Source organism: Lethenteron reissneri, chromosome 63 (assembly GCF_015708825.2).
Source record: "Lethenteron reissneri isolate LAM-NWPU_2019-01 chromosome 63, ASM1570882v1, whole genome shotgun sequence".
Classification (NCBI taxonomy): domain Eukaryota; kingdom Metazoa; phylum Chordata; class Hyperoartia; order Petromyzontiformes; family Petromyzontidae; genus Lethenteron; species Lethenteron reissneri.
The window spans coordinates 4,462,495-4,570,165 of record NC_083841.1 but is presented as its reverse complement, the minus strand read 5'-3'; the positions used below and the strand labels follow the sequence as shown (position 1 = coordinate 4,570,165).

The 107,671-nt window shown below is 51.4% G+C and overlaps 5 protein-coding genes across 8 annotated transcripts; 3 read left to right on the top strand and 2 right to left on the bottom strand.

Annotated features, from left to right (window-relative positions):
- Window positions 1-7,888: 7,888 nt before the first annotated feature.
- On the bottom strand, window positions 7,889-15,555 carry MIF4GD (MIF4G domain containing). Its single transcript, XM_061577168.1, has 5 exons — window positions 14,993-15,555; window positions 12,937-13,046; window positions 12,133-12,288; window positions 11,464-11,556; window positions 7,889-9,908 (listed from the first exon to the last, which is right to left on the bottom strand). The coding sequence occupies exons 1-5, from the start codon at window positions 15,069-15,071 to the stop codon at window positions 9,648-9,650; spliced, it is 699 nt and encodes a 232-aa protein (XP_061433152.1). The 5' UTR covers window positions 15,072-15,555; the 3' UTR covers window positions 7,889-9,647.
- A 5,232-nt stretch (window positions 15,556-20,787) lies between these two features.
- LOC133358699 (cerebellar degeneration-related protein 2-like) lies at window positions 20,788-35,556 on the top strand. Of its 2 annotated transcripts, none has more exons than XM_061577131.1 (5): window positions 20,788-21,664; window positions 27,932-28,044; window positions 29,678-29,820; window positions 31,443-31,610; window positions 32,137-35,556. In XM_061577131.1, exons 1-5 carry the CDS (start codon window positions 21,604-21,606, stop codon window positions 33,023-33,025), a joined length of 1,374 nt encoding a protein of 457 aa, XP_061433115.1. In that variant the 5' UTR covers window positions 20,788-21,603; the 3' UTR covers window positions 33,026-35,556. The 2 variants fall into 2 exon arrangements, with proteins under 2 accessions (XP_061433115.1, XP_061433113.1); XM_061577129.1 differs by having other exon boundaries at window positions 29,672-29,820.
- A 3,916-nt stretch (window positions 35,557-39,472) lies between these two features.
- On the top strand, window positions 39,473-49,420 carry LOC133358731 (large ribosomal subunit protein mL62-like). Of its 2 annotated transcripts, XM_061577172.1 has the most exons (7): window positions 39,473-39,693; window positions 39,808-40,334; window positions 42,385-42,430; window positions 43,970-44,029; window positions 44,792-44,874; window positions 46,386-46,567; window positions 47,357-49,420. In XM_061577172.1, exons 2-7 carry the CDS (start codon window positions 40,164-40,166, stop codon window positions 47,439-47,441), a joined length of 627 nt encoding a protein of 208 aa, XP_061433156.1. In that variant the 5' UTR covers window positions 39,473-39,693; window positions 39,808-40,163; the 3' UTR covers window positions 47,442-49,420. The 2 variants fall into 2 exon arrangements, with proteins under 2 accessions (XP_061433156.1, XP_061433155.1); XM_061577171.1 differs by having other exon boundaries at window positions 39,473-40,334.
- Window positions 49,421-50,688: 1,268 nt separating this feature from the next.
- On the bottom strand, window positions 50,689-78,212 carry TSEN54 (tRNA splicing endonuclease subunit 54). Its single transcript, XM_061577114.1, has 12 exons — window positions 77,959-78,212; window positions 74,049-74,213; window positions 66,717-66,780; window positions 65,155-65,238; window positions 63,169-63,267; window positions 61,990-62,042; window positions 61,170-61,262; window positions 59,129-59,512; window positions 56,916-57,142; window positions 55,144-55,204; window positions 52,025-52,177; window positions 50,689-51,826 (listed from the first exon to the last, which is right to left on the bottom strand). The coding sequence occupies exons 1-12, from the start codon at window positions 78,009-78,011 to the stop codon at window positions 51,628-51,630; spliced, it is 1,635 nt and encodes a 544-aa protein (XP_061433098.1). The 5' UTR covers window positions 78,012-78,212; the 3' UTR covers window positions 50,689-51,627.
- A 4,971-nt stretch (window positions 78,213-83,183) lies between these two features.
- LOC133358688 (zinc finger and SCAN domain-containing protein 2-like) lies at window positions 83,184-104,053 on the top strand. 2 transcript variants are annotated; one of them, XM_061577115.1, is made up of 6 exons: window positions 83,184-83,506; window positions 94,405-94,936; window positions 95,905-96,063; window positions 99,445-99,561; window positions 101,855-102,139; window positions 103,361-104,053. In XM_061577115.1, the coding sequence occupies exons 2-6, from the start codon at window positions 94,426-94,428 to the stop codon at window positions 103,903-103,905; spliced, it is 1,617 nt and encodes a 538-aa protein (XP_061433099.1). In that variant the 5' UTR covers window positions 83,184-83,506; window positions 94,405-94,425; the 3' UTR covers window positions 103,906-104,053. The 2 variants fall into 2 exon arrangements, with proteins under 2 accessions (XP_061433099.1, XP_061433100.1); XM_061577116.1 differs by lacking the exon at window positions 103,361-104,053 and having other exon boundaries at window positions 101,855-103,222.
- The last annotated feature ends 3,618 nt before the right edge of the window (window positions 104,054-107,671 follow it).

Genomic DNA, 107,671 nt, shown 5'->3' with positions numbered 1-107,671 from the left:
TGTATGTGTCTGTGTGTGTGTCTGTCTGTGTGTGCGTGTGTGTGTCAGGAGTACGGAGTTCCATTCATGGAGACGAGTGCCAAGACCGGCACGAACGTCGAGTTGGCGTTCATGGCCATTGCAAGGTGAGGGCTCGAAACTTAGCCACCAACACCGCTCACCACTCACTGCTCGACACTCACCGCCCACACAGCTCACCACTCACACCACTCACCACTCCCAACTCAAACCACTCACCACTCAGCACCATGATCCCCGTGGCGACGTCTCCGTGGCGACGTCTCCATGGCGACGTCTCCGTGGCGACGTCTCCGTGGCGACGTCTCCATGGTGACGTGTCCGTGATGACGTCTCCATGGTGACGTCTCCGTGATGATGTCTCCATGGCGATGTCTCCATGGTGATGTCTCCGTGGTGATGTCTCCATGGTGATGTCTCCATGGCGACATCTCCGTGGCGATGTCTCCGTGGCGATTTTCTCCATGGTGACGTCTCCATGGCGACGTCTCCATGGCGATATCTCCGTGGCGATGTCTCCATGGCGACGTCTCCATGATGACGTCTCCATGGCGATGTCTCCATGGCGACGTCTCCATGGCGACGTCTCCATGGCGACGTCTCCTTACCTCCACCTTGTGTGTGCGCGTCTCCACAGGGAGCTGAAGCACCGAGCCATCAAGTTGCCCAACGACAAGTTCCGCATCCAGGACTACATCAACTCGGAGAAGAAGAAATCATCGGGCTGCTGCCGATCGTGACCTTGCCCTGCCCCCTCCTCCACCCCCCCCCTGCCCCCCACCTCCCAGTCCCCCCCCCCACCCCCCTTGTCTAAAGTGTGCCAGCCCCTTACTCCATACTTTTAGAACAACCGGGTGGGTGCTGGTGTTGATGTTGGGAGCAACTAGCAAGCTTTTCGATTTAAAGCTTTCGTGACTGCAGCAGGGATTCATCCTCTTGGTTCTTTCGGTAAAGTCACGTAGAAGGGAAATAATAAAATAATAAAAATAAAACATAATAAAATACAATTCTCACGACGTTTCGGCCACAACGCAAGCATCCGTCCTCATGTGAAGACCAGGTCTGTCAGAAAGACAGCGTCTGAATGACAGACCTGTTCTTCACCTGAGGACGGCTGCTTGCGTTGTGGCCGAAACGTCGTGAGAATTATTTTTTATTATGTTTTATTTTTATTATTTTATTACTTCCCTTCTACGTGACTTTACCGAAAGAACCAAGAGGATCACCTAGCAGCTGTGATTGTTACTCGGCCTCGGCAAGGTAGAGGGGTAACGGTGTTGACATGCCAAGCGGTAAGGTAAAGGGTAGGGTAAAGGTAGCGCCAAGTATTACCCGGTAAATACGGTGCCTTGTTTACCGCTAGAAGCTCCGTGGCGCAGTCCGTGGCCTCCATTTAATAAGTAATATGAAAACAAACTTTCTTAAAAACACGCTTTTATTAAATGTACTAGTAATGGCAGAACTCCACGACTCCAGGAAGTGGCCCCGAAGCTTGACATGACGTAAGGGACCGTAGACAATTACAGCCAACGTCAGTTGACCATGGCCAATTAGACCCAAGCCGAAACATAACATAGAAAAAAGAATGTTTAAAAAAAATGATAGAATATAGTATTGTCATCAGTATGACATAAGTATACCAAGTTTGCACATTGGGAAGTGGGTAAAAATTGAGTTACAAGATTTGAGGTAAACAACAACAGAGTAAGTTAATAGAAAGCGTGTAAAAATAATATTTAGACATTTTTATTTTTTATAATAGAAATGGTATTGTCATCAGTGTGACATAAGTATACCAAGTTTGCAGTCGATACCACATTGGGAAGTGGGAAAAAATTGAGTTACAAGATTTGAGGATACAACAATGGCGTATAAAATTGGACTAATCGAGAGTATTCTATATCAATAAAGCGCTCTACCTATAGCATTTACCTGTTAGAAACCTTGTTGATGTGCAGCAGTACCCCAGTAATTACCCTGTAATCGGGCAATTTGTACGGGGTAAGGGTAAAAGCTAGGGTAAAGGTAGGCTCGTTGCTTTTGACCTTTGACCTTTAACTTGCCGAGGCCTAATTGTTACCTCGAGGTAGTTGTTGAGCCTTGCGATCGCGTCGGGGAGTAGCGGAGCGGGGAGTGAATCACCGCTCTTTGTGATGAAGCTTTCTCCTCCTCCTCATCATCTTCCTCCTCCTCCGGCGTTTCCGTGTTTCCTCCCCGTCTCTCCCGATGTGATTTGGGTGCCATAGATGTTGGGAGATATATATGTAACGGGTTCCGGAGACACTTGTAGAGGTAACTTCTTTATTACAATCCAACACTCCAACAGTCCTGATACTCTGTTACAGCCTAGGTACACAGCCTAGGTAAACAGCCTAGGTACACAGCCTAGGTAGACAGCCTAGGTAGACAGCCTAGGTAGACAGCCTAGGTACACAGCCTAGGTAGACAGCCTAGGTAGACAGCCTAGGTACACAGCCTAGGTACACAGCCTAGATAGACAGCCTAGGGACACAGCCTAGGCACACAGCCTAGGCACACAGCCTAGGGACACAGCCTAGGTACACAGCCTAGGTAGACAGCCTAGGCACACAGCCTAGGTACACAGCCTAGGGACACAGCCTAGGTACACAGCCTAGGTAGACAGCCTAGGGACACAGCCTAGGCACACAGCCTAGGCACACAGCCTAGGTACACAGCCTAGGTACACAGCCTAGGTAGACAGCCTAGGTACACAGCCTAGGTAGACAGCCTAGGTAGACAGCCTAGGTACACAGCCTAGGTACACAGCCTAGATAGACAGCCTAGGGACACAGCCTAGGCACACAGCCTAGGCACACAGCCTAGGGACACAGCCTAGGTACACAGCCTAGGTAGACAGCCTAGGCACACAGCCTAGGTACACAGCCTAGGGACACAGCCTAGGTACACAGCCTAGGTAGACAGCCTAGGGACACAGCCTAGGCACACAGCCTAGGCACACAGCCTAGGTACACAGCCTAGGTACACAGCCTAGGTAGACAGCCTAGGCACACAGCCTAGGCACACAGCCTAGGCACACAGCCTAGGGACACAGCCTAGGTACACAGCCTAGGTACACAGCCTAGGTACACAGCCTAGGTACACAGCCTAGGCACACAGCCTAGGTACACAGCCTAGGTACACAGCCTAGGTACACAGCCTAGGTACACAGCCTAGGTACACAGCCTAGGTACACAGCCTAGGTACACAGCCTAGGTACACAGCCTAGGCACACAGCCTAGGTACACAGCCTAGATACACAGCCTAGGTACACAGCCTAGGTGCACAGCCTAGCGACACAGCCTAGGTACACAGCCTAGGTACACAGCCTAGGTACACAACCTAGGTACACAGCCTAGGTACACAACCTAGGTACACTACTCTGGCTACGCTCTGGAACTCGCCCTCACAAGGACGTAGAGCCGGGAGTTCCAGAGTCCCACCACTGGCCCTCACATCGTCCCAGGGTCCTCAGATGGCTGGTCTTGGGTCTTGGGTCTTGAGCTACAACTGGCCTCAATCGGCCAGGGAGCTGCCCTTTTATGCCTCGTCCCCAACGAGGGGTGGGGTTGTGTGCGCCCCCAGATATCCCACAGAGTACACACAGCCCCCCCCCCTGTTGGTGGCGCCAAGAGGCTTAAGCGTCTGGGTTGCCTGAGGTCCCAGAGCCCCCAGCAGCCCCTCCCCTCTTATGTCACTACATATACATAGACGTATCCGTTGTCTCGTTGGTTCTTGTTTTGCCAAAATTCGCCGAAATTCCTGTACGATCGGAAGTGGTCCAGAGGTCAGAGGCAACTGAGCCGACACTTGCGGAGACCCTGGGTTCGAATCTGCGTCCTGCCCGCCCGCCCGCCCGCCCGTTCTCAAGCGTAGAGCGATCATGTTCTCAGCCGGGTCGGCCGATGACGACGCGAAGGAACGCAAAAATTCTAGATTTGAAGTTTTCGTGACTGCAAGCATCCACACTCTTTGGTTCTTTCGGTAAAATCACGTGACTTTACCGACACAACCAAAGAGGACGACAAAATAAAATGGCATCGCGTTCAATTCAATTTTTTTGTTTCAATTCGAACTCAAATTTGCCGGAATTCCAGCTCTTAAGCGTTCAGACGGCACCAGGTTTTGACCGGCTGTGTGGCGAGCGTCTTCCCACAGCAGGGAGCGGGAGGGGGGGGGCACTTTCCCGTACCCAGTCGGGTACGGGTAGCCGTTTGCGACCCTGGTGCGGCCGGGTACGGGTAGGCCGTGAGTCACTGGTGAGTCACCGTTTGTCACTCATTTCCCAACGTCTTGTCTCTTCTCACAATTCAAATTCCTAGAATCAACCCACCCGCGCCTGCAACATGGCTTCATCCCCAGAGGTCGCAATCAGGTACCCGATACTCGTACCCTACCCGATACCCGGCCGGGTACGGGTAGCCGGGTATCGGGTAGGGTACGGGTACGGGTACCCGATTGCGACCCTGGTGCGGCCGGGTACGGGTAAGGAATTAAAACCCGTTTGCGACCTCTGGTGTGACGGCTGCCCCCCCCCCCCCCCACCAGGCCCCTCCAACCCCCCCAGGTGACGCGCCCGTGCTGGGCTCTGATGCCCGTGTGTTGTAGAAGTAGAAGATCGATCCGCATCTGTGTTCGGGTCGCGTCGCGTGAGCCGGCAAGCCGCTAAGGCAGGGGGCTGGGGGAACTTTGTTTCTGCCAAGGGACATTTGGATGTTTATAAAACATCATTCGCGGGCCATAGAAAATGATCAACTTAAAAATTAGCCCGTTATTTTTGTCGTCTTGGTTCTTTCGGTAAAGTCACGTAGAAGGGAAGTAATAAAATAATAAAAATAAAACAATTAAATAATTCTTACGACGTTTCGGCCACAACGCAGACGCTGTCTTCCCGACAGACCTGTTCTTCACCTGAGGACGGCTGCTTGCGTTGTGGCCGAAACGTCGTGACAATTATTTTATTACGTTTTATTTTTAGTATTTTATTATTTCCCTTCTACGTGACTTTACCGAAAGAACCAAGAAGACGATTGCCATAAGTTAAGCACGTTTTTAAAATATATAGATACCGTTGCCATGGTTACCTACGACGACTTTATGCCTGTTAGTCTAAAGTTGAGTGGGTTGTCTTTTTCGGTTTTGTAACAAAATAAACGGAATCTGTATCTGCCCTGCTCCGCCAACACGACCCCGCTACCCCTTCCTGCTACCTCCTAACATTAAACGCAGTTTGTGCGCGAATGATTTCTCTCTCTCTCGTTTATCTTCTTTTTTTTACGATCAGTGGAAACAAGAAGATGCTCGGTGTAGTCGCCATTTTGCTTCGTTCATCATTTCGTTGTTTTTGTTTAAACTCTGCTTTATGTAAACCCCCACCTCTCGCTCACTCTCTCGCTCGCTCTGTCGCTCACTCTCTCGGTCACTCACTCGCTCGCTCTCTCGCTCTCGGTCGCTCTCTCGCTCGCTCTCTCGGTCGCTCTCTCGCTCGCTCTCTCGCTCACTCTCTCGCTCACTCTTTCGCTCACTCTCTCGGTCACTCTCTCGGTCACTCTCTCGGTCACTCGCTCACTCTCTCGCTCGCTCTCTCGCTCACTCGCTCTCTCGCTCGCTCTCTCGGTCGCTCTCTCGCTCGCTCTCTCGCTCGCTCTCTCGCTCACTCTCTCGGTCACTCGCTCACTCTCTCGCTCGCTCTCCAACTCGCTCGCTCACTCGCTCGCTCTCTCGCTCGCCCTCTCGGTCGCTCTCTCGCTCGCTCTCTCGTTCACTCTCTCGCTCACTCTCTCGCTCACTCACTCTCTCGGTCACTCTCTCGGTCACTCTCTCGGTCACTCGCTCACTCTCTCTCTCGCTCACTCTCTCGGTCACTCTCTCGGTCACTCTCTCGCTCGCTCACTCTCTCTCGCTCACTCTCTCGGTCACTCTCTCGGTCGGTCTCTCTCTCGGTCACTCTCTCGGTCACTCTCTCGGTCACTCTCTCGCCCTCTCTCTCAGTCACTCTCTCGCTCTCTATCTCGCTCACTCTCTCGCTCACTCTCGGTCACTCTCTCGCTCACTCTTTCGGTCACTCTCTCGCTCACTCTCTCGCTCACTCTCTCGGTCACTCTCTCGCTCACTCTCTCGCTCACTCTCTCGCTCACTCTCTCGGTCGCTCTCTCGCTCGCTCACTCTCTCGCTCTCTATCTCGCTCACTCTCTCGCTCACTCTCTCGCTCACTCTCGGTCACTCTCTCGCTCACTCTTTCGCTCACTCTCTCGCTCACTCTCTCGGTCACCCTCTCGGTCACCCTCTCGCTCACTCTCTCGCTCACTCTCTCGCTCACTCTCTCTCGGTCACTCTCTCGGTCACTCTCTCGCTCACTCTCTCGGTCACTCTCTCGGTCACTCACTCGCTCACTCTCTTGCTCACTCTCTCGCTCACTCTCTCGCTCACTCTCTCGGTCACTCTCTCGCTCACTCTCTCGCTCACTCTCTCGCTCACTCTCTCGCTCACTCTCTCGGTCACTCTCTCGCTCACTCTCTCGCTCACTCTCTCGCTCACTCTCTCGGTCACTCTCTCGCTCACTCTCTAGCTCACTCTCGGTCACTCTCTCTCGCTCACTCTCGCTCACTCTCTCGCTCACTCTTTCGCTCACTCTCTCGGTCACCCTCTCGCTCACTCGCTCGCTCTCTCGGTCACTCTCTCGGTCACTCTCTCGGTCCTCTCTCGCTCACTCTCTCGCTCACTCTCTCGCTCACTCTCTCGCTCACTCTCTCGCTCACTCTCTCGCTCACTCTTTCGCTCTCTCGCTCGCTCTCTCACTCGCTCACTCTCTCGCTCACTCTCTCGCTCACTCTCTCGCTCACTCTCTCGCTCACTCTCTCGCTCACTCTTTCGCTCTCTCGCTCGCTCTCACTCGCTCAATCTCTCGCTCAATCTCTCGCTCGCTCACTCTCTCGCTCACTCTCTCGCTCACTCGCTCGCTCACTCTCTCGCTCACTCTCTCACTCACTCTCTCGCTCACTCTCTCGCTCACTCTTTCGCTCTCTCGCTCACTCTCTCGCTCACTCTCTCGGTCACTCTCTCGCTCTCTCTCGTTCTGCACGCAGCCCTTCTCGCAGTCCGACGGCCTCCTCGTTAATCTGCACCCTCCCACCCTCCACACCATTTCTTCGTGTGCCATGAAGGGGCAGTTCCCGAAACGTCGCCTAACTGGAGCGACACAGTCGCCTGTTATACAGCGCGGTGATTTGCGTACCCACGGGGTAAAGCGCATACCGTGTTAACAACCCACACGGTTTCCGCCGTTCCAATCCGGGTAACGACAATTCTATTTGTTTGGAACTTTGTAGGATGAACGTTGATATTTATAAGGGGCACGGGGGGTGATCAATAAGGTCTGTATTGGTCTGTGATAAGGTAGAGCACTAAGGGGTTGACAGGCGTGTATTGGTGAGTGTAGTGGCGAGTGTGGTAGTGGTTATTGTCGATGTATTTGTGTTTCTACCTTGTGATGGGACTTTGTAAGATGATAGCTGAGATTCATAAGGGGCACGGGGGGGTGATCAATAAGGTCTGTAATTATCCCGTGATAATGTAGGGCACTGATAAGGGGTTGACAGGTTTGTAATCGCAGTGGTAAGGAAATGTTGTGCTTCTTTGTTGTGTTGAGACGATAAATATTCAAAAGAACCGCACCGATCTATCGATTGCGCTGAGAGAATCGGAGGTGAACGTGGACACCCACACCCTGCAAACGTCTCTGAAAGGATTCATGTCGTCCCAAGGTCTTGGCAGTCGGAGTGATCGTCACGCTTGATGATTTTTTTTGGTCCGGACGCAGCCATCGTGATGAACGCCGGTGGGGCAAGCGATAAAGATTCGGACGAAAACTCGCTCGTTTATTTAAAAAACAAACTACGAAAGTGAAAAGACGCGACCCGCCGCTACGTTCCCTTAAAAAAAATAGATATTCATAAGCAACTTAACTGTCACACCGCATCTTAGAATTCGGCAAGAGCTACACTTGCCGACTTGTAAATGCACGCAAAGCCGATTCCGTACGAAATCGTACTCCCCAAGGGGAGTGTGATTCTTAGAGGCGGCTGGGTTTGGCTCAGCCGGCACTCCTGAGAACCTGGGTTCGATCCAGGTTGAGGCCACCTGCAATCAAAACGGATTTCTCTCTTCTAGGTTCTTTCGGTAAAGTCACGTTGAAGGGAAATAATAAAATAATAAAAATAAAACATAAAATAATTCTCACGACGTTTAATTCAGACGCTGTCTTCTCGACAGACCTATTTTTCACCTGAGGACGGCTGCTTGCGTTGTGGCCGAAACGTCGTGAGAATTATTTTATTATGTTTTATTTTTATTATTTTATTATTTCCCTTCTACGTGACTTTACCGAAAGAACCAAGCATACGTGATATCGACGTAGTTGCCATCAAAGCGGGTGCTCAGGTTCAGTGAGTTGATGGTAAAAGCCTGGTCACCAATGACTCGCATAGAGACCCACAGACTCACATAGAGACCCACAGACTCACATAGAGACCTGTAGACTTAGACAGAGACCCATAGACTTGCATAGACCGAGCTGGGATTAAACTGGGTTCTCAAACGCAATAAAAATCCTGATCACAGAGCCGAAGCTGGCACCGCTGACAACCCTGCGCTGGTGGGAATCAAACGTTTCGGCCGCCGCCCGCAATAAAAAAAAAAAAACCCCGACTCCTCTCAGCGTTGCCGAGTTGACCGGTTCAGCCGCAATGGACCAACGAACCGCGCGCCGAAACACACCGAGTACAATCTGGTTGGCAACTTTCCGTAGCCAATCGCGGGCTCGGGTCTTGCGAGTTCGTCGCGTGTCTCCTGAGCGGCGGCTGCGTGGATCTGGCGGAGGCGGAGAAGGCGTTGGAGCGGGAGTGCAGCAGCGGCTACGATGGCATCTTCAACGGATCACTCAAAACATGACTGTATTTTTAAATCCTTTATATTAAGTTCGCTTGCTTGCTTGCGTGCTTGCGTGCTTGCTTGCTTGCTTACGACCGTGCAAATCTTTCGGTCGTTTTTTAACCCACTTCCCGTGATCCAATCGAGCTGACATTTTGCACAGACTCGTTGTGCGTGACAAATAATTTTCGTGAAAATTTTTTTCCAAAATTTGACACTGTTTAGGGAAAAAAATTACATATTTAATTACCAATTGCTTAATGGTGGCAGACAATCATCTGACCCATAGGTGGCAGCCATCTTAAGCCAGAGGACGAGAGGACTCTAGCCGCCACACATATAAAGGATTTAGAGTGAAAAACTTTGTTTTTACGGGTTAATTTTTTACCCTTCTATCTGGCAACAAAACTGACACCTTTTTTTTACGAGGAGTCATGTTTGCATAGACCACAATACCTGCAGTCGTAATACAAACAAAAAAACACAACTCTGATAATGTACGCACTGTCCTTGAAGTTGATTGGTCCACACCCGAGACAGCTTTCCTTAAAGCCTAGTCTCACATGGATGTTGGACCAGATGACGCCAAAAGTCGAAACATATCCCGGCTCTGGAGAACACCGTCACAGCTGCTGCTCCACCTCCTCCCGCTCCTCCGTCCCTCCCTCGTCGTCGCCGCTGGGCTACTCAGGCAGCTCGCTGTAGTAGTATCGCGTCGCCGCGTCCGTCAGCTCCCAGCCGCCGGCTCGCACCTCGATGAGCTCCAGCAGCAGCAGGCGCGACAGAGACGGCAAGTCGGGGCCCAGCAGGAACGCGTCGCGCAGGGCGCAGAAGAGCTCGTCCATGCGTGAGTCGCCCGCCGGTCCGGCCGCCGCCACCGCCACCGCCGCCGCCTCTTCCAAGCCTTCGCCGATGCGCTGCAGCTCGCGCGCCAGGCAGTCGATCTGCCGGGCCGGAGGAAAGGCTTACGGGGGGAGGTGGGGGGGGGGGATTCCAAGCGGCGACGTCCGTGCGTGTGTGCCTGTGCGCGGAGCGGTTAGCGCGCGAAAGTGAGCGAGAGAGTGAGCGAGAGAGTGAGCGAGAGAGTGACCGAGAGAGTGAGCGAGAGAGTGAGCGAGAGAGTGAGCGAGAAAGTGAGCGAAAGAGTGAGCGAGAGAGTGAGTGAGAGAGTGAGCGAGAAAGTGAGCGAGAGAGTGAGCGAGAGAGTGAGCGAGAGAGTGAGCGAGAGAGTGAGCGAAAGAGTGAGCGAGAGAGTGACCGAGAGAGTGAGCGAGAGAGTGGGCGAGAGAGTGAGCGAGAGAGTGAGCGAGAGAGTGAGCGAGAGAGTGAGCGAGAGAGTGAGCGAAAGAGTGAGCGAGAGAGTGACCGAGAGAGTGAGCGAGAGAGTGAGCGAGAAAGTGAGCGAGAGAGTGAGCGAGAGAGTGAGCGAGAGAGTGAGCGAGAGAGTGAGCGAGAGAGTGAGCGAGAGAGTGAGCGAAAGAGTGAGCGAGAGAGTGAGCGAGAGAGTGAGCGAGAGAGTGAGCGAGAGAGTGAGCGAAAGAGTGAGAGAGAGAGTGACCGAGAGAGTGAGCGAGAGAGCGAGAAAGTGAGCGAGAGAGTGAGCGAGAGAGTGAGCGAGAGAGTGAGCGAGAGAGTGACCGAGAGAGTGACCGAGAGAGTGAGCGAAAGAGTGAGCGAGAGAGTGACCGAGAGAGTGAGCGAGAGAGCGAGAAAGTGAGCGAGAGAGTGAGCGAGAGAGTGAGCGAGAGAGTGAGCGAGAGAGTGACCGAGAGAGTGACCGAGAGAGTGAGCGAGAGAGTGAGCGAGAGAGTGAGCGAGAAAGTGAGCGAAAGAGTGAGCGAGAGAGTGAGCGAGAGAGTGAGTGAGAGAGTGAGCAAAAGAGTGAGCGAGAGAGTGACCGAGAGAGTGAGCGAGAGAGTGAGCGAAAGAGTGAGCGAGAGAGTGACCGAGAGAGTGACCGAGAGAGTGAGCGAGAGAGTGAGCGAGAGAGTGAGCGAGAGAGTGAGCGAGAGAGTGAGCGAGAGAGTGAGCGAGAGAGTGAGCGAGAGAGTGAGCGAAAGAGTGAGCGAGAGAGTGACCAAGAGAGTGAGCGAGAGAGTGAGCGAGAGAGTGAGCGAGAGAGTGAGCGAAAGAGTGAGCGAGAGAGTGACCGAGAGAGTGAGCGAGAGAGTGAGTGAAAGAGTGAGCGAGAGAGTGACCGAGAGAGTGACCGAGAGAGTGAGCGAGAGAGTGAGCGAGAGAGTGAGCGAGAGAGTGAGCGAGAGAGTGACCGAGAGAGTGAGCGAGAGAGTGAGCGAGAGAGTGACCGAGAGAGTGAGCGAGAGAGTGAGTGAAAGAGTGAGCGAGAGAGTGACCGAGAGAGTGAGCGAGAGAGTGAGCGAGAGAGTGAGCGAGAGAGTGCGCTACGAACCCGGTGACCAGAGTTCGATTCAAACTCGTACTCGTAAAGGCGCCCGAGTCAGGAGTCGAACACCCCAGGGGGGGTGGGGGGAGAAATACCTCTTGGGGATTGCACACGGCGTCGGGCTGGGCGAGGCGAGTGAGGCAGTCGTGGATGGGCCCCACCAACGCGACCATGGGGGCGCCGTTCACCTGCCACGGAGAACGCGGTGAGTTTTACGTTTAATAATTGTTTTTTTTACCCTTTTATCTGGCAACAAAACTGACACCTTTTTTTATCAAGGAGTCATGTTTGCATTGACCACAATACCTGCGGTCGGAATACAAAAAAAAACACAACTCTGATAATGTATGCACTGTCCTTGAAGTTGATTGGTCCACACCCGAGACAGCTTTCCTTAGAGCCTAGTCTCACATGGTGTTGGACCAGATGATGCCAAAAGGCGCACGACCAATCAACTTCAAGGACAGTGCATACATTATCAGAGTTGTGTTTTTTGTTTGCATTACGACCGCAGGTTTTGTGGTCTATGCAAACATGACTCCTCGTAAAAAAGGTGTCAGTTTTGTTGCCAGTATCAATAAATATTCCGATTCCGATGACCGTAATTGTCGTGGTAGACCAGAGCCGCGTGACGTCGGGAGCTCGGAACCGGCCCAGCGTGCCGGGTTCGGCCGTTCGTGTCGCGTGCGAGCCCCCCGGCCCGTCGCTAGCTTCGAGACGTCGCTACTCGCGCGCGAGCCGAACCACCGCCCCCGCCGCGTCACCTTGACGTGGTCGAAGAGGTTGCACATGAGGGTGACGAAAAGCACCCATCGCTGCACGTCGTCCTTCCGCGTCTCCTCGCGCCGCCCAAACTCCGTCTGCAGCTGCGTGAGGAGGTGGCGCCTGAACAAGGCCGAGGCTCCAGCCTTACTCTCCGCCTAGGCGCAAACGCAGGGACAGAGATCCACACTCACCCGTAAAGCCTCAGGACCTGTTGGGGCGAGCGCTGTTAGCGAGTGGCACCTACGAAGGCCGGCACGTGCACGCCAAGGGAGTCGGTAGCCAGCACCACACACTGCCTCGATCGCCAGTGGCGATGATTGCACACAACACCAGGTACTCATTTGAGGCCGAGTCGAGCGAGGGATGGCCCAGGACCGGTTCTGATAATCCTCAATAGTGTTGGCCTTGAGTGGGAATCGAACTTGGGTCGCTGGCTTTGTAGTGCAGCGCGCTAACCACGACACTACTGCCCTTCGCGAGCTAAAGGCAAAGGCGCACGCGCACACGTGTGCGCACACACACGTGTGCGTGTACACAAGAACAAAAACAATATATAGAGAGGCATAGTTATACCCTGTGTAGCCTTATCAAAACAGCACATCACAATTCATCTTCTTGGTTCTTTCGGTAAAGTCACGTAGAAGGGAAATAATAAAATAATAAAAATAAAACATAATAAAATACAATTCTCACGACGTTTCGGCCACAACGCAAGCAGCCGTCCTCAGGTGAAGAACAGGTCTGTCGGAAAGACAGCCCTGTTCTTCACTGATGACAACACGATATTCTATCTCTGGAGGCACCTGCATGATGGCGTGGCAGATTTTGCCCGCCTGCTTGCAAAATGCCGGGTCCTTCAGCGCCACGTTGACCACCGTCACGGCGGCTTTCTGCAGGTCCACCGCCTCCGGTTCTGCAGCACGAACAAGGGGGTTGAAGGTCACACAGGGTGAGCGCGAATGGGCGTCTAATTAAGGCGACAGTCACCACCCACCCTCCAAGGGTCGGATGTGTGAGGCTGCATTGTGTTTTGCTAAATGCAGCAATTCTAGATTTGAAGCTTTCGTGACTGCAAGGATTCATACTCTTTGGTTTTTTCGGTAAAGTCACATAGGTGAAAAATTTATAATAAAAAAATAGAAATAATAAAATAAAATTTCTATAATTATTTCCATTATTTTAGAAAAAAAAATTCATTTATATTATTATTTACATTATTTTAGAATGTTTTTATCTTTTATTTCTAAATTTTTTTATTTCTATTATTATTTCTATTATTTTTTATAGAAATAAATATTTTTTTATTTCTATTATTTTAGAAATATTTTTTTTTCTTCTATTATTATTTCTATTTTTTTTATTACAAATAAAAACAAATATTTCTATTATTTTTTATTTTGTATTAGAAATAAAAATAGAAATAAATTGTTTCATTTTTTATTTCTATTATTATTTCTATTATTTTTAGAATTTTTTTTTTACCTACGTGACTTTACAGAAAAAACCTAAGAGTATAAAATGCAGCAAGTCCTCGATTAACGCGGGAGTAGATGCGTTCCCGAAGAGCGCCGCGTTCAGCGGAAACAATCTCCCCGCGAATAATAATAATAGTGCAGCAACAGTAGAGTTTGGCGAGATACGATGCACACACGTGCGGTTAGGTGGCTATGTGGATTGTCAAGTCACATCGCACGGATTGCAACTGCTTAGCGAGGGGATAGACCATGGCTGATGATGGTGGTGGTGTTGATTGTGATGGTGTTGATTGTGATGGTATTGATTGTGATGATGGTGGTGTTGATTGTGATGATAGTGGTGTTCATTGTGATGATGGTGGTGTTGATTGTGATGATGGTGTTGATTGTGATGTTGATTGTGATGATGTTGATTGTGATGATGGTGGTGTTGATTGTGATGATGATGGTGTTGATTGTGATGATGGTGGTGTTAATTGTGATGATGGTGTTGATAGTGATGATGGTGGTGTTGATTGTGATGATGGTGGTGTTGATTGTGATGATGTTGGTGTTGATTGTGATGATGTTGATTGTGATGATGTTGTTGTTGATTGTGATGATGATGATGGTGTTGATTGTGATAGTGTTGATTGTGATGATGTTGATTGTGATGATGTTGATTGTGATGATGTTGATTGTGATGATTGTGATGATGGTGGTGTTGATTGTGGTGATGATGGTGTTGATTGTGATGGTTGTGTTGATTATGATGATGGTGTTGATTGTGATGATGGTGTTGATTATGATGATGGTGTTGATTGTGATGATGATTGTGATGATGATTGTGATGGTATTGAGTGTGATGATGATGTGATGATGATGGTGTTGATTGTGATGATTGTGATGTTGATGTGATGTTGATTGTGATGATGGTGTTGATTGTGTTGATTGTGATGGTGTTGATTGTGATGATGATGGTGTTGATTGTGATGGTGTTGATTGTGATGTGATGATGATTGTGATGATGGTATTGTGATGATTGTGTTGATTGTGATGATGATTGTGATGTTGATTGTGATGATGATTGTGATGATGCTGATGTGATGATTGTGATGTTGATTGTGATGATGATTGTGATGATGCTGATGTGATGATTGTGATGTTGATTGTGATCATTGTGATGATTGTGATGATGATTGTGATGTTGATTGCGATGATTGTGTTGATTGTGATGATTGTGATGATGATTGTGATGATTGTGATGTTGATTGTGATGATGATTGTGATGATTGTGATGATGATTGTGATGATGATTGTGATGATGATTGTGATCATGATTGTGATGATGATTGTGATCATGATTGTGATGATGATTGTGATCATGATTGTGATGATGCCAAACCTTTCAAGGCCGCCTTGAGTAACCGTTTATCTTCATCGCTCGTCTGCATCTTATCAACGTGAGCCAATTCCCCTTCCATCGTGTCGTGTTTATACAACAGACTGATATTATTATCGTTATTATTATCGTTAAGTCGCCACCGCTGCCGTTGCTATCGCTAACAGTTTTACTCTATCGATGGTTTATTTTTATTTTTGTTCTTAAGAAACAAAAACGATCACAACGAGGTTCGTTAAACCGCTACCACCACCAATCAACGCGGTAGGCCCGAGAGCCGACCACGGCCTTGCCTAGCGCCTCCTGCCGCCCTCCTCGTCTCCCGGCGCGGCCGCGCGGCTAGGAAAGAGCGGTGGCCGGCGGTCGTGGAGTGCGGTTCGGGGAGGATGCAAAAGCCGAGCGATTAACACCTTCGAAGCGAGCGGGCAACGCGAATGCGTCGTGGGCATTTAGGGGCTTCGAGAGGTTTGCGAGGGGAATCCGCGGCGTGGTGAGAGTGGGAACAGCTCGGGATGAAAGGAGGCCCCGGTCGTGGTGGTTGTGGTGATGGTGGTGGTTGAAGGCCTCGCGATTGAAACCCAAGAATCTCGTTGGGTGCTTAGGATTCTTGGGTTTCGCGTTCGTTGGCGAAGTCAACACCGGGAGGCGACTTGCAGGCAGAAGTGTGTTTGACTCAGTGCGGCACCCTATCAGTAATCTCTGTCTGTCTGTCTGTGTACCGCAGATCGATAAGGTCTTCATTGGTCTGTGATAAGGGAGGCACCGATAAGGGGTTGGCAGGAATGCTGTACACTACACTACTATACACTACACTATGCACTAGTATACACTACTATACAATACACTATACACTGCACTCGTGTACACTACACTATACACTACACTACTATACACTACACTATACACTACACTATTATACACTACACTATACACTACACTACTTAACACTACACTATACACTACAGTGACTACACTATGCACTAGTATACACTACTACACACTATACACTACACTATACACTACACTATACACTACACTACTAAACACTACACTATACACTACAGTGACTACACTATGCACTAGTATACACTACTACACACTATACACTACACTATGCACTAGTATACACTACACTATGCACTAGTATACACTACACTATACACTACACTACTAAACACTATACACTACACTACTATACACTAGACACTACTCTACACTATGCACTATACTATACACTACACTACTAAACACTACACACTACACTACTATACACTACACTAAACACTACACTACTATGTACTACACTATACACTAGTATACACTACACTACTACACACTGCACGACTAAACACTACACTAGTATACACTACACTATATACTAGTATACACTACACTATACACTACACTTTTATATACTACACTATACACTACACTACTATACACTACACTATATACTAGTATACACTACGCTATACACTACACTACTATACACTACACTATACACTACACTACTATACACTACACTAGTATACACTACTAAACACTACACTATACACTACACTATACACTACACTATACACTACACTATACACTACACTACTAAACACGACACTACTATGCCGTGTCAGCCTAGACCAGGGGTCGGCAACCAAAATAACAAGAAGAGCCATTTCTTTCCAATTCGGTACAAAATTCAGTATTTCAAGAGCCGCAATGCATCTGAGTACATACGTACTCATCGTCAAGAAGCAGCCCGTAAAAAGCCGCATGCGGCTCCGGAGCCGTAGGTTGCCGACCCCTGGCCTATACGGTTTACCCCGTATTCTTGTACAGGAATTTTGAGTTTTCAGGTCCATACGGCATACAGACGTTTCAGTATGGGCACAAAAAAATAATTGTCTATTTGTGTTTCTCTCTTGTGATGGGACTTTGTAGGATGAACGTTGAGATGTTTAAGGGCACAGGGTGACCAGTGAGGTCGGAATTAGTCTGTAATAAGGTAGGACACTGATAAGGGGTTGACAGGTATGATACATGGACTACATCCGCAGAACGTGAAGAACCAGTGGCATCTACATCTAGTGTAGTGTATAGTAGTGTAGTATATAGTAGTGTCGTGTATAGTGTAGTGTATAGTAGTATATAGTGTAGTGTATAGTGTAGTGTATAGTAGTGTATAGTGTAGTGTATAGTGTAGTGTATAGTAGTGTAGTGTATAGTAGTGTATAGTGTAGTGTATAGTGCAGTGTATAGTAGTGTATAATAGTGTAGTGTATAGCGTAGTGTATAGTAGTGTATAGTGTAGTGTATAGTGTAGTGTATAGTAGTATAGTAGTGTATAATAGTGTATAGTAGTATAGTAGTGTATAGTAGTGTATAGTAGCAGTGTAGTGTGTAGTGTAGTATATAGTACTGTAGTGTATAATGTAGTGTATAGTGCAGTGTATAGTAGTGTATAGTGTAGTGTATAGTGTAGTGTATAGTAGTGTATAGTGTAGTGTTTAGTGTAGTGTATAGTAGTGTATAGTGTAGTGTAGTGTATAGTGCAGTGTATAGTAGTGTATAGTGTAGTGTGTAGTGTAATGTATAGTGTAGTGTATAGTAGTGTATAGTGTAGTGTATAGTGTAGTGTATAGTAGTGTAGTGTATAGTAGTGTAGTGTATAATGTAGTGTATAGCAGTGTAGTGTATAGTAGTATAGTGTATAGTAGTGTAGTGTATAATGTAGTGTATAGTGTAGTGTATAGTAGTGTATAGTGTCGTGTATAGAAGTGTAGTGTATAATGTAGTGTATAGTGGTTGACACGGTCTGGTAACGCCACCTTGTGGATGCTGCGAGCAACTGCATCGGCCACCGCACGCCACGCGCTGCGAGAGCATGCGCGTGAAAGCTTACTGATCGAGCCACGGAAACGAAACATCGGACACCGACCCGTGAAAACGCACACGAGCCTTGAGCGCAGCGGCGAACGCTTCTCCTGGACGTTGGTACGAAAGAGCTTTGGAGCTTATCGGATTCCTACAGGGGGTGAACGGATCGTAGTCAGCCTGACGATTCTAGATTTGAAGCTTTCGTGACTGCAAGGATTCATATTCTTAGGTTTTTTCGGTAAAGTCACCGTGTAGGTAAAAAATTGAAATTAATAAAAGTAAAAAAAAATCACGACGTTTCGGAGGCAACACAAGCCTCCGTCTTCAGGTGGAACCGTCACAGCCACGACAGCTGTTACTTGATACAGCTGTCGTGGCTGTGACGGTTCCACCTGAAGACGGAAGCTTGTGTTGCCTCCGAAACGTCGTGATTTTTATTTAAATCCTTTTTATTAAGTTAACTTGCTTGCTTGCTTAGGACCGTGCAAATCTTTCGGTCGTTTTTTTAACCCACTTCCCGGGATCCAATCGAGCTGACATTTTCCACACAGACTCGTGCGTGACAATTCATGTTCGTGAAAAAAAAATCCTAAATTTTACACTTTTTAGAACAAAAATATTAGAATGTTGTCATGCAATCATCTGACCCATAGGTGGCAGCCATCTCAAGCCAGAGGACGAGAGGACTCTAGCCGCCACGCATATAAAGGATTTATAGTGAAAAACTTTGTTTTTACGGGTTATACTTGTTTTTATTTTACTTTTATTAATTTAAATGTTTTACCTACGTGACTTTACCGAAAAAAACTAAGAAGCCTGACGATTGTCCGTGGCAAATCATGGAATGGCTGAATGAGTGGGGAGGGTTGTGGTGGTGGTGGTGTTGGCTCTGGGGAGCGGTGGCGCAGCGGTTAGCGCCACGCTGCGCTATGAACCCGGCGACCCGGAGTTCGATTCCCGGCGTACTTCCCGACATGCAACAAACTGGAAATTTGCCATGTGGGTACTTTCCAGACTGTACACCATGCACAAATTATAAAAATACAACTTTTGTGGGGTTTTTTTGGTGGGGGGGGGGGGGGGGCGGAGCTCAATAATGCATTTATTTTTTGCACGGCAAGTGAGCTGTTTTTTAACCCACTTCCCGTGATCCAATCGAGCTGACATTTTGCACACAGACTCGTTGTGCGTGACAATTTATTTTCGTGAAATTTTTTTTGCTAAATTTGACACTTTGTAGGAAATCATTTTATTTATTTAATTACCAATTGCTTAATGCTGCCAGGCAATCATCTGACCCATAGGTGGCAGCCATCTCAAGCCAGAGGACGAGAGGACTCTAGCCGCCACGCATATAAAGGATTTATAGTGAAAAACTTTGTTTTTACGGGTTATTTTTTGTTATCTGACAGCATAACGGTGCCGCGACCGGCTCCAATCATCGTTCACTGGGGAGTGGGAATAACCTCCCCACCCCCACCCCGTGTGGAGGTGTGGCCATCGATACAAATCCAATCTGCTCCACCCTCCTCCTCCTCCTACCTCCTTCCTCCTCCCTCCCTCCTCCTCCTCCCTCCCTCCTCCTCTTCCCTCCATCCTCCTCCCTCCCTCCTCCTCCTCCCTCCCTCCTCCTCCTCCCTCCCTCCTCCCTCCACCTCCCTCCCTCCTCCCTCCCTCCTCCTCCTCCTCTCTCCCTCCTCCTCCTCCTCCCTCCTCCTCCTCCCTCCCTCCTCCTCCTCCTCTCTCCCTCCCTCCTCCTCCCTCCATCCTCCCTCCCTCCTCCTCCTCTCTCCCCCCTCCTCCCTCCATCCTCTTCCCTCCATCCTCCCTCCCTCCTCCTCCTCCTCCCTCCTCCTCCTCCCTCCCTCCATCTCTTCCCTCCTCCCTCCCTCCTCCTCCCTCCCTCCTCCTCCTCCCTCCCTCCATCTCTTCCCTCCTCCCTCCCTCCCTCCCTCCCTCCTCCTCCTCCCTCCCTCCATCTCTTCCCTCCTCCCTCCCTCCTCCTCCCTCCCTCCTCCCTCCCTCCTCCTCCTCCCTCCCTCCATCTCTTCCCTCCTCCCTCCCTCCCTCCTCCTCCATCCTCCTCCCTCCTCCTCCCTCCCTCCCTCCATCTCTTCCCTCCTCCCTCCCTCCCTCCCTCCTCCTCCTCCCTCCCTCCTCCTCCTCCATCCTCCTCCCTCCATCCTCCCTCCTCCTCCTCCCTCCTCCATCTCTTCCTCCTCCCTCCCTCCATCTCTTCCCTCCTCCCTCCCTCCTCCTCCTCCCTCCTCCTCCTCCCTCCTCTTCCCTCCTCCCTCCCTCCTCCCTCCCTCCATCTCTTCCTCCTCCCTCCCTCCATCTCTTCCCTCCTCCCTCCTCCTCCCTCCCTCCTCCTCCTCCCTCCCTCCATCTCTTCCCTCCTCCCTCCCTCCTCCTCCCTCCCTCCTCCTCCTCCCTCCTCCTCCATCCTCCTCCCTCCTCCTCCCTCCCTCCCTCCATCTCTTCCCTCCTCCCTCCCTCCATCTCTTCCCTCCTCCCTCCCTCCCTCCCTCCTCCTCCTCCCTCCCTCCATCTCTTCCCTCCTCCCTCCCTCCTCCTCCCTCCCTCCTCCTCCTCCCTCCCTCCTCCTCCTCCCTCCCTCCATCTCTTCCCTCCTCCCTCCCTCCTCCTCCCTCCTCCTCCTCCCTCCTCCCTCCCTCCATCTCTTCCCTCCTCCCTCCCTCCTCCTCCCTCCTCCTCCTCCCTCCTCCCTCCCTCCATCTCTTCCCTCCTCCCTCCCTCCTCCTCCCTCCTCCTCCTCCCTCCTCCCTCCCTCCATCTCTTCCCTCCTCCCTCCCTCCTCCTCCCTCCTCCTCCTCCCTCCCTCCCTCCCTCCATCTCTTCCCTCCTCCCTCCCTTCTCCATCCTCCTCCCTCCCCCCTCCCTGCTCTTCATCCCCCGCACGCCTCCATCGCGAGGCGGGGAGGGAATCGCAGCGGGGCTCTCAGACTTGGCCACGTCGCCACGGGCATCTGCCGACAGCAGGAGCCGCTCTGTCGGAGACACAGAGACACGGAGACAAACAGACACGGAGACACGGAGACAGAGACACAGAGACACGGGGAGACACGGAGACACAGAGACACAGACACGGGGCATCTGCCGACAGCAGGAGCCGCTCTGTCGGAGACGCGGACACGGAGAGACAGATACAGAGACAGAGAGACAGATACAGAGACACAGAGACAGAGAGACAGATACAGAGACACAGAGACAGAGAGACATAGACACGGAGACACAGATACAGAGAAACAGACACAGACATAGACACAGAGAGACAGATACAGAGACACAGACACGGAGACAGACACAGAGACACAGAGACACGGAGACATAGACACGGAGACAGACACGGAGACACAGAGACAGACACAGACGCGGAGACACGGAGACAGACAGATACAGAGACACGGAGACACAGACAGATACAGAGAGACAGAGACACGGAGACACTGAGACACAGAGACACGGAGACAGAGACACGGAGACACAGAGACAGAGAGACAGAGAGACACAGACACTAAGCGATACAATCGAGACAACGAGAGAAATCCGTGCACAAACAGACACAGATACAGAGAGACAGAGACACAGACATAAACACGGAGACACAGAGACAGAGAGACAGAGAGACACAGACACTAAGCGATACAATCGAGACAACGAGAGAAATCCGTACACAGACAGACACAGAGAGACAGACAGACACGGAGAGACAGCTCGAGATGGAGGAGTATGAGATTGTGGAAGATGAGCCCTGGTACGATCATCGCGACCTGGAGCAGGGTGAGCCTCGTGCACCCTGCTGCACCCTGCTGCACCCTGCTGCACCCTGCTGCACTCACACTGACACACTCACACTGCCTGCTGCACTCACTGACACTGACACACACTGCCTGCTGCACTCACACTCACACACTGACATACACACTGCCTGCTGCACCCTGCTGCACACACACTCACACACTGACAGCTGAACCCTGCTGCACACACACTCACACACACTGACTCACACTCCCTGCTGCACCACACTCACACACACTGACACACACACACACACACTGACACACTGACACACACACACACTGACACAACAAAGATCCCCCGTATAGCCTTAACAGACTGTAGGGGCAAGTGCTGTTAGCGAGCACCTATGAAGGCCGGAACGGTACACGAGGGGGTGGGTGGCCAGCACCACGCCCGACCGCCTTTGTCTCCCTAGCGGCGATGTTTACACATCGCACTAGGTACTCATTTGAGGCTGAGTCGACCTAGGGGAGGGCCCAGGACCGGTTGAGATAATCGTCACTGGTGCTTTCCGTGAGCGGGAATCGAACCCGGGTCGCCAGGTTCGCAGTGCAGCGCGCGAACCGCTACACACACACTCACTCACACACTGACACACACACTCACACACTGACACACACTCACTGACACACACACTCACTGACACACACACTCACACACTGACACACACACACACTGACACACACACTCACTGACACACACACTCACACACTGACACACACACTGACACACACACACACTGACACACACACACTGACACACACACTCACTGACACACACACACTCACTGACACACACTGACACACACACACACTCACTCACACACTGACACACACACTCACACACTGACACACACTCACTGACACACACACTCACACACTGACACACACACTCACACACGTTGACACACTCACACACTGACAAACACACACTCACACACTCACACACTGACACACTCACACACTGACACACTCACACACTGACACACACTCACTGACACACACACTCACACACTGACACACACACTCACACACTGACACACACACACACTGACACACACACACACTGACACACACACTCACTGACACACACACTCACACACTGACACACACACACACTGACACACACACTCACACACTGACACACACACTCACACACTGACACACACACTCACACACTGACACACACACACACTGACACACACACACACTGACACACACACTCACTGACACACACACTCACTGACACACACACTCACACACTGACACACACACTCACACACTGACAAACACACACTCACACACTGACACACACACACACTCACTGACACACACACACACACACTGACACACACACTCACACACTGACACACACACTCACACACTGACACACACACTGACACACACACACACTGACACACACACTCACTGACACACACACTCACTGACACACACACTCACACACTGACACACACACTGACACACACACTCACACACTGACACACACACTCACACACTGACACAACAACAACAACCGCCATTCGCCACTAAGTGGCGGTGACGTCACCACGATGCTTGTGCCAGGCCAAGTGCACCTTGAGGCCACGTGAAGTGTCGAACGCCCGCTGGCAGGAGGTCACGGGGCAGACCCAGGTGCCACGGGTCGACTGACCGAGATGACCGAGATGACTGGCTGATGCACCACCTGTGCCCCCTACTGTACCAACTTGCTGTGCTTTAGCCACCCGGCGCTCCGCTCGTTGTTGTGAGCGTCGCTCCTCCGCCCTCCGTTGTTGTTGGAGGGCGACTGCCTCCAACTGCCCAGTAGCAGCATCCTTCACGAGCCTCCTCCACAGAGGCCGATCTTGACACCGCTGGTACCGGTCATCGGCAAGTCCACTCAGCTCCACGTCCTCCTGTACCACATCACTCCATCTCTTCTCCAGCCCGTGCCGCGCCCGTCTAGCCCCCTCGATCCGGCCGAACAAAAGCTGTTTAGGCATGCGGTGGCTGGGCATGCGGGCTACATGACCCAGCCAACGCAGCCTTGCCTGCCGGAGGAGCTCACCGATGGGACTTTGCCCAGATCTTTCAAGGATTTGTGAGCTCCTCACACAATCCAGCCTGGTTAAACCCAGGATGGATCGTAGGCAGGCCAGCCTAAATGTTTCCAACCAGCGAAGACGCTCCATTAGGGGGGTCCACGTTTCGCAAGCGTAGAGAAGGGAGGGAATGACTGTGGCCGAGAAGACTTGAAGCTTCGTGCGGAGCGACAGACCAGGTAGCTTCCACACAGCGTCACACAACCGATGAAAAGATATTGCCGCTCGACTGATTCGGAGTGAGACCTCTGCTGTTAAACTGGAGCCGGTCATAAGCACACTGCCCAGGTATGGGAAACTCTCCACTCTCTCCACTACTGCCCCATCACCGATTGGGATTTGTGGGGGTGGAGTGTCCGATGGTACAAAATACCCAGGCAGGTGTTTAGTTTTGGTGGGGCTGATGGTAAGGCCCCACCTCTTAGTGGCACGCTCCAGTCTCAGCAGCAGCGTCTCCAACTCCTCATCTGAATGTGCAGTTATTACCAAATCATCGGCATACATAACGTGGTTGACCAATAGGGAGCCATCCCTTGATCGCACCCGGGCGTTGATCAGCCTCCCATTATATCTACCTAATGGAGATTCCCCCGGTATAGCTATTGAAGGCTTCACGAACTACGTGGTCAAAATAGATGTTAAATAATTTGGGAGCCAGTGGACATTCCTGTCTCACCCCAAGGTGTACAGGGAAAGGCTCTGACTCCTGGCCACGTAGTTTAACCCGGGCCCGCTCACCATCATGAAGGTCCTTAATGATCGTGAGCAGAGGGTCAGGGACTCCGAAAGCACGAAGAACAACCCAGAGCCCAGGTCTACTGATGGTATCCTAGGCCTTGACCAGGTCAATAAAGCAGAGATGTAGGTCTTGTTGAAATTCCCTACACCTCTGCTGTAGCAGACGGACAGAAAATATGGCATCTGTGCAGGACCGCCCTTTCCTGAAACCGCATTGGGGCTCCGCAAGCCTCTCCTCAGCGTGCCTAGCAAGGCGATGTTGAATAATCCTTGCCAGGACCTTTCCCGGCACACTGAGGGGTGAGATGCCCCTGTAGTTGTTACAGTCGGTACGGTCCCCCTTGTTAAAGATGGGGACCACCAGGGAATCCTTCCAATCCTGCGGAACCCGTCCAGCGGTCCAGACTTGTTATGATGTCATATAGGGCAGTCTGTGCACAAACGCCCTCCCTCAGTATTTCGCTTGGGAGATCATCTCTGTCCGGTGCCTTTCCTGGTCTCAGACTCTGGATCGCCTTCAGTACTTCCTCAACAGATGGCACCTCAGCCATACACTCACAGGGGGTGACCTCTTCCAATATTTGAGGCACCGCAGCCTCAGCAGGGTTATCCCCACTTTGTGCCATGATGTTTTCCTGCCTGAGGGATTTCCCCTCTCCCAGGACCTCACAGAAATGCTCAGCAAATCTGCAAACCTGTTCCTGGGGGTCAGATATTGGATCACCGTTTTTTCCCCTAATGATGGTAATAGGTGTGGCGCTGCAGGTTACTTTTTTGATGGAGTTAAATAGTGATTTGTGATCGCGGGCCACTGAGGCAGACTCCATCTCCTCAGCAACCTGCGACCACCACCCATCCTTGCAGCGCCTTACGGCTCTCCGAACCTCTGAGCGAAGGCTGCGGTAAGCCTCCTCATTCTCTGACGTGGGATGCTGTAGCCGATGAGAGTGGGCCTGTCGCTTTTTCTTAACTATCCTGAACACCTCCTGTCAGCCAGGGTCTCTGGGGAGGTCTAGACCGCGTACCCAAAGCAGCTATTGCAGCTGCATGAGTCACAGTCCTAAACCTCGCCCATTTACCCTCGACATCAGGAGGAGTGGGGGACGATGCCAACCCCAGCTGCAAGTGATGATGAAATTCTCACTTGCAACTTTCATCAGCTAACTGAGACCAGGCCACTTTAGGTTGGAATGGGGTCCTGGGTGTACACCCACCACCGGAATGGAAGAATGGAAGGCGCATCTTACAGATGACTAGTCGATGGTCAGAGGGCAGATCAGCTCCATGGTAGATCCTGGTGTCAAGGACATGGGCTCGCATCCGCTGGTCCATCACTATGTAGTCCAGCAGATGTTCTTGCTTGGACCCGGCATGCATCCATGATGTTGTGTGGATGCGCCGATTCTGGAAGAGCGTGTTGGTAATTACAAGCCCATGGGCTGCACAAAAATATAGCAGTCTCCTACCGTTGTTATTGAGCTGATCTGGCCCATGCCTTCCAATCACTCCAGACCAGGTGCCAGCATCATGACCAACTCGGGCATTGAAGTCACCCAACAAGATGACTCTGTCCCGAGTGGCCACTTTAGCCAGCACCTGTGACAGGAGGTCATAGAAGGCATCTGACTCACCGGCTTTGCCTGCATCCCTCCACAGATGTTCGTCTTCGGTGGGGGCATAAGTAACCACGACCACCACTCCTCGCCTCCGGTTGATGGGAAGGCGAGCCCAAAGTAGCCTGGGGCTTACAGCTTCCCACACCTCACCGCCACGCTCCCACGCCCCCTTCATTCTTTTGTTCAGAAGAAGAGCCACACCCTGTTGTTTGGCAGTCTCCTGCCCCGAGTAGAGGACTGTCCACCCCTCATGGTGGCAGGAGCCAGAACCGGTCCACCGGACCTCCTGAATGCCACAGAGATCCAGGCGGTACCGGTCCAGCTCCCGACAAAGGCGTGGCAGCCTCTCCTCCGCAGTGAGCATTCGAACATTCCACGTGGCCATCCGTAATGGCTTTTCGTTGTTTCTGGAGGAGCCCCGAGGGTGAAGATTCAATCTCCTGGCTCCGCCAATTGGGGTTTGGCCAGGAGACGTCATAGACGCCTGTCCCCCCGGGGCCTCCGACACAAGCTTATAAGTTACATATTTATTTTTAAGTCGTAGTTTCGTGGTAATGACTTGAAGGTGGAGGGGTTACCAGCCCATCGCACCCGTCCAGAGCCCCCGTTTAGCCACTGTGGTGGTCACAGACACTATGAGGGGAGAGGGCCAATGAGGCATTGGCCCTCCCCCCACAGCACTGTCCACGACAGTGTTGCCCATCCGGCACTGCGAGGAGGTAGGGGGTTTAGTAGTAGGTTTTTACCCTTTAAACTGGTACAAAAGCTGACACCTTTATACAAGGCATCATGTTTGCAATAACCACAACACAAGCAGTCAAAATGCAAACAAAAAGAAACAACTCTGATAATGATATGCACTGTCTTTGAAGTTGATTTCATTTTGACTGCTTGTGTTGTGGTTATTGCAAACATGATGCCTTCTATAAAGGTGTCAGTTTTGTACAAGTTTAAAGGGTAAAAACCTACTACTATATTTTGCCACTGGTAAAGGAGGTCTCATAGTGAGGTAGGGGGTGCATCTTCTTGGTTCTTTCGGTAAAGTCACGTAGAATGGAAATAATAAAATAATAAAAATAAAACATAATAAAATATTTCTCACGACGTTTCGGCCACAACGCAAGCAGCCGTCCGCAGGTGAAGAACAGGTCTGTCGGGGCGGACGGCTGCTTGCGTTGTGGCCGAAACGTCGGGAGAATTATTTTATTATGTTTTATTTTTATTATTTTATGATTTCCCTTCTACGTGACTTTACCGAAAGAACCAAGAAGATGAATCCCTGCAGTCACGAAAGCTTTAAATCGAAATATATTATTTTTATTATTTTATTATTTCCCTTCTACGTGACTTTACCGAAAGAACCAAGAAGATGAATCCCTGCAGTCACGAAAGCTTTAAATCGAAATATATTATGTTTATTATTTTATTATTTCCCTTCTACGTGACTTTACCGAAAGAACCAAGAAGATGAATCCCTGCAGTCACCAAAGCTTTAAATCGAAATATATTATTTTTATTATTTTATTATTTCCCTTCTACGTGACTTTACCGAAAGAACCAAGAAGATGAATCCCTGCAGTCACGAAAGCTTTAAATCGAAAGATAGGGGGTCGTTTTTGCCGGACGACGATTGCTCGCGTTCGCGATCGAAACGTCGCGATCTGTTCTTTTTCTACCAACGAAAAAACCGCAGAGCGCGCGTGCGAACCGTCTGCACGTGCGCGCGCGCGTCAAACTTCTTTTGCGCCGTACGTAGTGGCCAATGGTTGTCGCTGCCGCCCCTCCACGCAGACTTGCAGCTGGCGGCCGAGCTGGGGAAGACGCTGCTGGAGCGCAACACGGAGCTGGAGGAGACGCTGCAGCAGCTGTACGCCGCAAACCAGGAGCAGGCGCAGGAACTCGAGGTAGGGCACGCGCACCGTGGACTCGCGGACTCGCGGACTGGTCGCGGAGTCACGGACTCACGGAGTCACGGAGTCACGGAGTCACGGACTCACGGACTCACGGAGTCACGGACTCACAGGCTCACGGAGTCACGGAGTCACGGACTGGTCGCGGAGTCATGGACTCACGGACTCACAGAGTCACGGGCTCACGGACTCACGGACTCACAGACTCACGAAGTCACGGAGTCACGGAGTCACGGACTCACAGGCTCACGGACTCACAGGCTCACGGACTCACAGGCTCACGGACTCACGGAGTCACGGAGTCACGGACTCACGGACTCACAGGCTCACGGAGTCACGGACTCACAGGCTCACGGACTCACAGACTCACGGAGTCACAGACTCACGGAGTCACGGACTCACAGACTCATAGGCTCACGGAGTCACGAAGCAACGGAGTCACGGACTCCTCACGGACTCACGGACTCTCAGACTCCTCACGGACTCACGGACTCACAGGCTCACGGAGTCACGGAGTCACGGACTGCTCACAGACTCACAGACTCACGGACTCTCAGACTCCTCACGAACTCACGGACTCACAAGCTCACGGAGTCACGGACTCACAGGCTCACGCACACACAGACTCACGCACTCACAGACTCACAGGCTCACGGAGTCACGGACTCACAGGCTCACGCACTCGCAGACTCACGCACTCACAGGCTCACAGACTCACAGACTCACAGGCTCACGGGCTCGCAGACTCACAGGCTCACGGGCTCGCGGACTCACAGGCTCACGGAGTCACGGACTCACAGGCTCACGGAGTCACAGGCTCACGCACTCGCGGACTCACAGGCTCACGGAGTCACGGAGTCACAGGCTCACGGGCTCACGGAGTCACAGGCTCACGCACTCACGGACTCACAGGCTCACGCACTCACGGACTCACAGGCTCACGGAGTCACGGACTCACAGGCTCACGGAGTCACAGGCTCACGCACTCGCGGACTCACAGGCTCACGGAGTCACGGAGTCACAGGCTCACGCACTCACGGACTCACAGGCTCACGGGCTCACGGAGTCACAGGCTCACGGGCTCACGGAGTCACAGGCTCACGCACTCACGGACTCACAGGCTCACGCACTCACGGACTCACAGGCTCACGGAGTCACGGACTCACAGGCTCACGCACTCGCGGACTCACAGGCTCACGGGCTCACGGACTCACAGGCTCACGGAGTCACGGACTCACAGGCTCACGGAGTCACAAGCTCACAGGCTCACGGAGTCACGGACTCACAGGCTCACGCACTCACGGACTCACAGACTCACGGAGTCACGGACTCACAGACTCACAGACTCACGGAGTCACGGACTCACAGGTTCACGGAGTCACAAGCTCACAGGCTCACGTAGTCACGGACTGTTCACAGGCTCACGTAGTCACGGACTGTTCACAGGCTCACGGAGTCACGCACTCGCGGACTCGAGGACTTTTATTTAAGAGCAAAACAGAAGGATTTCTCCACAAATCTGTCTGTCTCGCCTGATGAAGCTGGTTGTAATTTCTGGTGAAAACGTCCCCCCCCCCACCCCCCTCCCCCCCTCCCCCCTACCCCCCCTCCCCCGTCCCAGTACCAGAGCCGGCAGGCGGAGCTGCTGCGCCAGGTGAACGAGCAGCACGCGCGCGTGTACGAGCAGCTGGACAACGCGTCACGTGACCTCGAGACGGACAACCAGCGGCTGCTGCTCGAGAACAAGGCCGGTCAGCACCGCGTGGAGAGGTGCTGGGGTGGGGGGAGGGGTGGGTGGGGGGGTGGTGGGGGGGGTGGTGGGGGGGGGGGGTGGGGGAGGGGTGGGGGTGAGGTGGGGGGGAGGGGTGGTGGGTGGGGTGGAGGGGTGGTGGGTGGGGGGGGTGGTGGGGTGGGGGTGGGGGAGAGGTGCTGGGGTGGGGGGAGGGGGGGTGTGGGGGGTGGGGGGGAGGGGTGGTGGGAGGGGTGGGGGGAGGGGTGGTGGTGGGGGGTGGGGTGGTGGTGGGGGGGAGGGGTGGGGGGGGGTGGGGGAGGGGTGGGGGGGGTGGGAGGGAGGGGTGGGGCTGGGTGGGGAGGGGAGGGTGGGGAGGGGTCGTGGTAGGGGGGAGGGGTGGGGCTGGGTGGGGGGTGGGAGGGGTGGGGCTGGGTGGGGAGGGGCTGGTCACCCCGTGGTGCCCTTATAAAACTCAACGTTTAACCTACTCACGCCGGCTTGTGCCCGCCCTCACAGTCGGCCATATTTGCGGAATACACCACGCCGCCGTTGACCCTGCAGGCCATTGACCGAGCAACCCAACGTGTTCCTACCAGCTCCCTCCACAGGAATGTGTTTATTTTTCATGATACTGTGATACTGCCATGAGAAAGGGTTCCATAATATCGTCCCTCGTCACCACCACCATGGTTGTAGCTGCTCAACGCGAGCTGTGAATGATCTGCTACGCGTGGCATTGCCCTTGTCCTGTTCGCCTTTTGACGCTGTTCTCTGTTCTGACGCTGGTGGTGAGACAGGGCCATGAACCAAGGCTGCTGTGTCTCTGGTGTAGGACAGTCAGTGTCAAAAACGATGCAAGTCGATTATTACACTGGTCAACAAGCAAAAAATTAACCCGTAAAAACAAAGTTTTTCACTATAAATCCTTTATATGCGTGGCGGCTCGAGTCCTCTCGTCAACTGGCTTGAGATGGCTGCCACCTATGGGTCAGATAATTGCCTGCCACCATTAAGCAATTGCTAATTAAATATAAAAAAAAATTCTAAAAAGTGTAAAATTTTGGAGAAAAATTTTTCACGAAAATAAATTGTCACGCACAACGAGTCTGTGTGCAAAATGTCAGCTCGATTGGATCACGGGAAGTGGGTTAAAAAACGACCGAAAGATTTGCACGGTCGGTACATTTCACTAAACCGTGTTTAAAAAAGAGTTTTTCTAAATATTACTTATTTTTCATACTCATCCATCAGGAAGAACGTAATCAACCAGGTAGGGTGTTGACTGTTATGTTATCCGACTCTCTGTTGTATCACATTACATTTCTAAGTATACTAGATTTGTGTTGCTATTTCATTTACACCTGATGATGATTGCTTGTGTTGCAATCGAAACGTCGTATGCTAGTATTTAATTTATTATTTCATCTTTACACGTCACTTTACCGAAAGAACCAAAGAGCAATTCCTGCAGTCACGAAAGCCCCAAATTAAGTTTACTCACCTGTCAACCCCGATCCTGGCCGGGCTTCAAGAATCCCAACCGACCGAGAGACAAACGACAAACCAAACAACAAATATCATTTCACACGACCTCCTGTGTACCCGGCGAGGACAGACAAACATCCACGCTCCCACTCCCATCGCTGCCCTGTGCCATCAGGCTTACGGCCACCGTTCAGGACCTCCAGGACCAGGTGGAGCAGCTGCAGCAGCAGCGGCTGGAGGAGCTGTCGGTGGCGCGGGGAAGGAGGGCCCACCCGGCCAAGGTGCACCCCCGTGACGCGCGGGACCTCACGTCGACACCCAGACCGTCATGCTCGACGCGCAGGTGAGCCGCGTGCTTGTGGGTGGAGGGGGCGGGTGGAGGGGGCGACCGACGGGACCCCCATGTGACTCGGCGGGAGTGGCGCAGCGTGTGATTGGCCGAGGGTCGTGGTGTAAAGAAAGACGTGGGGGGCGGGGGGGGCGGCTACAATTTCTACCCCCACCCCCACCTCCACCTATGGGGCAGTTGCACCGCCTGCGCACTCGGAAGTGACGCAAACTCACCCAGAATGCACTGCGCACCACGCGTCACTAAAGGGAGACGTTGAGCGCTTGGTGAGGGCTCTTCCGGCTGAACAGGAGTAATATATAATCGTAATAGCAACTCGTTCCTAGGCTGACATGCTGCTCTGTTTAGAACTGCTGTTGGTGTTTGTTGTCCGTCCCCCGCACCTCCGATTGGCGTGGTGGGCGACGTACGGTGCGAAAGAAGTTCCACACCCACCCATGCAACAACAATAACAACAATAATGCGTCTCGCGTATCGTCGACGGTTCCCGGTTTAACCGACGGGCGCCGTTCGTTCGCAGGAGCGCATCTTGCGGGGCGCTACCGGACCGCTCCGTGTCGCCTCGGCACGACCGCCACGACCACCACCTCCACCTCCTGCCGCCACCGCCGCCGCCGTCACCGCCGCGACCCCGCGACTTGGCCTCCGAGCTCGCCCTCGAGCGCCGCCGGCGCCTCGCGGCCGAGTCGACGCTCGAGTCGGCGGCCCGCGACAGCGGCGCGGCCCTCGCGGCGCTCGCCGACGAGCTGGCGGCCGCCCGCGACGGCGCCGCCGCGCTCGAGGCCGAGCTGCGGGAGCTGCGGGGGAGGGACTCCTCCGGTCACCAGAGCGACGGCGCCGCCGCCGCCGGCGGGGGGAGGAGGAGGAGGCGGCGCTCGCCGACGCGCGACGCCGACCTCCTGGTCGCGGCCGCCAAGCACGTGCCCGAAAGCGACGACGGCGACGACGGTGGCCGGCGTGGGGCCGCGTCGACGCCGGGCGGAACCGGCGACGGCGGGGGGGACGCGTCGCCGAGGCTCGGCGTGCGGAAGAGCAGCAGCGAGACGGCGCTCGACGCCATCGGAGGGGACGGCGGGCGCGCGCCGAGGGGCGGCGGCTTGGGCCTGGGCGGCATGAGCATCCTGAGCGAGGTGGACGAGCGCTACCACGCGCTGCTGGAGCGACACGACGAGCTGCTCGCGCGCCAGCGGCGCCCCAGCTTCGTAGCCGCGCTCCGGGCGGGGCGCAGCGCCAACGCCGCCGTGCAAACATCGGCGGAGGGCGACGGCGGTGGTGACGATGGTGGCGGCGGTGGAGGCGTTAAACTCCAGCGCCGGCTGAGCCAGCACCAGCCGGAGTACAAGGCGCTGTTCGAAGAGATTTTCTTGCGCATTCAAAGGAGCCGAGCCGCGGACGACACGGACACCTGACACGGAGAAGGGAATTCCCGTAATGTCGCTTTTTTTGTTGGGTTAGAATCGCGCGTAAGTATATAAATGTGTCGTTAAGCCCACCGCCACCCGACACAGCCAACTAGTGAGGTTTGTCACTTGAAAAGAACGTGGCCGATTCGTTACCAGTGTAATAAAGGTCGTTGAGGCGACTTCTGGAATCCGTCTTTTATTCAACTTGTATACAGCTTTTCCTTCACACTGCTGACAGGCAGCGTGAAGGGATAGAGAGAGACGCACTGCCACGTGGCAGCCTGGACCACGTGGCAGCCTGGACCACATGGCAGCCTGGACCACGTGGCAGCCTGGACCACGTGGCAGCCCGGAGCCCCGCTCCCGCGTGGCCTCCTTCCTCTGTTCGTTCCCGTTCTGACCACGTGTCGTTCGTCTCCACCCCTATTTAATACCCGGGTCACGTGGTACGTTTCCCCCGATCCTGTTTAGCCTCCGTGGAATATTCCAGGCCCCCTAGTAAGCTGCCGGGACCACGCCCCTGACTCGTCTCCCCATTGGCTGTGGCCAAAGCCAGCAGGGCCAATCATCTACTTACAGCTGTCACCTTTCCATTACGTCAGGGCCACGCCCCTAGGCTTCCCCCCCATTGGCTGTAGACCAGGACCGGCAGAGCCAATCATCGTGACGAGTTGTGATACGTCATTGAGCCGGATATATCCTCACGTTACACTAGTACAGCACACCAGTTGTGTGTGGGAGAACAAAGCGTAGTACTAATTGGCTGTGCCAGGTGATGGCGGGTTTAACGACACATTTATAAACCCTTTGGTTTTTTCGGTAAAGTCACGTAGGTAAAAAAATTAATCAATGAAAACAACTAAATTAAATCACGACGTTTCGGGCGCAGCACAAGCGTTCGTCTTAGTTGTTTTCATTTATTTATTTCTTACCGACGTGACTTTACCGGAAAAAACAAAGAGTATGAATCCTTGCAGTCACGAAAACTTCAAATCTAGACACATTTATATATTTACGTGATTCTAACCCAAAGAACAACTGTATCATGGCTGATATTGGTCGCGAAAGCATCCTCCTACATCTTAAAGGGAATTCCCGTGCGCTGTTTTGATAGACGTTTTCCAACCAAGGGTTGAAAGCGTTCACGCATGATGTGTCTGTCCGTCTGTCTGTCTCTTACTTGTCTGCCCGTCTGTCTCTCTGTAACGTGACGACACAATTTCTCTCGCAAAGAAGATCAAAACTCCTTTCCAACCAAGGGTTGAAAGTGTTCGCGCATGATGTGTCTGTCCGTCTGTCTCTTTGTCTGTCTGCCCGTCTGTCTCTCTGTAACGTGACGATACAATTTCTCTCGCAAAGAGGATCAAAACTCCTTTCCAACCAAGGGTTGAAAGCGTTCACGCATTACGTGTCTGCCTGTCTGTCTCTTTGTCTGTCTGCCCGTCTGTCTCTGTGTCTGTCTGCCCGTCTGTCTCTGTGTCTGTCTGCCCGTCTGTCTCTGTGTCTGTCTGCCCGTCTGTCTCTCTGTAAAGTGACGACACAATTTCTCTCGCAAAGAGGATCAAAACAACTTTCCAATCAAGGTTGCAAAATGTGAATGCACGAGCTCTGTCCGTCCATCCGTCCGTAACTTGGGGTCACGAAAACTCTCCCAAAGATGATCCAATACGAACGGACCCTTCCGAGCGCAAGGTTGCGTTGCCGTTCGTCACTGAACCGAGTGATTGATGAAGCATGCGGGACACGAGCCCAGAGCAAACTGAGGGCGCCACCGGCCGACACGGCCAATCAGTAGTGAGGGTTTGTCACGTAAACAGAAGGTGGCCAATTCGTCACTAGTACAGCAACACCGGTGTGTTGGGGAACAAAGACGAAAACGTTGATCTGTTTTGTAACATTAATCCAATGTTGTGGCTTTGTTCAAAGTTCAAAGTTCATTGATTAGGTATAGCCCTGTGAGCCATTCGGCTCTTGAATCGGGTGCAACCGCAACAAACAAAAAAACATGAACAAGAAAACATCTTAAAGTGACTGAGTGCAAACAGAAAATCCAAGAAAAGACAGCAAAATATTGCAAAAAAAGCACCGTACACCAACACTGTGCAAAAATCCCAGTGGGATGCAAGTCAAACAACAACAACCACAAGACAACTTAGATTAAGGCCATCAGTCTAACTCTGTACTACAACAAACATACATGGCCACACCAAACATCTTTTCGAAAATCACTAAAATAAAGCCATAAAAGTCAAACAACAACAACCACAAGACAACTTAGATTAAGGCCATCAGTCTAACTCTGTACTACAACAAAGAAACATGGCCAAACCGAAAAACTTTTCGAAAATCACCAAAATAAAGCAATGAAAGCAATGAAACAGTGATCATAGGAACTGTGATGGAATTTTCACAATAAACGACATAAACAACATGAATTATCAAACTCTGCAGCCATAGCTGGCTGCATGAGTCACTCCACAACAGCAGTAGGAGCATCAGTCGGAGTATCAACATTTTTCAATGCACCTTTAAGATCAGCACACTAAATCAAACACAGATCATACTTTACATACGTTGGTGTTCTCGACCGCACAACCGGTGTTGCTGTACTAGTAACAAATTGGCCACGTTCTGTTTACGTGACAACCCTCACTAGTTGGCTGTGTCGGGTGGCAGCGGGTTTAACGACACATTTATACATTCACGTGATCTAACCCGCGAAACCCTCTATTGTGGTCCTATTCTTATTTTTTTCAGAGTTCAGCACTAAGCGGCTGTGTGTTGGAGAGCGAAACCCACGACAACATTTAACGAGAGCGAGTAACCGGGAGATTCAACCGATTGTGTCGGTGGGGTCGAGAAACATCCCAGGGAAGGGGTAGTGAGTGGAAAGCTGGTCCCCTCCCGTAACATTCTAAGATAAAACAATATTGGTAACATTTTTTTTAAAAATAACAACAAAAGTCCAGTCGGTGTATTTTCTCCGGCGAATATCAATGAAATCCTATTTTTCTGAAATACATTTTTTCAGATAAAAAAATAACAATTTGGGGGGGGGGGGGGTTGGGTAGTGGGGTCTGGAGGCAATCGGCAGAGGTCGCAACCGGGTACCCGATACCCGGCTACCCGTACCCGACCAGGTTTGCGACCCTGGTGCGGCCGGGTACGGGTAGGCCGTGAGTCACTGGTGAGTCACCGTTTGTCACTCATTTCCCAACGTCTTGTCTCTTCTCACAATTCAAGTTCCTAGAATCAACCCACCCGCGCCTGCAACATGGCTTCATCCCAGAGGTCGCAATCAGGTACCCGATACCCGTACTCTACCCGATACCCGGCCGGGTATGGGTTGGGTACGGGTACGGCCGGGTACGGGTTACGGGTACCCATTTGCGACCCTGGTACGGCCGGGTACGGGTAAGGAATCAAAACCCGTTTGCGACCTCTGGCAATCGGTGGGGCTCAACGTAGACCCTCCAATATCTCTCGCCGAATCCGGCTTGTTGGGGAGTGAGGTCTTGCCACGACCTGCGAGTTTGTGACTTTTGGAGCCGGTGGCTTTAAACATTTGAGACCGTCGGCTGCTAAGTAGGCCCTGATAGCCAGGCCAAAGTCACCCAGCCACCCACGATGATCTTGGGTTCTGATCGTGAACACAAATGCGAACAGTTAAGCTATGCATTTATAAAACATTACACTGGTCAACAAAAAAAAAAACATTTTTTTCTGGCCTGGATTTTGCAGCTGTTTTAGACTAATTTCAGGGTCTTAGTTCTTTCGAAAGAACTATGAGTATGAATCCTTGCAGTCACGAAAGCTTCAAATCTAGAATTAATTTCAGGGTGCTGATTCCAAATCTGATCTCAGATTTGCTCTATCACATCTCATTTTTATGCTATCGGCATACCCCCATTTCCATTGATTTTACCCGAAATTAACTCTGTCACTTATGATTGCAAGTTGTTGCGAGTCAGTGACTGCTTTAGTGTTACAATATGGTGCTGTGTTTTTAGGATAGTGTGTTTACAATATCATTTTATGTAGATATCCACATTTAATATTTTTCTTCTTCAGTTTTTATTGAAAATGCAATATTTGATATCTCAAAAATAGACAAAAACTGATGCCAGATTTGGAATCAGCACCCCAAAATTACCTTAAAACCGTTGAAATACCTTAATGCCAGAACAAGTGTGTTGACCAGTGTTATATATATCATGTTATTATATGTACATGCACATTTTGGCAGATATATTTACAGATGAATTACATATGTGATGTATGCACGCAAGCTGCTTGAATAAAGGAGGAAATATCCTTTTTTGCGGGGGGTGTCTTGTGCCCTGTTTCAAGAATTTAAGGTTTCAATTTGCAAGGCTGTGTCCTCACCACCAAATAGTGCTTAACTCTGCCCGGCGTCACCACATCAGCGAAGCGAAGCAAGCAAGGATGTCACGTCCTGAGTTCTAGTAGCGTAACAGGGTTGATGGACCACCACCACCACCACTACTAAACAACACAGGTGTTCTAGCAAACCTGTCAACCCCTTATCAGTGCCCTATCTTATTAAATCCTTTATATTAAGTTTGCTTGCTTGCTTGCTTAGGACCGTGCAAATCTTTCGGTCGTTTTTTAACCCACTTCCCGTGATCCAATCGAGCTGACATTTTGCACACAGACTCGTTGTGCGTGACAATTTATGTTCGTGAAATTTTTTTTCCAAACTTTTACACTTTTTAGGGAAAAAATATTATATTTAATTACCAATTGCTTAATGGTGCAATGCAATCATCTGACCCATAGGTGGCAGCCATCTCAAGCCAGAGGACGAGAGGACTCTAGCCGCCACGCATATAAAGGATTTATAGTGAAAAACTTTGTTTTTACGGGTTATACTTGTTACAGACCAATTCAGACATTAGTGGTCACTCCGTGTTCTTTCTAAATCTCAACGTTCATCCCACAAAGTCCCATCACAAGGGAGAAATACAATTAGATTTGTTTTATTTGAGGGTTGGGAGGGGGGGTGAATCTATACTCTTTGGTTCTTTCGGTAAAGTCACGTGGGTAGAAAATAAAATATTTATTTTATTTTATACCTAAAATAAAATATTACAAATATTTATTTTATTTTATACCTAAAATCAAATATTTTTCATATTTATTTTATTTTATACCTAAAATAAAATATTTTAAATATTTATTTTATTTTATACCTAAAATAAAATATTTTTAATATTTATTTTATTTTATACCTAAAATAAAATATTAAAATATTTATTTTATACCTAAAATAATTATTTAAAATATTTATTTTATTTTATACCTACGTGACTTTACCGAAAGAACCAAAGAGTACAGATTTTTTTTCGCTCAATTTCCCCTGTACAAGAATACGGGAAAACCATATCGGTTGACACGGTATCTTTTAGGGTTACGGATGGAGCTTCGTTGTGAGCAACAGAGTGGAGTGCAACATTGATCAGTCGGTTTAACACGGACTTGTAGGGATTTCGCAACCAGGGTTATCCATAAGAGATTTTTTTTTGTCTTTTTGGTTCTTTCGGTAAAGTCAAGTAGAAGGATAATAATAAAATAATAAAACATCAATGGGAGAGTGGTGATAGGAAGCTTAACGTATTGCGGAAACCCAGCCCGTAGCGGAGGTTAAATTCGATTTAAAGCTTTAAAGCTTTAAATCGAAATTTATACAAAACTTTAAGCTTTAAAAAGCTATTACTACACGTATTACTACACTATTATGACTGCACTATTAATACTACACGAGTATTATTACTACTGCTACACTAGCATTACACTATTATGACTACAGTAGTAATATTACTACACTAGAAATGTTACTACACGAATAATATTACTACTGCACTACGATTACTACACTATTATTACCACTGGTACACTTACCAAACGCGTTACGTACATCGCACAAAAACGACCCTCGCGACCTTCCATCCCCTCCCCCCCACCCACCCACCTTACGTCATCACAACTCGGCACACTAAAAAATCCACCATCTTACATAAGGGGTAGTGTCCGAGACGCCCCCCCCCCGCACGTTGATGACGTCAGATCTGTCCATTGACATTTTGTTGCGGGGTTGCCCCCCCCTACGTAAGATGGCGGCCGCCACCTTCACGAGCACCTCAGGTTGACGTCATATCCGCCCGTTGACATCTTGGTGCGGGGTTCCCACCCATTCCTCCAACCACCCCACGTAAGATGGCGGCCGCGACCTACACTAGCACTCCCCGAATGACGTCATATCCGCCCGGCGACATCTTGGTGCGGGGTTCCCACCCACTCCTCCAACTACCCCACGTAAGATGGCGGCCGCGACCTACACTAGCACTCCCCGTGTGACGTCATATCCGCCCGTTGACATCTTGGTGCGGGGTTCCCACCCACCCACTCACCCCCTACTCCAACCACCACCCGCCCCACCCCACGTAAGATGGCGGCCGCGACCTTCGCTTGCGCGCACGTGGAGGAAGGGCGAAGTTGAAGAGGGAGTAGGAGGTAGCAGCAGTAGCTAGCAGCAGTAGGAAGAAGAGGAGTAGGGTGTAGCAGCAGGTAGCAGCAGTAGCTAGCAGCAGTAGTAGCTAGCAGCAGCAGTAGCTAGCAGCAGTAGGAGGAAGAGGAGTAGGGTGTAGCAGCAGGTAGCAGCAGCAGTAGCTAGCAGCAGTAGGAGGAAGAGGAGTAGGGTGTAGCAGCAGGTAGCAGCAGCAGTAGCTAGCAGCAGTAGGAGGAAGAGGAGTAGGGTGTAGCAGCAGGTAGCAGCAGTAGCTAGCAGCAGTAGGAGGAAGAGGAGTAGGGTGTAGCAGCAGGTAGCAGCAGCAGTAGGTAGCAGCAGTAGGAGGAAGAGGAGTAGGGTGCAGGAGGAGGTAGCAGCAGTAGCTAGCTAGCAGTAGGAGTAGAGCAGCAGCGAAGAAGGAGAGAGTATTATTATTTGGTTCTTTCGGTTAAGTCACGTCTAAAGATAAAATAAAAAATTAAATAAAATTGTTTTTATTTAATTTATTATTTTATCTTTAGACGTGACTTAACCGAATAATAATTCCTGCAGTCACGAAAGTTCTAAAATTAAGAAGGAGAGGAGTAGTAGTAGGAGCAGGTCTCTGTGGTAGCAATGGCTTGGGCACTGCAGACACGCTCGCTTGCCCTGCGCATGTCGTCGTGCCCCTGGGCACCGCTGCTGCTACAACAACGTGGCTCCTCCGTCTACCGGAGCATCTACAGCTTGGACAAGCTGCACCCGCCAGGCGGGGCAGACGTTCAGGCGACGTTGAGCAGCGCCAAGGTGGGACCACGTTGTTGAGATGGTGTGGAGTGGACTGAACGCATGATGTGGCAAACACACACGTTGGGTTTAGGCAGTTTTCTTGTACAAGACACTAAGGTACACTATACACTATTATACTACACTACTATACACTATACAGTACTAATATACACTACACTACTATACACTACACTATACACTACACTAATATACACTACTATACACTACACTATACACTACTATACACTACATTATACACTACACTATACACTACACTAATATACACTACACTAATATACACTACACTACTAAACACTACACTACTATACACTACATGATACACTACACTACTATACACTACACTACTATACACCACACTATACACTACACTATACACTACTACACACTACACTAATATACACTACACTACTATACACTACATGATACACTACAGTAAACACTACACTACTATACATTACACTACTATACACTACACTACTATACACTACACGATACACTACACTACTATACACTACACTACTATACACTACACTACTATACACTACACTACTATACACTACACTATACACTACTATACACTACACTATACACTACTATACACTACACTACTATACACTACACTATACACTACTATACACTACACTATACACTACTATACACTACACTATACACTACACTACTACACACACTACACTATACACTACACTATACACTACTACACTATACACTACTATACACTACTACACTATACACTACACTATACACTACTACACTATACACTACTACACTATACACTACTATACACTATACACTACACTATACACTACACTATACACTACTATACACTACACTGTACACTACACTATACACTACACTATACACTACACTACTATACACTACACTATACACTACACTATACACTACACTACTACACACTACACTACTACACACTACACTATACACTACATTATACACTACACTACTATACACTACACTATACACTACTATACACTGCACTACTACACACTACACTATACACTACATTATACACTACACTACTATACACTACATTATACACTACACTATACACTACTATACACTACACTATACACTACATTATACACTACACTACTATACACTACTATATACTACACTATACACTACTATACACTACACTACTATACACTACACTACTATACACTACACTATACACTACATGATACACTACACTATACACTACACTATACACTACATTATACACTACACTACTATGACCTGGCAAGCCGTCCCATCGCCGTCGGTCGGTTCGCGTTGCAAGGGACGCCGCGCTGTGAACATTCTGAAGCAGGACAGGATTTCGTCGGTAACTTTTTGTGAACGGAGGAGTTCCGAGTCTAACGATTGGATACTCTGGTGTGGTGTGGTTTGGGGTGTTGTGTTGTGGGGTGTGGGGTGGTGTGGTGTGGGGTGGTGTGGTGTGGGGTGTTGTGGGGTGGTGTGGTGTGGGGTGGTGTGTTGTGGTGTGTTGTGGGGTGGTGTTGGGTGGAGTGGGGTGGTGTGGTGTGGGGTGTTGTGGTGTGGTGTGGGGTGGTGTGTTGTGGTGTGTTGTGGGGTGGTGTTGGGTGGAGTGGGGTGGTTTGGTGTGGGGTGGTTTGGTGTGGGATGGTGTGTTGTGGTGTGTTGTGGTGTGGGGTGGTGAGTTGTGGTGTTGGGTGGAGTGGGGTGGTTTGTTGTGGGATGGTGTGGTGTGGGGTGGTGTGTTGTGGTGCCGTGTGGTGTGGTGCCGTGTGGTAACGTGTGTTGTGGGGTGGTGTGTTGCGGTGTTGTGGTGTGGAATGGTGTGGGGTGGTGAGTTGTGGGGTGGTGTGGGTGTGTGGTGTGGGTGTGTTGTGGTGTTGGGTGGAGTGGTGTGGTGGTGGTGTGTTGTGGGGTGTTGTGGTGCCGTGTGGTAATGTGTGGTGTGCTGTGGTGTGTTGCGGTGCCGTGTGGTGCCGTGTGGTAACGTGTGGTGTGCTGTGGTGTGCTGCGGTGTTGTCGTGCAACGCAGGAGACGAGCGGAGAGACTCATGAATACGCCGGAGACATTCCTGTTGGTGAGTCTCGCAGCGTCCCCCCTGTCCAATGCTCTTCTCCATTGCCAGGCATCAGCATCATCATCATCATCGGAGTCATCATAAAAGTAGTGCAGTCAACTCGGGGAAGCTGACTGCCAGGATGGTGTAATGGTTATCACTACACCGCTCTGGTGGTTAGCACGAGATCAATGTGGTGTGGTGCCGTGTGGTGACTTTACCGAAAGAACCAAGAAGATACACCACTCTGTCGGGCATTGGAGGAGGCTCGTGAAGGACACTGCTGGTCCATTTGGAGGCTTCTTCTTGGTTCTTTCGGTAATGTCACGTAGAAGGGAAATAATAAAATAATAAAACATATCCCTTCTACGTGACTTTACCGCAAGCACCAAGAAGATGAATCCCTGCAGTCACGAAAGCTTTAAAATAATTTTATTATGTTTTATTTTTATTATATTATTATTTCCCTTCTACGTGACTTTACCGAAAGAACCAAGAAGATGAATCCCTGCAGTCACGAAAGCTTTAAATCGAAATTTAAGCGCATGCACGTTTAGCGCTTGAGGTGCATTCCTGAAGAAGTAGTCACACCTCGGTATACGACCGCTTTGAAATACGTCGAGTTTGGTATACGTCGTGTTTTGACGAGAAATAAATGTCTTGGGATACGACGTCTCGCTTGGGATACGACGTCTTGCGACGAGTTACGTGGACTGCCACGGTGGTGAGATGTTGACTACCTCGCCTGGTATGCCGGGGGTCGTGGGTTTGATTCCCGACGTGTGTATATTTGGGAGTTTGCGTGTCTCTCTCTCTCTCCCCGTGGCCGCGTGGATTTTTCTCCACGTCCTCCGGTTTTTACCCTCCACATTTAGAATCGTCACGCGTTTTGAGTTCCTTGGTTGCTGTACATTTCCACATGAGCCACTTTGCCGAGCCTTACCTGGTAAAGTAATAAAATAGTTAAATTTAGATTTAAAGCTTTCGTGACTGCAGGGATTCATCTTCTTGGTTCTTTCGGTAAAGTCACGTAGAAGGGAAATAATAAAACAATAAAAAAAATTTTATTAGTAAAAAATATTTATTTTATTATAAATAATAAAAATTATATAATAAAATATATATATAATAAAATAATAATAGTTAAATTTGTTAATAGTTTTTTATTATTATTTTATTATAAATAATACAAATTATTTTTATTAATAAAACAACAAGGCTACTCCTACAACTAATTGGGAATGGGACGCAAGCGTAGGATTAATCACCCTGTCGCTGGCCGCCTTTGGGGAGGGTGTATCGTGTGAAAGGCCGAAACACCCTAGGAACCAAAGGTTCACTAGTGATGATGCGCTCCCCAAATTTCACCAGGCTCACTGTTCATGAACTCTTGGAAGTGCTTGCACAAAGGATAGTAACATCTCATCCTGTGTTCTTGGAATCTGATTATTATTTCCCTTCTACGTGACTTTACCGAAAGAACCAAGAAGAATAAAATACTTAATCGTTTAGTTGACTGCCGGTTTAACCACGTGTGGCTGCGTTTCTATTTAATTTCAGATCGTTTAAAAGTTTCCTACAGCCGGAGCAGCGGACCTGGAGGACAAAACGTGAACAAAGGTGAGACAAAGGCAAAAGATCTCCCCCCCCCCCATCGTGTACGTAGCCTTAACAGACTGCCGGGGCAAGTGCTGTTCGAGTTTTAGTTTTCAGTTTTATTAGGAATAGCCCTGTGAGCCATTCGGCTCTTGAATCGGGTGCAACCGCAACAAACAAAAAACAAGAAAACATCTTAAAGTGACTATGTGACTCTGCGCAAACAGAAAAATCCAGGAAAAAACTGCAAAGTCTTCCAGAAAAAAAGCACCGTACACCAACGCTGTGTGCAATAATCCCAGTGGGATGCAAGTCAAACAACCACAACAACCACAAGACAACTTAGATTAAAGCCATCATTGTAACTCCATACTACAACAAACAAAACATGGCCAAACCAAAAAAACTTTTCGAAATCGCCAAAATAAAGCCATGAAAGCAATGTAACGGTGATCATAGGAACTGTGACTGACATTTTTCGATTTAAAGCTTTCGTGACTGCAGGGATTCATCTTCTTGGTTCTTTCGGTAAAGTCACGTAGAAGGGAAATAATAAAACGTCGTGAGAATTATTTTATTATGTTTTATTTTTATTATTTTATTACTTCCCTTCTACGTGACTTTACCGAAAGAACCAAGAAGATGTGACTGACATTTCACGACGAGCACGCAGCACCTTCGACAATAAACGCTGGGCCTAGGCGCTGTTCGGTGTCCGCTGTAGTTGTGCTCTTAGGCCCGATTTTATGTTCTCAAGATGACGATGCCTTCCGCCTGTCCCCGCAGTGAACACCAAAGCCGAGGTTCGGTTCCACGTGGCGAACGCCGACTGGCTGCCGCAGGACATCCGGGACAAGCTGCAGGAAAAGGTGACCGGGGGCGGCGATTGTTGACGATTTATCGGTCGTGGATACGTCCGCTGCAAATCTATTCTGAATATGCTTAGGTTTTTTAAAAATCCTTTATATTAAGTTCGCTTGCTTGCTTGCGCGCTTACGACCGTGCAAATCTTTCGGTCGTTTTTTAACCCACTTCCCGTGATCCAATCGAGCTGACATTTTGCACACAGACTCGTTGTGCGTGACAATTTATTTTCGTGAAATTTTTTTTCCAAAATGTTACACTTTTTAGGAAAAAATAAATTATATTTAATTACCAATTGCTTAATGGTGGCAGGCAATCATCTGACCCATAGGTGGCAGCCATCTCAAGCCAGAGGACGAGAGGACTCTAGCCGCCACGCATATAAAGGATTTATAGTGAAAAACTTTGTTTTTACAGGTTCATTTTTTTACACTATGAGACCTCCTTTACCAGTGGCAAAATATAGTAGTAGGTTTTTACCCTTTAAACTGGTACAAAAATGCACGCAAAAAAAACAACTCTGATAATGATTATCAGAGTTGTTTCTTTTTGTTTGCATTTTGACTACTTGTGTTGTGGTTATTGAAAACATGATGCCTTTGTATAAAGGTGTCAGTTTTGTACCAGTTGAAAGGGTAAAAACCTATTACTATATTTTGCCACTGGTAAAGGAGGTCTCATAGTGTAAATGCTTACCCCGAGCTCTCAATACTCTGATAGTGCGCTGTGTTTGAGTTGTACGCCTTTTGGCGTCATCTGGTCCAACACCAATGGAGACTAGGCTCTAAGAAAAGCTGTCTCGGGTGTGGACCAATCAACTTCAAGGACAGTGCATATCATTATCATCATCATCATCAGAGTTGTTTCTTTTTGTTTGCATTTTGACTACTTGTGTTGTGGTTATTGCAAACATGATGCCTTGTATAAAGGTGTCAGTTTTTTGTACCAGTTGAAAGGGTAAAAACCTATCACTATATCCCTTGGATACCCTGGCCAGACACTTATATGTGTCTACATGTGCCCTCTGTTGCCGCTGCTGTTTTGGGTTTAATAAACAAACCAAAAAAGTTGATTTAAAGCTTTCGTGACTGCAGGGATTCATCTTCTTGGTTCTTTCGGTAAAGTCACGTAGAAGGGGAATAATAAAATAATAAAAATAAAACATAATAAAAATAAAACATTATAAAATACAATTCTCACGACGTTTCATTCAGACGCTGTCTTTCCGACAGACCTGTTCTTCACCTGAGGACGGCTGCTTGCGTTGTGGCCGAAACGTCGTGAGAATTATTTTATTACGTTTTATTTTTATTATTTTATTATTTCCCTTCTACGTGACTTTACCGAAAGAACCAAGAAGACAAAAAAGTTTAATTTGCCGATTGGAGAGGGCAACACGGTGGTGGGAAGTTCTCAGCCGGTCCGGTTCACACTCAAAATGTTTTTCTTTCTGTGTCCATCTCCTTCACCAAACTTTCACCTTCGTTTTATTTTCCCCGCCTACCCGACGGCTCAGTACAAGCACCGCATCGTGCGCTCCGGCGAGCTGATCGTGACGTCGCAGGCGAGCCGCTACCAGATGCGCAACCTGTCCGACTGCCTGCTCAAGCTGCGCCTGCTCATCGGCGAGGCGGTCACCACCCTGGTGCACGAACGCCGGCAGGAGAGCCCCGAGGAAGCGGCCGTCCGACGCGGCAGGTGATGACGGCGCTTGGGAAGGGCGGGGGGGGGTGGGGGGAGGTGATCGCAGGACCTTGAAGCGCGTGCCGGGCTGAGTTTCGTGAGCAGATGTTCACGCGCTGACAGGTTCAAGACCATCTACCTATACGTTTTGTGTACATTATATAAGGTCACGCTCATGACGGGGACAAAGCACTTGCCACAAAATGAACCACCAATACTTTCTTCTTGGTTCTTTCGGTAAAGTCGCCACGTAGAAGGGAAATAATAAAATAACAATAAAACATAATAAAATAATATAATAATGTAGAATAATATAATGTTTTATTATGTTTTATTTATATTATTTTATTATTTCCCTTCTACGTGACTTTACCGAAAGAACCAAGAAGATGAATCCCTGCAGTCACGGAAGCTTTAAATCGACATTTAATGTTGTTCTTGGTTCTTTCGGTAAAGTCACGTAGAAGGGAAATAATGAAATAATAACAAAATATTAAACAATTAAATGCTCACCACGTTTCGACTGCAACACAAGCAATCATCATCAGGTGTGAAATCCACAGCAATAATTTTTTTTCTTCAAATTTTCTTGCTGTAGATTCCACACCTGATGATGATTGCTTGTGTTGCAGTCGAAACGTCGTGAGAATTTACATTGTTTTATATTTTTATTATTTTATTATTTCCCTTCTACGTGGCGACTTTACCGAAAGAACCAAGAAGATGAATCCCTGCAGTCACGAAAGCTTTACATCGAAAAATATTCCACTTCTGCCGTCCCTCTTGTTGTGTCGTCGCGCGCAGGGTGGAAGCAATGAACAGAGAGCGACTGAGACAAAAGAGGCTCCACTCGTCCGTCAAGAGCGATCGGCGGGACCACGACGACTGAGCTTTCGGCGGATCGAGGCTCGCTGCCACATTCGCCAAACGCCTCTCTCTCCCACAAAGCACCTTGATTCAAGCGGTGGTGGGGAGCCCACAGATTGGGTGAAGATTTCATTTCATCCGGCACCGTGGCCGCAACACCAGGCCTTGACGACGAGGAAACGTCGGCTCGCGAAAGAAGATATTCATCCTAGATTTGAAGCTTTCGTGACTGCAAGGATTCGTGTTTTTAGGTTTTTTTCGGTAAAGTCACGTAGGTAAAAAATTAATAAAAGTAAAATAAAAATAAAATAAAAATCATGACGTTTCGGAGGCAACACAAGCTTCCGTCTTCAGGTGGTACCCGAAACGTCGTGATTTTTATTTTACTTTTATTAATTTTAATTTTTTACCTACGTAACTTTACCGAGAAAACCTAAGAATAAGATATTCATCCATCGCTGCAAACGCCCTAGCCGCTCTAATCGTGAACCGATAAGAGGAATTCTTTCAACCTGGTTGTCAATTTATTTTAGTTTTCTTCTAAAATTTGCGACATGGCAGAGTAGCCCAAGTAGCCACTAGAGCAGTGGATTATTAACCTTTACTGCAGCCCAGAGGTCGCAACCGGGTACCCGATACCCGTACCCTACCCGATACCCGGCTACCCGTACCCGGCCGGGTATGGGTACTCGTTTGCGACCCTGGTGCGGCCGGGTACGGGTAGGCCGTGAGTCACTGGTGAGTCACCGTTTGTCACTCATTTCCCAACGTCTTGTCTCTTCTCACAATTCAAGTTCCTAGAATCAACCCACCCGCGCCTGCAACATGGCTTCATCCCAGAGGTCGCAATCAGGTACCTGATACCCGTACCCTACCCGTACGGGTACCTGTTTGCGACCCTGGTGCGGCCGGGTACGGGTAAGGAATCAAAACCCAATAATTGTTTTTTTACCCTTCTATCTGGCAACAAAACTGACACCTTTTTTTACAAGGAGGCATGTTTGCATAGACCACAATACCTGCAGTTTTGTTGCCAGATAGAAGGGTAAAAAAACAATTATCATATTTTTTACTGGCAAATGAGGTTCCAATGGTGAATCAAAACCCGTTTGCGACCTCTGCTGCAGCCTTGCAACCCCTTTGGCTCTCAGTGGTAATACAATGTTAATGCATCGGTTTTATGAAACGGAGTACAGTAAAACCTTGGATTGCGAGTAGCTTGGTCCGCGAGTGTTTTACAAGACGAGCAAAATTTTTAAATAAATATTAATTTGATAAACGAGCGAGGTCTTGCAATACGAGTGGTACGTGTATACGCTTTGTCTGCCGAACGTCACGTGATCACAACTGATACACGAGTGCTTTGATACACGAGTGCTTTGGGTTACAAACAAGTTTCCGGAACGAATTATGCTCGCAATCCAAGGTTTCACTGTAGTTGTAACTTACGTGCCCCGTGCTTGATTTGTGTTTCAATTTACCTTCAAAAATAATATGACCATATCTGCGTGATGCACCCCCAGCTTAAGAAGAAGAACCACTGCACTAGATGGGGTGGGGGTTGGGCCCTCTAAGAGCGCCTTCAGGTAGAGGCCTTTCCGGCAAGCAGCGTGAGAAAGCAATCGTTAGGCTGCACCGCTGCGGTCGCCGTGCAGAAGTTTCCGAACAGTTCCATTACGCCCCCGTCCCTCCTCGTTCAAAGTGGTAAAAATCCCACAGCACCCGCCCCCTCCCCTTGGTCTTGAGGCTGTTGCGGAAAACCTGGCGTCGGAGGTTCGAGGGTTTTTCAAAAGGATAAAGTGGCACACAGAGAGAAGTGTTGGAGACGCAGCAGACAACTTGAAAGGCAGAAACCCGGTATTTATTGGCTGTTAGCTGACAGCAGTTTAACACAATCCCCGCGGGGTGGGGTGGGGGTATAAAACGTGGGTGTACGAATGCCGCGCCGCGTTCCTGTACATTTGTGAACCGGAGTGTCGCCATAAAAAACATTTTCATTTACTTCAATGGCAAGTTTTTATTCGTTTCGTCGAGTTAAGAAAAGTCGGGCGGGAGGAACAGCTACTGGGAATTCCACTTTGCAAAATTCCCACAAACTGCTACGATGGGTCTCCCGCCGGGTGCTGCACCCGGTTGATCAAAGAAAAACTTTTCAAGAACCCATCTTCCTGGTTCTTTCGGTAAAGTCACGTAGAAGGGAAGTAATAAAATAATACTTTACCGAAAGAACCAAGAAGATGAATCCCTGCAGTCACGAAAGCTTTAAATCGAAATTTTCAAGAACCGTCGTCACTATTTGGTGCTGGTCCAAAACAAATCCACGCACAGGCTGACCTCGCCCCTGTGACAGAATTTTTTTTTACAAAAAAGCAAATCCAAAAATCTGAGCACGCGTACCAATTAACACCGAAGCACGCCGTGATTTCATTATCTTTGATTCGTGGTCACCATTTAAAACATTTTTTTCGTTAAATTTGTTGCTACAAATTGTGATAATGGGATCACGGGAGAGTTCGGCGCCGATTGGCTGAGTGTACGTCGCTGTCATTGGCTGAGCCGCGGGGGGTGGGGTCCGATTTGCCCAGCGTGCGTTCTCATTGGCTGAGCGACGCAAGGGGTGGCGTCTGATTGGCTCAGAGCATACGTCCCTGTCATTGGCTGAGGGGCGCGGGGTACGTTGACCTGGCCACCGCGCTTTAGAGAGGGTTTGATTTGAAAAAAATGTTAGCTAATTTTTTTTCTCCGCGACTCGGAGAGACGTAACGCATCAGCGTTTTACGGGGTCACCGCCAATATTGTATTGCTCATGCATCAGAAACAACACTGTCAGGGAAACTCATCCCCATATGTAACAATGGTACAATGACCCCCCCCTTTTAGCGCCGATTCCATTAGCGCTCGCTTCTCCAGGAACGCGTCTTGAGCGCTAAGCGAGGTCGTCAAGCTGTACAACATTACACGCGCAGTAGTGTGGGGGAAGTCGAAGGGAGCGGTGGCGCAGTGGTCGTCGCACGGCACAACGAACCTGCCGGCCTGGGTTTGTATCGTGGCTACGGCGAGCATCGGTAGTGAACGAAACCTGAGCCGATCGCGAGCAATCGTGATCAAATTTCGATTTAAAGCTTTCGTGACTGCAGGGATTCATCTTCTTGGTTCTTTCGGTCAAGTCACGTAGAAGGGAAATAATAAAATAATAAAAAGAAAACAAAATAATGAAGACCAGGTCTGTCGGGGAGACAGCGTCAGAGTCTGTCTCCCCGACAGACCTGGTCTTCACCTGAGGACGGCTGCTTGCGTTGTGGCCGAAACGTCGTGAGAATTACTTTATAATATTTTATTTTTATTATTTTATTATTTCCCTTCTACGTGACTTTACCGAAAGAACCAAGAAGAATAATCGCGATCAATCGCCAACCCCGCGCTAAAGCAACCCCCCGGTAGCTTGCACCGTGTGCAGAACTTCTTCCAACAGCGGACCGGCAACCGTAAAATTACCGTGATGTCACGTGACATGCAAGGCATTATGGGACAACTAATCCTAATGGCCGCTAACGCACCTTTTTTTAAATCCTTTATATTAAGTTCACTTGCTTGCTTACTTACGACCGTGCAAATCTTTCGGTCGTTTTTTAACCCACTTCCCGTGATCCAATCGAGCTGACATTTTGCACACAGACTCGTTGTGCGTGACCATTTCTTTTCCTGAAAATTTTTTCCAAAATGTTACACTTTTTAGGAAAAAATAAATTATATTTAATTACCAATTGCTTAATGGTGCCAGATAATCATCTGACCGATAGGTGGCAGCCATCTCAAGCCAGAGGACGAGAGGAATCTAGCCGCCACGCATATAAAGGATTTACAGTGAAAAACTTTGTTTTTACGGGTTAATTTTTTTACCATCAGCCCTCGAGCCAGATCAGAAATCGGTGCCACCTGAGGTGTCGTCAAATCTTTAGTTAGTGCCGCTTCATACACGGCGAATTACCCGATGACGCCGCTCGTTTCAAACGGTTTTTGCACAAGTTCGTCGTCAATTGCGCGCGTCAAGAAATTGGAACCTCCCGCTAAACGCTACGCTGCCGACAGCCCCGGGGCAGCAGGCTCGGGCCCAACAAAAAATTTGCGTGGCCTTCGCATTTCATCGTGACGCCGTGGTCAGCCGTAGTCAGCCGTGGGCAGCCGTGGGCAGCCGTGGTCAGCCGTGGTCAGCCGAGGACGTCGGTGGGCAGCTTGAAGTCGTAGAACGAGAAGAAGGAGACGTCTCCGGCATCCACCACGCCGAACACGAGAACCGTGTCGTCACTGCCGACGCCGCTGGTGGTGTCGCTGGTGGTGCCGGTGTCGCCGCCGCCGCGTCGCGCCAGGAGCTTCAGCGCCCGGAGATCGGGGACCGGGTCCTCAAAGCTGCCGGCGTTTTACACGGAGAGTGAGGGGGGGGGGGGGGGGAAACGGACGCTTTTCAATATTTCAACCTGCCAAGTTTGACACGTTTCATCTTGTTGGTTCTTTCGGTAAAGTCACGTAGAAGGGAATAATAAAATAATAAAACATAACAAAATACAATTCTCACGACGTTTCAGTGCTGCGCTCGTGGCCACTGACCAGCAGACACAGATGCGGGCGAGGGGGACGCCCGGCCTCGTCTTCTTGAAGTCTGTGTTGTCAGCCGAGAAGACGTCGTAGCTGATGGTGAAACTCGTGCCGCGTCTATCCTTCACCTCGCTCCCTTCCTCCTCCTCCTCCTCCTGCAGCAGCCTACAGTGCGGCACAGGCCGGCGAGAGACAAAGATAAAGGTTCCCCGTGTAGCCTCTAGCAGACCGATGTAGGGGCAAGTGCTGTTTAGCGAGCAGCTGCGAAGGCCGGCACGGCACGCGTGTGGTCAGCACCACGCCCGACACGCACAAAGGTGCTCACATTTATACATTACAGTAAAACCGTGGATTGTGAGTAACTTGGTCCGCGAGTGTTTTTCAAGACGAGCAGAGATTTTAAATAAATATTAATTTGATAAACGAGCGAGGTCTTGCAATACGCGTGGTACGTGTATACGCTTTGTCTGCCGAGCGTCACGTGATCACAACTGATACACGAGTGCTTTGGATTACAAACACGTTTGCGGAACGAATTATGCTCGCAATGCAAGGTTTTGCTGTATAAGGTTGCACTCAGATTTAAAGCTTTCGTGACTGCAGGGATTCATCTTCTTGGTTCTTTTGGTAAAGTCACGTAGAATGGAAATAATAAAATAATAAAAATAAAACATAATAAAATAATTCTCACGACGTTTCGGCCACAACGCAAGCAGCCGTCCTCAGGTGAAGACCAGGTCAGTTTAATTTTTATTATTTTATTACTTCCATTCTACGTGACTTTACCGAAAGAACCAAGAAGATGAATCCCTGCAGTCACGAAAGCTTTAAATCGAAGGTTGCACTCAGTACACACGAGGTGCTTTCTACAAATGAACCACATTCGTGGGAACATCACCCACTTAAATGTTGCCGTACCGCACCTTTACTCTCCACCAAAAGCGGAGAGCACGCAGGGAGGGTCAATGCCCCAAATATTGTTGACCTTGCTTTCACACGGTATGTGAGCAACATTGTGAGAGAGACATTGTTCTTCCATACCACAATACCATGCTCATCTCGTCAGGAAGCATACAACCATCGCACAAACTCTGGTAAATCCTCGCAGAGGCTTCTGGCTAAACATCGAACAAAGACGGGCAGATTCGCTTCTGCGGCCGTCTGGAACGCTCTTTTCCTTCCGATATTCGGAAGCCACTCGGAGCTGTGCGAGTTGAAATCTAATCTGACAACTAATTCCTGACAAACTGCCTTTTGTGCTTCGTTTGTTGTCCTTCCCCCGCACTTAGCGATTAGCACGTGACCAGGTATGGTGCGAAAGAAGTTCCACGCACGCACGCACGTACAAAGTGCCGCTAAGAAATTGATTCGTCGCTTTCGTGACTGCAGGAAATACTCTCCGGTTCTTTCGGTAAAGTCACGTAGAAAGAGAAAATTATTAATTTAATAATAGTGTCGTGACATAAGAAGGGAGGGGCTGCTGGGGGCTCTGGGACCCTGGGCGGGCCAGACGCTTAAACCTCTTGGCGCCAGGCGTTGGGTTCCCAGGCGGGTCAGACGCTTAAGCCGCTTGGCGCCGCCAAAGGGGGGGCTGTGTGTGCTCTGTGGGATATCTGGGGGCGCACACAACCCCACCCCTCGTTGGGGACGAGGCATAAAAGGGCAGCTCCCTGGACGATCAGGGCCAGTCGTAGCTCAAGACCCAAGACCCAAGACCAGCCATCTGAGGACCCTGGGACGCTGTGAGGGCCAGTGGTGGGACTCTGGAACTCCCGACTCTACGACCTTGTGAGGGCGAGTTCCAGAGCGTAGCCAGAGTAGAGTATCTAGGCTGTGTACCTAGGCTGTGTACCTGGGAGTTGTTACAGAGTATCAGGACTGTTGGACTGTTGGATTGCTGTTGGATTGTAATAAAGAAGTTACCTCTACAAGTGTCTCCGGAACCTGTTACAATAGCATACGACGTTTCGATTGCAACACAAGCGCATCATCATCATCACGTGTTATCTATCTCTGCTTACGTGTCTGTCTGTGTGTCTCCTGTTCTGTGTTGAATCTCTCTCTTAAATTTAGCAATCTTTGTAAGAGCGTAATCAACCAGGTCGGGTGTTGACTGTTGTATTAGCCGACTCTCTGTGTTGTATTGCATTGTAGTTCTAAGTTTACTAGGTTTTGTTTTCTCTTTCATTAGTACCCGATGATGGTTGCTTGTGTTGCAATCGAAACGTCGTGTGCTATTATTAAATTAAATGATAAAATACGACGTTTCGATTGCAACACAAGCAGTTGTTATCAGGAAGAACTACATTTGAGAGAGACAAAACACAGACGCGGAGACACACAGACAGACACATAAGCAGAGAGAGACAACACAGAGACACATAGAGACACACAGAGACACACACAGAGAGAGACACACAGAGACACAGACAGAGACAACAGAGACACACAGAGAGACACAAAGAGACGCACAGACACACAAGCAGACAGAGACAACACAGACACACAGAGAGACACATGTTCTGTGTCTCTCTCTGTGTCTCTGTGTTGTCTCTCTCAGCTTGTGTGTCTGTGTGTCTATGGTGTGTGTCTCTCTCTCTGTGTGTGTCTCTCTGTGTGTCTCTGTGTTGTCTCTCTCTGCTTGTGTGTCTGTCTGTGTGTCTCCGTGTCTGTGTTTTGTCTCTCTCTGTGTCTCTGTGTGTCTGTCTGTGTGTCTCCGTGTCTGTGTTTTGTCTCTCTCTCAAATGTAGTTCTACCTGATAATGACTGCTTGTGTTGCTATCGAAACGTCGTGTGCTATTATTTAATTGATGATTTTCTCTTTCTACGTCACTTTACCGAAAGAACCAAAGGGTAAAGTGCCGCTAAGCGAGCAGCTGCGAAGGCCGGCACGGCGTCGCGTGGTGCCGGTATGGACCGGTACCACGCTCGCAACGCACGCAACGCTCGCATCGCACGCAACGCACACAACGCTTGCAACACACGCAACGCACGCAACTCACGCAACGCACGCAACGCACGCAACTCACGCAACGCAACTGTGACGGCAGCGGTGTCCGAGTGCGTCACATCGCGGCGTCAGAGATCGCGGCGAAGTCTCCGAGAAAGATCCGCGCAGAATGTCCACTCACCGCGACGCGCCCTCCAGGATGTGCATGGGCGCCACAACGCTTATCTCCTGCAGCAACTCGGCTGTCGACACAACAACAACAACAGCAGCAGCAACAACAATTAACAACAATAACAAGCCGGCCAAAGCCAGTGGATTGAGCGAGCCTCTCCTTGTTAAGGTGGCCGCCGCTACGCCTATGCAGGGTGATTAAAAAATGTTTCAACACTCATATATGACTATAGTTTTTAATGGAAAAAATTAACCCGTAAAAACAAAGTTTTTCACTATAAATCCTTTATATGCGTGGCGGCTAGAGTCCTCTCGTCCTCTGGCTTGAGATGGCTGCCACCTATGGATCAGATGATTGCCTGCCACCATTAAGCAATTGGTAATTAAATATAATTTTTTTTTCCTAAAAAGTGTAAAATTTTGGAATTTTTTTTCACCAAAATAAATTGTAACGCACAACGAGTCTGTGTGCAAAATGTCAGCTCGATTGGATCACGGGAAGTGGGTTAATAAAAAACGACCGAAAGATTTGCACGGTCGTAAGCGCGCAAGCAAGCAAGCAAGTGAACTTAATATAAAGGATTTAAAAAGAACGGATAACACACTGTGACATGACAACAAAAGTGTGCTAATAGCTTTAAAACGTCAATGAGTCTCCACTTGTTCGCCATCGTTGTCAACGCGTCGCCTGGAATCTTCTCCCGGTGGTCTCCAGAGCCCAGAGGCATATTTCTCGTGGTGTTGTTGCAAATTCTCGGAAGTGTTCACATTTTACTGGTGGAAACCTCCTGGTTACACCGGCCCACAGGGGATTATTGTGTCCGTCGTGCAGGGAGGGGCTGGGTGGAGAGGGTGGGGGGTGGGAGGGGTGGGGCTGGGTGGGGAGGGGCTGGTCACCCCGTGGTGCCCTTATAAAACTCAACGTTTCACCTACTCACGCCGGCTTGTGCCCGCCCTCACAGTCGGGCATATTTGCGGAATACACCACGCCGCCGTTGACCCTGCAGGCCATTGACCGAGCAACCCAACGTTCCTACCAGCTCCCTCCACAGGAATGTGTTTTTGAAGCACCCTCCATCGCAAACGTTTGACGTTAAGGCTATTACGGGCGGGGGGATATCTTTGCCTTTGTGTCGTGGCGGAGATGGCAGTGCTGCTTGTGGTAATGGTAAGAGATGTGGTAGTGGTTAACGGGTGTAAGTTGATGGGTGGTGGAGGTGGCGATGGTGGAGGTGAGGGTCGGTGGGTCGCACAAATGTCGCGTAACTCCCTTCCCCACGCATGTCGAGGTGCGATAATCTCTGTCCGTACGGGATCGAGCGTTGCCCCCTCGCACACGCGTCTGTTCTCCTGTCGCCCCAGTTTCATCCCGCACGTAAACCACTCATCGTTAACTGGCCGATAACACCTCAACATGTAGAGGACCGCAGAGCTCAGGTAAATGACCACCGCGTGGCTGCTGATCTCCCCATTTCCCCGTCTGCGGTTCCTCCTACCGGCTCCTCCGAGTCGTCCTCTCTCTCTCTCCCCTCTCTACGAGAGCGTCGAGCGAATACTGTGCGCGCGTCGCGTTTCAAGTTGAAATTATCATCGTTCGTGTCGTGAAGGGTCGCGGGCCTTGCTGAACAGGCTTCGTGCCGGCCGCGGTCTTGCTGCTGCAGCTGCTGCTGCGGCCAACTTAACCGCGGCAACAGCGCTCCGTGGACGCGGTCCGGGTTCACCCAACAAGGTCGACCCGCACGCATCCACGGCGGGCCCAGCGCGCGCCGACGCGCTCCTCACCGTGGCTTCGCGCCGCCACCGCCGGATTGGTCAGGGGCTCCACGTGGTCCTGGCGCGACGGCCGCCCGTGCGGCTGCTGCCCCCACTCGGCCGCCTCTCGCCGCCCGTGCCGTCGCGCCAGCAGCTGCTTGAAGTCGGCCCAGTCTCGGCAGCGGCGCGCTTCAGGGTCGCGGTCCACGTCCCAGCGGCGGTGCGGGTTGTGCTCCTCGTAGCGCCAGCCGTGGTTCCTGGCGGCGAGACGTTAACCCCCTTATTCTTTACCACATTTCCGAAACTTTCTGCTAGTTGCAGGGTCGGGGGGGTGGGGGGGGGAGAGTCCCTGTTCAACGCTGAATCTTGGAACGTGCGAGCGGTTCGGCGTTAGTTTTATTTAGTGAGGTATAGTAGTTCTAGATTTGAAGCTTTCGTGACTGCAAGGATTCATACTCTTAGTTCTTTCGGTAAAGTCACGACTTTACCGAAAGAACTAAGAGTATAGGTATAGTAGTAGTAATAGCGTCGTTGTTTTTAAGGCGTTATTCACCGCAGAGAACCGCAGCGACACGATCGCCGTACTCAATGACAGCTGGCGCCAAACTGTGCCACGCGCCATCCCGCATGGCCTACGGGTCTCTATCTAAGTCTACAGGTCTCTGTGTAAATCTACGGGTCTCTATCTAAGTCTACGGGTCTCTGTGTGAGTCTACGGGTCTCTGTGTAAATCTACGGGTCTCTGTGTGAGTCTATGGGTCTCTGTTTGAGTCTACGGGTCTCTGTGTGAGTCTACGGGTCTCTGTGTGAGTCTACGGGTCTCTGTGTGAGTCTACGGGTCTCTGTGTAAATCTACGGGTCTCTGTGTGAGTCTACGGGTCTCTGTGTGAGTCTACGGGTCTCTGTGTAAATCTACGGGTCTCTGTGTGAGTCTACGGGCCTCTGTGTGAGTCTACGGGTCTCTGTGTGAGTCTACGGGTCTCTGTGTGAGTCTACGGGTCTCTGTGTGAGTCTACGGGTCTGTGTAAATCTACGGGTCTCTGTGTGAGTCTACGGGTCTCTGTGTGAGTCTACGGGTCTCTGTGTGAGTCTACGGGTCTCTGTGTGAGTCTACGGGTCTCTGTGTGAGTCTACGGGTCTCTATGTAAATCTACGGGTCTCTGTGTGAGTCTACGGGTCTCTGTGTGAGTCTACGGGTCTCTGTGTGAGTCTACGGGTCTCTGTGTAAATCTACGGGTCTCTATGTAAATCTACGGGTCTCTGCGTAAATCTACGGGTCTCTGTGTAAATCTACGGGTCTCTGTGTAAATCTACGGGTCTCTGTGTAAGTCTATGGATCTCCAAGCGAGTCACTGGTGACCGGGCTGACACCCATCAACTCACTGCAGTTGAGAAGCCGGTGTTACTAATGGTGGCTGTACCGGGTTCAGCGCTCTGCCCTCCGAACCAGTCGGTCGCCTCTCACCTCACCGTTACATCTTCCTCCTGCTGACGCGACTTGCTAAAGCATCCGCTTGCTACTGCAACCGTTGTCGCTGTTGCCTAATTGCTACAACAACTGCTGCGGCTACGACCGTAGTTACTACTTCTGTGACTGTACGTATGTAGAACTTCTTTCGCACCGTACTTAGCCACCCGTGCTCATCAGAGATGCAGGGGAAGGGCAACAAACGAAACCCACTGCCTCTAACACATTGTCCTGCGGAGGGAGCTGGTAGGAACGTTGGGTTGCTTGGTCAATGCCCTGCAGGGTCAACGGCGGCGTGGTGTATTCCGCAAATATGGCCAACTGTGAGGGTGGGCACAAGCCGGCGTGAGTAGGTTAAACGTTGAGTTTTATAAGGGCACCACGGGGTGACCAGCCCCTCCCCACCTAGCCCCACCCTCCCCACCCACCACCCAGCCCCACCCTCCCCACCCAGCCCCTCCCCACCCAGCCCCTCCCCACCCTCCCCACCCAGCCCCTCCCCACCCTCCCCTTCCCACCCTCCCCTCCCCACCCTCCCCACCCAGCCCCACCCTCCCCTCTCCACCCTCCCCACCCCATTTTTGGATGCACGACGGACACAATAATCCCCTGTGGGCTGGTGTAACCAGGAGGTTCCCAACCAGTATAACTGCTTCTGTTGCAACTTCTGCTGCTGCTGCTACTAACACTGCCTACGCTGCTACAGATGCTGCCGACATCCCTTCCGCCGTTAGCCACAAGCCGACGCCGCCACCATCGCCGCCACCTCCGCCACCTCTCTCTGTGCAGATTGATCCGTCCTGCCCAGCGGCCCTCGTCGGAGCGGCGCCCGGCGGTCCCCGGCGGCACCAGGTGGCCGGGCAGCTCCCGCAGGCTCGTCGCGCAGTCGTCGGGCGCCACGTTCGGGAACCGCGCCATCGCGAAGTCCCAGCGGCAGGAGCGGACGCGACGGTGGTGGCGCCCGTCCACCGCGCTCGGCGACCCCGACACCGGCAAGGCCGGGGAGAAGCCGAAACCCCGGCAAGGCGGCGCCGCTGGTTGCTCCTCCTCTGCCGGTGCCGGTGAAGAGCCAGCGTCGGGCTCCTCCGGGCTCGAGTGCCGGTGAGCGGCGGCAGCGTCGGTGTCAGCGGCGGAGCAGCGCTCTCTCTTGCTGTCCGCCCTGCGTGCCCACGGGGGGAGGGGGCGGCCGGCCGCGGAAACTTTACCAAGCAAAGGGAACGCAGTCGAATGATCCGCATTTAGAATCGACGTCACGTGTTAGAAGAGTTTTTGCCTGCTGCTGTAGATTTACACACGATGATGGTGATGAGCCGCTTCTTGTTCAGCTATCATGTGTGATAGGTTGCTTCTGAGAAAGAGCGATACAGCACAGCGAACCTTACCTGGTAAAATAGAAAGTTACAAATAATTTCGATTTAAAGCTTTCGTGACTGCAGGGATTCATCTTCTTGGTTCTTTCGGTAAAGTCACGTAGAAGGGAAGTAATAAAATAATAAAAATAAAACATAATCAAATAATTCTCACGACGTTTCGGCCACAACGCAAGCAGCCGTCCTCAGGTGGAGACCAGGTGTGTCGAGAAGACAGAACTGTTCAGACGCTGTCTCCTCGACAGACCTGGTCTTCACCTGAGGATGGCTGCTTGCGTTGTGGCCGAAACGTCGTGAGAATTATTTTATTACGTTTTATTTTTATTATTTTATTACTTCCCTTCTACGTGACTTTACCGAAAGAACCAAGAAGATGAGTTTTAAACATACTTTAGGTGACGGCTTCAAAGCAATGACGGGCTGCGGTCAACAGGCCGTCGGCGCAAGGTGCTGTTAACGAGAACCCATCAAGGTCGGCACGGCACACGGGGGCGTCGGTGGCCACTCGCGTGACGTCAGTCCGTACGTGGTGAGTACGTGGTGAGTACGCGGTGAGTACGCGGTGAGTACGTGGTGAGTACGTGGCATCATAGCGTGTCTCCGCTCGTTCACCGCGTGCGACGACAGCGGCGCGGATCAGCTTCTGCAGTGGAAAAACCAAGCTGGGCTCCTCCTGACCTGGGCCGGCTTGGCACGGCTCCGATATACAGTGGAAAAAAATTAACCCGTAAAAACTAAGTTTTTCACTATAAATCCTTTATATGCGTGGTGGCTAGAGTCCTCTCGTCCTCTGGCTTGAGATGGATGCCACCTATGGGTCAGATGATTGCCTGCCACCATTAAGCAATTGGTAATTAAATATAATTTTTTTGTCCTAAAAAGTGTAAAATTTTGGAGAAAAAAAATTTCACGAACATTAATTGTCTCGCACAACGAGTCTGTGTGCAAAATGTCAGCTCGATTGGATCACGGGAAGTGGGTTAAAAAACGACCGAAAGATTTGCACGGTCGTAAGCAAGCAAGCACGCAAGCACGCAAGCGAACTTAATATAAAGGCTTTAATAAGTATAACCAGTAAAAACAAAGTTTTTCACTATAAATCCTTTATATGCGTGGCGGCTATAATCCTCTCGTCCTCTGGCTTGAGATGGCTGCCACCTATGGGTCAGATGATTGCATTGCACCATTAAGCAATTGGTAATTAAATATATTTTTGTCCTAAAAAGTGTAACATTATGGAAAAAAATATATCACGAACATTAATTGTCACGCACAACGAGTCTGTGTGCAAAATGTCAGCTCGATTGGATCACGGGAAGTGGGTTAAAAAACGACCGAAAGATTTGCACGGTCTTAAGCACGCAAGCAAGCAAACTTAATATAAAGGATTTAAAAAGCAACATAGGCCAGCGTGCAAACTAACACACACACACCCACATCACTCACTCTGGGTGTTCACCGCTGCACTTCCGCTTGTGCCGTTTCTCTCCCCGGGAGACCGGCTCACTCGGCTGCTGCTCGTTCCTCGCTGGGACGTTCCTGCACAAGCAGCAGCACCGCCCAGACAAAGGTCCCCCGCATAGCCTTGAACAGACTGTTAGGGCAAGGGCTGTTAGCGAGTTGCACTTGGGAAGGGCGGCACCACGGGAGACGAGTGGATGGTGGGGTTGTCAGCACCACGCCCGGCTGCCTTTGTCTCCCCAGTGGTGATGTTTTTACACGCAGCACCAGATAATCGTCAAAGGTGTTGGTGGCCGTGAGCGGGAGTCGAACTCAGGTCGCCGGGTTTGTAGTGCAGAGCGCTAACCACTCCCCGACACCAGCATCACCGCACACGCATGTACAAAGACAAAGATCCCCCGTAAAGCCTTAACAGACTGTAGGGGCAAGTGCTGTTAGCGAGCACCTATGAAGGCCGGAACGGTACACGAGGGGGTGGGTGGCCAGCACCACGCCCGCCTTTGTTTCCCCAGTGCCGATGTTTACACACCGCACCAGGTACTCATTTAAGGCTGAGTCGACCTAGGGGAGGCCCGGGACCGGTTCAAATAATCGTGTTAGCTGTGAGCGGGAATCGAACCCGGGTCGCCAGGTTCATAGCGCAGCGCTAACCGCTACACTACCGCTCCCCACACGCATGTACACACACACACAAGTACACGCGTGTACACACACCTGCATTAGCACCGTTGGTTTAGGTACGGTGCCAATGAAGTTCAACGTATACACGTGCATCTCATTCATAATAACACGCTCGCTCACTCACTCGGGTCTGAAGCGCGTGACCACATAGCCCAGCCTCTTGAGATGGGCGTACACCTACAGAGGCGATTGGTGAGTGGGGGGGTAGACACAGAGGGACAGCCGGTGTTAGCACTCGCGACCAAGTCAACAGACAAAATCTCCAGATCCAAAATGTATTATTGGGGTGCCACGGTGGCTAGGAGATGTTAACTACCTCGCCTGGTATACAGGAGGTCGTGGGTTCAATCCCGACGCCTGACGCCTGCTGCTGTATATTTGGAATTTACGTGTCTCTCTCTCATCATCATCATCATCACGGTGGCTAGGAGATGTCGACTACCTCGCCTGGTGTACAGGAGGTCGTGGGTTCAATCCCGACCCCTGACGCCTGCTGCTGTATATTTGGAGTTTGCGTGTCTCTCTCTCTCATCATCATCACGGTGGCTAGGAGATGTTAACTACCTCGCCTGGTGTGCAGGAGGTCGTGGGTTTGATCCTGACCCTGATGCCTGCTGCTGTATATTTGGAGTTTGCGTGTCTCTCTCTCATCGTCATCCTTTTCCAACAGATCTGCCCAGGTGGCTACCTGTCAGCAAGAGCGAGCGGCTCGCAATCGAAGGCTCGCCGGGTTCAAATCCACGTTGGGGGTTGACTTGGTTCCATCATCCCTCCGAGTGCGTTAAAATAGGTACCGCTTTGCAAGCAATTTTTTTACGTAAATTTGGGCCGGACCACTACAATGCGGCCTTAGGTGAAAGAAAAAAAACCCGATTTGGCCACGAATGATAACATCGGCCGTCACAAACCATACCTCTCCATAACAAAGGCTCAGCCTTTTGTTATGCAGTCTATTCTTAGTCTTAAGCCTCACCTTACCATATTAATAAAAAGCTGTGCCGTACTTGGCCCTTCCCCCCTCTCCAACCATTATATAAACGGAGTGGTAGCTCTTGTAATCTCTCATTTACTTGATACAGCTATCGTGGCTGTGACGGTTCCACCTGAAGACGGAAGCTTGTGTTGCCTCCGAAACGTGGTGATTTTTATTATATTTTACTTTTATTAATTTTAATTTTTTACCTACGTGACTTTACCGAAAAAACCTAAGAATATGAATCCTTGCAGTCACGAAAGCTTCAAATCTAGAATATATTAAACCGCACGCGCGCCGAGCGATGATCCACCGGGGTTCGTGACGCACCTGATACTGGTGGAGCGAGAGGCCTTCGGTAGCGAGGGCCAGCTCATGGCCTTCCTGTATGGACAGCGGAAGCCCTCGCACCCTCAGCTCTATAGAGCCCTGCGCGCACACGAGATGGAAAGTCGTCACACCGGGTCACGATCGGCAATCCGCTGCTGGATGAAAGGCCTCCTCCCCCCCCAAGAACGTCGCCAGCTCTCACGGGCCTCGCAAGGAAACAATCCGACGTTACATCCGTGCTGTGCGGTGAACTTCTTTCGCACGCCGTACGTAATCGGAGGTGCGGGGGCAGGGACGACGAACTAAACACGAAGGGCAGTTGTGTTTCGCTTTGTTGTCCTGAACAATCATTGGGCGCGGCGTGCAGCGTGGAACGAGTTAATTTCTATTTGAATGGGGAGGAGTAAATTGGTAAACGCGGAATGACAGAGCGTGGTGGTGGTGGTGGTGGTCGTGGTGGTAGTGGTGGTGGTGGTAGTAGTAGTGGTGGTGGTAGTAGTGGTGGTAGTTGTGGTGGTGGTAGTTGTGGTGGTAGTGGTGGTAGTAGTGGTGGTGGTAGTAGTGGTGGTAGTAGTAGTGGTGTTAGTAGTGGTGGTGGTAGTGGTGGTGGTAGTAGTGGTGGTGGTAGTAGTGGTGGTAGTAGTGGTGGTGGTAGTAGTGGTGGTGGTGGTAGTAGTGGTGGTGGTGGTAGTGGTGGTGGTAGTGGTAGTAGTGGTGGTAGTAGTGGTGGTAGTGGTAGTAGTGGTGGTGGTAGTGGTGGTGGTAGTAGTGGTGGTAGTGGTAGTAGTGGTGATGCTAGTGATAGTAGTGGTGGTAGTAGTGGTGGTAGTGATAGTAGTGGTGGTAGTGGTGGTAGTAGTGGTAGTAGTGGTGGTCGTGGTGGTCATGGTGATAGTAGTGGTAGTAGTGGTGGTGGTCATGGTTTTAGTGGTGGTAGTAGTGGTAGTAGTGGTGGTAGTGGTGGTGGTAGTGGTGGTAGTGGTGGTAGTGGTAGTAGTGGTGGTAGTAGTGGTAGTAGTGGTGGTCGTGGTGGTCATGGTGGTAGTAGTGGTAGTAGTGGTGGTGGTCATGGTGTTAGTGGTGGTAGTAGTGGTAGTAGTGGTGTTAGTGGTGGTAGTGGTGGTAGTGGTAGTAGTGGTAGTAGTGGTGGTAGTAGTGGTAGTAGTGGTGGTCGTGGTGGTCATGGTGGTAGTAGTAGTGGTAGTAGTAGTGGTAGTAGTGGTGGTAGTAGTGGTGGTAGTAGTGGTGGTAGTGGTGGTAGTGGTAGTAGTAGTGGTGGTAGTGGTGGTAGTGGTAGTAGTAGTGGTGGTAGTGGTGGTAGTGGTAGTAGTAGTGGTGGTAGTGGTAGTAGTGGTAGTAGTAGTAGTGGTGGTAGTAGTAGTGGTGGTAGTAGTAGTGGTAGTAGTGGTAGTAGTAGTGGTAGTAGTAGTGGTAGTGGTGGTAGTGGTAGTAGTGGTAGTAGGTGGTAGTAGTTAGTGGTAGTAGGGTAGTGGGTAGTAGTAGTGGTAAGTTAGGTGGTCGTAGTCGTGGTAGTAGTGGTAGTAGTAGGTATTAGTGGTAGTTAGTAGTGGTAGTAGTAGTGGTAGTAGTAGTGGTAGTAGTTAGTGGTCCCGTAGTAGCTGGTAGTAGTGGTGAGTAGTAGTAGTGGTAGTAGGTCGTGTAGTAGTGTATTAGTGGTAGTAGTGGTAGTAGTGGTAGTCGTGGTAGTAGTAGTGGTCGTAGTGGTCGTAGTGTGGTAGTAGTTTTGGTAGTAGTAGTTGCTAGTGGTACTAGTTGTCGGTCAAGAGAAGCCGGAGGAAACCCGGGCACACACAACGAACCAAAAACGGGCAAGCGCATTTCGGAGGCAGGACGCACGGTGGGCGATGAACCACCGGTGGGTGTGAAACAAACACTGCAGCCACAGAACACCGCAAAGTCCCGAGACGCCGCGGCTGAGAAACACCGCGGCTACAATCCGGCGCACCCGCGACCGCGCTCACTCACACACTCTAGCAGGTAGAGGGCCTCCTCTGGGTAGAGCAGCTGCCTGCCGTTCACCATATGGCCCATCGTCTGCCAGAACTTGCCCTGCGTGGGAGGGGAGGGAGGGAGGGAGGGGAGGGGAGGAGAGGGAGGTCAGGCAGGTGCCTTCGCCGCTATGGTGCTGGTAGCGCAGCAGCAGGGGGATCTGGTGATGGGTTTTTGAGGGTGATTTGTGTTTCTTGTTGGTGTCTATGAACACAGTAACACACAATGGGACTAATGTTACACGGGAAACTCGCGTTAAATCTTTGAAAGAAAAAAATACAAACAAACGACATGATGAACGAAGTAAAGTGCCGAAAGACTGAGCATCTTTCTCGTCTGATCGTTAAAGAAAAAAGGGAAAAAAAGGAGGGAGGGGAGGGAGGGAGGGGACGGGAGGGAGAGAGGGAGAGAGGGAGGGAGGGAGGGATGGGAGGGGAGGGGGAGGAGAAGGGAGGGAGGCATTCGGTTAAACTCATGCAAACTTGAGGTCCCATCCCCCCACCCCGGAGCTGATTTTACTCTGCAGGGAATGTAAATATTTTGCTTTGGGATTCCTCGTTGTGAGTGTGGTTTTTGTTGTTGCTCTGATTGCTTAACTTAATTTCAGTGTTTTTTGTTTTTTTTTATTTGCAATTTTGGTCTCTTGAGTTGTTGAAAAACTCGCTCACTCGCTCACCTCTCTCGCCATCTCACTCACTCACGAATCCACTCACCTACCGACTCAGCCACTCACCCACCCACACATCTACTCGCACACGCATTCACACATCGAAACAATCACCCACCCGCCCATCGACGCACAGATTCACCCAAACGCCCACGCACCCACCCGCCCGCCCAACCACCCACCAGGCAAATTAGACTCTATCCTGGTCTCCTAAGTTCTCATCTGGTTACACAAAATCAACTTGACATTTGAACCACTGCTATGTGACTGCATGGATTGTATACACATTATTGTAAATGGTTCCAAATATTTGCCAATATTCCCCCAAAAATATTCGCAAATGACCCAATTGGCATCTACAAAGTAAGCATCATCCCCTGACGGTGTAAACCTGGCAGGGCTCTCTGTAACAAATATATGAAGGCTAATTTAACCAAATTTAGAAAACACAATTACAGCACAACCTCCGTTATCCGACATCCATGGGGAATGGATGGTGCCGGATATTCAAATATGCCGGTTATCTGAGAGTCATTCATACTTATCGTTCACCAAATCTAAAAAAACTTTTCAAGAAACTCAAACTTACATTTTAACTATGATATAAGAAATATATGATGTAAGAAATAATACTGGTAGGAACCTCCTGGTTCCACCAGCCCACAGGGGATTATTGTGTCCATCCGTCCGTCGTGCAGAGAGGGGCTGGGTGGGGAGGGGAGGGTGGGGAGGGGCTGGGTGGTTAACGAGGGCATTCCAGATGGCGTAGTGCCAGATGAGAGGGCTTTTGCTGTGCGCATGGATCCCTGTACACGGGCGAAAGTTCGGAGTGATACACTCATGAATGGCTCAGCACGGGACCTCAACTCACAGGTTTAGACTTCAACTCCACTTTCTCTTCTTCCGCAATCCATTCGGTCTGCACCAGATTCCCGCTGTTGCACAGCACAATACAGCTTGCTGCACAGCACAATACAGCTTGCAGCTCAAGACAGCCGTAGCACACATCAACGTCGTCGTCATCATCGTCGTCATCACCAACATCAGAATCGTTATTATCGCCACCGTAATTATCATCTTCATTACCACCACCACCTCCATCATCATCGCAACTATGATTATCGTCGTAGTCAACCAAGAAAAGCAGGATAAATTGCCGTGCAGAACAGAACACACAAATATTTACACCATTGGAACCTCATTTGCCAGTAGAAAAATATAATTGTTTTTTTACCCTTTTATCTGGCAACAAAACTGACACCTTTTTTACAAGGAGTCATGTTTGCACATGGTGTTGGACCAGATGACGCCAAAAGGCGCACGACGTCATCTGGTCCAACACCATGTGAGACTAGGCTCTAAGGAAAGCTGTCTCGGGTGTGGACCAATCAACTTCAAGGACAGTGCATACATTATCAGAGTTGTGTTTTTTGTTTGCATTCCGACTGCAGGTATTGTGGTCTATGCAAACATGACTCCTTGTATAATAATACTACTCTCATTTTTTATCGCGTCATTCATGCTAACAGCATCCCATAACGCTGTACATTCATTATATAAGAGGACCAAATGCCACATGAAAACTGTTGTGCACACTTTTGTGGATTTGCTCTCCGACACAACGGTAGGCTGAAGTGGTAACTGATTGACGCGTTTTGTTTACCGTGACAAACATTACTGGCCGTGTCGGGTGGTGGAGGGGTTACGACACATTTATACTCTTTGGTTCTTTCGGTAAAGTCACGTGGGTATAAAATAAAATAGATCACGACGTTTTGGGCGCAACACAAGCATCCGTCATCAGGTGGGAAAGCCATGGTCTGCTGCTGATGCAGATTGTTTTAAAAGGTCTGAAATGGGTGTAGCCCAAGGGTTGTAAAAAAGTGGCCGGGGCTAGCTTCAATTCAAGATTGACACATTTATACTTGCACGATCTAACCCAAAAACATTTATTATGATTCATGAATGCACTGATTAACCATGTCTTTTTTCATAGTATGTGTTTATGTTGTTAGCATCTTTGTATATTCACATCCATTGTTTAAATAATTACAAAGTAAATTTTTTTGGGTGAAAATGGTGACTTTTGATGCTAGCGGAATGCTTTTAACGTGCATTTCCTATACTTGCTTAACGACTGGTTACGTGGAACCAATTACAGTCGTTAAAAGGGGGTTCCACTCCATTTGGTGACATTTACTCAATGGGAAGGTTATTTTGTGGGCTCTATGGGAGTCTACTGTGGTGGCCTTGTCTGGCACAGTAGGGGGTACAGCTGGTGGTGCATCTACCGGTCATCTCAGTCAGCCAACCCATGGCACCTGCTGGGTCTGTCCCGTGACCTCCTGCACCTAGCCTGGCACAGTAGGGGGGTACAGCTGGTGGTGCATCTACCAGTGGTCATCTCAGTCAGCCAACCCATGGCACCTGCTGGGTCTGTCCTGCGACCTCCTGCACCTAGCCTGGCACAGTAGCGGGGTACAGCTGGTAATGCATCTACCAGTGGTCATCTCAGTCGGCCAACCCATGGCACCTGCTGGGTCTGTCCCGCGACCTCCTGCACCTAGCCTGGCACAGTAGGGGGGTACAGCTGGTGGTGCATCTACCGGTCATCTCAGTCAGCCAACCCATGGCACCTGCTGGGTCTGTCCTGTGACCTCCTGCACCTAGCCTGGCACAGTAGGGGGTACAGCTGGTGATGCATCTATAAGTGGTCATCTCAGTCAGCCAACCCATGGCACCTGCTGGGTCTGTTCCAAGACCTCCTGCACCTAGCCTGGCACAGTAGGGGGGTACAGCTGGTGGTGCATCTACCAGTGGTCATCTCAGTCAGCCAACCCATGGCACCTGCTGGGTCTGTCCCGCGACCTCCTGCACCTAGCCTGGCACAGTAGGGGGACACAGCTGGTGGTGCATCTACCGGTCATCTCAGTCAGACAACCCATGGCACCTGCTGGGTCTGTCCCGCGACCTCCTGCACCTAGCCTGGCACAGTAGGGGGGTACAGCTGGTGGTGCATCTACCAGTGGTCATCTCAGTCAGCCAACCCATGGCACCTGCTGGGTCTGTCCCGTGACCTCCTGCACCTAGCCTGGCACAGTAGGGGGTACAGCTGGTGATGCATCTATAAGTGGTCATCTCAGTCAGCCAACCCATGGCACCTGCTGGGTCTGTTCCAAGACCTCCTGCACCTAGCCTGGCACAGTAGGGGGGTACAGCTGGTGGTGCATCTACCAGTGGTCATCTCAGTCAGCCAACCCATGGCACCTGCTGGGTCTGTCCCGCGACCTCCTGCACCTAGCCTGGCACAGTAGGGGGGTACAGCTGGTGGTGCATCTACCGGTCATCTCAGTCAGCCAACCCATGGCACCTGCTGGGTCTGTCCCGCGACCTCCTGCACCTAGCCTGGCACAGTAGGGGGTACAGCTGGTGATGCATCTATAAGTGGTCATCTCAGTCAGCCAACCCATGGCACCTGCTGGGTCTGTTCCAAGACCTCCTGCACCTAGCCTGGCACAGTAGGGGGGGTACAGCTGGTGATGCATCTACCGGTCATCTCAGTCAGCCAACCCATGGCACCTGCTGGGTCTGTCCCGTGACCTCCTGCACCTAGCCTGGCACAGTAGGGGGGTACAGCTGGTGGTGCATCTACCGGTCATCTCAGTCAGCCAACCCATGGCACCTGCTGGGTCTGTCCTGTGACCTCCTGCACCTAGCCTGGCACAGTAGGGGGTACAGCTGGTGATGCATCTATAAGTGGTCATCTCAGTCAGCCAACCCATGGCACCTGCTGGGTCTGTTCCAAGACCTCCTGCACCTAGCCTGGCACAGTAGGGGGGGTACAGCTGGTGATGCATCTACCGGTCATCTCAGTCAGCCAACCCATGGCACCTGCTGGGTCTGTCCCGTGACCTCCTGCACCTAGCCTGGCACAGTAGGGGGGTACAGCTGGTGGTGCATCTACCGGTCATCTCAGTCAGCCAACCCATGGCACCTGCTGGGTCTGTCCTGTGACCTCCTGCACCTAGCCTGGCACAGTAGGGGGTACAGCTGGTGATGCATCTATAAGTGGTCATCTCAGTCAGCCAACCCATGGCACCTGCTGGGTCTGTTCCAAGACCTCCTGCACCTAGCCTGGCACAGTAGGGGGGGTACAGCTGGTGATGCATCTACCGGTCATCTCAGTCAGCCGACCCATGGCACCTGCTGGGTCTGTCCTGTGACCTCCTGCACCTAGCCTGGCACAGTAGGGGGTACAGCTGGTGATGCATCTATAAGTGGTCATCTCAGTCAGCCAACCCATGGCACCTGCTGGGTCTGTTCCAAGACCTCCTGCACCTAGCCTGGCACAGTAGGGGGGGTACAGCTGGTGATGCATCTACCGGTCATCTCAGTCAGCCGACCCATGGCACCTGCTGGGTCTGTCCCGTGACCTCCTGCACCTAGCCTGGCACAGTAGGGGGGTACAGCTGGTGGTGCATCTACCGGTCATCTCAGTCAGCCGACCCATGGCACCTGCTGGGTCTGTCCTGTGACCTCCTGCACCTAGCCTGGCACAGTAGGGGGTACAGCTGGTGATGCATCTATAAGTGGTCATCTCAGTCAGCCAACCCATGGCACCTGCTGGGTCTGTTCCAAGACCTCCTGCACCTAGCCTGGCACAGTAGGGGGGGTACAGCTGGTGATGCATCTACCGGTCATCTCAGTCAGCCGACCCATGGCACCTGCTGGGTCTGTCCCGTGACCTCCTGCACCTAGCCTGGCACAGTAGGGGGGTACAGCTGGTGGTGCATCTACCGGTCATCTCAGTCATCCGACCCATGGCACCTGCTGGGTCTGTCCTGTGACCTCCTGCACCTAGCCTGGCACAGTAGGGGGTACAGCTGGTGATGCATCTATAAGTGGTCATCTCAGTCAGCCGACCCATGGCACCTGCTGGGTCTGTTCCAAGACCTCCTGCACCTAGCCTGGCACAGTAGGGGGGGTACAGCTGGTGATGCATCTACCGGTCATCTCAGTCAGCCAACCCATGGCACCTGCTGGGTCTGTCCCGTGACCTCCTGCACCTAGCCTGGCACAGTAGGGGGGGTACAGCTGGTGATGCATCTACCGGTCATCTCAGTCATCTGACCCATGGCACCTGCTGGGTCTGTCCTGTGACCTCCTGCACCTAGCCTGGCACAGTAGGGGGTACAGCTGGTGATGCATCTATAAGTGGTCATCTCAGTCAGCCGACCCATGGCACCTGCTGGGTCTGTCCTGTGACCTCCTGCACCTAGCCTGGCACAGTAGGGGGTACAGCTGGTGATGCATCTATAAGTGGTCATCTCAGTCAGCCGACCCATGGCACCTGCTGGGTCTGTTCCAAGACCTCCTGCACCTAGCCTGGCACAGTAGGGGGGGTACAGCTGGTGATGCATCTACCGGTCATCTCAGTCAGCCGACCCATGGCACCTGCTGGGTCTGTCCCGTGACCTCCTGCACCTAGCCTGGCACAGTAGGGGGGTACAGCTGGTGGTGCATCTACCGGTCATCTCAGTCATCCGACCCATGGCACCTGCTGGGTCTGTCCTGTGACCTCCTGCACCTAGCCTGGCACAGTAGGGGGTACAGCTGGTGATGCATCTATAAGTGGTCATCTCAGTCAGCCAACCCATGGCACCTGCTGGGTCTGTTCCAAGACCTCCTGCACCTAGCCTGGCACAGTAGGGGGGGTACAGCTGGTGATGCATCTACCGGTCATCTCAGTCAGCCGACCCATGGCACCTGCTGGGTCTGTCCCGCGACCTCCTGCACCTAGCCTGGCACAGTAGGGGGGTACAGCTGGTGGTGCATCTACCGGTCATCTCAGTCAGCCAACCCATGGCACCTGCTGGGTCTGTCCTGTGACCTCCTGCACCTAGCCTGGCACAGTAGGGGGGGTACAGCTGGTGGTGCATCTACCGGTCATCTCAGTCAGCCAACCCATGGCACCTGCTGGGTCTGTTCCAAGACCTCCTGCACCTAGCCTGGCACAGTAGGGGGGGTACAGCTGGTGATGCATCTACCGGTCATCTCAGTCAGCCGACCCATGGCACCTGCTGGGTCTGTTCCAAGACCTCCTGCACCTAGCCTGGCACAGTAGGGGGGGTACAGCTGGTGATGCATCTACCGGTCATCTCAGTCAGCCGACCCATGGCACCTGCTGGGTCTGTTCCAAGACCTCCTGCACCTAGCCTGGCACAGTAGGGGGGGTACAGCTGGTGGTGCATCTACCGGTCATCTCAGTCAGCCGACCCATGGCACCTGCTGGGTCTGTCCCGTGACCTCCTGCACCTAGCCTGGCACAGTAGGGGGGTACAGCTGGTGGTGCATCTACCGGTCATCTCAGTCATCCGACCCATGGCACCTGCTGGGTCTGTCCTGTGACCTCCTGCACCTAGCCTGGCACAGTAGGGGGGTACAGCTGGTGATGCATCTACCGGTCATCTCAGTCAGCCGACCCATGGCACCTGCTGGGTCTGTCCCGTGACCTCCTGCACCTAGCCTGGCACAGTAGGGGGGTACAGCTGGTGGTGCATCTACCGGTCATCTCAGTCAGCCAACCCATGGCACCTGCTGGGTCTGTCCCGTGAACTCCTGCACCTAGCCTGGCACAGAAGGGGGTACAGCTGGTGATGCATCTATAAGTGGTCATCTCAGTCAGCCGACCCATGGCACCTGCTGGGTCTGTCCCGTGACCTCCTGCACCTAGCCTGGCACAGTAGGGGGGTACAGCTGGTGGTGCATCTACCGGTCATCTCAGTCATCCGACCCATGGCACCTGCTGGGTCTGTCCTGTGACCTCCTGCACCTAGCCTGGCACAGTAGGGGGTACAGCTGGTGATGCATCTATAAGTGGTCATCTCAGTCAGCCGACCCATGGCACCTGCTGGGTCTGTTCCAAGACCTCCTGCACCTAGCCTGGCACAGTAGGGGGTACAGCTGGTGATGCATCTATAAGTGGTCATCTCAGTCAGCCGACCCATGGCACCTGCTGGGTCTGTTCCAAGACCTCCTGCACCTAGCCTGGCACAGTAGGGGGGGTACAGCTGGTGATGCATCTATAAGTGGTCATCTCAGTCAGCCGACCCATGGCACCTGCTGGGTCTGTCCCGCGACCTCCTGCACCTAGCCTGGCACAGTAGGGGGGTACAGCTGGTGGTGCATCTACCGGTCATCTCAGTCATCCGACCCATGGCACCTGCTGGGTCTGTCCTGTGACCTCCTGCACCTAGCCTGGCACAGTAGGGGGGTACAGCTGGTGATGCATCTACCGGTCATCTCAGTCAGCCGACCCATGGCACCTGCTGGGTCTGTCCCGTGACCTCCTGCACCTAGCCTGGCACAGTAGGGGGGTACAGCTGGTGGTGCATCTACCGGTCATCTCAGTCAGCCAACCCATGGCACCTGCTGGGTCTGTCCCGTGAACTCCTGCACCTAGCCTGGCACAGAAGGGGGTACAGCTGGTGATGCATCTATAAGTGGTCATCTCAGTCAGCCGACCCATGGCACCTGCTGGGTCTGTCCCGTGACCTCCTGCACCTAGCCTGGCACAGTAGGGGGGTACAGCTGGTGGTGCATCTACCGGTCATCTCAGTCATCCGACCCATGGCACCTGCTGGGTCTGTCCTGTGACCTCCTGCACCTAGCCTGGCACAGTAGGGGGTACAGCTGGTGATGCATCTATAAGTGGTCATCTCAGTCAGCCGACCCATGGCACCTGCTGGGTCTGTTCCAAGACCTCCTGCACCTAGCCTGGCACAGTAGGGGGTACAGCTGGTGATGCATCTATAAGTGGTCATCTCAGTCAGCCGACCCATGGCACCTGCTGGGTCTGTTCCAAGACCTCCTGCACCTAGCCTGGCACAGTAGGGGGGGTACAGCTGGTGATGCATCTATAAGTGGTCATCTCAGTCAGCCGACCCATGGCACCTGCTGGGTCTGTCCCGCGACCTCCTGCACCTAGCCTGGCACAGTAGGGGGGTACAGCTGGTGGTGCATCTACCGGTCATCTCAGTCATCTGACCCATGGCACCTGCTGGGTCTGTCCCGCGACCTCCTCCTGTCAGCGAGCCTTCGACAACTCAACGCGATAGCCTCAAAGAACATCTGCGCCCTGGCAAAGGCGCGGTGACTTAGTGGCGAGTGACGGCTATCGGCATTGGCCTTGGCTGGGACGTACAGTCTCTCCACGCGTTCCTCGCCAAGCAGTTGCCAGTGCTCCTCCATGCAGCGCTGCAGTTGATCCCTCTGAGCAGCCGAGCCGTCTGGGGTGAAGTCTTTCTGGCCGTGGGCTCGCTGCGGCAGGCGGTGGCAGCGGGAGCGAGCCGCCACCAGCTCCCACGTGCTGCGGTACAAAACATCCAGAGCCCCAGAGAGGGTGCCTGTCAACCCCTTATCAAAACCACTACCTTATCACAGACCGATTCAGATCTTGTTGGTCACCCAGTGTCCTTATACATCTCAACGTTCATCCTATAAAGTCCCGTCACACGGGAGAAACGCAACAAATACACAATAACCACTAGTACACTCACCCCTAGGACACTCACCACTACACACCTGTCAACAGCCTTATCAGTGCCCCTACCTTATCACAGACCGATTCAGGCATTGTTGGTCACACGGGAGAAACACAACAAATACACAATAACCATTAGGACACTTACCACTAGTATACTCATTCCTACACTCACCACTACATACCTGTCAACCCCTTATTAGTGCCCCTACCTTATGACAGACCGATTCAGGCATTGTTGGTCACACAGTGTCCTTATACATCTCAACGTTCATCCTATAGAGTCCCATCACAAGGGAGAAACACAAACAAATAGACAAAAAACATGTTGTTGTCCCTATTGAAACGGCGTACGAACCTGAAAACTCAATTTCCCTGTACAAGAATAAAGACTAAACCGGATGGATTGACAGGTTTTAGAGAAACATTAGCGAATCATCAGAATCTGTATTTATACTGTGCTGGATGAATCCGATGAGCTCTAAAGCGCTTTTTCGCGGGTAAGAACGTTACAACAAACAGTATAACACATGATAGTAGTTGCAAAGTACAAGAGTAAAACAAATCACCCAAACATATACACACAAATACAACTAAACCATCCCCATCCTATTCGATTTAAAGCTTTCGTGACTGCAGGGATTCATCTTCTTGGTTCTTTCGGTAAAGTCACGTAGAAGGGAAATAATAAAATAATAAAAATAAAACATAATAAAATAATTCTCACGACGTTTCGGCCACAACGCAAGCAGCCGTCCTCAGGTGAAGAACAGGTCTGTCGAGAAGACAGCGTCTGAATGTTCTTCACCTGAGGACGGCTGCTTGCGTTGTGGCCGAAACGTCGTGAGAATTATTTTATTGTGTTTTATTTTTATTATTTCCATTCTACGTCGTGAGAATTATATAATTATGTTTTATATTTTTATTATTTTATTATTTCCCTTCTACGTGACTTTACCGAAAGAACCAAGAAGATGAATCCCTGCAGTCACGAAAGCTTTAAATCGAAAGATAGTGTGGGGGTTACTTTCAAGAACGCCTGCCTTGTCAGCGTGGATAAGTAGACCAAGGTACCATCTCTTTCTCTCACATCTTAAAAACGTCGCCGCTTTAAGATGTTCCCCGTTCGTATTGTGTTTGTTGCGCTTGCACCCGACTTAAGGGCTATACTTAAATAATTGAATAATTGAAATAAACTCTCTCGCTTGGCGCACCTCTCCATAACAAAGGCTCAGTCATTTATTCTAGATTTGAAGCTTTCGTGACTGCAAGGATTCATATTCTTAGGGTTTTTCGGTAAAGTCACGTAGGTGAAAAATTAAAATTAATTAATAAAAATAAAATAAAAATCACGACGTTTCGGAGGCAACACAAGCTTCCGTCTTCAGGTGGAACCGTCACAGCCACGACACCTGTATCAAGTAAAAAATGAATAAAAATAAAATAAAAGTCACGACGTTTCGGAGGCAACACAAGCTTCCGTCTTCAGGTGGAACCGTCACAGCCACGACACCTGTATCAAGTAAAAAATAAATAAAAATAAAATAAAAGTCACGACGTTTCGGAGGCAACGCAAGCTACCGTCTTCAGGTGGAACCGTCACAGCACGATTGCTGTATCAAGTAAAAAATGAATAAAAATAAAATAAAAGTCACGACGTTTCGGAGGCAACGCAAGCTACCGTCTTCAGGTGGAACCGTCACAGCCACGACACCTGTATCAAGTAAAAAATAAATAAAAAAAAAATAAAAGTCACGACGTTTCGGAGGCAACGCAAGCTACCGTCTTCAGGTGGAACCGTCACAGCACGATTGCTGTATCAAGTAAAAAATGAATAAAAATAAAATAAAAGTCACGACGTTTCGGAGGCAACGCAAGCTACCGTCTTCAGGTGGAACCGTCACAGCCACGACACCTGTATCAAGTAAAAAATAAATAAAAATAAAATAAAAGTCACGACGTTTCGGAGGCAACGCAAGCTACCGTCTTCAGGTGGAACCGTCACAGCACGATTGCTGTATCAAGTAAAAAATGAATAAAAATAAAATAAAAGTCACGACGTTTCGGAGGCAACGCAAGCTACCGTCTTCAGGTGGAACCGTCACAGCACGATTGCTGTATCAAGTAAAAAATGAATAAAAATAAAATAAAAGTCACGACGTTTCGGGGGCAACGCAAGCTACCGTCTTCAGGTGGAACCGTCACAGCACGATTGCTGTATCAAGTAAAAAATGAATAAAAATAAAATAAAAGTCACGACGTTTCGGGGGCAACGCAAGCTACCGTCTTCAGGTGGAACCGTCACAGCCACGACAGCTGTATCAAGTAAATGAGAGATTGCAGGAGCTACCACTCCGTTTATATAATGTTTGGAGGTGGTGGGGCAAGGGCCAAATACAGCACACTTTTTATTCATATGGTAAGGTGAGGCTTAAGAGGGTGAGCCTTTGTTGTGGAGAGGTACGGTTGTGACTCAACCTGTGACAAGGAGACAACCACTAATTCTAGATGTGAAGCTTTCGTGACTGCAAGGATTCATATTCTTAGGTTTTTTTCGGTAAAGTCACGTAGGTAAAACATTAAAATTAATAAAAAATAAAATAAAGATCACGACAACCACTAAACTCAGTCTTTTGTTATGCAGTCTATTCTTAGTCTTAAGCCTCACCTTACCATATTAATAAAAAGTGTGCTGTATTTGGCCCTTCCCCACTCTTCAAACATTATATATACGCAGTGGTAGCTCTTGTAATCTCTCATTCACTTGATACAGCTATCGTGCTGTGACGGTTCCACCTGAAGACGGAGGCTTGTGTTGCCTCCGAAACGTCGTGATTTTTATTTTATTTTTATTTATTTAAATTTTTTACTTGATGCAGCAACCGTGCTGTGACGGTTCCACCTGAAGACGGAGGCTTGTGTTGCCTCCGAAACGTCGTGATTTTTATTTTATTTTTATTTATTTAAATTTTTTACTTGATGCAGCAATCGTGCTGTGACGGTTCCACCTGAAGACGGAGGCTTGTGTTGCCTCCGAAACGTCGTGACTTTTTTTCGATTTGAAGCTTTCGTGACTGCAGGGATTCATCTTCTTGGTTCTTTCGATAAAGTCACGTAGAAGGAAAGTAATAAAATAACAAAAATAAAACATAATAAATTAATTAAATTTTGATTTAAAGCTTTCGTGACTGCAGGGATTCATCTTATTGGTTCTTTCGGTAAAGTCACGTAGAAGGGAAGTAATAAAATAATAACAATTAAACATAATAAAATAATTCTCACGACGTTTCGGCTACAACGCAAGCAGCCGTCTTATTATGTTCACCTGAAGACGGCTGCTTGCGTTGTAGCCGAAACGTCGTGAGAATTATTTTATTATGTTTTATTTTTATTATTTTATTACTTCCCTTGTCGTGACTTTTATTTTATTTTACTTTCAATTAAATTTAACTTTTTTTTACCTAACGTGACTTTACCACAAAAAAACAATCTAAGAGAACATGAATCTTTGCTGCAGTCACGCAAGCTTCACATCTCGAATGGGTGCCCTTTCTGCGTGCTGTTCACTCACGCCAATGTGTGGGTCGTCCGCGCGGCGACCTCCTCCTTTTCTTCTTCGTCCATCGCTTCTCTGAGGAGGAGGGCTTCTTGGTTTCTTGAAGGAATCCGAAGTTTGTCGTCGTTGTCGTTGTTGTTGTTTGAAGCGGGAAGAAATCAACGTCCCTTGTCGAAATCGTCGCCTTCCGACTAATCTTGAGGCCTTTCTTTCCGCGGCGGGGAACGCGTGCGCGGTGACGTCACGACGCAGCCTGTACGTCATTACGTAATTGCGTCATTACGTCATCGCGTCGATACGTCATCGCGTCATTACGTCATCACGCCAATACGTCATTGCGTCAATTACGTCATCGCGTCATTACGTCATCGCGCCATTACGTCATCGCGTCATTACGCCATCGCGTCATCGCGCCCAAACGTCATCACGTCAATTACGTCATCGCGCCATTACGTCATCACGTCAACTCGTCATCGCGTCAGCCCGTCAACACGTCATCGCGTCATCAGCAGGTGCAGCGATGAAGGACCGTCCGTAAATGACGTCACGCGATTTTGGACGATTTTTGACCCCTCCCCCTCCCCCCCTCGTCACACGGCGTCACGAAAAGTCAGACCCCCCCCCTCAAATATGACGTCACAAAGCTCTGCCCCCCCCTCCTCAAATATGACGTCACAAAAAGTCAGACCCCCCCCTCAAATATGACGTCACAAAAAGTCAGACCCCCCCCCTCCTCAAATATGACTTCACAAAAAGTCAGACCCCCCCCTCAAATATGACGTCACAAAAAGTCAGACCCCCCCCCTCAAATATGACGTCACAAAGCTCTGCCCCCCCCCTCATATATGACGTCACAAAAAGTCAGACCCCCCTCAAATATGACGTCACAAAGCTCTGCCCCCCCCCCCCAAAACCATGTTATAATTTTAAAAATAAAACTTGCTTCAAATCGCTTTAAACTATTGTCATTGTAGTGCGTATTTAATGTGGCGCTGCTGCACTCTGATGTTGTAGGAGAAAAATTTATTTAAAAAAGTCTATTTAATTAAGTAGAACGTGTTGTCTATATTTATTTCAAGTTATTCTTTGGTTCTTTCGGTAAAGTCACGTATAAAGATAAAATAACATAAAAAGTTGCTATTATTTATTTTATTATTTTATCTTTAATATCAATTATTTATTTTATTATTTATTTCTATTTAAAGTTGCTTTTTTTGATGTGACGTCACATTTCTCACCCCCCCCCTCGTCACACATCGTCACAAATGTCTGACCCCCCCCCCCGAGGTGCGTGACGTCATTTATGGACGGCCCCTAACGTCTCCGACGCATGTGCTGCGGCGTGACGTCATCGCGTAGCGCAAGAAAATCGTTACCGTGCGTGGTGACGTCACGAGGGCAAGAGCGAGTGACGTCACGAGGGCAAGCGCGAGTGACGTCACGAGGGCAAGCGCGAGTGACGTCACCGCGCTGCCTCGAGAGCCAAGCGCGCGCGGGTAAATAAATTGTCTGTGCGTAGTGACGTCACAAATGCCGTAGTGATGTCATCACGTTTGCTTCCAGGCCCAATGTGCGGCACGGAAACCGTTGCTGTGCGTGGTGACGTCACGACGCCAAAATCGAGTGACGTCATCGCGCTACTTCGACACACCCAAACGCGCGGACGTGAAATTGGCTATGCGTAGTGACGTACGAACGCAACAAAGAAGTGACGTCACCACTGCTGCTTCAGGGCAGAAGGGGCAGTCCATAAATGACGTCACGCACCTGGGGGGGGGGGGGTCAGACATTTGTGACGATGTATGACGAGGGGGGGGGGTGAGAAATGTGACGTCACATCAAAATAAGCAACTTTAAATAAATATAGACACAACACGTTCTACTTAATTAAATAGACTTTTTAATAAATTTTGATTTAAAGCGTTCGTGACTGCAGGGATTCATATTCTTGGTTCTTTCGGTAAAGTTACGTAGAAGGGAAATAATAAAATAATAAAAATTAAAAAAAATAAGACTGCAATTTTATTGTTTTAGATTTTTTTAATTTTATTATTTCCCTTTTTAATAAATGTTTTCTCCTACAACATCAGAGTGCAGCGCCACACTAAATACGCACTACAATGACAATAGTTTAAAGAGATTTGAAGCATGTTTTATTTTTTAATTTTGTATTTTGGGGGGAGGGCTTTGTGACGTCATATTTGGGGGGAGGGGGTCAAAAATCGTCCAAAATCGCGTGACGTCATTTATGGACGGCCCCCAATGACGTCACGAGACTCAAGCACTGTGACGTCAGCGCGCTTATCCCCACACCAGCCTGGTCAGCGTGGGTTGACGAAGTATGAATCTTAATTTTGGAGCTTTCGTGACTGCAGGAATTACTCTTTAGTTAATTGGTTCTTTACCCTTCTATCTGGCAACAAAACTGACACCTTTTTGCAAGGAGTAATGTTTGCATAGACCGCAATACCTGCAGTCATAAATACAAACAAAAGACATAACTCTGATAATGTGCACTGTCCTTGAAGTTGATTGGTCCACACCCGAGACAGCTTTCCTTCGAGCCTAGTCTCATATGGGTTGGACCAGATGACGCCAAAAGGCGCACAACTCAAGGACAATGCACCATCAGAGTATGAGAGCTCGGGGCAAGCATCTACACTATGGGGACCTCATTTGCCAGTAAAAATATGATAATTGGTATGATAAAAATATGATAAAAGGTGTCAGTTTTGTTGCCAGATAGAAGGGTAAAGAACCAATTATCATATTTTTACTGGCAAATGAGGTCCCCATAGTGTAGATACTCTTTAGTTCTTTCGGTAAAGTGACGTGTAAAGATAAAATAATAAATTAAATACTAGCATACTACGACGTTTCGATTGCAACACAAGCAATCATCATCAGATATAAATGAAATAGAAACACAAATCTAGTGTACTTAGACATGTAATGTAATACAACAGAGAGTCGGATAACATAACAGTCAACACCCTACCTATACACTACTACACACTACACTATACACTACACTATACACTACTACACTATACACTACACACTACACTATACACTACACTATACACTACTACACTACACACTACACTATACACTACACACTACACTATACACTACACTACTACACTACACTATACACTACACACTACACTATACACTACACTATACACTACTACACTATACACTACACACTACACTATACACTACACTACACTATACACTACTACACTACACACTACACTATACACTACACACTACACTATACACTACACTATACACTACACACTACACTATACACTACACTATACACTACTACACTATACACTACTACACTACACTATACACTACACTATACACTACACTACACTATACACTACACACTACACTATACACTACACTATACACTATACACTACACTATACACTACACTATACACTACACTATACACTACACTATACACTACACTATACACTACTACACTATACACTACACACTACACTATACACTACACTATACACTACTACACTACACACTACACTATACACTACACACTACACTATACACTACACTATACACTACACACTACACTATACACTACACTATACACTACTACACTATACACTACTACACTACACTATACACTACACTATACACTACTACACTACACACTACACTATACACTACACACTACACTATACACTACACACTAAACTATACACTACTACACTACACTATACACTACTACACTACACACAACACTATACACTACACTCTACACTACACTATACACTACTACACTACACACTACACTACACTATACACTACTACAACAGAGAGTCTGATAACATAACAGTCAACACCCTACCTGGTTGATTACGTTCTTCCTGAGAATGCTAAATTTGAGAGAGAGATAAAACACAGAACCAGAGACATATAGACAGACATATAAGTAGAGACAGATATCACAGAGATACACAGAGAGAGAGAGAGACGTACATAGGCACACAGAGAATAACAGTCAACACCCTACCTGGTCGATTACGTTCTTCCTGAGAATGCTAAATTTGAGAGAGAGAGATCAAACACAGAACCAGAGACATATAGACAGACATATAAGTAGAGACAGATATCACAGAGATACATAGAGAGAGACGTACATAGGCACACAGAGAATAACAGTCAACACCCTACCTGGTTGATTACGTTCTTCCTGAGAATGCTAAATTTGAGAGATAGAGATCAAACACAGAACCAGAGACATATAGACAGACATATAAGCAGACAGACATCACAGAGATACATAGAGAGAGACGTACATAGGCACACAGAGAATAACAGTCAACACCCTACCTGGTTGATTACGTTCTTCCTGAGAATGCTAAATTTGAGAGCGAGATCTCTCTCTCCATTTCTAAGTATACTAGATTTGTGTTTCTATTTCATTTATACCTGATGATGATTGCTTGTGTTGCAATCGAAACGTCGTATGCTCGTATTTGATTTATTATTTTATCTTTCTTCTTGGTTCTTTCGGTAAAGTCACGTAGAATGGAAATAATAAAATAATTCTCACGACGTTTCGGCCACAACGCAAGCAGCCGTCCTCAGGTGAAGACCAGGTCCGTCGGGGAGACAGCGTCGTGAGAATTATTGAATGTTTTATTTTTATTATTTTATTATTTCCATTCTACGTGATGACTTTACCGAAAGAACCAAGAAGATACATCCCTGCAGTCACAAAAGCTTTAAAATTATTTTATTATGTTTTATTTTTATTATTTTATTATTTCCATTCTATGTGACTTTACCGAAAGAACCAAGATGATGAATCCCTGCAGTCACGAAAGCTAAAAAATAATATTTTTAATTTTTAATTTTAATTATTTTATTATGTCCATTCTATGTGACTTTACCGAAAGAACCAAGATGAATCCCTCCAGTCACGAAAGCTTTAAAGTTATTTTATTATTTTTTATTTTTTTATTTCCATTCTACGTGATGACTTTACCGAAAGAACCAAGAAGATGAATCCCTGCAGTCACGAAAGCTTTAAATCGAAATTCAATCAACAAATCTAACCTATCCGACCACGCTGTTCGGAACCCGCCACGCAAATCGCCGCGGACCCTCGAGCGCATTCGCCAAGCCGCCTCGTCAGGGATCAATCCGCGCAAATCGCCGCGCACCCTTAGGCGTGCCCCGACCCCCCCCACCACCACCGCTCCACGCTAACCGAGGCTGCAGCTTCCAACTTCGGGGGGCTCCACGCGGCCCCAACGAGCCCCCCCTATCACGCAAAGCTCCCCTCGTAAAGTCCCCGCGTCCCTACCGATCGCCTCGAACCTCTTACTTCATCATCATCACCGCCACCAATCACACCTCAACCCCTTCGCCCCACCACAACCGCCACCACTACCCCCCCCCCCCTGCGGCCTTGTTTTCATACCCGCGAGGAGGCGAGGCCCCCGGCAGTGTCGCTAGGCCAGAGCGGTGATTTCGCGCGGAGCTTCGGGTCCGACGATTCGTGTTCAAAGCCTTTCGCAAGGTAATTACGGCGGGGTCGGTCATTGGCGGCTCTCGCTCAGCCTCGCCGAGGACTGAACACGATGCCTCCCCCTGTCTCCCCCCGCCTTGCCTGGATGCAGGACCGTATTTGGTGGCAGGTAACGAGGGGGCAGGCCTCGATCGCTGGCGTGGTTGCGTTCCCAAGTGGTATGGGGGGGTAGTGGATTGTAATCGCGTCAACTCCACGTTCCTCTGGACGAGGACCGCGTATTGCTATTCGCGGTTGACACGCCGAGTCTGTCTCTGGAGAACGGGAGCCCCCGTGGTTTGCCGCGTTAACGAAGCGACGTTTGGACTCCCCCCCCCACCCCGCCTGCCTTCATCTCCTCGTGCTATCCTCCCCCGTGTTTACCGTGATTAGTAACACCCACACACTCACCCACTAACTCACCCAACTCACCCACTCACTAACTCATCTACCCACTCACTCATCTACCCACTCACCCACTCACTCACCCATCCACTAACTCACTCACCCACCCACTCACCCACCCAACCACTCACTCACCCACCCAACCACTCACCCATCCAACCACTCACTCACCCACTCACTTACCCACCCACCGATCCACTCACTCACCCACACACTCACCCACTCACTCACCGATCCACTAACTCACCGATCCACTAACTCACCCACCCACTAACTCACCCACCCACTAAATCACCCACTCACTCACCCATCCACCCACTCACTCACTTGCCCACCCACTCACCCACTCACTCACCCACTCACTCACCCACTCACCCACTCGCTCATCCACCTACTCACCCACCCGCTCACCAACCCACTTACCAACCCACCCACTCAGCAACCCACCCACTCAGCAACCCACCCACTCAGCAACCCACCCACTCACCAACCCACCCACCCACTCACCAACCCACCCACCCACTCACCAACCCACCCACTCACTCACCAACCCACCCACTCACCAACCCACCCACCCACTCACCAACCCACCCACCCACTCACCAACCCACCCACCCACCCACCCACTCACCCACCCACTCACCCACCCACCCACTCACCCACTCACCCACCCACTCACTCACCCACACACTCACCCACTCACTCACCGATCCACTAACTCACCCACCCACTCACTCACCCACACACTCACCCACTCACCCACCCACCCACTCACCCACACACCCACTCACCCACCCACCCACTCACCCACCCACTCACCCACTAACTCACCCACCCACTCACCCACTCACCAACCCACTTACCAACCCACCCACTCACCAACCCACCCACTCACCAACCCACCCACTCAGCAACCCACTCACCAACCCACCCACCCACTCACCAACCCACCCACCCACTCACCAACCCACCCACCCATTCACCAACCCACCCACCCGCTCACCAACCCACCCACTCACTCACCAACCCACCCACCCACTCACCAACCCACCCACTCACCAACCCACCCACCCACTCACCAACCCACCCACCCATTCACCAACCCACCCACTCACCAACCCACCCACTCACCAACCCACCCACCCACCCATTCACCAACCCACCCACTCACCAACCCACCCACTCACCAACCCAACCACCCACCCACTCACCAACCCACTCACCAACCCACTCACCAACCCACTCACCCACTCACCAACCCACCCATCCACTCACCAATCCACCCATCCACTCACCAATCCACCCACCCACTCACCCACCCACTCACCCACCCACCCACTCACCCACCCACCCACTCACCCACTCACTCACCCACTCACCCACTCACTCACCCACTCACCCACCCACTCACCCGCTCACTCACCCACTCACCAACCCGCCCACCCACTCACCAACCCACCTACCAACTCACCCATCCACCCACTCACCCACCCACCCACTCACCCACCCACCCACTCACCCACCCACTCACCCACCCACTCACCCACTCACCCACCCACTCACCCACCCACTCACCCACTCATCTACCCACTCACCCACCCACTCACCCACCCACTCATCTACCCACTCACCAACCCACCCACTCACCAACCCACCCACTCACCAACCCACCCACTCACCAACCCACCCGCTCACCAACCCACTCACCAACCCACCCACTCACCAACCCACCCACTCAGCAACCCACTCACCAACCCACCCACTCACCAACCCACCCACCCACTCACCAACCCACCCACCCATTCACCAACCCACCCACCCACCCATTCACCAACCCACCCACCCACTCACCAACCCACCCACTCACTCACCAACCCACCCACCCACTCACCAACCCACCCACCCACTCACCAACCCACCCACTCACCAACCCGCCCACCCACTCACCAACCCACCCACCCACTCACCAACCCACCCACTCACCAACCCACCCACCCATTCACCAACCCACCCACCCATTCACCAACCCACCCACTCACCAACCCACACACTCACCAACCCAACCACCCACCCACTCACCAACCCACTCACCAACCCACTCACCAACCCACTCACCCACTCACCAACCCACCCATCCACTCACCAATCCACCCATCCACTCACCAATCCACCCACCCACTCACCCACCCACTCACTCACCCACCCACCCACTCACTCACCCACCCACCCACTCACTCACTCACCCACTCACTCACCCACCCACCCACCCACCCACTCACTCACCCACCCACTCACCCACCCACTCACCCACCCACCCACTCACTCACCCACTCACGCACCCACTCACCCACTCACTCACCCACTCACCAACCCGCCCACCCACTCACCAACCCACCTACCAACTCACCCATCCACCCACTCACCCACCCACTCACCCACCCACCCACCCACTCACCCACCCACTCACCCACTCATCTACCCACTCACCCACCCACTCACCCACCCACTCATCTACCCACTCACCAACCCACCCACTCACTCACCCACCCACTCACCAACCCACCCACTCACCAACCCACCCACTCACTCACCAACCCACTCAGCAACCCACTCACTAACCCACCCACCCACTCAGCAACCCACCCACCCACTCACCAACCCACCCACCCACTCACCAACCCACCCACCCACTCACCAACCCACCCACCCACTCACGAACCCACCCACCCATTCACCAACCCACCCACCCATTCACCAACCCACCCACCCACTCACCAACCCACCCACTCACTCACCAACCCACCCACCCACTCACCAACCCACCCACCCACTCACCAACCCACCCACCCACTCACCAACCCACTCACTCACCAACCCACCCACCCACTCACCAACCCACCCACTCACCAACCCACCCACTCACCAACCCACCCACTCACCAACCCACTCACTCACCAACCCAACCACCCACCCACTCACCAACCCACTCACCAACCCACTCACCAACCCACCCACTCACTCACCAACCCACCCATCCACTCACCAATCCACCCATCCACTCACCAATCCACCCACCCACTCACCCACCCACTCACTCACCCACCCACCCACTCACTCACCCACACACCCACTCACTCACCCACCCACCCACTCACTCACCCACTCACTCACCCACACACCCACTCACCCACCCACCCACCCACCCACTCACTCACCCACCCACTCACCCACTCACTCATCCACTCACTCATCCACTCACCAACCCGCCCACCCACTCACCAACCCACCTACCAACTCACCCATCCACCCACTCACCCACCCACCCACTCACCCACCCACCCACCCACTCACCCACTCACCCACCCACTCACCCACCCACTCACCCACTCATCTACCCACTCACCCACCCACTCACCCACCCACTCATCTACCCACTCACCAACCCACCCACTCACCAACCCACCCACTCACCAACCCACCCACTCACCAACCCACCAACTCACCAACCCACCCACTCACCCACCCACTCACCAACCCACCCACTCAGCAACCCACTCACCAACCCACCCACCCACTCACCAACCCACCTACCCACTCACCAACCCACCCACTCACCAACCACCCACCCACTCACCAACCCACCCACCCACTCACCAACCCACCCACTCACCAACCCACCCACCCACTCACCAACCCACCCACTCACCAACCCACTCACTCACCCACCCAACCACCCACCCACTCACCAACCCACTCACCAACCCACTCACCAACCCACTCACCCACTCACCAACCCACCCACCCACCCACTCACCAACCCAACCACCCACCCACTCACCAACCCACTCACCAACCCACTCACCAACCCACTCACCCACTCACCAACCCACCCATCCACTCACCAATCCACCCATCCACTCACCAATCCACCCACCCACTCACCCACCCACTCACTCACCCACCCACCCACTCACTCACCCACCCACCCACTCACTCACCCACCCACCCACTCACTCACCCACTCACTCACCCACGCACCCACTCACCCACCCACCCACCCACCCACTCACTCACCCACCCACTCACCCACTCACTCATCCACTCACTCATCCACTCACCAACCCGCCCACCCACTCACCAACCCACCTACCAACTCACCCATCCACCCACTCACCCACCCACCCACTCACCCACCCACCCACCCACTCACCCACTCACCCACCCACTCACCCACCCACTCACCCACTCATCTACCCACTCACCCACCCACTCACCCACCCACTCATCTACCCACTCACCAACCCACTCACTCACCAACCCACCCACTCACCAACCCACCCACTCACCAACCCACCAACTCACCAACCCACCCACTCACCCACCCACTCACCAACCCACCCACTCAGCAACCCACTCACCAACCCACCCACCCACTCACCAACCCACCTACCCACTCACCAACCCACCCACTCACCAACCCACCCACCCACTCACCAACCCACCCACCCACTCACCAACCCACCCACTCACCAACCCACCCACCCATTCACCAACCCACCCACTCACCAACCCACCCACTCACCAACCCACCCACCCACCCACTCACCAACCCACTCACCAACCCACTCACCAACCCACTCACCCACTCACCAACCCACCCATCCACCCACTCACCAACCCACCCATCCACCCATTCACCAAACCACCCACCCACTCACCAACCCACCCACTCACTCACCAACCCACCCACCCACTCACCAACCCACCCACCCACTCACCAACCCACCCACCCACTCACCAACCCACCCACCCACTCACCAACCCACCCACTCACCAACCCACCCACTCACCAACCCACCCACCCATTCACCAACCCACCCACTCACCAACCCAACCACCCACCCACTCACCAACCCACTCACCAACCCACTCACCCACTCACCAACCCACCCATCCACTCACCAATCCACCCATCCACTCACCAATCCACCCACCCACTCACCCACCCACTCACTCACCCACCCACCCACTCACTCACCCACCCACCCACTCACTCACCCACCCACCCACTCACTCACCCACCCACCCACTCACCCACCCACCCACTCACTCACTCACCCACTCACCCACTCACCCACCCACTCACCCACCCACCCACTCACTCACCCACTCACCCGCCCACTCACCCACTCACTCACCCACTCACCAACCCGCCCACCCACTCACCAACCCACCTACCAACTCACCCATCCACCCACTCACCCACCCACTCACCCACCCACTCACCCACCCACTCACCCACTCACCTACCCACCCACCCACTCACCCACTCATCTACCCACTCACCCACTCACCCACCCACTCATCTACCCACTCACCAACCCACCCACTCACCAACCCACCCACTCACCCACCCACTCACCCACCCACTCACTCACTCACTCACCCACCAACCCACCCACCCACCCACCAACCCACGCACCCACCAACCCACGCACCCACCCACCAACCCACGCACCCACCCACTCACCCACCCACTCACCCACTCACCCACCCACTCACTCACCCACTCACCCACCCACTCACCCACCCACTCACCCACCCACTCACTCACCCACCCACTCACTCACCCACCCACTCACCCACCCACCCACTCACCCACCCACTCAACCACTCACCAACCCCACGCGCTGCGCCTCGCTAATCTCGGGTGATTACCGGAGGCGCCGCCCGCGACTGATCACAAAGGGAGTGTTGCCGCCTGATGCTCCCCCCCCCCCCCCCCGTGTGTGTGTGGGTCGTTCACCAATACATCGCTTGTATCGTGTGTCGTGCGTTCCTAACGGTACTAACGCGTGCGTGTGTGTGCGTGTGTGTGCGTGCGCGTGTGCGCGTGCGCGTGTGCGCGTGCGTGTGTGCGTGCGTGTGTGTGTGTGCGTGCGCGTGTGTGCGTGTGTGTGTGTGCGTGCGTGCGCGTGCGTGTGTGCGCGTGCGTGTGTGTGTGTGCGTGCGCGTGTGTGCGTGTGTGTGTGTGCGTGCGCGTGCGTGCGTGTGTGTGAGTGCGTGCGCGTGCGTGCGTGTGTGCGTGCGCGTGCGTGTGTGCGTGTGTGCGTGCGCGTGTGTGTGTGTGTGCGTGCGCGTGTGTGTGTGTGTGCTAACGCGTTGCGCTAAGAACCCGGCCACCCAACGCCGGTGACGATTGTCTGAACCGGTCCCGGGGTTTTCCTCCCCCCTAGGTCGACTCAGCCTAAAAGTGAGTGTAGTTGGTACGGTGTGTGAACATCGCCACTGGGGAGACACAAGGCGGCCGGGCGTGGTGCTGGCCACCCACCCCCTCGTGTGCCGTGCCGGCCTTCATAGGTGCTCGCTAACAGCACTTGCTGCTACAGGCGTGGTGCTGGCCACCCACCCCCTCGTGTGCCGTGCCGGCCTTCATAGGTGCTCGCTAACAGCACTTGCTGCTTCAGGCGTGGTGCTGGCCACCCACCCCCTCGTGTGCCGTGCCGGCCTTCATAGGTGCTCACTAACAGCACTTGCCCCTACAGTCTGTCAAGCCTATACGGGGGGTCTTTGTCTTTGTGCCGTATAGCTTCTACCAATACAGAACAAAGACTTATCCCATCTGTAGCCGTATACTGTTTCCCAAAAGTATAAAAAATCTACATCATGAGACCTCCTTTGCCAGCACCAAAATATAAGAATAGGTGTTTTTCCCCTTGTCTTTGAGTTGTGCGCCTTTTGGCGTCCTCTGGTCTCGCACCGTTTGAGACAAGGCTCAAAAGAAAGCTGTCTCTGGTGTGGACCAATCAGTTTCAAGGACAATGCATCTATTATCAGAGTGTGTGTTTTGTTTGCGTTCTGACCACAAGCATTGTGGTTAATGCAAACATGAAGGTTTCAGTTTGGTGTTTTAATATGTTAACACAACTGTTCTGTTGCCAGAAGAAAGGGGAAACCCTGTTCTCATAACATAACCTTCAGCAACATTTATTAAGTAAAAACGCATTTGAAAATCCGTAAGTACGTTTCCGCACGTGCATAACGTTTCATCTTCTCGGACATAGCGAAAGGCGAAAATGTTAAAAAATTTTATGAAAATTTACAAAACACATTCCTGCGGAGGGAGCTGGTAGGAACGTTGGGTTGCTCGGTCAATGGCCAGGGTCAACGGCGGCGTGGTGGATTCCACAAATATGGCCGACTGAGGGCGGGCACAAGCTGGCGTGAGTAGGTTAAGCGTTGAGTTTTATAAGGGCACCACGGGGTGACCAGCCCCTCCCTACCCAGCCCCACCCCTCCCACCCCCCACCCAGCCCCTCCCCACCCAGCCCCACCCAGCCCCTCCCCCCCCACCCCTCTCCACCCAGCCCGACCCACCCATTTTTGGATGCACGACGGACGGACGGACGGACACAATAATCCCCTGTGGGCTGGTGGAACCAGGTGGTTCCTACCAGTATTAGTGAACAGCGTTGAGAAAGAGACTGTCGGGATATCAGTGAACGGACGACGCACGGCAGAAGGGCAAAGCAGCGCCATCTGGCGGTTGTAGATACGAGTTTTGTTCGTTAGTGTGGGGGGTAGGGGGTATTACTAAGAAAGGTCGTAAGAGCGGGGGTTGTGAGTCGGGGAGAAATCTGTACAGCGTGAGTGAAGCCGACCTGTGGATCTTTGCGGAGTTTAAAAAACAACGTTGGGCATGAGAGAGAGAGAACTTACTGCCCTCCCGACACCACAAGGACAAAGTTCCACCGTATAGCCTTAACAGGCTAGATTTGAAGCTTTCGTGACTGCAAGGATTCATATTCTTAGGTTTTTTCGGTGAAGTCACGTAGGTAAAAATTTTTAATTAATGAAAGTAAAATAGAAATAAAATAAAAATCACGACGTTTCGGAAGCAACACAAGCTTCCGTCTTCAGGTGGAACCGTCACAGCACGACAGCTGTAACAAGTGAGATAAATTACAGATATCGTGCTGTGACTGTTCCACCTGAAGACGGAAGCTTGTGTTGCTTCCGAAACGTCGTGATTTTTATTTTATTTTTATTTTACTTTAAATTTTTTACCTACGTGACTTTACCGAGAAAACCTAAGAATATGAATCCTTAACAGGCTGTTGGGGCAAGCGCTGTTAGCGGGTTGCACCTATGAAGGCCGGCACGGCACACGAGGGGGTGGGTGGCCAGCACCACGCCCGGCCGCCTTTGTCTCCCTAGTGGCGATGTTTACTACACACCGCACCAGGTACTCATTTGAGTGAGGCCGAGTAGACCTAGGGGAGGGGCCCAGGACCGGTTCAGATAATCGTCAATGGCGTTGGTGGCCGTGAGCCGGGTTCGTAGCGTGACACAGACCCCCACCGGCACCACACGCACATCCCCACAAAACATTCCAATCTCCTCCCTCTCGCAGCCTTTATGGATGCACTTGGGTCCACGGGTCATGGACAGCATGCGACTCCTCCATCTATTTATATCACAGACGAGCATGTTCTGTTAGTGTCGGTCATCTTCGTTGCAATGCCTCCCGGTCAGTCACCCTATACCCTACTACCCACCATGGCGACATGCGAGGGCTGTGGTGGTGTGCCAGGCCCCGTAGCGTAACTCGAATCCACTCCCGGTCTCTCTGGCCTCTTGGTGTGTAGTGAAGGATAATTTGCCCGGAACGTCACCGATTATATTCTTGGTTCTTTCGGTAAAGTCAGGTAGAATGGAAATAATAAAATAAAAATAATAAAAGAAATGAAATTTTTTAATTAATAAAATAAAAATAAAACATAATAAAATAAATAAAAATTTTACATAATGTTTTATTTTAATTTTATTATTTCTCTTCTACGTGACTTTACCGAAAGAACCAAGAATATGAATCCCTGTAGTCACGAAAGCTTTAAATCGAAATTACACCGATTATATTTTTTTCATATTCTTGGTTCTTTCGGTAAAGTCACGTAGAAGGGAAATAATAAAATAATATTAATATAAAACAATAAAAATTCTCACGACGTTTCGACCGCAACACAAGCAATCATCATCAGGTGTGAAATCCACAGCAAGAAAAGTTGAAAAAAGTTACTTTATTCAAATTACTTTTTCGTGTGCGTGTCTTTCTCATCATCACCACGGTGGCTAGGAGATGTTAACTACCTCGCCTGGTGTACAGGAGGTGGTGGGTTCGATCCCGACCCCTGACGCCTGCTGCTGTATATTTGGAGTTTGCGTGTCTCTCTCTCATCATCATCATCACGGTGGCTAGGAGATGTTGACTACCTCGCCTGGTGTGCAGGAGGTCGTGGGTTCGATCCCGACCCTGACACCTGCTGCTGTATATTTGGAGTTTGCTTCTCTCTCTCTCTCTCTCTCCGTGGTCGCGTGGATTTTTCTCCGGGTCCTCCATTTTTTCCCCTCCACATTTCAAATCAACGTCACTCATTTAAGAGTTACTTGGCTTGCGGTAGATTTCCCCGTGATAAGCCACTTCACTGAGCTATAATTTGTGACAGCCAGTTCACTTCTGAAAAAGAGCTACATATGATAATTGTTTTTTTACCCTTTTTATTTAGCCAGAAAAAAGGGTACAAAAAACAATTATCATATTTTTTCTTCTGGCAAATGAGGTTACAATGGCGTAAGAGCTACATAGCTCAGTGGGCCCTTCCCATGTGATGTTAAAAAAGATGTGACCTCCGACTAACCCCGACCCTCTCCGTGCCGTCGCCACCGTGCTGCTCACCGTGTGACCTTTCGTGTGGCCCCTGACGTGCACCCCTGACAGCACGCAGGTGTGAAAACGTTTTCATCGTGCCGTCAAATCCCCAATGGTTTCAAATACGTGGGGACCATCACACTGATGATGTGTTATCAGTGAAAGTAGCCGCCCCCTCTGTAAAGTAGAGAATATCACTGGCCTAGAACATGAACATTGGGTCTGGGACATGACCTACTTCCTCCGTGTGACCCCAGCCCAGTCTGAATTTAGTCACCGGTTATTTCAATTGATCATTTTCAGACGAGGTCACTTTGTCCCCTTGACAGTGGGTCGCGCTGCGATCTTGCGGCGGGGGTTGTCGCAGCCGTCGCTGCGCTGAACGACTCCCGTCCGCTCGGTCATCGTTGGCTCGGATCAAACAAAAAAAAACCTGTTCTTAGGTTTTTTCGGTAAAGTCACGTAGGTAAAAAATTAAAATTAATTTAAGTAAAATAAAAATAAAATAAAAAATCACGACGTTATCGTGCTGTGACTGTTCCACCTGAAGACGGAAGCTTGTGTTGCCTCCGAAACGTCGTGGTTTTTTATTTTATTTTTATTTTATTACATTTTTTTACCTACGTGACTTTACCGAAAAAACCTAAGAATATGAATCCTTGCAGTCACGAAAGCTTCAAATCTAGAAAAAAAAACCTCTGACGAAAGTTTTCATCAATAATTCGCGAACGAAATGAAACGCAACCCCCTGACCCCTCCGTCTCGTTGCCACCTCCTCCTCCTCCACCGCGTGCAGGCGCCGCTCCCTCACGTGCCGATGGCGGCGCTCTGCGCGGAGGCGGTGCTGGACCCGCGCGAGGACTTCCCGGCGTGGCTGGGCGCGCACGGCGTGAGCGCCCGCGTGCTGGAGGCGGTCGAGGCCGAGCTCGGCATCGGCGACTACGAAGCGCTGCTGGCGTGCGCCGCACAGGCGCCCGTGCGCGCCGAGCTCCTCGCCGCCGCCAAGGAGCGCCTGCCCTTCGCCTTCTACGCCGCCCTCCGGCGCGTGGCCGAGCAGGTGGGGCGCGGCGCCGGCGGCTGCGGCGGAGGAGCCGGCGGTTGCGGCGCAGGTCACCACGACGGCTCGCCGGACGCGCTGGCGCTGCACCCGTTCCTGGGCTCGCTGCTCGACACCATCGTCCGCATGCTGAGCAACCTGAGCCGCGAGCTGTCGCATTCGGCCGAGCGGTTCCGTCTGCTGGACGCGGCGGCGTTCTACGGGCACGGCGGCGGCGGTGCCGACGACGACCGGGACACGCGGCTTTCCTCGCCGGGGCACAGCGTGCAGGGTACGAGGCACCGGGCAGCTGTGACAGATCGCCGCGCCCCGCATATGTCACACTCCCGCTTCGTAGGCGTCGGATGATGACGTTTTGGCGAAGGCCGATTGTGAGTGCGTCGTCGTCGTTGTCGGCAGTAATCCACGCGCTGCTGCTTTAGTGTGGCTGACGCCCCCCTCCCTCCGAGTGGGGTAGTCCGCTTGTTCCACCAGAATACGCGCGGTTGTGCCGTTCGGTAAACGTCGGCGACGCGTGCGCGATCGCGTACTGCTGCCGCCAATCCGTATATACGGGTTTCGGGGGGCGTTCACGACACGCGGTTACGAACGAGTTAATAACCGAACCCCGCACCGCGTTGACCCCAACGTGACCCAAAATCCCAGCCCAGCCCAACCACCGGCGCGTATATGTAATAACACGCTGGAGACGGTTTGTGGAATCGGTCCTTTTATTTCACTTCTTGCAGTTCACAAACACTCCCCGTTGCTGGCAGGCAACGGGAAGCGGGCAGACAGTCACCAGAGGCCCACCACCACGTGGCACCCGGAGCCCCACTCGCGCGTGGCCTCTCCCTCTCTTAGTTCCGTGTCTGACCCCGTGTCTCTCCTCTCTCCCCTTATTTAACGCCTGGGTCACGTGGTACCCTCCAGCCAATCCTCAATAGCCTGCGCCGAATGTTCCAGATCCCCCATCATCAGCTCCCGGGAGCACGCCCCTGACTTGTCTTCCCATTGGCTGAGGCCAAGACCAGCGCAACCAATCAGCTGGCTGACATCCCGTGATCACGCCAGGGCCATGCTCCCAGGCTCTTCCCCCATTGGCTGTAAAGCGTGACCGACCAAGCCGATCACCACGTGAATCTGACATAGGCTCTTATTACGTATATATCCCTCTTCCGCATCGCTGTCGCCACGGAGCGCCGTTGCGTCCGGCGCCGCAGCGAGATTGCGTTCCCGTTGCGGTCCGCGGTGCACCAGACGCCGACGGCTACGGGGAGGACGGGGCGGACGCCTCGGCCCTGGACATGGACGAGGACGGCTTGGCCCCCGACGGCACGGCGGCGGCGGTGGTGCGGTGGTCACGCGGGGTCAGCTCCGCGAGCCTTCACGACGGCGCCCTCCAGCCGCCCGATCCCCGTGAGTGAACCGGCCTACGCAGCTTTTACTGGCGGCCGCCCCACGGTGGCGGGATGTTGACTACCTCGCCTGGTATGCAGGAGGTCGTGGGTTCGATCCTGACCCCTGACGCCTGCTGCTGTATATTTGGAGTTTGCGTGTCTTTCTCTCTCTCATCATCATCACGGTGGCTAGGAGATGTTAACTACCTCGCCTGGTATACAGGAGGTCGTGGGTTCGATCCCGACCCTGACGCCTGCTGTATATTTGGAGTTTGCGTGTCTCTCTCTCTCATCATCATCACGGTGGCTAGGAGATGTTGACTACCTCGCCTGGTGTACAGGAGGTGGTGGGTTCGATCCCGACCCTGACGCCTGCTGCTGTATATTTGTAGTTTGCGTGTTTCTCTCTCTCCCTGTGGTCGCGTGGATTTTTCTCCGGGTCCTCCGGTTTCCCCCTCCGCACTTAGAATCGACGTCACGCGTTTAGAGTTGTTTGGCAGCTAAAAATTTCCACGCGATAAGCCACTTCGCTGAGTTTTCATTTGTGGCCAGGCCACTTCTGAAAAAGAGCGAGATAGCAGTGGGCCTTACCAGGTAAAATACAAAAATTTAAATTCAATTTTCCCCGTGCACGCCGCACTCAATCTTAGTTGTGACGGAATAGGACGATGGGATGGAACCCGAATGTCATTCCCGTGTCAGCGGGCGCTGGTGTTCACAGACTTGGTGGCAACGCCTGTGCCTCGGAGCCTTTCTTCGTGGAGTTTGTATAATCTCCCCCTGTTCTGCAGAGTGAGAGTGAGTGAGTGGAGTTTGTATGATCTGCCTCCCATTCTGCAGAGTGAGTGGAGTTTGTGTGATCTCCCTCCCGTTCTGCAGAGTGAGTGAGTGGAGTTTGTATGAGCTCCCCCTGTTCTGCAGAGTGAGTTTAGTTTGTGTGATCTCCCCCTGTTCTACAGAGTGAGTGAGTGGAGTTTGTGTGATCTCCCCCTGTCCTACAGAGTGAGTGGAGTTTGTGTGATCTCCCCCTGTCCTACAGAGTGAGTGGAGTTTGTGTGATCTCCCCCTGTTCTGCAGAGTGAGTGAGTGGAGTTTATGTGATCTCCCCCTGTTCTACAGAGTGAGTGAGTGGAGTTTGTATGATCTCCCCCTGTTCTGCAGAGTGAGTGGAGTTTGTATGATCTCCCCCTGTTCTGCAGAGTGAGTGAGTGGAGTTTGTGTGATCTCCCCCTGTTCTGCAGAGTGTGAGTGAGTAGAGTTTGTATGATCTCCCCCCTGTTCTACAGAGTGAGTGAGTGGAGTTTGTACGATCTCCCCCTGTTCTGCAGAGTGAGTGAAGTTTGTGTGATCTCCCCCTGTTCTACAGAGTGAGTGAGTGGAGTTTGTACGATCTCCCCCTGTTCTACAGAGTGAGTGAAGTTTGTATGATCTCCCCCTGTCCTACAGAGTGAGTGGAGTTTGTATGATCTCCCCCTGTTCTACAGAGTGAGTGAGTGAGTGGAGTTTGTATGATCTCCCCCTGTTCTGCAGAGTGAGTGAGTGGAGTTTGTGTGATCTCCCCCTGTTCTGCAGAGTGAGTGGAGTTTGTATGATCTCCCCCTGTTCTACAGAGTGAGTGAGTGGAGTTTGTGTGATCTCCCCCTGTTCTGCAGAGTGAGTGAGTGGAGTTTGTGTGATCTCCCCCTGTTCTACAGAGTGAGAGTGAGTGAGTGGAGTTTGTGTGATCTCCCCCTGTTCTACAGAGTGAGAGTGAGTGAGTGGAGTTTGTATGATCTCCCCCTGTTCTACAGAGTGAGTGAGTGGAGTTTGTATGATCTCCCCCTGTTCTGCAGAGTGAGTGAGTGGAGTTTGTGTGATCTCCCCCTGTTCTGCAGAGTGAGTGGAGTTTGTATGATCTCCCCCTGTTCTACAGAGTGAGTGAGTGGAGTTTGTGTGATCTCCCCCTGTTCTGCAGAGTGAGTGAGTGGAGTTTGTCTGATCTCCCCCTGTTCTACAGAGTGAGAGTGAGTGAGTGGAGTTTGTGTGATCTCCCCCTGTTCTACAGAGTGAGAGTGAGTGAGTGGAGTTTGTATGATCTCCCCCTGTTCTGCAGAGTGAGAGTGAGTGAGTGGAGTTTGTATGATCTCCCCCTGTTCTACAGAGTGAGAGTGAGTGAGTGGAGTTTGTGCGATCTCCCCCTGTTCTACAGAGTGAGAGTGAGTGAGTGGAGTTTGTATGATCTCCCCCTGTTCTGCAAAGTGAGTGAGTGGAGTTTGTGTGATCTCCCCCTGTTCTACAGAGTGAGAGTGAGTGAGTGGAGTTTGTGCGATCTCCCCCTGTTCTACAGAGTGAGAGTGAGTGAGTGGAGTTTGTATGATCTCCCCCTGTTCTACAGAGTGAGAGTGAGTGGAGTTTGTATGATCTCCCCCTGTTCTGCAAAGTGAGTGAGTGGAGTTTGTATGATCTCCCCCTGCTCTGCAGAGTGAGTGGAGTTTGTATGATCTCCCCCTGTTCTACAGAGTGAGTGAGTGGAGTTTGTGTGATCTCCCCCTGTTCTACAGAGTGAGTGTAGTTTGTATGATCTCCCCCTGTTCTACAGAGTGAGTGAGTGGAGTTTGTGTGATCTCCCCCTGTTCTACAGAGTGAGTGTAGTTTGTATGATCTCCCCCTGTTCTACAGAGTGAGTGAGTGGAGTTTGTGTGATCTCCCCCTGTTCTGCAGAGTGAGTGAGTGGAGTTTGTGTGATCTCCCCCTGTTCTACAGAGTGAGTGAGTGGAGTTTGTGTGATCTCCCCCTGTTCTACAGAGTGAGTGAGTGGAGTTTGTGTGATCTCCCCCTGTTCTACAGAGTGAGTGAGTGGAGTTTGTGTGATCTCCCCCTGTTCTACAGAGTGAGTGAGTGGAGTTTGTGTGATCTCCCCCTGTTCTGCAGAGTGAGTGAGTGGAGTTTGTGTGATCTCCCCCTGTTCTACAGAGTGAGTGAGTGGAGTTTGTGTGATCTCCCCCTGTTCTACAGAGTGAGTGAGTGGAGTTTGTGTGATCTCCCCCTGTTCTACAGAGTGAGTGAGTGGAGTTTGTGTGATCTCCCCCTGTTCTACAGAGTGAGTGGAGTTTGTATGATCTCCCCCTGTTCTACAGAGTGAGTGGAGTTTGTGTGATCTCCCCCTGTTCTGCATAGTGTGTGAGTGGAGTTTGTATGATCTCCCCCTGTTCTACAGAGTGAGTGGAGTTTGTATGATCTCCCCCTGTTCTACAGAGTGAGTGGAGTTTGTATGATCTCCCCCTGTTCTACAGAGTGAGTGTAGTTTGTGTGATCTCCCCCTGTTCTACAGAGTGAGTGGAGTTTGTGTGATCTCCCCCTGTTCTACAGAGTGAGTGGAGTTTGTGTGATCTCCCCGTGTTCTGCGGCGGTGCCGTTGCAGACGTGGCCGCGGTGGGACCGTCCGCGGGCGGAGCTGGCGAGGCCGAAGCTGACGACGCGGCGGGGGCGGCGGACGCTTGGAGAGCGGCGAGTGTGAAGACCGAACCGCTCCATGAAGGTGCCCCCCCAACCTCCCTCCCCGCCCACCCCCTCCCTCCCCGCCCCCCGCCCTCCCCCCTCCCCGCCCCCCGCCCCCCACCCCCGGCACGAGGCCATGGTTGGCCACGGTGGTGAGATGTTAACTACCTCGGCTGAATTTCGATTTAAAGCTTTCGTGACTGCAGGGATTCATCTTCTTGGTTCTTTCGGTAAAGTCACGTAGAAGGGAAATAATAAAATAATAAAAATAAAACATAATAAAATAATTCTCACGACGTTTCGGCCACAACGCAAGCAGCCGTCCTCAGGTGAAGACCAGGTCTGTCGGGAAGACATTTTTTAATGTTTTATTTTTATTATTTTTATCTTTATTTAGGCTGAAGGAATCCGCTGAGCTATGTAGCTCTTTTTAAATCCTTTATATTAAGTTCACTTGCTTGCTTGCTTGCGCGCTTACGACCGTGCAAATCTTTCGGTCGTTTTTTAATCCACTTCCCGTGATCCAATCGAGCTGACATTTCCCACACAGACTCGTTGTGCGTGACAATTAATATTCGTGAAAAAAAAATCCTAAATTTTCCACTTTTTTGGAAAAAAAAAATTGTCATATTTCATTTAAAATACCAATGTGATAAAAATTTAACTCTTACTCAAGTAAAACAGAAATGAATAATAAAATAAAACCGACGCCACACATATAAAGGATTTATAGTGAAAAACTTTGTTTTTACGGGTTAATTTTTTCACAGCCGATTCGGCACGCCGTTGTGATTGTGCGAGTCAGCGGAGGGATCGGAGTGTTGGGGAGATGGACTCAATGTTTACATGTGCCCGGGGTTGGGTCAGTCTGGCGGCTGCATTTTGGGAACGTATGGAATTTGTAGGCGAGGGAAGGATGAGGGGTGTACGGAGTTTGGGGTAAGTGAGCGGAACGCAACGCCGCAGTGGGGAGAATCGCACTCGCCGAGGCAGGCAGGCAGGCAGGCAGGCAGGCAGGCAGGCAGGCAGGCAGGCAGGCAGGCAGGCAGGCAGGCAGGCAGGCAGGCAGGCAGGCAGGCAGGCAGGCAGGCAGGCAGGCAGGCAGGCAGGCAGGCAGGCAGGCAGGCAGGCAGGCAGGCAGGGGCAGGCTCCGATGAAGACGCACCGATGATGAGTCTCAGCAGCTTAAATAGACGCTCCAAGTCTGGTGGTGTTTCATTCAGACGCTGTCTTAGCGACAGACCTGTTCTTCACCTGAGGACGGCTGCTTGCGTTGTGGCCGAAACGTCGTGAGAATTGTATTTTAGAATGTTTATTTTTATTATTTTATTATTTCCCTTCTACGTGAGTTTACCGACAGACCTGTTCTTCACCTGAGGACGGCTGCTTGCGTTGTGGCCGAAACGTCGTGAGAATTGTATTTTATTATGTTTGATTTTTATTATTTTATTACTTCCCTTCTACGTGACTTTACCGAAAGAACCAAGAAGATGAATCCCTGCAGTCACGAAAGCTTTAAATCGAAACGTCGTGAGAATTATTTTATTATGTAAAATTTTATTATTTTATTATTTCCATTCATCTTCTTGCTTCTTTCGGTAAAGTCACGTAGAATGGAAATGCTAAAATAATAAAATAATATTACATATAAATATGAAATATTATTATATTATATTACATATAAATATGAAATATTATTATATTATATTACATATAAATATGAAATATTATTAGTAGAATGGAAATAATAAAAGAATAAAATAATATTACATATAAATGAAATATTATTTTATTATTTCCCTTCTACGTGACTTTACCGAAAGAACCAAGAAGTGGATATGGAGAAAGGAAGTGGCAGGTTGTCAAGACGTCGTGCGGACGGCAGGCAGATGAGTCGGACGTATGCGTTGGGTAATGAGAAGCTCGGTGATAATTGTTTTTTTACCCTTTTATCTGGCAACAAAACTGACACCTTTTTTACAAGGAGTCATGTTTGCATAGACCACAATACCTGCAGTCATAATACAAACAAAAGACATAACTCTGATAATGTATGCACTGTCCTTGAAGTTGATTGGTCCACACCCGAGACAGCTTTCCTTAGAGCCTAGTCTCACATGGTGTTGGACCAGATGACGCCAAAAGGCGCGCAACTCAAAGACAATGCACCATCAAGAGTATGAGAGCTCGGGGGAAGCATCTACACTATAGGAACCTCATTTGCCATATTTTTACTGGCAAATGAGGTTCCCATAGTGGAGAAGCTCGGTGTTCGAGCGACGCCCCTCGCGTTCCGGCGCTCACCGACATGTTGTCTGCCTTGTCCCGTACAGGGGAGAAGTCCGGCGCCGCCGAGGGCAGCCTGGCATGCGAGCTGGACGAAGCCAGCGCCTTCTGCCAGGGGGCGGTGGAGACGCAAGACGACGACTACGACGAGAACGACGACGACGACATCGACGACAACGACGACAGAGGAGGAGGAGCGACTCCGGGCCGAGCGCCCCGCTGGGGGAGCCTCGAACGCGGCGCCGCCAGCTGGGCCGAGCGGGCTCACGAACCGCCCGATAGGTGGCCGGGAAATTTCCACCCTCCGCTGCCGAAGTTGGAAAGTTCAGAAGGTGAGGACCACGGCGGGGGCGGCGGCGGCGGCGGGGTCGCTGGGCGCGTGGCGGTGACGGCGCAAGGCCCGGGCGGCTCGCTGGCACGCGGGGGCCGCCACCATTCGCCCCCCGCCGCGCCCTGGCCCGCCTCGTCGTCGTCATCGGCGTCGGCGGCGCCCGAGGCGAGCGTCGCGACGATGTTCTGCAAGAAGTGCGGGCAGCGCTTCAGCAGCGAGCGCTACCTGCGGCGGCACGAGATGACGCACGGCACGGTGAAGCCGTTCGCCTGCGAGGAGTGCGGCCGCAGCTTCCTGCGCTCGTCAGACCTGCGCATTCACCGCAGGATCCACACGGGGGAGCGGCCCTTCGTGTGCACCGAGTGCGGCCGTCGCTTCACGCGCTCGTTCAACCTCGCGCGTCACCGCAGGACCTGCGTCAAGTACTGACGGGGGGGCCCCGACACGCTACGCCGAGACTCGGCCACGCGATGATGGGCCCTGCCAAGCTGGCTCCGTGTTTGTTCAAACGGCGGCGGCGGCCGCCACGAAGGAAGTTGCGGACCGACGCCGGGAGCGCGCGGCGTCTGCGCCGTCGCCACGAGAAGATTGAGTCGCGGGAGGAGCGAGCGCGGGCTGTAGGGGAAGCCCAGCCCGGGCCGGGGTGACGGTGGACAGGACTGGAGTTGCACGGCGAGAGTGCGTGCAGAGCGTTGGCGAAAACGTGGCAGCTGCTGAAAAATTAAAAGTATCCTCCGATCGCTACGGACGATGACAGTGGAAAGGTGACCTTCCCGAGTTGCGCCATCAGACCCCGTCCGCTTGAAGGAACGGGCCAGACCCTGCGACCGGACGCAACTTTGTCTTCCTGAGAAAATGAGGGAATGAACAGCCGGTGGTGCGGGAGGAGGGTGCTGGTGCTCATGCCGCACCTCGCCGGGCCGCGGGTCTCACACGGCGTTATTTTATTTTTTTACTTGCTGCAAAGTGCTTTTATTTCATTCAATTTTTTGTCGGTTTTCGATCGCAACGCCGCCGTGAATCTATTACAATTCAATTAATTCGAAACTTAAATCCCCCCCCCCCCCCTCCCCGTGACCACAAGTCGACCCGTCCGTTTGTGGGGCCACCGGTTACGGCGTAGTGGGGTGGTGCGGTGGTAGGGCGGTGGGGCGGTGGGGGGCGGGGACGAACACACCGACTGCCGCACAGGACGGTGACGTCTCCACTCTCATCCCCACAGGTCACGGGAGCGACGGCGCTTACGCCCAGCAGCACAGCCCGCCGCCGCCACCGCCATGCAGCTGGCAAACAGCCGACGTGACCGCCGCACCTAGACTCGATCACACCAACGAGCGGTCCAGGGGGCAGCCGCAGCAGCAGCAGCAGCAGCGGCAGCTCCCAGCGGAACGCTTCGTTAGGAGCGACGTGGAGTGCGAGGGGCTGGCGTGCCGGGCTGCGTACACGCACGTGTACGACGACGACGTCGTAGTCGTCACGGACGAACAGCTGGCGCACGGCGGCGGCAATAGTCCCCGCGTGTGTCCCGACTGCGGCATGAGCTTCCGCACGCCCAGCAAGCTTTGCCGCCACAGGCAAAGCCGGCACAGCGAGCAGAAGCCGTACATTTGCGGCGAGTGCGGGAAGAGATTTTCGCTCATCCACAACCTCAACCAGCACCGCCGCATCCACTCCGGGGAGAAGCCCTTCGTTTGCGAGGAGTGTGGCATGACCTTCGGGCGCAAGTACCACCTGGACCGGCACAAGAAGACTCACTCGATACACTGACTGACGGTGGCCGCGGGCAGCGACTTGGAACGATGGGGCCTGGGCGGAATACGCTTACACACTCGTTCTTCGGATGACGAGCGGCGACGGCGATTATTCCGAAGATGTCGTTATTGCGAAGATGTTACACTTGCACAATGGAGCTGCGTCGGGGGTGGGTTGTGGGTGGGTTGTGGGTGGGTTGTGGGTGGGTTGTGGGTGGGTTGTGGGTGGGTTGTGGGTGGGTTGTGGGTGGGTTGTGGGTGGGTTATGCTGGGCCAGGGAAGACGCAACGTTGCGGTTCCACGGCAGGAGCGGTGCCGTGCCGTGCACGCCACGCGCAAAGAACGAGTCGGGATGCAAAGCGGACGCTGTCTCGGACAAATCTTGGAGGAGACACCGTGCCCTCAGTGCAGTGTACCCAAGGGGAAAATTTACGTATCAGCCTTGCCCCCCACCCCCCGCACCGAGCCAGATTCAGACGTCTTGTGTGAAGTCAGCGTAAATCACCGCTTGCGTTCCTGCGGCCGATGGGAAAAACCACGCCCGGACTTTCCCGCACCGTTTCTCTCGGACGTGCCAGCGGGCAAAGGTATTAGCTGGTGTGCCGAGATGCTCCCCCCTTGCCCTTGGGCGATGGCTTGCTCGGGGTGGAGAAGTGTGGGTGGCTCTCCCCCCACCCTCTTGCCACAAGGTGTAAAAACTGAAGGGCGCAGGAGGTAGATAATACTTTTTTTTTTAATCACAAAATTGCCGAGCCGCGAACGCTGCCGTTTGTAATAAAATGCGGAATACATTTAAAAACACTCCGACGCCGTCCTGCCTTTCTTACAAACGCGTTTCGGGAGCATCGCAGAAATAAAACCACGACACAGCACCACCATCATCGCCGCTGCTGCGCCTAGCGGTCAGGGCGGGTAACACGTGAGAGAGGCGCATGTAGCCATAACACAGAGCTGTTCCTACGCTCGTGATAAACGCGTCGACAATTTGAGGAGGGGGGGGAAATGTGACCGTCCGTTCATGATCGATATGTAAAATGCCTTACACACAACTGGATTCACGTGACCCCTGCCAGCCAGTGGAGCTGTTAACACATTTCGCGCGTGGGGTGGGGGGGTGGGGGGGGTGTGGGGGGAAAGAAAACAAACCCCGAAAATTCTCAGCTTCGAGTCATGTGACCATCTCCCCCCCCCGCCCCGCTGCTACCGCCACCCCTCTCCGAACCGTGTCGGCCGACTGAATCGTAATGGGAGAGAGAGAGGGTCTCCATGATACAGGTAGGAGCATCCGTTCCACACTACCCACCAGGGATTATTTGTCTGTCTGTCGTGGTGCAGAGCCACGCCTTCGATTTGTATTTCATAGAGAGCGCTTCGGGCGGGCTCGGCACCACGTGACGCGCCGCCCCACCCAGCTTGCGCCGCGTGACACGGATCGCACGAATGCGCCGTCCAACCAAGTTCCTACCTTCCCACTCCGAAGGAACGTGTTCGTTACATGCCGAGTTAGTACCACGAGGGGGGAGGAGCGGGGGGGGGAGGGTGTATGTCGCAACAATAATCGACAAAGCCAGGATAGACGATTTACACCGAGCAGCTCAGCCTCTGCACGCACACAACAAAAATACAATGATCCCCCGTATAGCCTTAACATACTGTTAGGACAAGTGCTGTTAGCGAGCACTCTATGAAGGCCGGCACGGCACACGAGGGGGGTGGGTGGCCAGCACCACGCCCGGCCGCCTTTGTCTCCCCAGTGGCGATGTTCACACACCAGGTACTCATTTGAGGCTGAGTCGACCTAGGGGAGACCCAGAACCAGTTCAGGTAATCATCACTGGTGTTGGTTGTGAGCAGGAATCGAACCCGGGTCGCCGGGCTACCAGCACAGCGTGCTAACCGCTATACCACCGCTCCCCAGGCGCGCGCACACACGCACGCACGCACACACACACACACGCACACACGCACACACACACGCGCACGCACACACACGCACACACGTACACACGCGCACACACGCACGCACATGCACACACACACACGCGCACACACACACACACGCGCGTAGACATTCCGCATGGCTGCGTCTGGCATCGCCAATACCACCACCACCACCACCGTGCGATACCCCCAATACCAACCACCCTGTGCTACCACCAACCCTGGTCTTGGTCACAACCACACACCCCACCCCCCAATCGCAGGCCACCTCCTAGGCGATGGCGGTGGCGTCATGGGGCGCTACCATCAGCCAGTGGGGTGGAGGTGAGGCACGTCGTACATCATCGCCTGCGTGGCCTCCACCGTTCCCTCGCCGGCCTCCCCCGCCGACGCCGCCCCCCCGCCCATCGCCCCCCCGCCCATCGCCCCCCCGCCCAGCGCCACTCCGTCGGGGCCCAGCACCGCCCCGCCCAGCGCCGCCCCATCGGGTCCCATCTCCGCCCCGTCCATCGCCGCCCCGTCGGCTCCCATCGCCATCCCGTCGGCTCCCATCGCCATCCCGTCGGCTCCCATCGCCATCCCGTCGGGCCCCATCGCCTCCCCGTCCAGCGCCAGCGAGTGCTTCTTCTCGTGCCGCAGCAGGTGGTGCTTGAGGCGGAACGCCAGGCCGCACTCCCGGCACACGAACGGCTTCTCGCCCGTGTGCGTCTTCTTGTGCCGCGCCAGGTTGTACGTGACCGAGAAGCGGCGCCCGCACACGTCGCAGGCGTAGGGGCGCTCGCCCGTGTGCTTGCGCCGGTGCACGTACAGGTAGCTGCGGTTGAGGAAGCCCTTGCCGCAGTCGTCGCACTGGTACACCTTCCCGTAGTCGTCGAGCGCCGGCCACAGCAGCCCGCCGCCGCCGCTCCCGTCGAGGTCAGCGGGAGCGGCGGAGGGCGACGAAGACGCCGCCGCCGCCGGCCCGTCGTCGCCCGCACCGTCGCCCGCGCCGTCGCCGCACGGGAGGGAGCGGTGCTGCAGCGAGGCGGAGGGGTCGGCGCCGTCGATGCACGCGTAGTGGTGGTTGAGCAGCTTGTGCGGGAAGCGCACGCCGGGGAAGAGGTGCTGCTGCAGCTGCAGCTGCTGCTGGTGGTCCGAGTGGTTGACGTTGACGTCGCGGGGACAGTGGCTGGAAGCCTCGCCTGGGGGGGCGAGGGAAAGCACGCGACGTGGGGAACAGTCAAGCCGTGACCATCGCAACGTGGCCATTGTATCTCTCCCCCCCCCCACCACTTAGCGCTATGCGGTGCACATAAATGTCATCAACATACCCCATGACATCAAGACGTGACCGAGCAAACAATTTAAACCCGCGTGGTGGTAACGACGGTCGTGGTGGTTGCGGTGGTGGTTGCGGTGGTGGTCACGACGATTGTGGTGGTTGCGGTGGTGGTTACAACGGTTGTGGTAATTGCAGTGGTGGTCACGACGGTTGTGGTAGTTGCAGTGGTGGTAGTTGCGGTTGTGGTAGTTGCGGTGGTGGTCACGACGGTTGTGGTAGTTGCGGTGGTGGTTACGGTTGTGGTAGTCCTGGTGGTGGTTACGACGGTTGTGGTGGTTGCGGTGGTGGTCACGACGGTGTGGTGGTTAAGATGGTTGTGGTAGTTGCGGTGGTGGTCATGACGGTCGTGGTGGTTAAGATGGTTGTGGTGGTTGCGCTGGTGGTCACGCGCTGGCGGCGATCGTCCCAAGTTGCCGTGGCGGTCAAGGCCACTGGGGTGCGACGCTGCTCCGCGCGCGTTACCGGCGCAGTCTCCCTGCTCCTGCTCCTCGCCGTGCCCCTCCGCCTTGGCGAAGCCGTC

Excerpts from the sequence above, each read along its gene's own strand:
- TSEN54 (XM_061577114.1), bottom strand. The coding sequence starts at position 78,011 with ATGGACGAAGAAGAAAAGGAGGAGGTCGCCGCGCGGACGACCCACACA. Across the intron at positions 57,143-59,128 it reads ATCAATCTGCACAGAGAGAG|GAACCACGGCTGGCGCTACG; the intron begins GTGGCGGAGGTG and ends TCTCGCCGCCAG. Across the intron at positions 52,178-55,143 it reads ATCCTGGAGGGCGCGTCGCG|GCTGCTGCAGGAGGAGGAGG; the intron begins GTGAGTGGACAT and ends GCCGCACTGTAG.
- LOC133358699 (XM_061577129.1), top strand. The coding sequence starts at position 21,604 with ATGGAGGAGTATGAGATTGTGGAAGATGAGCCCTGGTACGATCATCGC. Across the intron at positions 28,045-29,671 it reads AGCAGGCGCAGGAACTCGAG|TACCAGAGCCGGCAGGCGGA; the intron begins GTAGGGCACGCG and ends CCCCCGTCCCAG. Across the intron at positions 29,821-31,442 it reads GGTCAGCACCGCGTGGAGAG|GCTTACGGCCACCGTTCAGG; the intron begins GTGCTGGGGTGG and ends CTGTGCCATCAG.
- MIF4GD (XM_061577168.1), bottom strand. The coding sequence starts at position 15,071 with ATGGAAGGGGAATTGGCTCACGTTGATAAGATGCAGACGAGCGATGAA. Across the intron at positions 13,047-14,992 it reads ACTCAAGGCGGCCTTGAAAG|AACCGGAGGCGGTGGACCTG; the intron begins GTTTGGCATCAT and ends TTCGTGCTGCAG. Across the intron at positions 9,909-11,463 it reads CCGTGTGCAATCCCCAAGAG|ATCGACTGCCTGGCGCGCGA; the intron begins GTATTTCTCCCC and ends CCGGCCCGGCAG.
- LOC133358731 (XM_061577172.1), top strand. The coding sequence starts at position 40,164 with ATGGCTTGGGCACTGCAGACACGCTCGCTTGCCCTGCGCATGTCGTCG. Across the intron at positions 44,030-44,791 it reads AGGACAAAACGTGAACAAAG|TGAACACCAAAGCCGAGGTT; the intron begins GTGAGACAAAGG and ends CTGTCCCCGCAG. Across the intron at positions 46,568-47,356 it reads GCGGCCGTCCGACGCGGCAG|GGTGGAAGCAATGAACAGAG; the intron begins GTGATGACGGCG and ends CGTCGCGCGCAG.
- LOC133358688 (XM_061577115.1), top strand. The coding sequence starts at position 94,426 with ATGGCGGCGCTCTGCGCGGAGGCGGTGCTGGACCCGCGCGAGGACTTC. Across the intron at positions 99,562-101,854 it reads GACCGAACCGCTCCATGAAG|GGGAGAAGTCCGGCGCCGCC; the intron begins GTGCCCCCCCAA and ends TGTCCCGTACAG. Across the intron at positions 102,140-103,360 it reads GAAGTTGGAAAGTTCAGAAG|GTCACGGGAGCGACGGCGCT; the intron begins GTGAGGACCACG and ends TCATCCCCACAG.